The sequence below is a fragment of the Oncorhynchus tshawytscha genome, linkage group LG08 (genome assembly GCF_018296145.1).
Source record: "Oncorhynchus tshawytscha isolate Ot180627B linkage group LG08, Otsh_v2.0, whole genome shotgun sequence".
NCBI lineage: Eukaryota > Metazoa > Chordata > Actinopteri > Salmoniformes > Salmonidae > Oncorhynchus > Oncorhynchus tshawytscha.
Window position 1 is genome coordinate 57,450,221 of NC_056436.1, and position 142,333 is coordinate 57,592,553.

The 142,333-nt window shown below is 44.1% G+C and overlaps 9 protein-coding genes and 1 long non-coding RNA gene across 21 annotated transcripts; 4 read left to right on the top strand and 6 right to left on the bottom strand.

The window, feature by feature from the left end:
• Window positions 1-16,062: 16,062 nt before the first annotated feature.
• LOC112255701 (beta-crystallin B1-like) lies at window positions 16,063-18,171 on the bottom strand. Its single transcript, XM_042325665.1, has 6 exons — window positions 18,022-18,171; window positions 17,651-17,745; window positions 17,410-17,528; window positions 17,112-17,244; window positions 16,736-16,878; window positions 16,063-16,579 (listed from the first exon to the last, which is right to left on the bottom strand). Exons 2-6 carry the CDS (start codon window positions 17,738-17,740, stop codon window positions 16,408-16,410), a joined length of 657 nt encoding a protein of 218 aa, XP_042181599.1. The 5' UTR covers window positions 17,741-17,745; window positions 18,022-18,171; the 3' UTR covers window positions 16,063-16,407.
• A 1,124-nt stretch (window positions 18,172-19,295) lies between these two features.
• On the top strand, window positions 19,296-23,423 carry LOC112256265 (beta-crystallin A1-2). The gene is made up of 6 exons (XM_024429389.2): window positions 19,296-19,397; window positions 21,182-21,264; window positions 21,417-21,535; window positions 22,425-22,566; window positions 22,730-22,872; window positions 23,038-23,423. Exons 2-6 carry the CDS (start codon window positions 21,190-21,192, stop codon window positions 23,183-23,185), a joined length of 627 nt encoding a protein of 208 aa, XP_024285157.2. The 5' UTR covers window positions 19,296-19,397; window positions 21,182-21,189; the 3' UTR covers window positions 23,186-23,423.
• A 1,287-nt stretch (window positions 23,424-24,710) lies between these two features.
• Window positions 24,711-29,786, bottom strand: LOC121846911. Its single transcript, XR_006083909.1, has 3 exons — window positions 29,506-29,786; window positions 27,097-27,910; window positions 24,711-26,932 (listed from the first exon to the last, which is right to left on the bottom strand). It is a non-coding gene; the product is annotated as an uncharacterized LOC121846911 (long non-coding RNA).
• A 4,735-nt stretch (window positions 29,787-34,521) lies between these two features.
• On the bottom strand, window positions 34,522-66,718 carry LOC112256264 (catenin delta-1). Of its 11 annotated transcripts, none has more exons than XM_024429383.2 (24): window positions 66,581-66,718; window positions 62,712-62,790; window positions 56,562-56,678; window positions 46,041-46,191; window positions 45,711-45,862; window positions 44,244-44,312; window positions 43,998-44,120; window positions 43,614-43,879; window positions 43,204-43,500; window positions 42,750-42,990; window positions 42,387-42,609; window positions 40,924-41,116; window positions 40,688-40,805; window positions 39,380-39,536; window positions 39,041-39,058; window positions 38,697-38,765; window positions 38,491-38,618; window positions 38,160-38,310; window positions 37,814-38,006; window positions 37,479-37,678; window positions 37,293-37,334; window positions 37,120-37,196; window positions 36,911-36,965; window positions 34,522-36,494 (listed from the first exon to the last, which is right to left on the bottom strand). In XM_024429383.2, exons 5-24 carry the CDS (start codon window positions 45,855-45,857, stop codon window positions 36,439-36,441), a joined length of 2,823 nt encoding a protein of 940 aa, XP_024285151.2. In that variant the 5' UTR covers window positions 45,858-45,862; window positions 46,041-46,191; window positions 56,562-56,678; window positions 62,712-62,790; window positions 66,581-66,718; the 3' UTR covers window positions 34,522-36,438. The 11 variants fall into 11 exon arrangements, with proteins under 11 accessions (XP_024285151.2, XP_042181600.1, XP_024285149.2 ...); XM_042325666.1 differs by having other exon boundaries at window positions 62,712-62,811; window positions 66,581-66,708; XM_024429381.2 differs by lacking the exon at window positions 56,562-56,678.
• A 966-nt stretch (window positions 66,719-67,684) lies between these two features.
• On the bottom strand, window positions 67,685-70,084 carry LOC112257092 (zinc finger protein 135). Its single transcript, XM_024430664.2, has 4 exons — window positions 69,705-70,084; window positions 69,507-69,604; window positions 69,327-69,414; window positions 67,685-69,228 (listed from the first exon to the last, which is right to left on the bottom strand). Exons 1-4 carry the CDS (start codon window positions 69,991-69,993, stop codon window positions 68,390-68,392), a joined length of 1,314 nt encoding a protein of 437 aa, XP_024286432.1. The 5' UTR covers window positions 69,994-70,084; the 3' UTR covers window positions 67,685-68,389.
• A 1,872-nt stretch (window positions 70,085-71,956) lies between these two features.
• On the bottom strand, window positions 71,957-75,841 carry smtnl1 (smoothelin-like 1). Its single transcript, XM_042326296.1, has 6 exons — window positions 75,481-75,841; window positions 74,190-74,663; window positions 73,415-73,788; window positions 73,204-73,318; window positions 72,946-73,115; window positions 71,957-72,805 (listed from the first exon to the last, which is right to left on the bottom strand). Exons 1-6 carry the CDS (start codon window positions 75,559-75,561, stop codon window positions 72,427-72,429), a joined length of 1,593 nt encoding a protein of 530 aa, XP_042182230.1. The 5' UTR covers window positions 75,562-75,841; the 3' UTR covers window positions 71,957-72,426.
• Window positions 75,842-87,546: 11,705 nt separating this feature from the next.
• LOC112255699 (solute carrier family 43 member 3-like) lies at window positions 87,547-99,144 on the top strand. Of its 2 annotated transcripts, none has more exons than XM_042325670.1 (13): window positions 87,547-87,633; window positions 87,956-88,226; window positions 88,360-88,489; window positions 90,593-90,639; window positions 90,822-90,898; window positions 91,158-91,250; window positions 91,356-91,495; window positions 94,387-94,505; window positions 94,669-94,812; window positions 95,388-95,495; window positions 96,387-96,573; window positions 96,823-96,946; window positions 98,673-99,144. In XM_042325670.1, exons 2-13 carry the CDS (start codon window positions 88,040-88,042, stop codon window positions 98,790-98,792), a joined length of 1,476 nt encoding a protein of 491 aa, XP_042181604.1. In that variant the 5' UTR covers window positions 87,547-87,633; window positions 87,956-88,039; the 3' UTR covers window positions 98,793-99,144. The 2 variants fall into 2 exon arrangements, with proteins under 2 accessions (XP_042181604.1, XP_042181603.1); XM_042325669.1 differs by having other exon boundaries at window positions 87,555-87,619.
• Window positions 99,145-101,982: 2,838 nt separating this feature from the next.
• On the bottom strand, window positions 101,983-111,403 carry LOC112256263 (zinc finger protein 37-like). The gene is made up of 2 exons (XM_024429379.2): window positions 111,265-111,403; window positions 101,983-105,716 (listed from the first exon to the last, which is right to left on the bottom strand). Exons 1-2 carry the CDS (start codon window positions 111,365-111,367, stop codon window positions 103,759-103,761), a joined length of 2,061 nt encoding a protein of 686 aa, XP_024285147.1. The 5' UTR covers window positions 111,368-111,403; the 3' UTR covers window positions 101,983-103,758.
• Window positions 111,404-122,873: 11,470 nt separating this feature from the next.
• Window positions 122,874-128,631, top strand: LOC112255698 (reticulon-4 receptor-like 2). Its single transcript, XM_042325671.1, has 4 exons — window positions 122,874-123,151; window positions 124,555-124,781; window positions 125,209-125,442; window positions 125,617-128,631. The coding sequence occupies exons 1-4, from the start codon at window positions 123,094-123,096 to the stop codon at window positions 126,487-126,489; spliced, it is 1,392 nt and encodes a 463-aa protein (XP_042181605.1). The 5' UTR covers window positions 122,874-123,093; the 3' UTR covers window positions 126,490-128,631.
• Window positions 128,632-137,284: 8,653 nt separating this feature from the next.
• Window positions 137,285-139,260, top strand: selenoh (selenoprotein H). Its single transcript, XM_024429378.2, is given in 6 exon segments — window positions 137,285-137,441; window positions 137,815-137,932; window positions 138,368-138,478; window positions 138,480-138,508; window positions 138,593-138,715; window positions 138,995-139,260. Coding segments are annotated over 5 exon segments (501 nt in total). The 5' UTR covers window positions 137,285-137,305; the 3' UTR covers window positions 138,700-138,715; window positions 138,995-139,260.
• The last annotated feature ends 3,073 nt before the right edge of the window (window positions 139,261-142,333 follow it).

Consider the following 142,333-nt stretch of genomic DNA (forward strand, 5'->3'; position numbering starts at 1 on the left):
TTGGCCTGAGAAGTTTTCTTCCTCTCCGACAACTGAGTTAGGAAGCACACTTGTATCTTTGTAGTGACTGGGTGTATTGATACACCATCCAAAGTGTAATGAATAACTGCACCATGGGTCTAATGGCGCCAGAGGGGATGGCTGCTGCTTTATTGGCTTTTAACCTGTCACACCCTGACCATAGTTTGCTTTGTATGTTTCTATGTTTTGGTTGGTCAGGGTGTGATCTGGTTGGGCATTCTATGTTAATTGTCTAGTTTGTCTAGTTCTATGTTTGGCCTGATATGGTTCTTAATCAGAGGCAGGTGTTCGTCATTGTCTCTGATTGGGAACCATATTTAGGTAGCCTGGGTTTCACTGTGTGTTTGTGGGTGATTGTTCCTGTCTTTGTGTTTGCACCAGATAGGGCTGTTTTGAGTTCTCACGTTTATTGTTTTCGTTAGTTTATTCATGTATAGTGTCTTCATTAAAGAAACCTGAATAACCACCACGCTGCGTTTTGGTCCGCCTCTCCTTCAACTAAAGAGAACCGTTACATAACCAACCGTGCTATTTTGTTCATTGTTTTTGCATTGTTTGCAACTTATTTTGTACATAATGTTGCTGCTAACTTCTCTTATGACCGAAAATAGCTTCAGGACATCAGAACAGCGATTACTCACCTCGAATTGGACAAATAATCTTTCGTTAATGAGTCGGACAGGAACGATATACTCCAAACACCAGAACAGTCCTTCATCCCAGTCATTTTCTGGAGAAAGAAAGGGAGTTTTCACGGAAAGAGATCAGGGTGCCTTGTGAGGATCGGGCGACAAGTGGTTAATCTGCCTTTGCCATTCGTACTGTTAGCTAACGTTCAATCGCTGGAAATAAATGGGACGAACCGAAAGCACGTATATCCTACCAATGGGACATTAAAAACTGTAATATCTTGTGTTTCACCGAGTTGTGGCAGAACGATCACATTAATAACTCCATCGGCAGGATAGAACAGCAGCCTCTGGTAAAGACACAAGGCGGGGGCCTATGCATATTTGTAAACAACAGCTGTTGCACGATATCTAAGACAGTTTTGAGGTTTTGCTTCGCTGAGGTAGAGTATCTCATGATAAGCTGTAGACCACACTATCTACCTAGAGAGTTTTCATCTGTATTTTTCGTAGCTGTCTACATACCACCACAGACCAATGCTGGCACTAAAACCACACTCATAAGCAAACAGGAAAGTCCATGCCCTGATGAAACGAGGCTGTTCTGAGGGCAAACGGTGGGAGTACAACCCAATATTGGTAAGGTGTTCCTAATGTTTGGTATACTCATTGTTTATCGGCTTGTGTTTTGAATTATTCATCACCTTAGAAAGCCCTGTCCATTTTGTTGTGTTTGTCTTTGAAACAACATCCATAAAAACATGTTTTCCACTCAGTTTCAACCTGTTGTCCCACGTCATTAGCAACCTGACAGTCGTTAGCAAGTTGGGTACTAAACACATACCCAGAGTGCCTAAAAGGAGACTACCATGACTCAACGGTCACGTGGAATTTGACTGCGGTCATAACTCATGACTACCGGTGTAGCGGTAATATGATCACCGCAACAGCCCTACTCCAGACTATAACTCCAAAACCAGTTGTAGTTGTACAGGCTAAATAATCCTTTAAATCATTCTGGCATCTGGGAAATTAAGCCAGCGTGGGGTTTAAGACAACAACCCCCGTGTAGATAACCACAGGATGAACCCAGAGTGGCTTATGATGCCCCTTGGTCTGCATGGGAGGAGTGGAACCAGCCATGACTAAGCATTCTTAGCATCAGCTATATAAAGAACTCTGCATTTCTGTAAAGGTTATGCTGCTCAGCCCAACAGTCAAGAGTGTTGGGTTAACTAGTCTCATTATTGCAATAATGAATCGATATTAAATAAAGATGATTGTTTGAAGATGGTTGTCCAGGTCTCACTCAGTAAGATTTTCCACTGCATTTTTGTCAACAGTGAGGTAATCTGCAACTTCACCTGTTGACCGCTCCTGAAGATCCAAGGGAGGGGCTGGGTTACGACAGAGCCTGGGCGCACCCAGAGTCTCTGATGGCACAGCTGACACTGCAGTACAGCGCCCTTAACCACTGCACCACCCGGGAGGCCATAATTAGGCAATATTTTGGTAATGGTATGGGTTTCCCTGTTCATATAAACAGGGTTTGAAATCTAAAAACAGCGCTGACCGGTTTTTCCTCCTCTCTCATTTCCCCCATGTGTCTTGTGAATGTGATATGAGAGTTGTGTGAGTGTGGAAATAAGTGTTAATCTGAAGTTTGGATGATAAGATATAGAAATGTGTATAATAGGCTGATTTAAATTTGAATAATAAGTTTCCAAATATAGAGCTGCTTTGTAGGGATGGAGAGTCCTTGGAAACGCGCATGGAGTGGTTAATTCATGTGAGCACCTAAGAGTTCCTACGTTATACATGGATTCTGTGAAGATATGAGAAAAAATGAGAAATTGTGTGTTTATAATAGTTTATTAGAAATTTGATAATGATAATAATATGCAACAGGGGTACAAAGTATTCTGGTAGGTTCAGAGTGGACTCTTTGTGGATAATTTGTTAGAGATTAGGTTAAAGGTTAAAGGTTAAAGCATTATATGACTGTCTAAACAGATTTATCTGTTAATAAATACATTTAGAGAAAACTGCCCACATGGCCATTATTGAATAAATCCTTTTTTCCACGAAGTTAGAGCGAATTAAGGTGGAATTTCGGCCTAACTTTTCATCAAGAAAAGAATCATTACAGTGCCGATGTGATGTAAAGGAAGGAATTGCATTATGTCGCAAGAGAAATGATCATCCGTTTTTATTGACCTAGCCAGATCTGTTTCCAAATCAATGCATGTCGATTCAACTAGTGGAACACTTTGATGACCTGGTAATTGTGTTGTTATTATTTGCCAGATGTTAAGACCACAAACCATTATAATTGGATCATTTGGGGGATTTATTTGTCATTTAAATAGCATTGGGTCTATGTTACTGACTGAAATCTGAGTTTCTGATTGTAATTTCCAACTATTGCCATGTTTTTTTAGATAAATATAGCAGCCAGTGTTTGTTTTAAGATGTAAACTGAACGTTTTAATAGCTTGCTTAGTTCAAATCGAAAGGCTAATTTATTTAACATAAATAGCGAGGTGATTTCGAGGTAGTACGTTTTTGTGTGGCCTAAATAGTGTGCTGGAATAATCTACTGAGAATAGAGTCGTATTTGAATCACTGAATCATGAACTGAATATATACTTGTCAAAGAATTGCAAGTGTTAATTCTAATAATACAGTAGCTGATTGGCAATATCGATAGAGCTGTGGCTATGATCATAATTGATAACTAAACATGGGTATTATTTGTTGCATGATAAAACTAGGCTACAACAGCAATGGATGAAAGTTGTGGGCAGTAAGAGGCTGTAGTATTGTGCCCACCGGAATGTGTTTTTTCCTTAAGAATTGGCTAGTGTATTTTATACATTTGGCGCATTACATTACATCTTATAATAATAGACGTTTAATAAGTGTGAAGTAGAAAGGGAATATCCAGCAGAGGTCTAAGGCACTGCATCTCAGTGCAAGAGGCGTCACTACAGTCCCTGGTTCGAATCCAGGCTGTATCACATGATTGGGAGTCCGACAGGGCGGCGCACAATTGGCCCAGCATCGTCCGGGTATGGCCGGTGTAGGCCGTCATTGTAAATAATCATTTGTTCTTAACTGACTTAAATAAAGGTTAAATGTAAACAAAACAAAACAGTTTAAATATAGAGTAATATTGTTAGGGTAGACTACAATGAAAACATTTCCTTCTAGTTTTCTTTTCTAAACCTTACGATGGGTGACAGCAACGAGACATTGATAAGGAGGGTTGAGGTAAACTTAATGAGTGTTGAAAGTATGAGAATGGTAATATGTTATTAGTGTTTTCTGTTTGGGTAGCACTCTAATGATGCAATATTTTAGTAATTTGAAAAGCTGACGTTTCAATACAAGGTTAAATGATAAGTAGAGGGATTGAGCCTTGAGATTGTAAAATAGATTAGCTGCGTTTGAAAGCAGGCAGGCAGTGGGACATTTGAAGTAGAGGTATGAGAAACGTTCTTTGACAGTTTCGGATTATCGTTGCTTGGTTTTGTAGTTTAGGTAACACCAGTAAATTGGAGCAGGAAGGTAATGTCATTTAAAACAATCATCTGTTTCCATTACGTGGGACAGTGTCAAGTATTTAAAGTGAAGGTTTTAATATTGAATATTGTGGTTCTAGATATGTTACAACGGGGTTTATATTTTCACTAAATTAATGCAACAGGTTAAATTGATAAAATTAGAGGCGAAAGAAACGCACACCTATTTAGGCGAGATGCTGGCTAGCGAATATAACTCTTAAAGGAGAGCCACACACTCTAGGAGCTCAGATGCAATAATTGAAATAACCTAATAACCAACGTTTCGACAGACAAGCTGTTTTCATCGGGGTATAATGACAAACACTGCGGGGTGACTCATTTATATGGTGTCAATGGACACACACAGGTCTCAGTAATAATGGCCGGGTGTGGCTGGTTAATTCTCGTATATTAAAATAGAATACAAAATAACATAAATGGATAACATACGATCATAGATACAATTTGGCTATATAATCCTACAAACATTTACAATAGCAAAATCACAAGAATGGCTTCAGATCTAAGTCTACGATGAGACCGAAGGGAGCAAGTGTCTTTAAATTAAAGATCCAGGCAGCCTCTCGTTTTAACAATAAATGATCGAGGTCACCCCCTCTCCTAGAGAGGGTGACAAGGCCGAGGACAAAGTCTACTTCTGGAGAAGCTCTGACAAAAGAGGTCCTGCTCTCCATGACAGACGCAGGAGGGAAGCTGCTTACTTCTATCCACCCCAGTCTGACCAACGCTCTACAACCAGCGCCTCATCCGCTTCCAGTCGCGTTTTTTTATCCAACGAGGGAGTGAGCCGACCGAAGGGCCGAGGTGGCCGCGGGCATGCGCACCAACGAGATGCCGCACCCGACCGGGTAAGAAGAAACGACTTTCATAGGGGACGTTCACACGGTCCCAGAATCAACGGGACTGGGTGTCTTTAATTTATCAAACAAGATATTGAGCACTGTCCATGTCTCCTTGCTTAATAAAGGGTTATCTTTTGTGCCTACAACTCAGTGCAACGATTTTGATGTTAAGGTAGCCATGTATACGTTTTTTAGAAATATCCGTTTAAGGGAATACTTTAGCTCCCCTAATCGTGATATTTCTACTGAACATGTAGGTTGCTCACCTGCACATACTCTGACTCCTTTTAGAAGTAAGCATTGTTTTGTACCTCCAGCCAATCGCAATCACTCTATTGAGACATATTGCAGACTCGTTGAAAAATATGTTGTTCATCTCCTAAAGAACAAACAGGAGTACATATCTTTCCATCATTTACCTCAGGATGAAAATCAGCTTTGCTTGATATACAATCCGATACGTCAGTCCTTACCCGCCCTGCTGATAAGGGTGGGTCGGTTGTACTCATGGATAGGACAGTTTATGTAAATGAGTGTCATAGACAACTGCTTGACAACACCTATTACAAGAAACTCAGAAGTGACCCCACTGCCCAATTTCAGAACACGATCTTTACTGTCCTAAATGGATATTTTGAGTTCTGGTCAGATAACCAAAAAAGAACACGACTTTTTGTCTACTCAACACCCTAAAATTGCCACTTCCTATACTTTGCCGAAATTGCACAAGACTGTTACAAAACCTCCAGGATGCCCTATTGTAGCGGGCATTGACGCAGTAACGCCCCTCTATCGACTTTTGATTACTTTTTTTATTAGACCACTCGCAGAACAGCTCCCCTCCTTCAATTGTAAAGGACACCAGCAGTATTATCTCTATTACTGAATCTCTCGATCCTCTCCCTTATAACACTTTGTTAGTTACTTTCGATGTTGAGGCGTTATACACAAATCTTCCACACGAGGGCGGTATTGAAGCTATTTTCTTTTGCAACGTGACCTTAATGAACTACCTTCCAGTGCATGCATTATAACATTGGCTGAAATAAACTCAGCAAAAAAATGTACTTCCTCTCACTGTCAACTGCGTTTATTTTCAGCAAACTTAACATGTGTAAATATTTGTATGAACATAACAAGATTCAACAACTGAGACATAAACTGAACAAGTTCCACAGACATGTGACTAACAGAAATTGAATAAGGTGTCCCTGAATCAAAAGTAACTGTCACGACTTCTGCCGAAGTCGGTTCCTCTCCTTGTTCGGGCGGTGTTCGGTGGTCGACGTCACCGGTCTTCTAGCCATCGCCGATACATTTTTCATGTTCATTTGTTTTGCCTTCTTTTCACACTCACCTGGTGTCAATTCCCTAATTTACATGTTGTATATTTTCCCTCTGTTTTCCCCCATGTCCTTGTTGGGAATTGTTCGTTGTATGTATTGGTGCCAAGTATGTTATGGTGCACGACGGGTTTTTACCCACTTTCTTTATTTTGTATGTTGGTTTTCGGAGTTTGTAATCATTTAATAAATAATTCAGTTTATACCAATTTCGTTCTCCTGCGCCTGACTTCCCTGCCACCAGCACGCACCCCATTACAGTAACAGTCAGTATCTGGTGTGGCCATCAGCTGCATTAAGTACTGCAGTGCATTTCGTCCTCATGGACTACACCAGATTTGCCAGTTCTTGCTGTGAGATGTTACCCCACTCTTCCACCAAGGCACCTGAAAGTTCCCAGACAGTTCTGGGGGGAATGGCCTTAGCCCTAGCCCTCCGATCCAAAAGGTCCCAGACGTGCTCAATGGGATTGAGATCCGGGCTCTTCACTGGCCCTGGCAGAACACTGACATTCCTGTCTTGCAGGAAATCACACACTGAACGAGCAATATGGCTGGTGGCATTGTCATGCTGGAGGGTCATGTCAGGATGAGACTGCAGGAAAGGTACCACACGAGGGAGGAGGATGTCTTCCCTGTAACACACAGCGTTGAGATTGGCTGCAATGACAACAAGCTCAGTCCAATGATGCTGTGACACACCGCCCCAAACCATGACGGACCCTCCACCTCCAAATTGATCCCACTCCAGAGTACAAGCCTCGGTGTAACGCTCATTCCTTAAACGATAAACGCAAATCCGACCATCACCCCTGGTGAGACAAAACCGCGACTCGCCAGTGAAGAGCCCTTTTTGCCAGTCCTGTCTAGACCAGCGATGGTGGGTTTGTGCCTATAGGCAACGTTGTTGCCGGTGATGTCTGGTGAGGACCTGCCTTTACAACAGGCCTACAAGCCCTCAGTCCAGCCTCTCTCAGCCTATTGCATACCGTCTGAGCACTGATGGAGGGATTGTGCATTCCTGGTGTAACTCGGGCAGCTCTTGTTGCCATCCTGTACCTGTCCCTCAGGTGCAATGTTCGGATGTACCGATCCTCTGCAGGTGTTGTTACATGTGGTCTGCCACTGCGAGGACGATCAGCTGTCCGCCCTGTCTCCCTGTAGCGCTGTCTTAGGCATCTCACAGTACAGACATTGCAATTTATTGCCCTGGCCACATCTGCAGTCCTCATGCCTCCTTGCAGCATGCCTAAGGCACGTTCACGCAGATGAGCAGGGACCCTGGGTATCTTTCTTTTGGTGTTTTTCAGAGTCAGTAGAAAGGCCTCTTTAGTGTCCTAAGTTTTCACAACTGTGACATTAATTGCCTACCGCCTGTAAACTGTTAGTGTCTTAACGACCTTTCCACAGCTGCATGTTCATTAATTGTTTATGGTTCATTGAACAAGCATGGGAACCAGTGTTTAAACCCTTTACAATGAAGATCTGTGAAGTTATTTGGATTTTTATGAATTATCTTTGGAAGACAGGGTCCTTTTTTTGTTGAGTTTATGTGCATGACGTCAGTGTGTTGTGTACTGGAAAAGGGGCTATTGTATCCTCAGAAGGGGCGCTACTTCATGTTTCTAAATTATTTCTTCATTCAGACGAAGGGTACTGCTATGGGATCCCCCATGGCTCCTAACTATGCTAATTTGTATGTGGGTTACATGGAGAAACAGTCTATTTTCAGTCCTCTCAAAAAATGTTTTCTAGCCTAACAGTATTATTTGGAAACGGTACATTAATGATATTTTTGTTCTATGGAGGGGTGATGAAAAACAGCTCCAGGCGTTCCATGCTTTTCTTAACTCCTGTTCTGAATATCTGAGATTTACTGTGCAATCTAACACACGTCAAATCAGTTTCCTTGATCTTCTGATCTTGTTTGAAGATAATGTTCTATGTACTGATTTCTTCAGGAAACCTACTGATCGTAACAGTTTGTTGAGGGCTGATAGTTGTCCCCCACTTCCCTTGAAAAACAGTTTGCCCTACAGTCAATTCAAGGAGAGGGGGCACAAAAATGGTCAGATTAATACTGCCATTGAGAAAATTCAAAACATAACAAGACATGACCTTTTTCAAGGTCAGTCTTGCAAAAAGAAGCATTCTTGCGTATTAACTACCCGCTATTCAAAGTGCTCTGAACAATTTAAGGGAATTGTTCACAAACATTGGCACATTCTAAGATCCGATGACAGTATCGGTAATGTGTTTTCGGACCCTCCCTTGGTTGTATTCTCGCGGGGCAGAAATCTTAGAGATCAATTGATAAACTCTGATTTACCACCCCAAGATATCCCTGCACAACGTCTATTTGTGCCCCTACCAGATGGAAACTACAAGTGTAATGGATGTGCTCAATGCAATGACTCTTATAAATGTAGATCCTTCAACCACCCCAAAACAGGGAAACAAATCCCAATCAACGGTGTTATCACGTGCTCCACTAAGGCAGTTATTTATCTTATAACTTGCCCTTGTGGTAAAAAATATATGGGTAAAACAAAGCGCAAATTAAAAGTACGTATCTCAGAGCATCGTAGCACCATTAGGTGCAAAAACTCGATTTACCCAGTTGCGGCCAACTTTTTGGAAGCAAACCACCCGATTTCGTCCCTACGTTATATTGGCATCAAAAATGTCACCCTCCCACCCTCCCTACAATTTATTGTTCAAATGAGAGGCTGCCTGGATCTTTAATTTAAAGACCCTTGCTCCCTTCGGTTTCATCTGAGACTTTGATCTGAAGCCATTCTTGTGATTATTGCGAGTTTGCTATTGTAAATGTTTGTAGGCTTATGTAGCCAAATTGTATTTAGGATCGTATGCTATCGAGTTATGTTTTTTGCATGCTATTTTAATATATGAGAATTAACCAATGATATCAGGCCACACCCGGCCATGATTACAGACACCTGTGTGTGTCCTTTGACACCATATAAACTAGTCACCCCGCAGTGTTTGTCATTATACCCTGATGAAGAGAGCTTGTATGTCGAAACATTGGTTATTAGGTTATTTCAATTATTGCATCTGAGCTCCTAGAGTGTGTCGCTCTCCTTTAGTTTTTCAACTGATAAGATTACCGGAAAGGGGCTCTGGGATTGTTTTCTTCAGAAGGTGTCTATTCCACTTAATGGAACGTTGTATTTTCTGATGTGTTTTAGTTGGATTCTTTCTTCCAGGACTGATGGAAGTCCACTACAGTATGTATGTTAAGGGAAACCTTAAATAGGGCCTGGCAAATGTAGCTTGTTTTTACTGTGCATTATGAAGATTTGTTCGTTTTTTTAATTTATTATGAGTGGTCTTTTTAATGAGCTTTTATCGGGGTTTTCACAAGTTTGAGGATATGTATTTTAAAGGGGCACAACACGTGGAATTTTCTGACGTTTTTCTTTTCTGAGTTTTAATTGAACACGTGAATTATTTTGATAAGAAATGTACTGAATAAGCTTACTGTAACCTTTGGATATGGAATGTATGAAATGTTTCACTGTTTTTAAATACTTCGTCAAATAGAGAAACTGTCACACCCTGATCTGTTTCACCTGTCCTTGTGCTTGTCTCCACCCCCCTCCAGGTGTTGCCCATCTTCCCCACTTATCCCCTGGGTATTTATACCTGGGGTTTCTGTCTGTGCCAGTTTGTCTTGTTTGCCAAGTCAACCAGCGTTTTTCTCTCAGCTCCTGTTTTCCCCAGTCTCTCTTTTTCTCGTCCTCCTGGTTTTGACTCTTGCCTGTCCAGACTCTGAGCCCGCCTGCCTGACCACTCTGCCTGCCCCTGACCTCAAGCCTGCCTGCCGCCCTGTACCGTTTTGTACTCTGCCCTGGCTATGAACTCTTGCCTGTCCCCGACCTGCCTTTTGTCTATCCCTTGGACTATAATAAATATCAGCGCTCAAACCATCTGCCTCCTGTGTCGGCATTTGAGTCTCGCCATAAGTCGTGATAGAAACACTTATTCCAGAGGTTTGAATCGCCTTGTCCTGACTTTCTAGTGTGGTTTGATCGCCCTCACTAGAAAGCTGTGTGGTAATTGGATGATTTTGGAAGGTGATATTTAATACTGATTTTAAGGTAATTTGTAATACTCATAATTACAGAGAAGTTTATAATTAATAGTCATATGTGTGATTCACACCACGAGAAGGATAGACCCGTCTCTAGTCTATTTTTACTAAGGAAGTTATTTTTTTTAATGGCGTTATTAAGGGTAGTAATTCTAATTTGATTCACAGTGTTTTTTTTTACACACTACTCAGGTGGTGAGTCCTGTCAAAATGGGGGAATTACCAGTCCTCTGAGGCTTTTGGATTAAAGTTTACACACCTTGAGTGATATGTAGAAGTGTATTGAATGGTGTATCGTTGGTTGTTTTGTTTCTATACAAATCTCACCAGATCGGGTCTGCTGGATCGTTGGGATTTCTCCCGGTGGGTTAGAGGTCTAACTTCCTGACCCTGTTAGTCTGCGATGAGGTTGACAGTATGATAAGGGAGTATTAACCAAGTTGGAAAATTGTTTCAACGGAATGTGTTATTCTCTTTGACATGTGTTTTAGAGATTTGCATTGAGAACATTGGTAGTAGTAGTCATTTGTCATACAGTAAATAATTTGTTTGGATTTCTTGAATTGCTTGTCTGGATTTCCTGAATCAGAAATTAACTGAACTATACTGTTCTGATCTGTCCTTTTTCGAGATTATGGCGAAGATGATAGAGTATCTAGATGCACGAAAGGGACAATTTGACCGAACAGTGTGGACCTCAAAACCCCTCTAACCAGCTGAAGAAGAGTGACAAAGGTGTTCAATACAGCCCTGTCCTGCACCACCTCTACCGAGAGACCTGAGTCCGAGCCAGCAACCTGTAGCACGTGGAGTGAGCATGAAGAGAGATCTGTTCCAAAACATTTCTTATGTTGCTGGTATACTGGTTGGCAAAGACAAGACATAATAGGAGTTTGTGGTGGGGCTATAGTGAGACAGTCTGTTTGGGAAAATCTGATTATTCCTTAAACATTGAAATTGGGACATATGGTAGCAAAATTACAAGATTATGCAATAGAGTGGGGTTCTTAGAACTCTCTTTCTGAGTGAACTGAGAGGAGTCTTTTGAAGCTTGGGCTTGGCAACTGATTAAGTGATGGCTATGTAATAAAACCAAGTAATTCTATGATTAGTGGTGTGTCTGTCTTGAGATAAAGAGAGCCCGGGGGAGTAGGACATAATCCTTATTGTGTATAATCATCCTTGCATCTGGGAAACTGCACCGGATTCAGATTTTGAAAGGATAAACCCAAAGTGGTTTATGGTGCCCTCAATCTGTATGGGAGGGGTTGAACCAGCCATGACTAAGCATTCTTAGTGTCAGCTATATAAGAAACAGCATTGTCTGTAAAGTTTAATTTAGGCTAACAGTGCATTGAGTTATTGTAATTGTGATGAGAAAGTTAATACTACAATTATAGGATGAATATATTGTATGTTAATATAAAGGTACATTCTGCCAGTGTTGATGTGTTTTAACTTTGAGTGATAGAACCAATGTGAATCATTGAGCAATGCCATTCTAAATTGAGTTTTAATTCTGGTTTGGAAACTAAATGATTTTTAAAACTGAGTAATTGATTTTTAGTTTGTTAATCACTATTTGAGTGGAGCAATTCATGTATTATGGGTTGATTGTTTTGATTGATTTATGCTGATTGTGACATGTGTAAAGAAGTTGTGTGCCAAAGAGATTGATACTATTCTCAGCATGCCTTGGTGAATGGAGAGGGTGAACTCTGATCCTGAGAGTGAAAATGATCCTAATCTATTTTATTATATCCATTAGCAAATTACATATAGATGATAATGATAACTCAGGAACTATAGCAGGTTTGTGCTAATGGCACATAGCCATAGACGTTGCCTTATAGATAATGGGATTATGATGCTTGTCCTGTTTAATGTTCATTAGGCACTAAACCGAATACATTTAACTTAAACCGGGAGTCACTATGTGGATTTGTCCAACAAGATATGCTAATTTTAGTTTCTACCATGCTGACCAATGGCAGTATGCTCAGTATCAACATGATGATTTGTTTCGTACTGATGAAAAATATACTCTGACTTAGATTGCTGAGAAATTCTGAGCGATAACGTAATGTCTTTTTAAACCTTGTAATGGAGCAATGTGATAAAACAATTACGTATTTACCTGATTTATTTGATAATAATGGTTAGCAATTAATATTTAACTAATAGTAAGACATTTCTGTTCTACTAATGCTGTGTCTTTATGGTCTCCACTCCCTGCAGCTAATCTGGGTTTATGGGTCACTAGAGATGGCTTGAGCTGACAAATTAATTGAAGACTGAATTCCATAGACAATATGTGGTGAGTGCAACACAGATAGAGATAGACTGGAAGAGTTTAGAACAATCCTTCATTGTCTCTAAATCCACCTGGCATCTGGGAAACTAAGCCAGGGTGGGGTTAAGACAAACACCCCCTTGCCCCTTGGTCTGCATGGGAGGGGAGGAACCAGCCATAAATAAGCATTCTTAGTGTCGGCTATATAAAGAACTCTGCATTTCTGTAAAGGTTAGGCTGCTCGGCCCAACAGTCAAGAGTGTTGGGTTGACTAGTCTCATTATTGCAATAATGAATCGATATTAAATAAAGATGTTGGTTTGAAGATGGTTGTCCAGGTCTCTCTGAATTTCCATGACACTAGACGGCCGACAATGTGCATGTATAGCAAACGCTGTGCATGTCGCCTCAAGGGTAAACTACCCTTAAAAGTAGCGTTATGCGTTATGACGTGCCTTGCATTGAATCCAGGCCTTAAGATGTATGGAACACAACCACACACTATTTTGACCAATGATTGTTTACTTTAACAGTGAAGTACAGATCCCCACATTCATAAAGCATTTCTCTCTGTCTCAACTCAGAAAGGCACTCACGGCGAAAGCTCTTTCTTCGGGAGGACAAACATTAACATACATTCAGTCCTTCACGTCCGGTTGTCATCAAGTAAAGTCTTGAGAAAATAAAATGCCTGAAAATATTTTTCAAAAGCATGAAAATGTATTGATACGAGGTACTGTATAATAAAATATAGGCTGGATATAATCTCTTCATCTATCATATAGATTTTTTAAACGAATTTTCTCTGTTCACATGCACTGTTTTTCATAATCAATGTCATTATGTTCTCTCGATTCATGAAACTTCCCATCCCTCAATCCTCCCATCCCGTTATGCTGCAAGAAATACCTTGCCATAAGGAATCACTGAACTCTCCCAGCGAGCTCTCTAGTCACCGGCCTGCAGATAAGTTGCTGAATGTCTCCTCCCCCCATTAGAAATGACTGATCTTCAAAAGTTTGATCGCTAGAGGTAGTACCTGGTGAAACTTGGCTGTAATTGTAGACCCCTAGAATTACTGGGCCAGCCCAGAGCAGGCTATGTAGGTCTTCCCACAGTCCTCACATTGGGACTTGGGCATACTGCCATGGATGTGGGCCCTGTACCTGCTGAGATTCCCCCTCTATGAGATCCCAGTGCCGCATTCTAACCAGAGGTGGTGGATCAGCATTGTGTTTAAGCATGTTCCTACTGTCGTTGAAGCGTCTGTCGCAGCAGGGGCAGTGGAACGGCTTCTCCCTGCTATGCGTGTGAATGTGCCTTTCCCGGTCGTGCTGGGATTGAAGGCCTTCCCGCACTCCTGGCAGGCACAGTCTTTGGGTTTCTTTTTGGGTTGCAGAGACAAGGAGTAGGACACCCCCACCACCTCTACCTCTTCCTCTTCCTCTTCCTCTTTAACCTCAACATTATGATGTTTTTTTCCTGTGCCGCAGCGGGGACACTCTCGAAGAGCAAGGATACTGGCATCTGGGTCATCCTGGAGGGTCTGGGGGTCGAAAGGCACCCAGGTGTGGTCGTCTTCCCTCTGCTTGTCATCTGACTCAGAGTCTGAGCCCAGCATGTCAGAACGGGAGCGGCTGGCGTACTCAAAGCCCTGTCAATGCTGGGACTCATCCAGGGCCTCGTCGTCCTCAATGGGGGGCTAGCCAGTCCTCAATGCCCTGGTTCCCCTATACCTCTGATTCTGTCTCAAACTCCTCCCTACTCACAGGATTGGAGCCTGGAGCCTGGAGCCTGGAGCCTGGAGCCTGGAGCCTGGAGCCTGGAGCCTGGAGCCTGGAGCCTGGAGCCTGCAGCCTGTGAAGGCTGAGAAGAAGCCTGAGGCTTAGGGAGAGCGGAATACTTTGGACGTGGCACTCCTCCAGACTTCTTCAACTCTGCTTTCTCCTCCTCTGTCTTTGCATGATTGGCTGGATGTATGGGCATTATCACTTTTATACAACGGGTTACAAACATTTTCAAATAATGATTGACATTATTTTGATTAATTTATTCATACTATTTCATCCTTCCACAAGACATAGTCCCGACACAAATCTAAGATTGCTACCCAAACCGGCTGGTTGGGTTCAATTGCCAGAGACACGACCAGTCGTTCAGTCTTTTTGTTCTGTATCTATCGACGCGACCCAGTCGTTCGTTCTACATGTTCTATTGCCACACTGGCAGGCAGTGTTCTTATCCCTTGCTTGCTAGCTAGCCAACTACAGCTAACTTACAGTCACGTCAAACAGTGCAGCCAGAACAACAACAGTAGCTGCATTTACGTTTGTTTAAGCTGTTTTCTAGTGACATTTATTTGAATACATCCAGGACAATGAGCTAATGAGGCGTGATTTCACCTGGCATAGAAAATGTGCTCACTCGTCAAGACACTGTTGTTCAGAGGAGCTAGACAACACAGCTAACCCAATCACATCAAACTGAAGCTGGAAAGACTGCAAACTAGCTGCACTTAGTTTCATTTGACTTTTTTTCCCAACTAATATTTCTTTGTATATACTGTATCCATAACAATTATGCCAGGTGATTCATGATTTCGACTGACTGAGAAACGCTGCCTGCCTGCCTGTCTGGAGATCGAATTTGAATATTGAAACAATTTCTCAAACGTCAGAGAGACAGACAGCAAGGTTTATACAAATCTCCACTGTTGGAAACTAAATGTTAGTCTAAAAGAAATGTGAGATAATGTCTTGATGATTTTTACAGTGGAGACCAAGTTTATAAATTGCCTGGCTGGGCTGATGAGACAGTAGATTGCGCAGTCAGATGGAACAGAATTTTAAACCGCATTCCAGACGGTGTCTATTCCACAAGTTTCCACCGGGAAAAATCTATGACAATAAAATGCCTATACTGTTTCGTTGGTGGACAGTTGATTTATGAGCACCACCTAATGCACAGGAGTGGAGAGGACTGAGGAGTTGAAAATGACCTGCAGTGCTCAGCTCTGACTTCATCTCAAATCGTCTCATTTGTATATATTTTTCATGTTTTTTTTGTTGTTGTTGCATATTCTCTTATCGGTATGTGTATTTTGATTACCTTTGACCTCAACATTGATGAATCTGTACTGATATGATTTTCATGTTATGACCTGTTAGCACTTCTATTCACACGGTGTCACCTTGGTCATGAGAGTCATCGGTCACAATACAAAAGACAAGGTTTTGAAATCAAGATTTTCCATTTTATTGAAAAGTTGGCCAGGATTCTGTACAGCAGAGAGGGTGTGCGATGCACAGGGTCAGGAAGTGGGGGGAGGATATAGAAGATCCTTTTCCCATGGTACAAGGTCGGACCACAGGAGAGAAAGAGAGGAGTAGAGATAGAGAGTGATGGAGGGGTTGTCTGATTTTCAGGTGTTCTCTTGCCAGGCGGTCCCTCTTCCTTGCTGTTTCAGATGGTTGGCTTCAGCCAGGGGTTCGGCAAGGCCTCAGACATCTCTCCCCCTCTCTCTCTCTTCCTCCACCCCTCTCCCTCTCTTCTGCTCTTTCTCTCCTTCCCTGAGCCTCACTTGCTGGCCATAGTGTAGCATCCCTGCTGGTGCCACTGCATGTCGCGGATACGCCTCACGGACTGGAACTGGGGGTGGCGGGCGCCATACTCGTTGAAGTGTTTGAAGTCGCCCTTCTCCAGCAGGTACTGGGAGCCACGGTATCCAGGGAACTGGTAGCCCACCCAGCTGGGGGTGTGGGTGGAGAAAAACCAATGATGTCACTACGTAGGTCACTGATATAACAGCCGTTCTCCCACAGTCTTTTCTTTCTAGTTCTATGTGTTCTTAATTGTGAAATTAAACTGATTGCTTTCGCTGAATTGTTGAACTGGCAACACTTACGTTCCGCAGCTGACCATGATGCTGCCGACCCTGTCGGTGAAGCCGTAGGAGAACAGAGAGGGAACGTCATCGTCCATGATTTCCATCTTACGACCCTTGAACTCTCCAACCTCGTACAGGCAGATCTTGTGTTTCTCTGGGTCCTGGGAGAGAGGGGAAAGGATAGAGGTGTGTGATTATGAGGGAGGTCTTCCAAAGGAGAGACATTTTACAGGAGAGAGACAAAAATGGAGAGAGGGTTATAGATCAGAGAGAGAGAGAGAGAGAGAGAGAGAGAGAGAGAGAGAGAGAAAAGTCCGAGAGAAAAATTAGAGAACAGAATTGACAGATGACAAAGCGAGAGAGGAATGGTGGAAGGTGAGAGGAGTGTACCCACCATGCGGACGGGCCTGAAGGACAGCAGGTAGTCGTTCTTCTGGCAGTTGCTCCAAGAGTCCCAACGGGGGTACTCTCCCTTCTCTAGGATGTAGTGCTCACCACATAAGTTCATCTGCTCAAAGCCCACAAAGCTACACAGGAGAGAAAGGCAGTGTCACATGACTGCACAGCCGCGTTGACATATCTAATTATGATGCCACTTCTACCATTATCCCACAAAGCTACAGAGATAGCAGGACAATATTACATTACTAGCAACTAACATATAGTTAAAGCAACTGGAGTGGTTGACTTACGGTCCACACTCAACGCGGAGGGAGCGGACGCGGTCCATGCCCATCTCACACACGTTCATGCACTCGTTGCTGATCTCAACCATGCGACCCTGGAAGTTCTCCTGGTCGAACACAAACATCTGAGGGGGGACAGACAGATGAGTACAACGTAAACACTGATGATGTCTGACTGTATCAGTGATCCACTGCTATTCCATTAGATTGGATCCAGGAGAAGTCCTGTCAGTTGGGGGCTACTTGCCTTGTAGGACATCATGCCCATCTCGGACTTCTTGCTCTGGGTAGCCTTCCCGTCGGTCTGGGAGGCAGCCTTGGACTTATCACTGGACATGATGACTGGAGGGAGAGAGAGAGGGGGATGAGCATGGACTGAATGGAATGGACGGTATCATGGGAATAGAGGGATATTTGGGGAAAGGATGGGGTTGGGGACACAGTCTATGTGTTTTAATATAGTGATGTGTACTATCAATGTGACATGTATTATTATAACTAGCTACTTGTAATTACTGATTTCAAAATGAAACACTGTTCTGTCTCCCACCCTCCTCCCTTTACCTGTGTATGCAGCGACCAGCATGTGTTTGATGTATGTTTGTCTGCTGCTCTTACCTGTGTGTGTGTGTGATCTGCCTCACTCGGAGAGTGTGTGTGGCTCGGAGCGTGCCCCGCCCTTTTATACGCTGGCGCCCAGAGGAGGGGGATTAGACACAGAGAAACAAACCTGCTGAGGTCAGAACCACGGGACAATAGAACCACCGCATCATCAGAGAGGGACAGCCAGAGGAGAGGGGGCCAGCCACAGGGACCAATGAGATCCATAGTTCATTGAGAAGGATTGGAGGGGGGTTGATAGTGGAACACTGGTGATAGGGTCAACCACAAACAGATCAAGTATCTGAGAGATAGAGACAGAACACAGTAAAAGTATATGTTATAAGCAAGCACACAAAATGAAGTTTTTATAACCAGTTACATTGCTATTGTGTGGGATATTGGTTTAATTAATTGTGTCCATGATATTTACTGAATAGGCTCCCTATTTACACTAGGAGAGGACATGTGCATTGTGCTATATCATCTGATCATGATTGTAATCAGTCACCAGTTTACGTTAGAAAAGGAACATTTCTGGTCGTCTAGTCTCCTCTCATCGCAATTCGTTTTGAGACAGTTGAATCGGAGCTCAGGCCTGAAGCCGTCATTAATAAATACTGTTTAATTGATGCATTATTGGAACGCACATTATCAGACTACAGGGTTTTGATTAAGATAGTATAATGTCTATAAGGTGTCAGTATGATTTAGGTGAAGTATGAGGAGTGACGTTGAGTGGTGCGGTGTTTATTCATTATTGTATTTTTGCCTTGATAAGTTTCTGTGTTTGGAGGGCCCAGGATATTATGGACAGTATATAACTCAAGGATGGATGTGTGGCATGATTCAGGCATGTGTTTGTTTGTGTGTGTGTTTGGAGACTGAAGTAATACTATATTGAAGATATGTCAAAAACGTTCTCATACTCAAACTTTTCCATCCTGTCCATTTTATATTTTATGCATATGTGTATACTGACCCTTTTTTCCGCCATTAATCCCCACTTCTATCCCGGTCTTTGTGACCGCCACACGCCAGACTGCTGACCAGCACGAATTGATCGGGTTACTATTGTTCTTTTCCCATTCTGGGCAAACTCCGATGGACGTGCACAGAAAGGACTGGCGTTCCATAACATGTGCTGAGCTGGCGTGTCGCGCGGTTTCGATGGAACGACCAACAAGAACAGGAGCACGCTGTTGTCCAGTGTTCCATGTGGGGAAAAAGTTAATATGCGCGCACCAAAGCCCTGCACAATGGACGCGCTCCAAGAGGCGCGCTTCTCGTCAGTCCATATAAAACTGAAGCGCCAGGATCTCTCAAAAGCTCTTCGCGAGATAGCGTTAAGCGCGTGCCACTCCCGAGCTCATCACGAAGAAGTGCCAAACTAGGTAAGGTGCCAACTCCGTTACGAATTTAATGAAAATTATAGGGACAGTAAGATATATTATGGGTTTATTCAAGACGCTTTTACACATTCATTTAAAACTCACCAAAAAGCACTAACCATGTAACAACACGTTAACTTGCATTGCACATTTTTTATTTATTTATTTTATTTTACCTTTATTTAACCAGGTAGGCAAGTTGAGAACAAGTTCTCATTTACAATTGCGACCTGGCCAAGATAAAGCAAAGCAGTTCGACAGATACAACGACACAGAGTTACACATGGAGTAAAACAAACATACAGTCAATAATACAGTATAAACAAGTCTATATACAATGTGAGCAAATGAGGTGAGAAGGGAGATAAAGGCAAAAAAAGGCCATGATGGCAAAGTAAATACAATATAGCAAGTAAAACACTGGAATGGTAGTTTTGCAATGGAAGAATGTGCAAAGTAGAAATAAAAATAATGGGGTGCAAAGGAGCAAAATAAATAAATAAATAAAAATTAAATACAGTTGGGAAAGAGGTAGTTGTTTGGGCTAAATTATAGGTGGGCTATGTACAGGTGCAGTAATCTGTGAGCTGCTCTGACAGTTGGTGCTTAAAGCTAGTGAGGGAGATAAGTGTTTCCAGTTTCAGAGATTTTTGTAGTTCGTTCCAGTCATTGGCAGCAGAGAACTGGAAGGAGAGGCGGCCAAAGAAAGAATTGGTTTTGGGGGTGACTAGAGAGATATACCTGCTGGAGCGTGTGCTACAGGTGGGTGATGCTATGGTGACCAGCGAGCTGAGATGAGGGGGGACTTTACCTAGCAGGGTCTTGTAGATGACATGGAGCCAGTGGGTTTGGCGACGAGTATGAAGCGAGGGCCAGCCAACGAGAGCGTACAGGTCGCAATGGTGGGTAGTATATGGGGCTTTGGTGACAAAACGGATTGCACTGTGATAGACTGCATCCAATTTGTTGAGTAGGGTATTGGAGGCTATTTTGTAAATGACATCGCCAAAGTCGAGGATTGGTAGGATGGTCAGTTTTACAAGGGTATGTTTGGCAGCATGAGTGAAGGATGCTTTGTTGCGAAATAGGAAGCCAATTCTAGATTTAACTTTGGATTGGAGATGTTTGATATGGGTCTGGAAGGAGAGTTTACAGTCTAACCAGACACCTAAGTATTTGTAGTTGTCCACGTATTCTAAGTCAGAGCCGTCCAGAGTAGTGATGTTGGACAGGCGGGTAGGTGCAGGTAGCGATCGGTTGAAGAGCATGCATTTAGTTTTACTTGTATTTAAGAGCAATTGGAGGATTGGCTACATAATGTATGAACTCGTTTAACTGATTCTGGTTTCCATATTACGCTGTTGTATGCGGGTGTAGCCTACTAACTTGAATGGACAATAATCGACGTGCTGTCTTATCGCTAGTCTTATACGACTGGCTATACTAGGGAGCAAGCTTGTTAGATAAAACAAAGTAATGTTGCTTAATCATAGATTCATTGATCGGCATTATTAGTATACAATTTAGTTTAGGGGACAGGTCGTTCATCCAAGACTGTTTAGTGACATTTGTGACGTGTTAACGTGTTAAAGGAATAGGTTTTGGTGTGAAATTGATACTTATTCGTGTACACTTGAATACCAGTGTGAAGCTTTGATTACGGAATAACATAGAATATAATAAAAATAAAATAATGTTTACTCCGTATGTGTGTACTGTTGGTGTTGAGGTGACCAGTGTTAGAGTTAGGGAGATTGTGTAACTGAATGTCTGCCCCTGTCTTTTAGGTGTAAAGATGCACAGAACAACTAGATCCCCAATGATGCAAACCCTGGTCAACTCGGGAATGGGCATAGCTCCTTTCTTCAAGGTAACACACCTTTAAATTGAGACACATGCAGGGGCACACACCTTTGCATGCGTGGAATGGGCCCTGTCACCTTAAATGTCCCATTCTCTACCTCATCTTCCATTTCTTCCCCCTCTCTCTCTCTCTCTCTCTCTCTCTCTCTCTCTCTGTAGGTGACTGTGTTCGAGCAGGAGCACTTCCAGGGCAAGTGCCAGGAGTTCACCTCTGAGTGCTGTAACATCCACGAGTGTGGTCTGGACATCATCCGCTCCATCAGAGTGGAGAGTGGAGCGTGAGTCTCACGCTGTTCCGTCTGTTTAGTGTGTATGATTGATTAGGGATAGAGGAATACAGGTGTGTACTGTGTGTGTGTGTAATAGACTTTACTGTGAATTGCTTACTTACGAGTCCTTTCCCAACAATGTTAAAAAGTAAGAACATTTGCAAATAAAAAGGAAAAATAGTAACACTATAAATAACAATAACGGGGCTCTAGAATGTGAACGTGTGTGTATGTCATCAATATGCATGTGTGTGTATGTGTGTGTGTGTGTGTTGGACTGTCAGTGTAAGCATGTGTGAGTGTGCGGAGTCATTGTAAGAGGGCATTTGATTCAATTGTTCAGCAGTCTTATGGCCTGCGGGTAGAAGCTGTTAAGGAGTCTTTTGGTCCCAGACATGGCGCTCCAGTACCGCTTGCCGTGCGGAAGCAGAGAGAACAGTCTGTGTCTTGGGTGACTGGGGTCTTTGACAATTTTCCTGGGCCTTCCTCTGACACCGCCTGTTATAGAGGTCCTGGATGGCAGGGAGCTCGGCCGCAGTGATGTACTAGGCCATCCGCACCACCCTCTGTAGCGCTTGCGATCGAGGGCGATGCAACCAGGCAAGATGCTCTCAATGGTGCAGCTGTAGAAGTTTTGGAGGGTCTGTGGGGCCATGACAAATCTTTTCAACCTCCTGAGTGGGAAGAGGCACTGTCGCACCTTCTTTGCAACTGTGCTGGTGTGATAGGACCACATTAAGTCCTTGGTGATGTGGACACAGATGATCTTGAAGCTCTTGACCTGATGAATGAGTGAATGTGTAGACTGTGGGTGTTTTGGCTTATAGTATAGTGGCTGGTTCAATGTGTGTGTTTAAGATGCTAGTACAATGTGTTTAACTCTCTCTCTCCCCCCTAGCTGGGTGGGCTTTGAGCACCATGATTTCCAGGGCCAGCAGTTCATCCTGGAGAGAGGAGAGTACCCCCACTGGGACGCCTACAGCGGCTCCCTGTCCTACCACGTGGAGCGTCTCATGTCCCTGCGTCCCATCTATTGTGCTGTGAGTAAAGTGTGAGAGAAGAGAGAGAGAAAGAGAGAAAATGTGTATCAATGCATTTTTTGGGCCAAACAGATTCATTCTCCTCCTTGAGAAACTCCCCCCAAAATATTGGAATATGTTCATCTTTGTGTGTGTGTGTATGTAACAGTCCTCTCTCTCTCAGTCCCACATGAGCAGTCGTATGATGATTTTTGAGAGAGAGAACTTCATGGGCCGCAGTGTTGAGCTTTGTGACGACTACCCCTCCCTGCAGGCCATGGGCTGGTCCATGCCCGAGGTCGGCTCCATGCACGTGCAGTGTGGCGCGTATGTTAGCCTCTATTATTCACCGCAAACACACACACACACACACACAACGGGTGAGCAAACAGCTGTGGAAGCTGTGTTTTCATCCTTTGCGCACACCATCGATACACATGCCAGAGACACCAAAACGCAGTGTTACTTAATATCCCCTATCTTTTCCCTCAGCTTTGTGTGCTACCAGTTCCCCGGCTACAGGGGCCAGCAGTACATCATGGAGTGTGAGAGACACAGTGGAGACTACCAGCACTGGAAGAACTGGGGTTCCCACTGTCAGACCCCCCAGATCCAGTCTATCCGCCGTATCCAGCATTAAGAGGGGCTAGAGGCTGAGAGGCCCACGGACAGCAACCCCCCAACCCCCCCCAACCCCTCTGTCCAGGTCACCTGGGCTGATTGGGGAGCCAAGCCCCACACCGTGCTCGAACCAGAGGAGAGGTCAACGTATCCTCAGAAAACAGTTTCAAGATGGCTGCCTCTGTAGCACAGCTCTGATGTGATGTGTGTAGAGGAGATTGAACCACAGGTTACTTAATAAACTAATGTTCACTTCAGTCATTCAGGCCTGTCCTATCATTGTGTTGTGTGTGAGTGTAGGATAGGGGTCTCCAACCTTATCAAGCATGAGAGCTACTTTGAAAAAATGAAACATGTCACAAGCTATTCCTTTTTTTAAAGCTTTTAAATAGGCATATTCTTCTCTTCCCCGGGTCCTTGGTGTACAAGAGAAAGTAGTGCACTGTTTTGTCAACATACCTGGTAACATAATGGTTCATAGACAACTTTGAGGGGGGCCCTATAAAATCTGTGATTTAAAAAACAAACAAATTCAGTTATAAATTTGACCAAATTATGTTCTCTGTTGTATTTTTCCTGGTTTTAGAATTTTGGGGGGTTTTCACTCTCAAAATTACAATTGTTCACAACAACAAAATTGGATGTTTTGAGTCCATGCTTAAATCACATCTGGAAGAAAATTAACAAATGTAGATGTTTTTGTGTAATTCCCCTTTAATTGTGTATCTGGCCCTATAATTGCAAATTTAGCAAGTGAAGAATGTGCCATCTAATGTGCTGGTATATCGATGGTTCTGTACCGCTGCTGCTCATTTTATGGCAAAGTTTGCAAATAACAAATAATAGATACAAATGATATACTCACATATGATATACTTTTGCCAGGTTAGCCTACTTTGCAGTTAACATTTAATTGAGAATATTTCGGGGAAAGTACTGAGTGATAGACAAACGCGCGCACCACACAGACAGGGGCAATATTGCTGGAAATTAATTGGCATATAGTGTGTTAGGTTTGGCTTTTTAACCCAATAGCGGCTAACCAGGGCTGGATTAATGTCAATGCTATGTTGATTAGATAGCAGCTGGGAGCTTGCGGTGTCTGATACTTGTTAGATTTGTTTATGACAGTTTGCGGTGGAACACATGCAAATTGCATGTAGTTTCAGGTGGGCTGCGAGCTACTGGTAACTCGCGATCGACCTGTTGGGGACCTCTGGTGTAGGAAATCTATAACACATGCCATACGGGAGGCAACTTTGTAATGATCAGCATAATAAGCATCTTAAGATGTGATATTTGGTTCTAACGTAATAAGTCAAGGGCTTACATACTGCATGGCAAACCCTCTAATAAACATGGGAATAACTGAAAAACGACTCCACAAATGCACCTGTTGCGTTTTACAAAAAATGAATACCCTTGTGTCAGTCATAGAGATTACCGTCACAACCTGCTGACCACTTAAAGACACTACAATGCCGTGACAGACATTCAAGCTATTTAGGCTGCACTTAAAATAGATTCACACAAGGACACACAGGTATTAAGAACATCTTTAATCTCGTAATCGGGTTATAAAACTGAAAACAGTCAAACTGCTGGGGAGAACAGTAATAATGAGAAGCAACAGCAAGAACAATGATGACAACAAGACCCATGAGGCGAAGTGATTTCATTCTAGAACAGTCAGAAGCAGAATCGGATGATGGTAGGCCTGTGATGATTGACACTCAACCAACCTGAGCCCTCAATTCCTGCGAAACTAAACTAACAGCCGTGTAAAACCCGATTTGGTGGCAACTAACCAAAAAAACAACATTTGCTATATGAACCCAAACTCCTCTCTACAAGAGGCTAGCAAAGCTTGTGTTTTTCTACCCGGGTCATTAAAAACCTAAACACAATGATGTGTTAAAAGGTCTGGGCAGTGAGGTGTAGACAAAGAAACAGAACTGACACACACATTCAAAACTGACAATCTATGTGCTGAAAACTAGAACTCATGCACAGAGCCCTATAAGCTGGGTGAGGTAGAAATAGGTACAGCAACGTATCAAATACTTCCTCTTATTTAAAAAACATTTTTTTTACCTCCATTCGTCCTCTTTTGTTTAACAATTGGTAAATTGGATGAACTCAATCACCCAACTTTCACAAACACCCAAATCCTCTTTTATGTAAACATTCCTGCTTCTCCATCAAGCAGAAAGCTGTACATTCCTCGTTGTTTTGCAATGGCTGTCTATGTGGTAGCCCTCTCAGTTTGTAATTGGAGATTTGTCCATACCTCCTGTCACCTAGCAGGGAGGGAGAAGCAGGTTGGTCACTCTGTAGGGAAGCAGGGATAGGACGGGCATGTTAATACTGTAGAAGTAAAAAAAAAAAAAAAAAAAAACTCTGATTAGAGTTGAGTGTGATAATCTGACTGATCAGTCTTGATCATGTAGGCTACCGTGTGTCTGCAGTCCCCTCAGTCAGAGCAGAGATGACAGATCCGATAGAAGGGGCGTGGGTCCAACTCTTCTCCAATGACATTGATATCTTCCTCTGAACCAAGCTCCGCTAAAGCCCCCAAACACATCCACTTCCTCTTGCTCCCAGCTTCCTGTTGACCCTTCGATGTCCACCTGTTGTGGACATCAAAGGATGGGAGACTGGAGGCTTTACTATCCCAGAATGCATCTGAACTGGGACCTTCCACTCTGCTATTTGGATTGCTGGGTTGTGGAGTTCTGTTGTCTGTTTATCTGCGCTGTCTGTCATCCATTCTTCTAGATGCTCTTCAATCGCTCCGATGTCCTCCACATCCATTTCTTCTTCCCTTTTCTCCATCTCTTCATCCATACATACATTTCTCCCTCTCTTCTGTATGATCGGTCCTTCGTGGTTTGAGCTCGGTCCATCCTGTTTCCTCTCCTTGTCCCTCTCGTTCCCCCTCTCCATCTCTCTCTCAGCTGTGTCTGCAGGACCACCCTGTTTTTCTGGAAGGTTGAGGAGGCAGTTACCTGAGTGACATCGACATCCTCCTCCTCTGTGGTCACTTCCTTCCCAGACTCCTCTCTGTCCTCGGGGTGTACCTACTCAACAGGCTGGGGGTTCTGGACCTGTGAGCGTATGGGCCGGCGGGACTAGCTCTACTTCTGGACTTGTCCTCGCTGGCTCTCTCTCCTCCCCTCCCTTCGTCATCTCCTCCTCCACTCTCCTCCTTGCTGGCTCTGTTTCTCGCTTGTCCTCGCTGGCTCTGTTTCTCGCTTGTCCTCGCTGGCTCTGTTTCTCGCTTGTCCTCGCTGGCTCTGTTTCTCGCTTGTCCTCGCTGGCTCTGTTTCTCGCTTGTCCTCGCTGGCTCTGTTTCTCGCTTGTCCTCGCTGGCTCTGTTTCTCGCTTGTCCTCGCTGGCTCTGTTTCTCGCTTGTCCTCGCTGGCTCTGTTTCTTGCTTGTCCTCCCTGGCTCTGGTCCTTTCTCCCACCCCAGCTGAGGCTTCTACTCTCCTCTTTTTCTTCCTCCTCCTTGTTTCTCCCTCTAGGCTGATCTGTTCTGCAAGGCTGGTCTGTACAGGTGTAGCTGGAGAGCTAGTAACCTTCGGTCTGCCTCTCTCTCTCTTCACAATAGCCACTGCCCCAGACAGTCCCCTCACATTCTTCTCGCTCTGTCTGATTGGCTTAGCACTCTCACGTCTGAGCTTCTCGGGGGTTCTGATTGGGGGATTGGGTAGGGGTGGGGATTTCTGGGTAGTGTCAGACTCTGCTGCTGGCCGGGCTTTGGTCTAAGAGAGATGACTATAATTAGACCACTCAGCCATAACACATCTATACAAATTATACACTGATAACAATTTACTGAAGAATACATGAAGTACCCCGAGTAAATAGTAATAGATGTTTCATAACAGAAAATGTTGAGGAATGAGCTTTGATCTTTTCAGCCGACCTGATTGGGCCGTTGCCCTTCGAGACTCCACCCCTGGTAACGCCTTAGTCTTTCTTCTCCAGTCTAAGGGTTAGAGGTGTGTTGCTGTGTTCTGGTTGAGGCGTGTATACCTGGGCCAGGTGTGTGTTACTCTGCCCAGGGTTAGAGGTTTGTTGCTGTGTTCTGGTTGAGGTGTGTATACCTGGGCCAGGTGTGTGTTACTCTGCCCAGGGTTAGAGGTTTGTTGCTGTGTTCTGGTTGAGGCGTGTATACCTGGGCCAGGTGTGTTACTCTGCCCAGGGTTAGAGGTTTGTTGCTGTGTTCTGGTTGAGGTGTGTATACCTGGGCCAGGTGTGTTACTCTGCCCAGGGTTAGAGGTTTGTTGCTGTGTTCTGGTTGAGGTGTGTATACCTGGGCCAGGTGTGTGTTACTCTGCCCAGGGTTAGAGGTTTGTTGCTGTGTTCTGGTTGAGGTGTGTATACCTGGGCCAGGTGTGTGTTACTCTGCCCAGGGTTAGAGGTTTGTTGCTGTGTTCTGGTTGAGGCGTGTATACCTGGGCAAGTTGTGTGTTACTCTGCCCAGGATTAGAGGTGTGTGTGGGGGGGCACCACAGGGGAAAGGGGCAGGGTGTAGGAAGGCCTGGGTGGGGGCCAGGAAAGGGGCCGTGACGTGAGGAAAGGGGGGTCGAGGTGGGGATGGAGGTGGGGCGGGGTTGAATGGTGATGGTTTGTAGGTCAGAGCCTAGTAGAATTACATGGGTAGGAAATGGAAGGGGATGGGTTTGACCTGACCTCTCTGCCACTTTATCACTGGGAAGCCATCCTGAGGCAGAGGACTTCACCAAACACATAATACACTTATTAGAATTTACAGCATTGGCAAGTGAAGAATGCACAAACACATAGTTCTAAAACCAAATAGATACAGTTGAAGTCAGAAGTTTACATACACACAAATTTCTTTTTAACAAACTATAGTTTTGGCAAGTAGGTGAGGACATCTCCTTTGTGCATGACACGTAATATTTCCAACTTGGAAAATTCCAGAAAATGATGTAATGGCTTTACAAGCTTCTGATAGGGTAATTGACATCATTGGAGTCAATTGGAGGTGTACCTGTGGATGTATTTCAAGGTCTACCTTTGAACTCAGTGCCTTTTTGCTTGACATCATGGGAAAATCAAAAGAAATCAGCCAAGACCTCAGAAAACAATTGTAGACCTCCACAAGTCTGGTTCATCCTTGGGAGCAATTTCCAAATTCCTGAAGGTACCACGTTCATCTATACAAAAAAATAGTACGCAAGTATAAACACCATGGGACCACGCAGCCGTCATACCGCTCAGGAAGGAGACGCGTTCTGTCTCCTAGAGGTGAACGTACTTTTCTGGGAAAAGTGCAAATCAATCCTAGAAAAACAGCAAAGAACCTTGTGAAGATGCTGGAGGAAACAGGTACAAAGTATCTATATCCACAGTAAAACCGGTCCAATATCGACATAACCTGAAAGGCCACTGAGCAAGGAAGAAGCCACTGCTCCAAAACCACCATTAAAAAAAGCCAGACTACATTTTCAAACTGCACATGGGGACAAAGATCATTCTATTTGGAGAAATGTCCTCTGGTCTGATGAAACAAAAATAACCATCGTTATGTTTGGAGGAAAAGGGGGAGGCTTGCAAGCCAAAGAACACCATCCCAACCGTGGAGCTTGGGGTGGCAGCATCATGTTGTGGGGATGCTTTGCTGCAGGAGGGACTGGTGTACTTCACAAAATATATGGCATCATGAGGGAGGAAAATTATGTGGATATATTGAAGCAACATCTCAAGACATCAGTCAGGAAGTTAAAGCTTGGTCGCAAATGGGTCTTCCATATAGACAATGACCCCAAGCATACTTCCAAAGTTGTGGCAAAATGGCTTAAGGACAACAAAGTCAAGGTATTGGAGTGGCCATCACAAAGCCCTGACCTCAATCCCATAGAAAATGTGTGGGTAGAACTAAAAAAGTGTGTGTGAGCAAGGAGGCCTACCAACCTGACTCAGTTACACCAGCTCTGTCAGGAGGAATGGGCCAAAATTCACCCAACTTATTGTGGGAAGCTTGTGGAAGGCTACCCGGAATGTTTGAAATAAGTTAAGCAATTTAGAAGGCAATGCTACCAAATACTAATTGAGTGTTTGTAAACTTCTGACCCTCTGGGAATGTGATGAAAGAAATCAAAGCTGAAATAAATCATTCTCTCTACTATTATTCTGACATTTCACATTCTTAAAATAAAGTGGTCATCCTAACTGACCTAAGACAGGGAATTTTTAATAGGATTAAATGTCAGGAATTGTGAAAAACTGAGTTTAAATGTACTTGGCTAAGGTGTATGTAATACCTGAGGTGTGTGTGACTGTGTGTCAGAGAGATGTCACTTACCGGGGTAAGCTGCTGCCATGCATTCTGTTGGCCCCTCCCTCCTCTTCTGCCCTGCAGCGAGGCTCCACCCCTCTCCCCACACCAGTGATCTCCTACCCCTCGCTCTGCCCTCGCTTCTTTCGACGGATCTTGATTGGCTGCATCAGTTCCCGGGGCTTCAGGTAGTTTCCTGCCGACCACGCCTGCACCCCTCCCTGCAGCCTGCCGACCATGCCTGCGCCCCTCCCCGTCCTGCAGGCTCAGACTCCCCACCTCCAGTCTTCCTCTCTGGGACACCTCCACCATCGCCTGCTCAACTTCAGACCCTTTCATCCTCGCTGCTTCCCTTCCCCCTCCCTTCACCACCACCTCCTCCTCCTCCTCCTCTCGGCCCTGTTCCTCCTCTCCTCTCCCGCCTCCCCCTGACCCCCCTCCCTCTCAGGTTCTCCTCCTGTGGTTGGGTGAGATCTGATGAATCCAGCGAGGTTTCCCTCAAAAGAACCATTCCGCTCTGTCTCTCCCTCCCCCTTGTCCAAGTCCTCCCCCTCCTGGTAGCCCCGTCCCCTCATGTCTGGGGGGGATTTGAGGTGAAGGGAGCCCCTCGTTGACATGCTCATGGCAGACAGGAACACAGGGGGGGGTGGATGGAGGGATGAGAGGAATGGGGGGAGGATGTAAACAGGTGCAGATTCACCAGAAGGCATGAGGATGGTAGAATTGGGATTGTTAGGGGTTTGATTCTCAGCTAGCGGGCAGTTTAGCAGGTGAGACAGGGGGGTGTAAGGAATATTAGGAGGGAGGGAGCGGTACGGAGAGGGGAACAGGGACAATAGAACCAGAGGCCTCCATTCCCTGGATGTCCAGAACGGACAGATGGGCCCAGGGGAGAAGACACCGTTGAAGTCCCCTGTATCGGTCACACTCCCCTTTAACTCACAGGTCTGAGTCCTGGAGTCTTTTTCATACCGAGTTGGTTTCACTTTCTCTCTGAGCTTCCTGGTGAGAGCTTCTGCTCTTCACTTCTCCCTCCCATCTTTCTCACTGCCTGAGCTTCACTGCTCTGCAGGGGGTCTGTCTGCACACCCACGTCCCTCTGTGAAAGCCCCTCCCTCTGTCTGTCGTCCTCTACCAAGCTTTGACCCACTCTGCCTTGACTGCTGGACCAAATCTCCCACCTCCCTCTCTTCCTTGTCATCTCTCGTTCCGACCTTCACCAGTCCTTGGATACCCAGCCTGGCAACAGCAGCAGCAGCGGTCACTTCCTGCCTCTCCACCTCCCCCACCATCTTCCCAGAGTACAGCAGGCCCACCAACCTCAGCAGGGTGCAGGCCACCAAAGCCTGGAGCTCCAGTAGGTGGTTCTGCCCAGAGGGAGATGGACAGAGCACAAGACAGCTGGGGGCTCTGGGTGGATAGGTTTCAACTGTGGGCTTGAATTTGCTATTTTGGCTACATCAGATGACACATTGGCTAATCAGCCCATCTGTTAAAAGCATTTAGTTATGAGTTTAGACTAGAGGCAAGGCAAAATGACTTCATGAGAGTTTAAAATGTAGGGCATAATCACATCATCCTTTATGTCATCTAAATTGCAATCAGGGTATTGCAGACTTTGGTGACAGGGGCGGTGAATTGAAAGACAGCTACATAATCACAGCCAAATTAGCACGTCAGCTAGCTAGCTGTGGTGATGTGCACCAGCTACAAACACTTGAGTCAACCAATGAGTATACGGATAATATTTGAAGTGGCGGAAGATGCAAATAGTTTGTTGAAGTGCACTCTGTATTAGCATTCTAGAAATAACTCATTTGTTTAACCGTGTAATTAGATAGCTAGCCAGTAAACGTAAATTCACAGACATCTTGCACCAACAGCTGCTAACGTTTGCTAGGCTAGCTAGTTGACAGAACAAAATCACGGATCGCTTTACTCACCTTTCTCCAAATCCCTTGATATGTCCTTTTCTCAAAATAAAAACCCTAACTCCAAAATCATCGAAAATGCTAAGTGCATAATAGTTGAAATCATTATTATTCTTTTTAAACAGAATGTGTTTTTCTGTATTTAACTCTGAATTGACTGAAAGCTAGCCTGCTTGTCACGCTCAATTTGGTGAGGTGATTGACTGGTCACCGAACACTAAATGGGTTGCCATGTGTGTGCGCACCTGTAATAAATCTATGTCTATGTGAAAATCCTGCACAAAAAAAAGCTGGGTATGTGTGTAGTATGGACTGTAAAATGTACAGACAAGTAAATTTGTTCAAACCCAAACTTTATTCATCATCAATTTGCATTTTTCTCCCAAAATAAAAACAATTATTCCCCTCTTCCATGAATTGTATTCATCTGAAACAGTTAAAAAGGCCTACGGGAATTTAAATCACCGTCACACAGACAGTTATACAGGGCTAATACATCTAGTTTAAGACAGAGCAGTGCAGTCTAATTATTGCTTAGTTATGGTCCAGACTCCTAATCTGCACGTTATACATAGCCCAAGGGGCTGTTGAACAGACGTAGGGACACAATTGAGGCAATCAAAGACAGAAAGAACCCTCGGGGAGTCGGCGTGCTGATCTAATCATGATCTGATTAGGAATTCCATCGTAAATTCCACAGGGAGATTCTAAAAACCTTTGATCCACCTTCAAATAGAATCTAATGGCACAGGTAGAAGCATCCGAATTCCACGCCTCCAGTTCAATGGGTTCCATTCCCTGTGTGTTCAAAAGGATCAGGGTAAAGGACCGGGTTTGAGGGTGCCGTATCCTTGTGCGGTTTGGGTCTTGGCCAACGTTCCTCGAATTTCTCAAAGAAGAGTGGATCGGTGAATGGCCCGGAGTAGATTATGTGCTGGATCAGGTACATGATTGCCACGACCATTGCACTGATCAGAAAGAATGGTATGAGCGGTCGCAGGTAAGCCCACACGACCCCCACCTCATATGACAACGATCCAAAACCACCTTGGTTACCAGTGTGAGAAGTGTGGCGAGACGAGCCTGGGAACAGGGTGGGAGACCCATCCCGCGCACCCCGCGTGTTGGAAGGCGGGGGAGAGAGGTAATCCATACTGGAGTAGTAGAATGAACAGTATTGCAAAACTGTCTTAATAGTTCTGTTATTTTACAGCCGGATGTCTTCAATTAGGCTAATAATCCATGGGGGAAAAAATATGCAAGGAACATTCTCTACTTCTGTATTTCCAGTGTCTTGGCACTCTAATCGCGTGGTCCAGACAATTCCTGTGCGCAATAGCCTGGGTACGATGTTGCTCTCGCTCACAGACAGTCACACACAAACACTAGTTACGCCCAGGGCTTGTGAATGGTCCATGGCTCTTAATGGTCAGAGTTTGACCTGAAGAGTTGAATCATCACGGGTCAACGTGATTAAATCCTCAATAAATGCCATTGTCTCGGTCTCAATCGGTTCTTTAAAATTGTCCTTCTCCTGCCCTGCTGTGTTGATTCTGGAGGAACATGACACTGCGCATGATTGAGAGAGCAAATGAAGGAGAGTGGATTCTTTAAATAGATGTAGTACCAGTAACAAGGGAGCCAGGAGAAAGAATCTGCTGGGGAGAGTGACACACGCTTGCATGCATTCTATTAAAACACCTTTTCTCTCTTACAGACACACACTATTCGCTTTCACACCCCCAAGAGTCGTAGTGATCCATCCAACAGCTGTAGTTTAATTGCATAGGCCAGTGTTTCCCCAACTCCAGTCCTCAAGTACCCCCAACAAGTACATATTTTTGTTGTGGCCCTGGACCAGCACATTCGATGCGTCTCTAATCTCTAATCATCAAGCCCTTGACAAGTTGAATCACAACATTGAAAATGTGTGCTGTTGGGGGTACTGGAGGACTGGAGTCAGGAAACACTGACCTAGGCTATAAGATGATGAGATGCCTCAAAGGGTTTTACAAGCAGACATCGAGGTACTTTAATAAGGTTCAATGCAGCAATTCTTTCCCCTCAAAATCAAAATCATTTCTGGTTAACAATCAACTACCTTAGTGATTTTGTTTCTAATTAAAAAAATAGCTTCTTAGCAAAGAACAATTTCTCAAGCAAGAATTTTGCTAGGACTGTCTGGGAGTGGGCAGGGGGAAACTGAAAATGAGCTGTTATTGGCTGAGAGGTTTGGAAACCTTTCTTATTGGTCTATTAACCAATTTACCACCTGGTGCCGCCACCAGGCAGGCAAAAACTCCATCCTGCCAAAACAGGCAGACATTTCAGGCGCTTTTCAAACAGCTTTTACACTAAAGGCATTATCATTCACAATATTTTTCCAACCTCACATTTTTGACTATAGTGGGCCTTTAAGTTAAAGCCCTTATATTCATCCAACTCACCAACACACAATACCTTATGTACCTACCACCCCCCGGTAATCTTCTCACAGCGCGAGACATGACAAAAGGCGACTGAGCACATCAACACTAAACATTAATCTGTGGTCAAATGTTCCCCAGGGTCATGTTAGCCTTTTAGAAAGCTTATCCTGGCTTTAGAGGACAGCGCAATAGCAATGGCTTGGGTTCGGGCTATAATATTGGCCAAGGTATAGACTCAAAAGCAAATTCGGAGGGCTAAAGAAACTATTTTAGGCATCTCAAATGTCGTAGAAGCATACTTTGGGGAGGCACAAGACTGAGCAGACCACACAAAGCTTAAAAGCCTTCATGAATATTAAAAGGTGTGAATGTGTGTTTGAAGAGAGGGAGTCTGGTTACCCAGACAGACTAAGCTGTACCCCTTTAATTAGATGCGTTTATCCCCAAGAGCACATCTCCAGCTGTCACACGCACGCACGCAAAACATGCTACTTGATACCGATAGACCTCGTCAGTGTGCTAACGCTAGTTAGCATTGGCTCACGAAACTACCTCAACTTCCTTCATACTGAACACAGATACATAAAAACGGTACCCACAAGTTCCTCCGACTCTGGGGAAGTAGATTAAGGGCCATATTGCCAAAAATCCCGAAGTAGCCCTTTTAAAAACATCAAATCTGGTCTGAGAAAAGATCTTTATTTTATAAAAACAGCATTGCCAGTTACATACTCTTACTGAAGAAAATGAAACTTTTCAGAGCAAAGGCAAGTTTATCATATTTGTACATGAATAGGCAATGCTACAGAGAAACGACGCATGTGGCAACGATATAAAAAAAACAAAAAAGTTGAGTAGTCTCCTTTGCCATTAAAGAAAAGTTACAAAAGCAGAATCAAATAAAAAAGTAGAATAGAGATTGCATAATGCTTCACCCACCACTCCCAACAACCATTCCCAAATCAGAAAACAATATTAAAAAACCCAAAACACAGACACAAAATGAAAAGTCAAAGTATATATAAAAAAATACAAAAAAAATGCTCCCAAAATGTGCTTTTCATTTCCCCCCCTAGTCTATGCTCAAGTCTGGTCCTACCGTCTGTTCATACTTGAGTTACCTCTGAGGAATCCAACTCTCCCGAAACATAAGTGTAATTTCTACAGAAAACCAACCCCTCTTTTTCAACCAATGCCTTTTGGGTCCATACGTACAGCACATTGTTCTGGCTAGTGTAACAGCAAGTACTGACTGAACTAGTGTTATTGTTAGTGGTATAGGAGGTTCAGAGCATTGCTGATAGAACAGACGATTAATGTTTAACATGCGGAACCAAGAATCTGCCAGCTCTATGCAAAAGATTGATCACGGAAGCGTTCCAAAACAATCCACCCTAGGGAACAGGCCCCGGGTCTGTAGTGGGGTTCTGTATAATAGTGTGGGGAATGCGTCCCTAGTGTTATAGTTTAGTGTTGGAATGTTATCGAGCGTATGAGCAAATGTAGGACTAAGAGCTGTGGTGCTTGTTAACCGTGCGTGAACAGTAGTATTCCTGCTACCGGCACAGCAGCAGCAAAACCCACACTCCAATAAGTGTATGAGATCGCACTCTCACAGCCATCGTTAACCACAGACTCAGGAGGGTTCCAAAAAAATAGCAATGTAAAAAAAATTAAATAAGGTATCACAACAAAAGAAAGAGGCAGTTGGTACATCTGTAAAAGCCACAATTGAAAAGAACCGAGACAACAAAAATGATATTTGCAAAAGGAGTAAAAAACAAAACATGAAAGCACACAATATGAAGCCCTTAAAAAAAAAAAAAAAAACAGGCTCATATGGGTTGTTTGTTTGTTAAATAAAACCACTCATGCACACACACACAGGTCTCAGGTCTCCTGTATGGCCCTCACTTACACACCGGCCTCACACGCTCCTCCCAACTACCCCAAAACCAACCAGCCTGTAATATACCTAGAAAAGGTGAAAATAACTCCTATACAAACATTCTGAAACCTATGAGGACCGAGCCCCATTGGTCCAGCAGCCACGCATGACCTTTCCGCTCACCAATCCCAATCTGGGTACCACTTAAATTAAAATCAACCCTAAAAAAGGTATAGACACCTTCCTCCCCAATCAAAACATTTCCTCTTTTTATATACAAACACATACCCTACAGATATTAAAAATAAATTCATCTCAGGATGCAGATGGCAGTAATCCGATTCACGACGATGAAAATAACAAAACACTCGGATGAGTATGAGGATTCTAACAAATGACAGGAAACACTCATTGAGCCAAATGTTGGATGTAAGTAACCAGAAAACAGAAATAAACAATGATTGTCAAACAAAGACGATTGCCTTGAGAAAAGGGAATATCAATATAATTTAAATAACAGGGAATATATTTCTGACGCTACTATGGTGTGTGTGTGTGTGTGTGTGTGTGTGTGTTCAGTTTGAGTGTTTAATATCACTCTGATTGCAACACAACCACTTTCTTTGGATGCCAACCCCCATAGCCTTGCGATGGAAGGAGAGAAAGAGGGGGATGAGAGAGAGCAAGTCCATGGGTCTCTAGTGTTCTCTGCTCAGCAGTGGCAGGGTTGGGGCAGCTCACCCTGGGTAATGCACACCATCAGTTCTTCTGGAGGAAGAAGACGATGATAAACACTGTTCAGTGCATGTGGTAATATTTTAAAAAAATAGTAAAACAAACCGCACACAAGCCGATTTTGTGGTACGAGTATGTCAGTCTATACACAATATGCCAAAATGCAAGTGCCTAGGGAATACTGTTAGTTTTAGGGTTTATGATACACCGCAGTGCACAAGTACAAGTCCACACAGCATACTATACCGGTGTGAAAGCCTTCAATCAGTTATCACTGCGCATTATACTGGGTACAAAAGCAAGGTACTGGAATAATACAATACAGACAGAGTTAAGAGAAAAGGTCATAAGTTATAAGAGAACGGATGGCGATTTAGAGTCCATGCAGGACAAGAGGTGAAACGTACCATGCTGTTACATGCAGGGAGGGAGAGGGGGGGGGGGCTAACCATCGTAGGAGTCCAACAGAGGCAGGGAACCCTTTCTGCCCCCGTACACCCCACGCTGAGACGGCATGAGAGAGAGAGAGAGAAGAGAGAAAGAGGTGGTGGAAGAGATACCGTGAGTAGAGGTGATGGTCGTCAACCCGAAAAAGGTGTGAAGGTTAATAAAGGGAAGTGTTTAAGTTAAAGAAACCATGTGTACAGGGCGGCGTTACCTGTAAAGTGTCTGTGGTGTCGAGGGAGTTGTCCAGAGAGCGTCTCCTCTCCCGCTGGTCCAGTGTAGAGTAGGCTTCTAAAGTGGAAGAGCAGGAAATCAACATTGATAAACAGTTTTTTTTTTTTTTTTTACAAAAATCTAATCTTTGACAGTGTTTCCATGGATACTCACCAGGGCCTAAGTCATTCAGTGGAATCATGTCTCTCTTCGCCCCTGTGGAAATAACAAAAGCCATTACATCCCGCTTGCTTCCCTACAACACCTACATACTGTATATTTTATGTCTAACTTCAACTTTTTGTCAAAGAAGCAAGTCTGACGCAGAAAAAAATTAAATAAAACTATTCCCAGTCTCACCTTTGTCTAGCATTGGCATGGTCGTTTCCTCGTAGGTCCCGTTGGTGCGTGTGGAGGGGCCGTTGGCGGATGTGTTGAGGTTCACCGTGAAGTCAGTCTTCTTCCAGCCGTCCTTCTCCAGGGGGCGCCGCAGATCCTTATGCCCCCACACCAGCTGCAACACCTGGCCTGCCCCACGCACCTCCCGCTCGGACCGCTTACTGCAGGACCAATAGACATGCGCTCAGTTAGACACGCTGTATGGACACACTTTGACCTATTCGTCTCAAACAAACGTGCACACACACAGAACATGCTTGTTAATGAGCTTCAGTTCAACACACACACACTCTTACCCATCCTTATTGATGAGCACCAGTCTCTCGATGCCTTGGGAGGCCCTGAGGGTCTTGGCGGCCTCCAGGCTGTTGCCCAGCACCTCAGTGAGCGTGCTCAGCACAGACACCACCGTCTCCTCAGACAGAGGTCGTGCAGACTGGCTCTGGCCACCCGGCAGGTCTGCCACCAGGTGGGGCACGGCGTGCTTACCTGAGGGAGGACAGGACGGCTCAGATGAGCAACAACACAGACGAAAGAGTGGCTCTGAAGCAATCCAGGAAGGAAAGACCTTTCTATATGCTAATGAAGCAGTCTTTCCTCATTGTGATAACTAACAGGCGACTGATGCACACGCCAACTTACCAAGCAGCTCGCGGTTTCGGTTGTCGATGGCCAGGTTCCTCAGGGCCCCGGACATGGCTCTGACCACACGGTCGTTCCCATGAGCCAGCAGCTCTGCCATCATAGGTAGGCCCTTCTCCAGACGTACCGTGGCCCGGATATACCGGCCATACTGATTGAGAGAGCGAGAGAGAGATGGTTAGAACCATTACCATTCTGAACAGAGAAGTTATCCTGAGGAGAAAGCAGCAACCAACACCATTGGGGTAATGCTATGAAATCAGACAATGAGACGCGAGAGGTGGTGGAGATCTCAGGGAAAGGTGAGAGAGATCAGAGGCTGTCCACTCACAGTCCAGCGTCCGGCACACAGGTTCTGTATGGCTCCGGCTGCTGCTTCGAGCACTGAGGGGTTCTTGCTCTCTCTCAGCAGGGAAGTGTAGACACGCACCACCTCAGGCTGGAACAACAGCTCATAGCCTGGTAGGAAGAGGGATTTTAGGAATGGATTGTGTGTGTCGCATGTACGCTGTGCTTTCATATGGCGTTTTGACTCACCTTTGGCAGGCGTCGTCCTCTTTGGGATATCGATCTGGTCCGCACTCCCGTCATCCGCATCTTTCTGACCTGGAGAGAAACCCAACCATCTAGAGATCATTCTGATTTAAAAAATACATTTGAATCGGTTCCACCTCAGCCATTTTTAATAGATGCAAATTCCCCTCAATGACATTATGGTATCATGCAAACGTGGCCACTAGTTGAACAGCATGCACTCAGTATGACAAGTCCCACCTACAAAACCTACGGACTAAAGGAAAGGCAATGTTAAGGCCAGCCAGCGTTAGGAAAAGCCCTTGTTCAGCCATAGCGCAATAGGACACTAAAGAAGAGAATCTTACCTGTGGAAAACCACTCATCTAAAACAGGACGGGAACAAAAGGAGGAGGACAGAGGGAGGGACGGAGTGTGAAAAACATGAATCCCAGCCACCAAAAAGCAAAAACAGTCAGATCCACAAAAGCAAAACATTTTTTTAAACTCAGCCCCGGGCATCAAAAAAAAAAAGCACACTGAGTCGGGTTACGTTTCCACTAACCACAGATTCATCCCCTGTTAATGAGTCAGGACTGGGGCGAGGGTAATCTGATCCTAGATCTGGGGTTAAGGGAAACGTTCTACCTCTAGCCACAGAACACACAGGGTGTATACCATGACCTTAAAACAGGCCGGTTACTGACCTTTGCCCTTCCGTGAGCCGAAGCAGCTGGCCTTGTTTGATCCGGGGACAGGGCCCTGGTTTAGGGGCGCGGCCTCCAGGTAGCGCTCGCAGCCAGGAACCTCCCGGTGAACCTGATAGGACAGATTTCTCAGCAGACACACACTGTTCTCCACCAACTACACACAGAGAGAGATGGAGAGTGGAGGTTTAAAAGCATCTTTATTCAATCATGTATAGTGCAAAATACATATCGTAATTGCTGGACTATTAAGCGCACCTGAATATAAACCGCACCCACTGAATTATTAAAAAATATGTACATTGTACATAAATAAGCCGCACATGTCTATAAACCGCAGGTGCCTACCGGTACATTGAAACAAATTAACTTTACACAGCCTTTAAATGAAACACGGCTTGTAACAAAAATTAAAACAGTAGCCTACCAAGAAAGTCATTGGTCACTATCTTCCTCCTCCTGTGCACTGAAACCACTGAAGTCATCTCCTTCGGTGTCGGAGTTGAATAGCCTCAGAATTGCTTCATCCGATGTTGGATCGTTTTCATTGTTGCTCTCATCACTTTCATCCGGAGGCAAATACCCCGCTGAGCTCATGCTGCCCCTTCAACACGCAGCAGTCCAGCCTTTCCAAACCCGTTGATGATAGTGGATTTTTTGACAATGCTCCACACTGTCAGGACCCACTGGCAGACTTGACCATAAGATGCTCTTCGCATGCAGCCCGTTTTAGTGAAGGATTTCTCCCCACTTGTCATCCAAGCCTCCCACTGAACAAGGAGCGCCACCTTAAATGCACGATTTACACTGATGTCGAGTGGCTGCAAATACTTTGGGCCATCTGCTTTTCTTCCCTCTGAAAGGTTGTTGTCGTCTTTCTGCACTGAGTCAGTTGCTCACGCTGCTGTTTCCAACGTCTTATCATCGACTCATTAAGGCCAAGCTCCCGTGCAGCAGCTCTATTTCCTTTTCCAACAGCCAGATCGATCGCCTTCAACTTGAAAGCTGCATCATATGCATTTCTCTGTGTCTTTGCCATGATGAGGGTGACAAAATGACTACCGTAATCAGAATGATGGGAAGTTTGAGCGCGCACGATTTACGCCACATTATGTGACGGTGCTCAGTTTTTTGGCGGCATGAATCTTGTGAAAGCGGGAAAAATCCATAAATTAGCCGCGTCATTGTATAAACCGCGAGGTTCAAAGTGTGGGAATAAAGTAGCGGCTTATAGTCCGGAAATTACGGTATATCTTTTTTTATGTACCACCCCAAAAATTACGTAATCAGATCTAAGCAATAAATTACCTTGTTGTCCACATCTTTACGGTTGATCTGTGATTGGACAATGTACATGAGCGAGTCCACCAATCCCGTGCACTCTCTCAGCTTCCGCCTGGCCTCGCTACGTTCTGAGCTCACGTTCCTGAACAAGAAAAGAAAATTAAAATGGTTTATATTTCCCCTCAGATCCAACAGCTATTCCCGTTGCCTTCATCTCCTCCGCTGATCGCCAGCCCTCCATTTCCTCTCCATCCACGTGCCTCAGACAGCCAGCCGTGTTGGTGAGGGCCGTCTCCCACTCCAGGTGGCGTGGTTTGAGGCTCTCTTCTCCTCCGTCACGCCCTCTCTCCCAGCCAGAGTGCGGCACCATCACCTCGTCAGAGAGGGCGTGTAACGCGTGGTCCACGATCTCCATCTTCACCGAGTCGTGAGACGAAAGGTTCCACAGTGTGCCTGAGGAAGAAGAGAACGCATTCTTCAGCGTTTTTCATGTCTCTCTGTTCTCAGAGTCCATTCACAAAGTACAGGTAACTGCCAAAACAATGTCAACAAGGCCAGCATGTATAAAAATGATGGGCAGGCCATTATTTTGGCCACCGTGGCTATGCTCCCATCGGATGATAATGCCCCCATCCACAGGGCATGAGTGGTCACAACGGTTTGAGGAGCATGAAAATGACGTAAACCATATGCCACGGTCGTCTCCGGTCACTAGATCTCCAACCAATTCTGGAGCGGCGCCTGAAACCTTCCACCATCAGCAAAGCACCAAATGATGGAATTTCTTGTGAAAAAAATGGCCCAATACTCCAATAGAGTCTCCAGACATGTGGAATCTATGCTGTTCTGGCTCGTGCTGTTTCCATTATTTTGGCAGTTACTTATGTATAGAAAACATTAAAAACACCAGCTCTTTCCATGACAGACTGACCAGGTGAAAGCTATGATCCCTTATTGAGGTCACTTGTTAAATCCACTACAATCAGTGTAGATGAAGGGGAGGAAACAGGTTAAAGAAGGATTTTGAAGCCTCGAGACAATTGAGACATGGATTGTGTATGTGTGCCAGTCAGAGGGTGAATGGGCAAGACAAAAGATTTAAGTGACTTTGAATGGGGTAGCAGGTGCCAGGTACACCAGTTTGAAGGTGTCAAGAACTGCAACGCTGCTGCAGTTAAGCTCAACCGTTTCCCGTGTGTATCAAGAACAGTCCACCACCCAAAGGACATCCAGCCAACTTGACACAACTGTGAGAAGCATCGAGTCAACATGGGCCAGCATCCCTGTGGAACGCTTTCGACACCTGGTGGAGTCCATGCCCTGATGAATTGAGGCTCAATATTAGGAAGGTGTTGTTAATGTTTGGTATACTCAGTGTAGGTTCTAGAGTTGAAGTAGACTAGGAATGCTACATGATCATACTGGTGTCTCTGTCCCACAAGTAGTACAGGAATAGAAAGGCAGGATTCTCCCCGAAACGTAAACTGGGTGCTGCGCCACCTTGTGGACAGGCTGCGCCACTACGTAAAATACATTTTAAAAACACTATTTGTTATCATTTAAGGCTCTATATTGCAGAAAATGGCAGTTACACATGTTCAAAAACACAAGCCCTTCTGGGCCTTCCCCCTGCCTTACTCATAAGCACCACCTCGTTAGAGAAAAGAAACCTGGGGAGAAACCTGTAGAGCAAATGAGAGAACAGACATAACGGTAGTACTACCTGTAATGGTGTCTGTGAGGTCCTGCTCTCTGGCCTTCCTCAGTAGCCTGACTAAGGCTGGGATGCCGTCACAGTTCTTGATGGCGATCTTGTTGTCGTGGTCTCGTCCGTATGAGATGTTCTTGAGCGCCCCGCAGGCCGAGTGGTGCACGTCCTTCTTGGGGTTGTCCAGCAACGAGACCAGAGAGGGGATCCCCTTTAAACGACGCACCTCCGACTTCACCTACAGATACACGCCACCAGCATGGTCACACACCAAACCCATTTTAAAAACACACGCCGACAGCAGTGCTGTAACACTCGCAATATTCATCATTTCAAAACAAATCGGTGTTTGCAGGTATACAAAGCATTGCGTTTTACCTTGTCGTTCTTGAAGGTGAGGTGCTGGAGGAAGGCAGCGGCGTTGGTTTTGACCGGGTCCAGTCGGTAGTTCAACATGGCGATGACCTCCGGTAGCTCCGGTTGTCTCCAGGAAGTGGGCGGGCCCTTCCTCAGGGTGCTGTCCAATGACGCCATGCTTCCCCTCTCCATCGCCATGTTGACGCCCCAGGTGTAGGGGTCGACTCCTCCCATGTCCCCGTCCAAAGTGTCCTCGCAACTCCTAAGGGACCAATGGAAGTTCAGTTGGGAGTGTGTAGTGGTTTAGTGGGAGTGTGTTGTGTGTAGTGGTTTAGTGGGAGTGTGTTGTGTGTAGTGGTTTAGTGAGAGTGTGTTGTGTCAGTACCCGAGTATTGCGTACATGCACACTGATAGAGTGATTTGGGTGTGTGCTGTTACCCAGGGATCATGAGTGTGTGTGTGTGCGCGTTTGTACCGGAGCCTGCGTCTGTCCAGTCCTCCAGGGCCTGGTCCTAGTCGTGGCATGGTGCCGTACCCTGGGTGCATGGGAGGAGGAGCCATACTATACTCCATATCATCATATCCCAGACTCCTCTGGTCATCCTCCACACCAAAGTGGGCCTGGTGGGCGTAGCGCATGCCCCCCAGCTCCAGGGCACTGCCCACACCCCTCACCCCACGCCCCACCTGGGGCTGGGCTGCGTAGGGGTCCAGCTGCTGTCTGCTGGGGGCGCGGTACCCAGAGTCCAGGGTCCTGTACCCATCCGCAGGTCTGGAGAAGAGGGGGAGAAGATCAATTTATCCCAAAGATAAAGTAATCTTCAAAGGAATACTTATCGAGAAGCCTTTCTTTAGTGCGTCTACAAACTTTACAGTCTGTCTGACCTGTAGCGGTCGTCCATGCGTGTGCCTCTGCTCAGGCTGGCATAGGCCTCGGAGGGCGGGGCGCTCCTGTAGTCGTCGTACCCCCCCGCGGGGCCGTAGTGGTAGTTCCTGGGGACCGTGGCTGTGGGGTAGTCCCCCCCTCCAGCCTGCCTGTAGGTACGGTCCAGAGTGGCACTGTAACCGCCCATACCTGAGACGGACAGTCCTCCGTCGATGGACATCGAATCAGAGGGAAGGACGGTACGCGAGGTGATCACCTTCTTCATCTGAAGAGGAAGTACATCACGATGAGACAGGAAATTGTAAATATTTTGTTCGCCATGGAGGAAGTTAATTTTCAGTTACATGTTAGTTACAGTACAAAGTGTGTGTGTGTGTCCATACCGCGTTCCCTGCCCTCCGTCCATTTGTTCCATCGTCTGAGAAGACAGACTGTATGTCCTGTGAATCATCTTCTGGTGTGCAGCTCTCGTCTAGAACGCCATGCACTGGGTCCACCATCCTGTACTGTAATAAACCCACACAATGTTACAGACACACACACACACACACACACAACATCTCACACCCAACCAGCACACACACACACACAACATCTCACACCCAACCAGCACACACACATACACTCACCTGTGTCCCGTTGATGTATCCCTCACTCAGTTTCAGACGTTCTATGTCTGCCTCCCCCAGGCGCCCGTTCTAGGAGGAGAGAGCAACAGTCAACCGAGAGAACACAATCAAATTCACAGGAGTCTTCAGAGACAGAGGATCTAACTGGGCTGTCGCCTTACAACCACCCCAACACTGCTGACATCATGACACATTAACCAAACTGACCCCGTTTTCTCAGTACCTCACCATCATGGGCCATATCTGAAAATGTTGATAATGCATCCTTCTGCCTTCTTTGAGGTAATCAATGACCCCACCATTGCCTTTCACCACTCATTTTATGTTATATCACTTTAATGAAGGCAGGAGAATACAGGCAAAAATGCTGGGCATGTGCTGCACACTTTAGATGTGTGGCTGGTTGTAATGCCTGCTCTGTCCACAAGGGGTCAGGCCAGTTCCACCACAATAGAGGAGCCGGGGAGAAAAGGAATCTTTCCCTTCAAATTCTAAAGCCGTTACGGTAACAAGTTAACAACAGCAAATGTCGTAAGTGTTTCGACATAGCTGTGTATGCGTGTTTTGGCGTCTAACCTTGGAATGATACATTGTTATAAACGAGGGACACTTACACCGAGAGAGGCAACACACACCCAACGGTAGTCATGAGACATTGCTTAGCACGCTGCGAGACTAAAAATGGGAGAGGAGACTGACAACCTAAAACATGCCAATTAGCCCTGCTAGGGTTATAAAAGTAAAACGGCAACCCCATTCATCTTCCCTGATGTGTACTCAGTAAAAACACTTCTCCATGTCTCTTCAGGGCTCTAATAGCATGGTAAAGCATACGAGCATATGATCAACATGGTCACCTATGAGAATCACATTAGGAGGCACCGCATCGAGTTGATACGGTGTACTGGCTTAAAACGACGGCATCTTCCACAACATTTTAGGTGGTGGAACAAGGCTGCATGCATGACAACTGACAGCATCCTTCCAGGTACAGTTTGGACATGCTGGAGCGAAGATGACGATAGCTTGAATTCCATGGTATGTAAGGGTGGTATGAAGGCTTTGGGTTGCGGGTACGGCAAGTAATGTTGGAGTTATGCAGAGATGCGTGATGTATAACGCGCGGTAATGTTAAAGCTGTAGCGATATCTAAACAGTGTGTTAAAGGACAAGGGCTGAATTGCAACACACACAGTTAAACCAAACACAATCCAGAGTGCTGGTTGAGGTGGAGGAGCGGAGCGGAGCGGTGGATTAGGGGGTTGGATGTGATGGGTGGAGGAGGGTGATAACGGTAATCACTGGATGATGGAGGGATGTGATAGAAGGACAGATGAGGGATATGTGAACAGATGGATGACTGGTCTTTCGCCTGAATCTAGAAAGAGGCTTAGGAAAGGCGCAGGCCACTAACAAAGTGTATTTGGGGGTTGGGAGGAAATTTCCCCTGGGGAAATGGGGTGTTACCTGTGTGTGTGGGAGGATGTGGGACGGGGGGCTGGTGAGGCGTACCCTCCTCCTCTCCTCTTCCAGCGCTCTGGTCAGCTGCTCAAACTGCACCTCCTGCTCCCTCACCGACTCCAGCAGAGCCGCGGCGCTCTCACACTGCTCCATACACTCTAGAGAGAACGGCGTTACACACACGGATGCGCCCACTACAGTGAGACGTTGCACATGGACACGCCATACACTAGAGAGAGAAAACGACAGGCTCCTCCATAGCATACAGCTCTAAAGCAAAGAGCAGGACGCCTCAAATTGACCAGCTGTCAAAGACAGAAGAGCAGAGATACAGACCTTCACCAGGGGGCGTGGCTTTGGAGAAGAGGTGAGAGGTCAGGCCAAGGTCAAACGGTTGAGCCCTAGTTGCAGGGGCTCATGGGTAGAGTAGATGTAGGTCACCAAACCACAAGGCCCAGAAAGAAGAGGATGTACAGGGATAAATAAACTGCAGAGGGACAGAGACGGAGAGAAAGAGAAGTAAAGAGTGAAAATCTCATATTTACAGTTGAATATTGCAGTAAGAGGGTTGCTAAACAACACTCGAGTATGACGTTACACGCTACTGTGAAAAGAAAACGCACTCCTAAAAAAAACAGTTATGCGAATACTACCTATGGTGTGCATTGGCTATCCCTCCAGACAAAGCAACGGACACACCTATATTGCACAGTAGCTGTGGCTCAGCTGAGGCTGCAGCGCTTTTCTGGGCCAGACGAAACACACCGTCAGCAGAGAGACGAGAACACCAACTCCCAGGAGCCTCCTCTCCTCTCCTTTGTTTGATGCCCTCCAGTACTGCTCGCCCGTCTCTCCCCCAGCCTATTCCTCACTCACTCTCCAAACCTCCCCATCAGCCCTTTCCTCTCCAATCCCCCCCACCCCCTCTTCAAATGTCCCCTCTCCATCTCTGTCAGTTTTGTTCTATTGCCAGCCTCTGTTCAGAGCATACAATAGAATTGACTAGATGTCATGAAGTATAATCAGAGGCAGACAGGCTCAGGCGGGCAGTAGTAATTCCTCTCATCTGCTGACAGAACATCTCAAGCACCACCTGGTTCGTGGTTTAAAAAGTTACTATGGGGTAATTCCATTTGAATTCAGTCACTTTTTGACAGCACCCCATTTGATTTGAACAAAACCTTCCATTCAGAATTCCTTTAAGTTGACAGAAAGTGACTAATCAAATCAAATTGTATTTGTCACATACACATGGTTAGCAGATGTTAATGCGAGTGTAGCGAAATGCTTGTGCTTCTAGTTCCGACAATGCAGTAATAAACAACAAGTAATCTAACTAACAATTCCAAAACTACTGTTTTATACACAGTGTAAGGGGATAAAGAATATGTACATAAGGATATATGAATGAGTGATGGTACAGAGCAGCATAGGCAAGATACAGTAGCTGATATCGAGTACAGTATACATATGAGATGAGTATGTAAACAAAGTGGCATAGTTAAAGTGGCTAGTGATACATGTATTACATAAGGATGCAGTCGATGATATAGAGTACAGTATATACGTATGCATATGAGATATATAATGTTTACATACCCTACATTATTCAAGGTAGCATTGTTTAAAGTGGCTAGTGATATATTTACATCATTTCCCATCAATTCCCATTATTAAAGTGGCTGGAGTTGAGTCAGTGTCAGTGTGTTGGCAGCAGCCACTCAATGTTAGTGGTGGCTGTTTAACAGTCTGATGGCCTTGAGATAGAAGCTGTTTTTCAGTCTCTCGGTCCCAGCTTTGATGCACCTGTACTGACCTCGCCTTCTGGATGATAGCGGGGTGAACAGGCAGTGGCTCGGGTGGTTGATGTCCTTGATGATCTTTATGGCCTTCCTGTAACATCGGGTGGTGTAGGTGTCCTGGAGGGCAGGTAGTTTGCCCCCGGTGATGCGTTGTGCAGACCTCACTACCCTCTGGAGAGCCTTACGGTTGAGGGCGGAGCAGTTGCCGTACCAGCCGGTGATACAGCCCGCCAGGATGCTCTCGATTGTGCATCTGTAGAAGTTTGTGAGTGCTTTTGGTGACAAGCCGAATTTCTTCAGCCTCCTGAGGTTGAAGAGGCGCTGCTGCGCCTTCTTCACGATGCTGTCTGTGTGAGTGGACCAATTCAGTTTGTCTGTGATGTGTATGCCGAGGAACTTAAAACTTGCTACCCTCTCCACTACTGTTCCATCGATGTGGATAGGGGGTGTTCCCTCTGCTGTTTCCTGAAGTCCACAATCATCTCCTTAGTTTTGTTGACGTTGAGTGTGAGGTTATTTTCCTGACACCACACTCCGAGGGCCCTCACCTCCTCCCTGTAGGCCGTCTCGTCGTTGTTGGTAATCAAGCCTACCACTGTTGTGTCGTCCGCAAACTTGATGATTGAGTTGGAGGCGTGCGTGGCCACGCAGTCGTGGGTGAACAGGGAGTACAGGAGAGGGCTCAGAACGCACCCTTGTGGGGCCCCAGTGTTGAGGATCAGCGGGGAGGAGATGTTGTTGCCTACCCTCACCACCTGGGGGCGGCCCGACTATTAGCCAAAACATGACACCCACCCTGCATTCAAGAGAATCTGGTCTCAACCGATGGAGGGCAAAACAAATACAATCTCAGATTATGTCAAATAGGGCTTTAGATCAGCGGTTCCAAAACGTCATTTAAAAATAAGTTTGACAACCCTGCTTGTAAACTTTGAAATGATAGCAAACTCTGTTTCTTTTCCAGTGATGAAGACATGGTAAGTTGGGGTGTGCAAAATGGGTCGACTTAAGAGCACCTTTATCTCGCAAATGTCTTGGCATTCAGTTCCAAAAAGCCCCTTACTTTATGACAACTTCTTCCATTGGCAAACATGTATGGAAAAGTTGTTTAAATCAAAAGGGATGCCGTCAAAAAATGATTGTGTGTGGCGCCTTTGAATTCAAACAAGCACAGACAAACACCTGTCAAACTGGTTTGGGTAAGGAGGGACACATTTCACCATCTTGACACAGACAACTCTTGCTACATCACTGCTAGAGCTGGGAATTGCCAGGGACCTCACAGTATTATCACGATCCTGAAGTGCGAATGCGATATGTATTGCGATTTGATGTTCCAAACATATTGCTCACTAAGTCTGCTAGCTAATGCTACTTAGCAACAATATATATATATATATATATTTTTACAAAACGTTACTTGCAGTCGAAGTGATATGTAACTAGGGTTGTAACGGTACACATACCGAACCGTTGTTTGTACCGAACCGTTCGGTATGGGGACCTTTGTTCGGTCCACACTATCAAGGCAAATGAATACCTAAAAATAACAAAAAAAATAGGCTATGCCTATGCGCGCATTATAACAAAAATGTTAATCTTAACTGCCGCATTTCAAACGGTACTTTTGTGAGGCGCAGCTGGGGGCCCAGTTCTGTATGATGGCGAGAGATGGGGGCAGATAAACCAGGAGGATCCTCAAATCATCGTTAAATCTCCAGTCTGGGAACATTTTGGCTTCATGGCGATGGCCAGTGTGTTGTGGATAGAACGTTAAAACAGTACGTCGCCATTACTCAACTAGAGTAGCCTAGGTGTTTAAACACAATAGGTGTTTATTGCCACGGATATGCACCTATTCCCCGTGGGGGGTCAGGCAGTACCTCCTGAAAGTGCTTGAGGCACGTTGCAACTTCTCTCGCACCCATTCCAGCAAATAGGTAGTGCCTTCTCTATACAAGCAAGCCAAAGCTGAAGTTATCAATGAGTTGGCCAATACACCCTGTGTTGCGCTCACTACAGATGGATGGACCTCCAGCGCTTCAGAGAGCTACTTAATAGTGACAGACCATCACATTACCCCGGAGTGGGAGATGAGAAGCATCGCGCTAGACCTGCCCCATTTGAGTCACACGTATGCATATTTTTCTCTTTGTAAGAAAAACATTATAGTATAGACCTAAACAATGTCTGCGCCGTGATTATATATCGATTTCACATGCATAATGCACTTTATTTTCGTGTTTTTGATGAGTAAATCGTGTGTTTTCACAATGAGGAACACCTAAACAAAAATTGACTACAGTTAGGGTTGGCATTTTATTTTCCAGCTGTACTGAAACCGAACCGAACAGTCACCCCAAATAGTACCTTGGGTTTAGTGAACTGTTACACCCCTATACATGTAACTATCCCCAACCCCATCACCTCCCTCAAGAGCAGTGGTTCAGGCAACAAGGACCCGCATATACACTTTGTGCAGCAGGTGTGTGAAAAAGATAAGAGCTACACCGCGATGGGGACGTGTCGACAAGGGGTAATAAGGAGGAACAGAGGTGTATTGTGACATGGGAAGCGGGGGAGGAGGCTGACTCACAGTTTCACCTGTGGAGGACAGTGAGTGTGTGAATGAGTGAGAGAAAGACAGAGGCGGAGATGAGGACAGACTGGAACTTGATGAGTAGGACTGCCCTTTAAACAGTAGAAATAGGACCTCTAGCTGCCTCATCTGGTGACTCACACGCACCTCCTCCAACCACGTTCTGTCGTCTAGTACAAGCCGGTCCCCCCCCCCCTTCTGCTCAGCGATGTATGTGGGTGTGAAAAGAAAAAGAGGTATGGAGGATGACGGGCAGAGGAATATTTCTCAAGCGGGTTGCTTTATTTTGGAATAGAAGTAGACAGGAAACAGAGATGAACGTGAAGTGAATTGATGAGGACTGATGACATTTCAAAACACACACGAGCCAAAAGCCAATGCCCACCTGCACAAACACCTGTCCAGTAACACATGCCCTTATATGGGCAGACTCAGGACAGCAGCACAGAACTGTTAACTACCTTACAGTTGGAATGAGAAGGAGGGTTAATGAGGGTGAGGAGTAAGAGAGAAAGATGACTAAAAGCATAGCTCACATTGACCCAACCCAATTGAATACACCCTACACCAGCGGTATTCAACTCTAACCCTATGAGGTCTGGAGCCTGCTGGTTTTCTGAGCTAACTGATAAATTGCAAAAACCTGGTCAGGGTCTACAGACAATCAGATTACAAAGGGAAAACCAGCCACGTCGCAGACAACGACATCTTGCTCCTAGACAAGCTAAACACCTTCGCCTGCTTTGAGGATAACAGTGCCACCGACACGGCCCACTCCCGAGGACTGTGGGCCCTCATTCACCATGGCCGATGTAAGTAAAACCCTCGCAAGGCTGCAGGCCCAGACAGCATCCCTAGCCACATCCTCAGAGCATGTGCAGAACCGCTGGCTGGAGTGTTTACGCAGAAATTTAATCTCTCCCTATCCCAGTCTGTTGTCCCTACTTGCTTCAAGATGGCCACCATGATTCCTGTACCCAAGAAAGCAAAAGGTAACTGAACTAAATTAATATTGCCCCTTAGCACTCACTTCTGTCATCATGAAGTGCTTTGAGAGGCTAGTTAAGGATCATATCACCTCTACCTTACACCCTAGACCCACAGACAATGCAGTTGCCATTGCACTGCCCTATCCAACTGGTCAATAGGAACACCTACGTCAGAACGCTGGTCATTGACTATAGCTCAGCATTCAACACCATAGTGCCTTCCAAGGTCGGGGGGCCTGGGTATGAACCTCGCCTTGTGCAACTGGGTCCTGGACTTCCTGACGGGCCGCCCCCAGGTGGTGAAGGTAAGAAACACCTCCACTTCACCGATCCTCACCACAGGGACGGCACAAGGGTGCGTGCTCAGCCCACTCCTGTACTCCATAGCCACGCACGCCTCCAACTCAATCAAGTTTGCAGACAACAACACCTTAGAGGCTGCTGCCTTATATACAGTGGGGCAAAAAAGTATTTAGTCAGCCACCAATTGTGCAAGTTCTCCCACTTAAAAAGAGGAGAGAGGCCTGCAATTTTCATCATAGGTACACTTCAACTATGACAGACAAAATGAGGGAAAAAAATCCAAAAAAATCACATTGTAGGATTTTTAATGAATTTATTTGCAAATTATGGTGGAAAATAAGTATTTGGTCACCTACAAACAAGCAAGATTTCTGGCTCTCACAGACCTGTAACTTCTTCTTTAAGAGGCTCCTCTGTCCTCCACTCGTTACCTGTATTAATGGCACCTGTTTGAACTTATCAGTATAAAAGACACCTGTCCACAACCTCAAACAGTCACACTCCAAACTCCACTATGGCCAAGACCAAAGAGCTGTCAAAGGACACCAGAAACAAAATTGTAGACCTGCACCAGGCTGGGAATACTGAATCTGCAATAGGTAAGCAGCTTGGTTTGAAGAAATCAACTGTGGGAGCAATTATTAGGAAATGGAAGACATACAAGACCACTGATAATCTCCCTCGATCTGGGGCTCCACGCAAGTCTCACCCCGTGCGGTCAAAATGATCACAAGAATGGTGAGCAAAAATCCCAGAACCACACGGGGGGACCAAAGTCTACCATCAGTAACACACTACGCCGCCAGGGACTCAAATCCTGCAGTGCCAGACGTGTCCCCCTGCTTAAGCCAGTACATGTCCAGGCCCGTCTGAAGTTTGCTAGAGAGCATTTGGATGATCCAGAAGAAGATTGGGAGAATGTCATATGGTCAGATGAAACCAAAATATAACTTTTTGGTAAAAACTCAACTCGTCGTGTTTGGAGGACAAAGAATGCTGAGTTGCATCCAAAGAACACCATACCTACTGTGAAGCATGGGGGTGGAAACATCATGCTTCGGGGCTGTTTTTCTGCAAAGGGACCAGGACAACTGATCCATGTAAAGGAAAGAATGAATGGGGCCATGTATCGTGAGATTGAGTGAAAACCTCCTTCCATCAGCAAGGGCATTGAAGATGAAACGTGGCTGGGTCTTTCAGCATGACAATGATCACAAACACACCGCCCGGGCAACAAAGGAGTGGCTTCGTAAGAAGCATTTCAAAGTCCTGGAGGGGCCTAGCCAGTCTCCAGATCTCAACCCCATAGAACATCTTTGGAGGGAGCTGAAAGTCCGTGTTGCCCAGCAACAGCCCCAAAACATCACTGCTCTAGAGGAGATCTGCATGGAGGAATGGGCCAAAATACCAGCAACAGTGTGTGAAAACCTTGAAGACGTTTGACCTCTGTCATTGCCAACAAAGGGTATATAACAAAGTATTGAGATCAACTTTTGTTGTTGACCAAATACTTATTTTCCACCATAATTTGCAAATAAATTAAATTAAAATCCTACAATGTGATTTTCTGGATTTTTTTTTCTCATTTTGTCTATCATAGTTGAAGTGTACCTATGATAAAAATATGAGGCCTGTAATTTTCAAGTGGGAGAACTTGCACAATTGGTGGCTGACTAAATACTTTTTTGCCCCACTGTACATAGACATGGAATTACTGGCAAAAAAAAAATTTTTTTTTACATACTGCTTTACTCATTTCATATGTATATACACTGTATTCTGTTTAGTCATTGCCACACCGACATTGCTTGTCCAAATATTTATATATTACTTAATTCCATTCTTTTAGATTTGTGTATTGTTAGATACTACTGCACTGTCGCTACACCCGCAATAAACATCCGCTAAGTGTGTGTACGTGACCGAGTTTAGAAATCCCTGGCCAAGGCCAAAACGTTCTCTCCCAGACTCATGGAGAGAACATTTGGAAAGTAGCAAAGTAACCAGTCCATCCAGTATGCATAACAATACAGCCCTAGGCTAGACCAATTATGTACCATTACGGATAATCAACCGTAAATGACATCTGAGAAAGTTAGACGCACATATAACAACCCTGTCCCCAACAGGTAACCTTCCCTGTTATTGTAACGGTGAGCAGTTAGCATGTCTTGAGGGTATGAAATGTGTGTGTCTCCAACAATAGACCCAAGAAATGATAATTACATCAACTTTTCAAAGCGCTGGTAATGGTGTTCAGGTTTCTATCGGCTGAAGCATGTGCAGAACCATGTAAACATGGTGCTTTGAAAAGCGCTTTGAAAAGTTTGTAATTATCCTTTCCTGTGGATAGATTATGTCACATTCTTAACACCAAAAGGACCAACTGCACAGACAACTGGTAAAGTACATTAAAATATCTTTATTCAACATTGTATTGTAAAAGGTTGTGAGAGGAAACTCCTACCCGGTGTAGAATTCAATGCAATGTCGGGCTTTCAGGCAAGTTGCCAGTCATTGATCTACAAGTCACTTTGCATGCAGAACAACTCCAGGCAATATCAGTAGCGGAGTCAAACTGCGCGCTGACCAGCGAGAAGTAGGCCTATTCCTGATCTGGCACATCTGGGCGTCACCTTCAGCATTCAAATGTTCAAAAATTGGAGTTTAACTACCGCCAGAGACAACTCTCGTCTGGCTATAGGTAGGTTACATGCTGATCGGGGCTTACATTCGATTTTTATTTTGATATGAAGTGATCAACTTTACCCTGTATAACAGGACAGCAACCACTTTCGTATGGTTGAAGCAGAGAAGCTCACTTAAGAGTCCGTCAAAACGATCTAAACCATTTGTTTACGAGACATGGTGAAATCCAAAAGTGGTGCTATACAGTCATTGGCCATGTCATAGTTACATTTACTAGCGCCAACACGTTCTGCAAAACTACAAATGAGTTAGTGGGTTTTTCATTTTGAACAGGGTCTCATTCTCAAGGGTGCCCTGATTGCAGTAATACAACAATCAAATACAAATGTGAAACAAAACAGCAAATCAATATAAAGAAAATACAACACAAATTAAGAGATTCCTCAGCTACTAGGGTCTCACTTAAAAAAATTGCCAGAGCATCACAAAAACATCCAATTGTAAGGAGTTTAGTAAATTGTTCCAGCAGTGAGGTGCATTAAAAAGTAAAAGCAGATTTACCTAATTTGGTGGAGACCTGAGGAACCTCAGAGTTAACCAACACTGAACAGGTTTGGTAACTCAGGTATTTATACTTCAGCAATGAAGTTAAGTAAATTGGAAGCATGTGTTGTAGAGCTTTGCAAACAACAGTGAAGTGATCTCGGGACTTTAATGATGACCAGCCAACCTTTTGATACAGGATGCAGTGATGAGTATTAAAACAGTCACCTGTGATAAAGCCAAAAGGTGCCAAGGTAGACGGCATCCAAAGGTTTAAGAGTAGTGGCTACTGCATTCTGGTGTCACCAGTCGAAAACTGGAAGTAAAGTTGACTGTACAATTTGTTTCCTGCTGTTTAGGGAGAGGCAGGATTTCTTTCTAAAATAGAAGCCCACTTTAAAATCTTAGCTTTTTAACTAGGTCATCAGTATTATTATTATTTTTTTTAAACATTAAATCCATGTCAATCCAAATGCCCTGGTATTTATAGGCAGGAACCCGATCGATGGGAGAACCATTCAATGACTATATGTTGTCCATCTGAATTTTTTTTGTGAGAATTAGAGATCATATTTAATCTTGCCCACATTAATTACAAGTTTCAAACCAACCAGATCTTTTTAATAAAAGGCACAAAGTCAGATTGCAGCTCAAACAATGCCTGCTCTACAGTTGGGGTAATGGCATATGTAACCGTATCTGCATACAGATGATTATACATTTTAATAGTCCAATATTATTCATATAATATTAAAAGAGAACAGGTCCCAATACCGACCTTGCGGCACACCTTTCGTAATATCCAGGAAACTAGACTTCACACCATCAGACATCACCATTGCAAGACAGAACATCCCTCTTCCCTCTCAGTGCCCAATCTGAGTTGCAAAGTAGGGATGGGTGGTCTCTAGACTTTCATTCCATTCTTCACAAATCCCAGGATTTACAATATTGCTGGCTTTGTGTACTAAGGGGCACCAAAGAAACCCGGAAAAAAAACACCCATTAACAGAATGGACCAAATAAATGCTTCAGTTCAAGTAACAATCTAGAAGAAACGCACACCTAGGCGAGGCTAGCAAAGTAGAAAACTTGAAAATAAAAGGAGAGCCGCACACTAGGAGCTCAGATGCAAAAACGTAATATCCAATGTTGATAGCCTAATGAAGACAGCTTGGCTGTCGAAACGTTGGATATTACAATTTTGCATCGGAGCTCCTAGAGTGTACGACTCTCCTTTATTTTCAGTAATAACAGACATCAACTGTTCAGAGGAGACTGCGTGAATTTGGCCTTCATGGTCAAATTGCTGCAGAGACCACTACTAAAGGACACCAATAAGAAGAGACTTGCCTGGGCCAAGAAACACAAGCAATGGACTTTGTGGGACTCTCTTTGTTTTTCAACAGGACAATGACCCAAAACACACCTCCAGGCTGTGTAAGGACTATTTGACCCAGGAGGAGTGATGGAGTGCTGTATCAGATGACCTGGCCTCCACAGTCACCCAACCTCAACCTAATTGAGATGGTTTGGGATGTGTTGGACTGCAGAGTGATGAAGAAAAAGCAGCCAACAAGTGCTCAGCATATATAGGAACTCCAAGACTGTTGGAAAAGCATTCCTCATGAAGCTAGTTAAGAGAAAGCCAAGAGTGTGCCAAGCCGTCTTGGCAAAAGGTGACTACTTTGAAGAATCTCAAATCTACTTAGATTTGTTTAACACTTTTTTGGTTACCACATGATTCCATGTGTCATTTCATAGTTTTGCTGTCTTCACTATTTTTCTACAATGTAGAAAAAAAGCTCAAATAAAGAAAAACCCTTGAATGAGTAGGCGTGCCCAAACTTTTTACTGGTACTGTATATAGGTAAAAAAAAAAATAAGGAAAGCAATTGTTGGTGAGTTTAGACATTTACAAGTGAATGTGAACTAAAGACATTGTGCAAATGAACAAAGTTTTGAACCATACTTGTCTGAAGGAAGAACCGTACTGGGTCTGGAGCATCATGTGTATACACTGTGTCGAGTCGATTAGGACAACTGGCCTGCCATGCTCAGAGAAGACGGAGGAGCTGACTGCCGTAAACTGAGAGGAGAAAAAGAACGCAAGGAAATCACGAAGGCAGTGTCAGCTGTATAGATAACTCATCCAAAAGGGGTTTGACTTCTCAAACACATCAGGAAGCTAAAACAATGATGCCCCGTCACCTTATTAATTCAGCTACTTAGACAACTAGCAAGTTAAACTTGTCACGTTAACGCATAATTCTTAATTTTTCACGCAGGAAAAGATAAAACGCATAAGAAATATATTGCTGCGTTTTGCAAACAATGATCTAAAATGCTTCTTATTGTAATTTCTGCTCGACAGCAGACATTTTGTGCTTCGGTGTCAGTACTCCACTCGGATTAGAATTATACAAAAAAGGGCATTCAGCAGACAACTGATGTAGCTACCCCCACCCACCCACACCCACACACACACACACACACACACACACACACACACACACACTTCGCTAGTAAAATGCAAGAATAAACATTAGGGAATGTAGCTGCCTACATTTTTTCTATGATAAACAGAAATGGCCTTGCATCGTTTTGAAAAAAATACCTTGCTTTGTCATTGTAAACTCCCTTGTGTGGCTGCCAGGTAAACAGCATTGCACCTCTTTTGTCACTGATGACAAAGCTATTTTCTGCCTAAATGTGTTGCACTAATGTATTTTATGTGAAAGAAAACTATAGTTGCACGTTCCTGATCACTATTGAAGCCCCAAAATGTTCTCTTACCCCTGCTCCCGCTTTCTCCCGTTGTGCTATTTACTTCAACACGTGACTGGCTCAACTGTTCTGGGGAACTACGGTAAACTTCATAATGTAAAATAATGAGACAGGTGAAATTAAGAACGCAATCTGTTTTACCTCCTAACGTATTGCACAAGTTGACTGGAGGTATTTACTTAAAAAGTAGATGAAGTTTCACACAAAAAGTGTAAAACATTTTGTTCCAATGGAACTGACAGCATAGAAAAACAATTGTTATCAAGCCAAAAATAAATATAAATATTAGTATTTTAGCTCGACCGCCCCCTGCCTCAAATGCCCTCCCGGACCACACGAAGGCACCCAGACTCTGGGATCCTTTAAAAACAGGCCCAAAGACCTCTCTTTAGGAAGGATTTATGTTGATAGCTGTGTGCTCCTTGGTGTCCTACCGTGTTGCGTCAGCTGGGTTCTTTGTCAGTTACCCTGTCTAGTTGTGCCCATTTTTACAATTTGGTTATTATTTTATGCACCGTGATCATTCGCTATAAATTAAAAGTACTTTACAAAAGTAAATCATCTTCATTAGAACTCACTGTATCCGGTCTGACAGATCATTCTCAAACCACATGCAAGAAGCCTACTTAATTGCTAACCAATTTTACCCCCCCAAAAAGGCTGCATTGAGCCTGTAAATTACAGTTTTTAAAATCGCTGTGCCGAGTTAGAGTAACTGGCCCTAAAAAAACAACTAATCCCTATAAAACGGCCCGTGGCATTGATGAGTCAGAAACGCCAATTATAGTGTAAATAGGAGAGTTTTGGTCATCAAGTCAGTCTGATCTAAAACTGAGTCACGAGTAAATAAAACAAGATTGGTTTGGATTACAATTGTCAACAACTCAAGCCTCCTTTTGCCAAGATCCACATTCAAATCGCCCCCTCCCACCCACGTCGCTTCCCTTCATTCAAATGGGGCTCCATTGTTTCGTCGCCCCCAACGCGTTCAAAGGATCACGGCCATTTGAGACTGAAAAGCACTATACGGATTGACCACGCCAATGCACGCTTCCGGCAAGATGCCTTCCCGACAACGGACCCTAACATGCAGAATAGGTGGTCGGAGTTCGTTGGTCCCCAGTGGTGGAGAGAATGCTGGTAGCTAGACCATAGACCGCTGGTTACGTGTATTTTAATCATCGTCAATAGCATAGCTGACGTTATCCGAGTTGTATCGAGGTAGGCTTTGACTTGGAAACACGGTAACGTTTCAAAAGGCGGCAAATAATTTGTAGAAACACCTTTAGTCATGATTGTGATGTTGCCAGATTGACTTTAGATGCAGTATAACTTCAGCCAGCTAACTACGATTTATGGAACCACCATATTTTAGCTAGCCAACATTAGCATTGCTACCTATGTTTGACAAACTTTGCTAGGAAACTAATGGCAATATTGCCCTCTCTAAAGTACATTTTAACGACATAGCAAAATAGTTTACTCATTATTTGCCTACTTTGGCAATGTCAACGTATTTCCATGCCACTAACTTAGTGTAATTTAGACGAAACAGTCACATTACCCTTCGAGGTGCGACTCATGTCTAGGGCACAAATAAATATTGGATGCAGCTATGGTGGTGAGAACAACAGTGTACTAACTAGCAGCAACTCAAACCAACCCAGGGCCATAGCAAAACATGTCACAGCTGGTTGCATAGTGCAACCGCGGGCACCAAACTGAATCAAATCCAATCTGGAGCCAGTCTGTCTACATCTGTAACGGATAGAGTTAACTTCCAAACGACATTACGCTATTGCTCGAGCTGTGTTTATAATTGAGGGATGATGACCATCATTGACCCTATTTCTCGGCATTCCCGCACAGTTGGGTGCCAGACTGATCCCCTGTTATGAACGGATGCCGGAACCTACCAGAAGGAGCAGAACATGCCCAGCAATGTGATCGCAATGGTTTAGCGACCTCCAAAAATCATTTATCCACTTGCCATTTTCCACAGCTCGTCAGCAAGATTTCAGAATAAGTGTCATGAGACAATAACACTTGTGACACCTCCTCCGTTGATACCTCAGTTGATGCCTTCATGGGGCCTCTGATATTGACCTGAGTAACTGCAATGATTACACAGACGGCTACAGCTACAACAAGTAGTGTGTTTTAAATGTGAAAATGGAATATTCAATTTCTATGAATGGAACAGTCAGCCACATGTATCCAGCCAGAAACAAATCACCTGTACAGCGGGAACAGCTTTCACAGGGTCATCCTTTGTACAAATACAGAAGGTAACCCACTTCATTACATTTGATTACCAATTGTAAAACAATATGTAAACTGACATTGGTTATTTTCTATTTCTTCGATACATATGTCCAGCGGTCATCATTTCACTTCACATTTGAGGATTTCTGAAGTGAAATTGAAAGCTGAACACAGCGATCAGGTTGGTTGCACCAGGCTAATCATTACCACCATTGATAATGTAATCAGTGCGCTCTCTGTGTGTGTGACCGACCAGTAGATTTGATGAGGGGCCAGGAGCTGATCTATGCTGCTATTCCCATCACTACCTCTTGCCTGCTCACCAACAGTCATCGATGGAGGAGAAACAGGCTAAGTCTGACTTGTTCAAACTTCAACATAGTATAGGTTTGTCAGATATCACCTATCCTGGCATTGATAATAGAACAGTGACTAAGTGTTCACAGATTCAGGAGAGACCTGGAACTCGACACATCCTCAACGAGACTTATTAATAATACGGTATGGCACAAATGTCCAGTAATCGCAACACCCTTTTCATTCCATGTGTCACTGACGAACTCCGGCTAAAGCATCTCCAGTCCATCTGTAGAAGTGGCAGACGGCAGCCTCAGTCGTTTGACCATAACTGGAGAGGTTTTATCTGACCTGTTTAAACTTCAAAGACAGCTGCAGGGGCAAGACAGCTGCAGGCAAGGTTCTGACAGACGGGTGTGTCTTGGTGGCAACAGACAAAAAACACCCACATCAAAACCCCCCCAAGCCAACTCACATTTGGCTTCTGTCATGGCCACCAGCATTTCCTGAAGAGCAAGCCAAAAAAAAGGAGGCCAAATCAGTTCTCCTTTAATGTGAGTTAATGTCTAGTGGTTAATTGTATATCCAATAGGCTATGAGTTTGTAGATCGACTGAGGTGACTGAAGCTACAGGAACCCATGTGATCATGTCGGTTTATGCGGTTCTCCAAGTAGCATTTTACAGTTTTTAAATTGTATAGATGTGCAGTACATGAGCTTAAATCCTAACATTCCTTGGTTGGGTGGGGGGACCCCACTAAAACTCAGACCATGGCTACCACTGCATTCAACTCTCCAAGTAAAGAGTCAGATATTTTAGCCTTGAAGCCTATCGGAAGTCAGCTGCGAGTTTCGGTGAACAATGAAAACATGTCTGACCCCCCTTTTCCCTTCACAGGCCCTTCCTGAAAAACAGGATGTTATGGATACTCCATTAGGGATGAGTGAGGACAAGGCTACAGCACCACACTGTATGGTAAACCACAAGAACCCATTTTGTTTTGTTCTATGAGGTATAGTTTTTCCCTTGCTCACTCACTGCCACATCTTCCAGTCACTGTTCTTTCACTTCCATTTATGCTTTTGAGGCTTCCACCTTCAACCCCTAACCTGCCTCGCACAAGTGTTGAGGAAGTTAACTAAATCTATAAAACCCATAAGACGAAGGAAAATATAATGCGGCTGCAACAGCCAACCATTACTCCAACTGCGTTATGATATCATCATCTCCAGGTCAGCAGACACTAAAGACGAGTGCATTGTGCCAGGTTCAAAACAACGGGGAACTCAGAAAAATACAAGGTCAAATCATGACACAAGTGATCGTCAGGTCGGAGCTCTAGAAAGAAGCCAGAACCCCCCCCAAGTTCCCAGTTGTTTGAACGCAGTGTTAGGGTCAATGACACAGAATATCTGTGCGCTCGTACACCACGAGTCATATCGTCCTGTCTGATTCTGCAGCAGTCAGTCAGTGTGACTCACCCTAGTCTGGAGAAAAGAGCTTCCCTTTCAAGCATCAGGCACACTGTACCACAGGAGGTTGGTGGCACCATAATTGGGGAGAACAGGCACGTGGTAAAGGCGGAATCACTGACAGCAGTTTTTCCATGCGTTTGATGTTTGATTCCAGCCATTACTATGAGCCATTGTCCCCTCATCAGCCTCCACTGGGCTGTACACACCATCTAAAACAATACAGCCCTATGTGACGTTTGAAACTGTCTTCTCTACTGTACTATTTCAGCAAGTGACCAGGAACAAAGAGTGATTGAGCGGTGGGACATTATAAGAAAACAATACGTCTGTGCCCGTCTGTCATTTGCACCTGTGTTTGCCAATAAGTCGGGGTAAGGTCATTTGCGTTGGTTTAATTGAGCATGGCTGGTAATGAGATCGGGGCATTAGATTGCTAATCCACTTACCTCCCAAAAATCACTGTGCAGTGTACATACACAAACTGAACCTCCCAAAAATCACTGTGCAGTGTACATACACAAACTGAACCTCCCAAAATCACTGTGCAGTGTACATACAAACTTATCCTGAAGCACAGCTTAACTACCCACCTCACCTGGACAGACAAACGCAACATGTAGCAGATCAACAATCTCAGTACCTTCACATCAACTAAAACAGTTTGTTAGTGTACACAGCCACTGAGGTGAACTCCACACACACACAAAAAAATACAGAAGCCCTGTATATCACAGGGTTAGAGGCAGCACCTGTTTCACCTGCACTGCATCACAGTGAAGCTCTCAAGGAGATCCCTTGTTGACTGACTGTACAGGCCAAGGAACACCTGCACCCCACACACAGGTGACAGATACCCAAATTACAGCCAACCTCCCACCACATGAACAATCAACAAACAGTGACTTAACTGGCTTCCTCGGCTAGATATGAAATACAAATGCCAATATTTACAGTCCAGTAGCAGATTGAATCCTTCTTATTCAAGCCACATGTCGACATTTAACCCCACCCAACCTTTTCCCTAACAAAACAAGTTCACTCAGGACCCACCCAACAGGTTAGTTGACAGGGAAAAAGCTTCAACATTGCAGATTGATGGAAGTCACAATCTATGTAATTCTCTGCATCATTTCCAATCCCCCATACATATACAAACATATATACACTCTGTCTAACTGGTTATTGCAAAAAAAAGGTCATTGCCAACACTTCGAACTAAAAATGATAGAGGGAGAACTTGTTCTTATCTTTCACACGGGGAGAAAACTTGGGACAACTCAACCAGCAATACCCTTACCTGTGTCAGGTGTGGTCAGCACTGTATGCTTGTTGGTCCCCTCGCTTGAAATAGACCCGTTGTCACCACCCTTCAGGTACTAAAGACACAAACACAGAATCTACCAGTTAATGAGCAAAAGTGTCAATGAAGCATGTAATTAGCTGGCTGAGTGAAACAGTTCAGTCTTGCAGAGTGGCTCGTCAAACGAATGAGTTGCCCTGGAAGCACAAGCCCAAAAAAAACCTGTACTAAGAAAAAAAAAACACTTAGCTCAGCTCGCTATTAAAATCTGGTGTTTGGTCACGTGACAAAATCTGGACACTGAGTGAGAATTCTACTGTTTGACAATGGTGCTTTCTTTATAAATCATGATATTTTGATGAAGTGAATTAAATTGAAATACATTTGCATAAATATTAGGGATTTTTCTGCACGCCCAAGTGTTTTTTGGGTTCGCTTAAGCCCAAAACCGCCTAGGTTTTTTTCTTTTTGGGGGGAGTTTAAGTCCAAACAGTGGGGGAAAAAATACAAATTTTAAGGCTGAGCCAACATCTGCCCGCACTCATTGACACACCCCCTGCCATGCCCACCACCTAAGCCCCTTTTTGATCCAGAAATAAAAACATCAATATGTTCCTTAAATGTTCTGAATAACGTATCAGTGGGGCCAGAACAGAAGACAACCACTTTCAGCGCTCTCCTGAAAATACTGCTTTCACATTCTACCTTTTTGGAATGTCGTCTTCTCCAATCATAAACGAGTCGACTATCAACTCGAGAGGTATACAAGTTGATTGACATCCGGGAAGAGTTTTTGTGGGGCAAGCACAAAAATCGCCTGAGTGAGAAGGTAAGCATGCTTTCACCTATTGTTTGACCATGTACACTAGGACCGGGATGATACCAGAATCGCGATACTCAGTATCGTGGCAAGGTTAAAAAAACAAAACAGATTTAACTGTTTTTAGCAAGTATTCTAGGTAGCCATGTAGTTGAGGGGGAAGAGAGAGGAATGTTGCTTGGCACCTGTCCCTCATGTGTATGTCTCTCACACACACACGTGCGAGAGAAAGTAAAGAGAGTAGGGGGAGAGAGGTAAACGAGTAGGCAGGGAGGGATGAGGAGAAAGGGAGAAATGAGACTACTGGCTGATAAATGCCCTCAGCAAGCACTGCCAGGCTGCAGTGCACATAAACTAAATTACAGAGGCTCATTCTGTTTTTGGTTGTTCGATATTAACAGGCCTTTATGCTCCCCATGTTTACAGATATCTTGTTCATCTGGGTGGCCTCGTCCACCCCCTCTTTTGACCAATTCATCTGTTATACTGTAAGTACACACACGCAGTTGTCCAAGTCTAGGTGAGGAAGGGGTAAAAAGTGGGACAGATAAAGGTAATGTGAGCCCATGATCATTATGTTCAGAGGTTAAACTCATCTACATTGGAACCATCAAATGTCATCTCTCACACACTTTATTGGTTGTGTGACATTAGATGCTCATTCTGTTTTGTTTAATCTTCTCCCCCTGTTTAAAGGGATGTTTCAAAACAAGGTCAGCTTCATATTCATCTCTAGCACCAGCCTAACATCAACACGTGAAAAGTGCGAGTTACTATGTTTTGTAGTAAAAAGAAAAGAGGCACATAAGTGTACAATGACGTTGGTGTGCATTGTGTGATTTTAACCAATTATGAGTAGGCATTGCCTACCTGTCATTGGAAACACTCATCTTCCTCTGTCTTTTACTACAAAACATAGAAACTTGCCATTTTCACATGTTGATGTTCTACTGGAGATGATGAATATGAAGTTGAAAAAGGGAAATAAAGTTTAAAAAACGTTATTTCCCTTTAACACGCACAAAGCTTGTCTGGATGGCCTGGTCTACCTTTTCTGACCAATCAGTCTGGATAAAATGTTACACACAGTTTATTGGTTGTATGAAAAGTACAGATGCTCATTCTGTTTTTGTTTAACATTAATAGGCCTGTATTATTTGCATGTTCACTATGGAACTTAAGATATGCACCTACTGTAATGACATCTGCCCCATAATAAATGACAAAAGACCCACCAAGAATCTGAATAGAAAGTGGTTTGTTGTGCACACATTTATGAACACTTGTAATCTCACCTTTACCAGAGGAGCTATCAGGATGGCTAGCTGCCACCAAACACACTGTGTAGTCTAAGGGGGGTTAAAAATTTGTTGAGTCTAGCATATATTTTTTTACATTTATTTAACTAGGAACAAATTGTTTTAAATGACAGCCAACCCCGGCTAAACCCCAACCATCACGGCCGGTTGTGATACAGCCTGGATTCGAACCAGGGTGTCTGTAGTGACGCCTCGAGCACTGAGATGCAGTGCCTTAGACTGCTGTGCCATTCGGGAGCCCTATAAGTTGTGGGAGAAGTTGCAAATAGGTATGTCCCCATTAAGTCTTTGGCCATTGGAATGCATTGAATTGTATTGCTATGGTGTATGTAGAAAGTGTCAAAAGGATTCTCCAGTAATCTAGTCTGAAGCTGTCTAATGTTCGTTTGGTGTCTTTAGCTCATTAGGTTTTAGCAGTGGGCAGTAGAAAAATAATAATGAGTATCTCAAGTCGAACATACATAAGTGTTGATGTTACAAGCACACTAAAACCCTAAACGTATTACCACCATGTCAGAAACTCGGGACCTCAGAGTTAAAATGAATGCAGGTGGGAAACTCGGGATCCGACTCTTCCGCATAGGTTAGCAAGTCGGAAATGTCCGATTTTCCGACATGACCACAGATAGTTGCATTAGTACGTCAAATATTCAACTGTTCAATAATTTCTTGCGTACAACATGAAATATGCACATAAATTCAAATATAATTTGCATATTACATACACACAATTATATTTAATTTTAACATCCCCATTATTGTATAACCCCTGGAAAATGTCATGTTTATTGGACATTGCTATCTTGAGATATTTGAGTTTCTGGGTATTCATGAGTCCACCTGTCATTTTGGTTACATTTTTGGAAAAGGCTTTGCCATCGTGACCTGTGAATTATCTCCCGCGACCGTTTGACCCAGAAATCAGACACAAATTGTAATGTCAGCAATGGTAAGGCCTACTACAGATATTAAACAAAGTGCTTCTGGGAGTATGTTGTATTATTGGGTAGTTCTAAAAGTAATGTTAATTTTACCCTCCCTAACATTAACCAGAAAGCATATTCTTACGAATCATGCTAAAATACTAGCTAAAATTGTAAGTGGACTGAGGTCGATTGAGGCCAGAATAATGAAAAATTCGAACAACAGATCAGTCGGTGCATGGCATATTCAGCAAACGATGGCTACCTAACTAATTTAGCTGAAATGTTCAGCAAGCTAACAAAACAATGGAAACGTTAGCTAGATAGTTAGCCAATTATGTGTTGCAAGGGTGCAGCATGTTCCTGAAACTCTCGAGATAGTTTTGGTTGCTTGACCAGTTAAGCTAGCTTGTATGGCTAACCATTTCTTTGCGCGTAGCCGCGCTAACAGTTAGCTTGACGTGGCTAGATTAGCACAAACTAGCTAATGGTAGTTGCTAACACAGCGACGAGTCTTGTGTTTCCATTTAAACAAACCTTCTGCGCTTGTTAAATTATTTGGTCGCTAGATAACAGGTCGTCCATCTCCACTTGTGGTGGAGACACTGGCCTACTAGACAGGCTTAAAACTGGCTATCCGTGCTGGGCGACATTTGGGCGTTTTAACCCCACTCACTCGCGGGCAGTGGAAAAGTCGTGATCTGTGCCCCAGTTGACCACTCCTTGCCGACGCTGCGGTTTGCGAAATAAAGTAAAACTGTCAAATGATCTCATCAATCCGCTTGTATCTTTACTTTTACTTACCTATATGTCTCGTATTCCCTGTCCCTTCCCAACGTATTTATTTTCTTCGCTTTATCCACCTTTTCTCCTCCTTGTTCTTTCTGGTTTCTCGGTCAAGCTCGGTGGGAGCAAAGATGAATAGATATGCGGGGGGGTAGAGGGCGGGCATAACGGATGGATTTTACCGTAATTACGGATACGCGTTAGCCGAACAAAATTCCCGTAATGGTGTGTCTTCAGTTGCAAAATGAACATTCCGCATCACACAGCACAATATAAATTAACTTCTCCACAAATATCCAACTGAATGAACATTAAAAAAAAAAATATATATATATATATTTAAAACGACATTTTAACAAAATGGTGGGCTGGGCCAAGACTGATCAGCTCAACTAACCATTAAAAAGAATATTTTAAGAAGATAATAGTTTCAGTCAATGCAAACACACAATATATATATATATATTCAATTGGGTTGGTTCAAGGGGTATCACATCCGGTCGTGATTTTGAGTCCTATAGGGCAGCGTACAATTGATCCAGCGTCTTCCGAGTTTGTCCGTCATTGTAAATAATAGTTTGTTCTTAACTGATTTGCCTCGTCAAATAAAGGTTCAATAAAATAAATGTTGAAGGTTATGTCCCTGGCTTCTCCCCCCAGTCCCCCACACACATACCTCTGATGTCATCCCATTGATTGTCTTAGAAAACGAAATAGAAGTTGAACAGTAACCCCCAAGAACGCATTAGCACATGCAAACAGAAAACCATAAAGTTTAATGGAGTTTAATCAAATGCTGCCAATACAGTATTTGTCTAAGTCTCCCTGTATAAGTGGATGACTGCATCAGTAGGCTGTCTGGTGCTGGCACTGTCTGCCTCCTAGTAGGATAATCAGCAGCAATTATGTGGTCCAAATTATACTTTATATCCTTCTGATGCTTTAGACAAGCGTTTAGATCAAACGGCTGGCAAAGTCTGCTTCATGCTCTGCTATTTGCCTTTAAAAGGACTCTGGAAGCTTTAAGTCGAATGGCCAATTTCCTGAAGAGACCCCTGCGATAGTGAAGAATCTCTAGGTTTAAAACCCACACTGTACAAGATTACAAAGAGAAGCTAATGCCGCACTCGAGGGGGAAAATAACTATGGTGCAGCCAGTGAGTTAGAAAAAAAAAAAACATTTGTTCATTCATTCCTTCATATCAAAACACTGTTTATTCGTTTGGGCCAGAGTAGGAAACTTACTGAAAATATTCATACAGTAACTTTCAAGGGGATATCTGCAGTTGCTACATACATGTTTTACTTATAAATGAATGATATGTACCCATTGATTCTTTAAGTATATAACTTACAAATGCCCCATGAGCTTAGTTTAACTGTCCACCCCATAAGACACGCAAAATACAAGCTTGTTTTACTCCAATGTTTGTAAACAAAGTAAATGTAAACTAACACTATACATCCTCAAAACATGGTCAAATTTTGATTTGATGCATGGTCAGTCATAGCTATGGATTTTAGAGTGGTTCCATTTCTCCAGCCCCATCCCTCAGCTTTTTCATGAAACAAGGGTGGGGAGGACGCTTTGTTATTGTTTCAACAGCTGATTGCCCCTTTAAGTAGTATGTGCATCTAGATCAGAGACATAAACAACAGAGAGGAGGCGGACAACAGTGGACCAGAGAAAGGGAGAAGAAGATGGGAGACAGGGAGAGAAGAGTCTGGGGCTAAGTGAGACATCAAGAGGAAGACAGTCAGAGAGAGAATGAGAGAGCTGAAGAAAGAAAGAACCTAAACCTCCACCGGGGAGGTAGTGTGTATGTGTCAGAGTGTCAGCGTCCCTGCCTGCTCTAGGTGTGTGACCATGTGTCTGCGCAGGTTGCTGTGGTTGTTGAACGAGGCACCACAGTGGGAGCAGCTGTAGGGTTTCTCCCCAGAGTGGGTCCTCAGGTGGATGGTCAGACTGCCTTTCTGGGTGAAGCCCTTCCCACACAGGGAACACATGTACGGTTTCTCCCCTGTGTGGATGCGCATATGGACCCTCAGAGTTGTCTTGTTGACAAACGAGTTCCCGCACAGGTTGCATATGACAGGCGTCTCTCCTGTGTGGACCGCCCGGTGGCGGATCAAGTCAAGCCGGCGAGAGAAGCGCTTCCCACAGTCGCTACAGAGCAACGGCTTGGTACCGTGGGGTACGTGGTGCCGCTGGAACTGGTTTACAAGACCAGGGCGCCTCACAGTCGCACCGCCTGTTGCCAAGGTTGTTGTTGGGGTCTTTGGGGTGTTTTCTAGGGAAGCTACCTCAACAATTTTCAGACCCCGTCCTCCTGCATCCCCTGTCGGCTGACCCCCTCTGTCACTTTGCACCCCCCTCATTGGAGGGCTGCCTGGCAGTGGTCCCCCAATAGAATGAGTGTTCAGCTGTATCTGATGGCTGATTGTGTGGTCCGGCAGCAGACCAGAGTGTGAGGGCAATCTCTGGGGCTGTTCTGGGGTTCTGAAGAAAGGGTAGTTCTCAGTACTGCTCACGCTGCACAGAGCTCCTTCACCTCGACTATGAGCGCTCATGCTGTAAGGCCCTTCATCGTGACCTAGTCTCTGGCTGGCATGTTCCAGCTGTGGAGTCGCCATAGTAATAGTCTCACCATCAATATTGTCTTGACCTACATGAAACAAAATTATTAAATCATCTGTTTGTTATCTGGCTGTCAATTGTCTATGTACCAGTCCATCATCTTCTCCTTCCTCCTCCTCCACACACCTGCATCTGGCCAACATCCTCCAAAGTCATCCTCAGCTCCCTCCTCCTCCTTTATCAAGATGACATCTGGACTCTCCACAACTGCACACTGAAAACACACATATTCAGTCAGATATGTACATATTTCTAGAGTAGTAGTAGCCTATGTCAGTAATGTGTGAGGAGCTATTATTGCCACACCTCTTTTTTGACTGTGGATGGACTCTCCTCTTCCCCTATTGTAGTAATAGAAGCGTCATCCCTGTTGTTAACAGCCGCGTGGCGCTCAGGTGTCTTATCTATGAGTAAGAGCATAGGTCAAAAACCGTTCCACTCCCAACATACTATGATCAATTGACTGGTCGCCCAGCTAGCAGCATTTCGAGAACCTGAACCAACCTGTGAGTTTTGCCCGAGGCTTGCACAAAGTTCTGCCAAAAGAAAAACGACTGCCCCGCGGTGTACTCGCCCGTTGTAGCCGCAGGGAAAAAAGCTCGCTCTTCATCCCTTTCATCTTCATCTTCAGCGCTTCGTTGTCTTTGTAGCTGCGAGAAATCTCCAAGTGTAAATCAGCCGAGCTCTCGGAAAAGAGTTGACTGATCTCGACAACGGCCGCTCTAGCAAGCACGTCCATTATGGAAGCGAGTTGGGTCTGTAAAGACAAATGAGCCTGCATTTTTGTTGACATCGATTCCAGTGGCGAGATAAAAGACAGAGGGAGAAATTGGAAAAAATCAGATCATTGATCAGACAAGCTGTGACGCTATTGTCAGTGTACACAAAACTACTTCCGGTGAATAAAAGCAGTGCTGACCGTAATTATAAGAAGACCTCCGCAGATTTTTTGGGGAGGACGAGCGCCACAGATGAATGCGTACAGTGCCTTCAGAAAGAATTCACACCCCTTGACTTTATTCCACATTTGTTTCTGTTACAGCCTGAATTTAACATAGATTAAATGTAGATTTTTTTTTCCACAGGCCTACACACAATACCCCATAATGTCAAAGTGAGCCTTGAATTTCAACAACAGATTCAACCACAAAGACCAGGGAGGTTTTCCAGTGACTCACAAAGAAGGGCACCTATTGGTAGATAAATAAACACATTTTAAAAAGCAGACATTGAATATCTCTTTGAGCATGGAGAAGTTGTTAATTACGCTTTGGATGGTGCATCAGTCACTACAAACATACAGGTGTCGTTCCTTACTCTTTTGACGGAGAGGAAGGAAACCACTCAGCGATTTCACCATCTGGCCAATGGTGACTTTAAAACAGTTTAATGGCTGTGATAGGAGAAAACTGAGGATAGATTAACAACATTGTAGTTACTCCACAATACTAACCTAAATTATAGAGTGAAAAGAAGGAAGCCTGTACAGAATAAAAATATTTTTTAAAAAACGAATCCTGCTTGAAATGAGGAACTAAAGTAAAATTGCAAGCAATGTGGTAAAAAAATGAACTGTTTTAACTACAAAGTGTTATGTTTGAGGAAATCCAAAACAACCCATCACATCACTAAGTATAACTCTTCATAAACTCTCCATGGTGGTGGATGCCACAAAGTTGGAAGCACAGAATCATCTAGAATGTCATTGTATGCTCTAGCGTTAAGAGTTCCCTTCACTGGAACTAAGGGGCCTAGCCCGAACCATGAAAAACAGCACCAGACCATTATTCCTCCTCCACCAAACTTTATTGTTGGCACTATGTATTCGGAAAGGTAGCATCTCCTGGCATCCGCCAAACCCAGATTCGTCTGTCGGACTGCCAGATGGTGAAGCGTGATTCATCACTCCAGAGAAGACGTTTCCACTGCTCCAGAGTCCAATGGCGGCGAGCTTTACACCACTCCAGCTGGCGCATGGTGATCTTAGGCTTGTGTGTAGCTGCTCGGCCATGGAAACCCATTTCATGAAGCTCCCGGCGAACAGTTCTTGTGCTGACGTTGCTTCCAGAGGCAGTTTGCAACACAGTTGTGAGTGTTGCAACCGAAGACAGACGTGCTTCAGCACTTGGCAGTCCCGTTCTGTGAGTTTGTGTGGCCTACCACTTCGCGGCTGAACCGTTGTTGCTCCTAGGCATTTCCATTTCACAATAACAGAGTTTACAATGGACCGGGGCAGCTCTATTAGGGTAGAAATACATTTTTGATAAATGCTACCATTTATTTCTTACACTTTGACATTACAGAGTATTTTGTGTAAATTATTGAATCAAAAATGACAATGTAATATTTTTTTTTATCCCACTTTGTAACACAACAAAATGTTGAAAAAGTCAAGGGGTGTGAATACTTTCTGAAGGCACTGTGTCTTCAGACTCATATTTGCTCGTGACTGGAAATTGGAATTCATGATCGTTAACTAATTGTAATAGCAAAATGTAATCAGTCAACGAGTGCAATTTGTATGGACAGGCCCCTCTTCAATCTCTTGCTTTTTGTTGTTGCAAGCATTCTGTCGTGGAAAGTTAATATCGCCCTCCTCTGACAAGCAAAAGGAATATCTGATTTATGTGATGTTGGAATGTCATGCCTTGATGGCAAGTCTCATAACTCACAATCACGCTCAGTGAATGGAATAAGAGTGTAATTGTTGTATTCCAAGACTATCTGTTAATGAATATCATCATAATTGTCATAAATCATTTTAAAAATATTTTTTATTCAAGATAGATCATCATGAACCCAATAGCCTTTTGAATCCTTATTTGGGCTGCAGTGCAGCCGTACTTAATAACTTTACCCATAATAAAAACATACATAGGTTGTCTTTCTGAAAAATAAATCAAAATAATTCATTTTAATATACATTGACATTTTATTTTTCTGTGCACAAACTTCCACAACAGACATGATAATGAAATTGGAAAGAACACAGCATGTGTTAGATATGGTTTAAAAAGTCACAACAGGTTACAATTTACACACATTGTTGGAATCTGAGTATAATCCCAAACCTTAACAAAGCCAGCTTTTGAATATACAGTAGTAATGTGTCACTCTTTAAGAAATTATGCTCATACATGCTAAACACTTGTCGTGTTCCAAACTGTAAAACTATACTTCATCATGTGGCTTATTTGAATCTTTTTTCCATGTCTTTAGCATTAGCTTAAGCCTGTGCTTCAATTAACCCTCTAACTTCTCTTCCCTCTTGCTCTCTCTCTACCGCTGAGCTCTCCTCACTCTCATTCTCTTTCCCGCCTTTTACTTTGTTCTCCCTTCCCTCATCTCCCTCCTCTTGTTGACCATCTATCTTCCCAGTTTCCTCACTCTCCTCCTCTTTCTTCTCTGCAGTGGTTTCTACCTCTTCGTCTTTCATCTTTTCACTCTTCTTCTCCTCCTCTTCCTTGTCCTTCCTCTCCTTCTCTATTTTGGAGAGGTGATGGCAGAGTGCCTGGACATAGGTGAACACACACATAGGGTCCGGGCTGTTCCCCATCAGGATCATATCACCAACCTCCAACAGGGGGCAGCAGTCAGCCATGGTCCTGAGAGAGAGAGAGAGAGAGAGAGAGAGACAGAGAGGAAAGGGAAAAATAGATATGGAGGGAGAGAGAAAGGATGATGAATCATTTACAACACACACACTCAGACACAAACACATATATATATATATATATATATATACACAAACACAGCCTTGTACTCTGCTGTGTTGAAGGCCAGAGTGAAATTCTTCTCTCTCTCAGATGAGCTCAGGGCTGAGAAGTCGAAAGCGTCCGGGAAGAAGCGATGGATGAGTGCACAGAACGCCAGCCCATCACACCACGATGATGAGAAGTTCTCTATGGTAACACCCTGGGAAAGAGAGGGTATGGTGTCAGGTAGGGTTATGGTGCTCCAATGTCAGTACCTCTGGTGTACATGACCATCAACATCCCCTCACCTCGTACTTGCGTGTTTTGTTTTGACACCAGGAAAGCACTTTCTGTTTGATTGACCCCCCGTTTGCCACAGCCATAGATGATCTCTGAAGTTTGAAGTTGCAGACAACCGGTGTCCTGGAAATAAGTGAAAAGACAATGCAATTATTGCCATAATAAACATGAGCATGTTGCAGTTTGTCATATTGGACATGTCAGAACTCAGAATCTTACTCAGAGTCATTTTTCTGGAACTTTGCTATGATGTCCTTTTTAGTGGAAGGCCGGGCAGAGCGGGCAGAGCTCCGGGGTCGGGCCACAGAGGATGGGGTAGAGGCGGTGTGATTCACACCACTCTTTCTTTTGGTCTTTCCTTGCTTCTCCACCTCCTTGCTTTTCTCTTTAACCTTTCCCCCTCCTGCCCCTTCCTTTTCTTTTACTGGTTTGCTCTTGTTCTCCGGTGCCTTCCCTCCCTCTCCCTCTCCATCTCCCTCTCCCTCTCCCTTCCCTCCCTCTCCCTTCCCCGCCTCTCCCTTCTCCGCCTCTCCCTTCCCTGCCTCTACGTTCCCTGCCTCTACGTTCTCTCCCTCTCCCTTCCCCGCCTCTCCCTTCTCCGCCTCTCCCTTCCCTGCCTCTACGTTCCCTGCCTCTACGTTCTCTCCCTCTCCTTCCCCGCCTCTCCCTTCCCTGCCTCTCCCTTCTCTCCCTCTCCCTTCCCTGCCTCTCCCTTCTCTCCCTCTCCCTTCCCTGCTTCTCCCTTCTCTCCCTCTCCCTTCCCTGCCTCTCCCTTCCCTGCCTCTCCCTTCTCTCCCTCTCCCTTCTCTCCCTCTCCCTTCCCCGCCTCTCCCTTCTCTCCCTCTCCCTTCCCTGCCTCTCCCTTCTCTCCCTCTCCCTTCCCTGCCTCTCCCTTCTCTCCCTTCCCTGCCTCTCCCTTCTCTCCCTTCCCTGCCTCTCCCTTCTCTCCCTTCCCTGCCTCTCCCTTCTCTCCCTCTCCCTTCCCTGCCTTCACTTTTCTGTCTTTCCCTTTATCTCCTTTTATCTTCTCTTCTGTTTTTCCCTCTCCTATCTTTTCCCCCTTCCCCTTTTTCCTGGCAATATTTTCTCCCCCCTTCTCTTTGTCCTCCTTCACATCCTCTTTCTCAATCTCTCCATTCTTGACCACCTCTTGACCCTTTCTATTCTTGTCCGCCTCCATCTCTCCCTCCCCCTTCTTCTCTCCGTTCACCACTTTGGAGTCTTCTGTTTCTCCGGTGTCTGCACCTTGAGATGTTCCCTCACCCTTACAAGCCTCTTCACCATTAACCTCAATGGCGTCGGTTACTGGCTGAGACTCCTCTACATTTCCAACGCTAGCCCCTGCTGCCTGGTCCGGCGCTTTCCCCGTATTAGCCCCAGACTTAACCACATGACCTTCCACTGTGTCCTCCGCCAGGTGGTCTCTCTTAGGGGGGTCACACTCCTGCACTGAAGCCTCTCTCTCTGTCTGAGAGACACACCAGATAAGATTACAATCAGTTATTCTGAGCAGTTGAGGTAGTTTTGGTTAGGGTTAGGGACAAAAAATGGTACAGGACTGTTGTCATAGACCTGATTCTAAATCAGTTGTTTAGGGGAGAGACGATGTAAAGTGACATTATAACTAGTTCAAAACTAAATTAGAAAATGTGTCTGCTTCACTTCACTCCACGTTACGTTGGTACTCAAAAAACATACCTCCGGCTGTAGAGTTGTTTATGGCTGTAATATTACACACGCATTTTTATAATGTTTTATGGCTTTAATTACGATTCAAACATAGGACATGTTTATGTTGTTTTTATGTTATGCATTGAGATGTATAAAGTTGCAGATAGCATAGTATGTTGGAATTATGTTAGGTAAGTGAACTGTCCCAGGTGTCACATCAAGTCGTGACTCAGAGTGGTGACTCATCAGTGGAAATAAGATAGACGCACATGTGTGTGTGTGTCCGTGTGTGTGTGTTGAGAGTGAGAAAGGGATAAACATTCCTGTGCCAGAGTTTGCCACAGGAACAGGTGTAGCCCAGCGCTTAGGTTATACGCAGGCAGCCACAACACCCACCAAGCCCTCCCACTATCTTCACTCCGTATACTACATCTGACTACAGCGCAAATACATCTAACAAGCCTGCCACCTCATTGTAAGGCTACATGATGTTGTCTCAATACCAATAAGTGTGTATTGGTTTGTCTGTAGGTGGTTGATATTTGCCTCTGTATGCATTTCGTCTTCTGTATCTGTTTATGGGTCTATTTCTTTCATCATCAACACACACATACCTGGTTGTTTTTGTTGTCCTCCGTCTGGTTGGCTGTTACGTCTTTCCCAGAATCGTCCTGGCGGAGTGATACATCGTCCATGGTTCCGTGGACTTTCTGTGTTTGTCAGTCCAACTTCCTCTGAAACATAAAGTCAAATCAGACTCTTCCTCTCCAAGGTTATTGGATTGATCGCTCAATATCTAAGTTCATTAAAGGTCCAACTTTCATGCAATCAGTTTAGACTCAATGTTCTGTTCGAGGCAGATTTCTCCCTTGCACTCTCTCTCTCTTTCTACCTCTCTGTCTCTCTCTCTCTCTCTCTGAAAGTGCTGTCTGGTGTGTGTTGTTTAGTGAGTGCCCCCTGCCACCCTCCTTGTGAGGATTCCGAGCCACTTTATCTGACCTTCAGAACAACACAGGTTCCAGAAATAGAGCTAGTGACATCGGCACAGTCCAACAGCCAGGACAGCTGCATCTGCTCTGGAAACCATGGGTACACAGACATATACACACACACACTCAAACACACATATGCATACATACACACCTGAATTACACACCTACATAGACAGACAGATAGGCAGACAGGCACACACACACACACTCTCAAGTCAAGCCCTAGCAAACAGATTTGCAGAGTCAGGACTCAGTAGTCGAATTAAACTGAATTCTTACCCTGACCCCGATGACCCCAATGACCTACTTAATCTCTAAGTAAATGCACTCATTCAGACATAAGAGTTAAAGCTTGAATCCTTAATGGTGGACCTGCAATGTCTGTTTTCGATATTACAACAGCAACAAAGTTACTGCAAACAACGAACACTGTTTTTCCCCCTCTGACATCAATGCACGCATGATAGAAAAAGAGCATATGTAAAAAATAAAAAAAAGAACACCACCACCAACAAAACAAAAAACAATAACAACAGCCGCGGAGTGGAGAGTGGCGCTGTTTCCCTTGCTGCGGATTCCATCTTTAACAGACATAGTAACAATCAATGCACTTCACACACACCAACCGACACTCTTTCAACAAGCATATACATGGAGTCCAAGACATACAGAGACAACACTTCCATGTACTCATGCGGATACTCTTTGATGCTGCCAAAAGAGTGTAAGTTGTGTGGTAGGAGAGGTGCAGCCCTTACCTTGTGTGGTACATGTAGCCCTCTGGGTTCACTGTGGTCACTGTGTCCTGCTTTCTCTCTCTCGGTCTCTCTCTCTCTCTTTCTAAACTGAAGTGACCAGTGAGTCAGTTGGTGTGAATCTGTCTCTCTTTCCTCTGTTAGTCTCTCTTTCTTTCTCTCTCTCAATTCCATTCAAAGGGGCTTTATTGGCATGGGAAGGATGTTTACATTGCCAAAACAAGTGAAATACACAGTAAACAAAAGTGAGAAGACACAAAACAACATCAGCAAAAAAATTGTTGAATTAAACAGTAACCATTTCACTCAAAAAGTTTTAGAAAGCGAGAGAAGGGTTTCTTTTTTATCACAGCGGTGTTCAGAGGATTTGGGTTAAATGCAGAAGACACATTTCAGTTGAATGCATTCAGTTGTACAACTGACAAGGTATCCCCCCTTTCCCTTTCCGTTAAGTCCTGCAAAATATATACTGAACATCAATGCAACAATTTCAAAGATTTTGCTGAGTTACAGTTCATAAAAGGAAATTAGTCAATTGAAATAATATCATTGAGCCCTAATCTATGATTTCTAAATGACTGGGCAGGTGTGCAGCCATGGGTGGGCTTGGGAGGGCATAGACCCACCCACTTTGGGGCCAGGCACACTCAACGGGGACCGAGCCCCATTCAATCAGAATGAGTTTTGCCCCACAAAAGAGCTTAATTACATACATAAATACTCCTCAGCACCCTGCCCCCCCTACCCTCAGACGATCCCACAGGAGAAGAAGCTGGATGTGGAGGTCCTGGGCTGGAGTGCTTACGCGTGGTCTGCGGTTGTGAGGCTAGTTGGACGTACTGCCAAATTCTCTAAAATGACTTAGGGTAGAGAAATTAACATTGAATTCTCTGGCAACGGCTCTGATGGACAATCCTGCAGTCATCTTGACAATTGCATGCTTCCTCAAAACTTGAGACATCTGTGGCATTGTGTTCTGTGACAAATTGTACATTTTAGAGTGGCCTTTTATTGTCCCCAGCACAAGCTGCACCTGTGTAATGATCATGTTGTTTAATCAGCTTCTTGATATGCCACACCTGTCAAGGGGATGGATTATCTTGACAAAGGCTCACTATATATAAAATGTCGGAGGTTTACATACACTTAGGTTGGAGTCATTAAAACTTGTTTTTCGACCACTCCAAAAATGTCTTGTTAACAAACTATAGTTTTGGCAAGTCGGTTAGGATATCTACTTTATGCATGACACAAGGAATTTTTTCAACAATTGTTTACAGACAGATTATTTCACTTATAATTCACTGCATCACAATTCCAGTGGGTCAGAAGTTTACATACACTAAGTTGACTGTGCCTTTAAATAGCTTGGAAAATTACAGAAAATGATGTCATGGCTTTAGAAGCTTCTGATAGAGGTGTACCTGTGAATTCATTTGAAGGCCGACCTTCAAACTCAGTGTCTCTTTGCTTGACATCATGGGAAAATCAAAAGAAATCAGCCAATTTCCAAATTACTAAAGGTAGCACTTTCATCTGTACAAACAATAGTACGCAAGTATAAACATTATGGGACCACACAGCCGTCATACCGCTCAGGAAGGAGACGCGTTCTGTCTCCTAGAGATGAACATACTTTGGTGCAAAGTATCTATATCCACAGTAAAACGAGTCCTATATCAAACATAACCTGAAAGGGCGCTCAGCAAGGAGAAGCCACTGCTCCAAAACTGCCATAAAAAATCCAGACTACAGTTTGCAACTGTACATGGGGACAAAATCATACTTTTTGGAGAAATGTCCTCTGGTCTGATGAAACAAAAATAGAACTGTTTGGCCATAATGACCATCATTATGTTTGGAGGAAAAAGGGGGAGACTTGCAAGCCGAAGAACACCATCCCAACCGTGAAGCACGGGGGTGGCAGCATCATGTTGTGGGCGTGCTTGCTGCAGGAGGGACTGGTGCTCTTCGCAAAATAGATGGCAACATGAGGATGGAAAATTATGTGGATATATTGGAGCAACATCTCAGGACATCAGTCAGGAAGTTAAAGTTTGGTCGCAAATGGGTCTTCCAAATTAACAATGACCCCAAGCATACTTCCAAAGTTGTGGCAAAATGGCTTAAGGACAACAAAGTCAAGGTATTGGAGTGGCCATCACATAGCCCTGACCTCAATCCCATAGAAAATTTGTGGGCAGAACTGAAAAAGCATGTGCGAGCAAGGAGGCCTACAAACCTGACTCAGTTACACCAGCTCTGTCAGGAGGAATGGGCCAAAATTCACCCAATTTATTGTGGGAAACTTGTGGAAGGCTACCCGAAACATTTGACTCAAGTTAAATTATTTAAAGGCAATGCTACCAAATACTAATTGAGTGTATGTAAACTTCTGACCCTCTGGGTGAAAGAAATAAAAGCTGAAATAAATCATTCTCTCTACAATTATTCTGACATTTCCCATTCTTAATATAAAGTGGTGATCCTATTTTTACTAGGATTAAATGTCAGGAATTGTGAAAAAATGAGTTGAAATATATTTGGCCAAGGTGTATGTAAACTTCCGACTTCAACTGTATATACTGAAGAAAAATATAAACGCAACATGTAAAGTGTTGGTCCCATGATTTGTGAACTGAAATAAAAGATCCCAGAAATGTTCCATACGCTCAAAAGGCATATTTCTCTCAAACGTTGTGCACCTTACAGTAATATGGAAAAATAGTCATCAATATATGGAATAACACAGAATCCCAAAGACCAAACATAATATTCATAACTCTGTTCTTCAGTTTTATGACATCATCCAATGCCAATCTAAGCAACTCTCTCTATATATATATACATATACCCCTGATGTCCCATCAAATGTACGTCCCCTCGGCCTTTCTCCACTCTCCAACTCCCTGCCCACTTAACAGTGTATCTTTTCATTCAACGCAAAACAGTTGGCTTTTAAAAATAAACGTCTATCTTTCTTTCTTCTCTTTCTCTCCCCGTCATTATCTTCCCCTGATGCCTCCCCAACCCTCTCTTCTCTTCTCCACATTTCAGTGGCTAAAAATAAGTCAACACCTTCTGGAGTATCTCCCTCTTTCCGATTCATTCTCTGGTGGACATCTATCAGCCCGCTGTCACAGAAATTAAAGACTGTATTTCCGCATGGAAAAACGCACAATGTAAATGTGGTAGTAAAGCTGTAATGACCTGACTTAAGAGGGAAATTATTGTTTCGGTTTTTCTTTTTACAGTTGACAGAGCTGATTCCAAAAAGTTTGTTGAGTGTGTTAGCAACTAAGAGTTTGTTTGTGTGTGTTTGTGTCTGTGTGTGTCAGTGTGCATGTGAGTGAGAGAGAAAGAGAAATGAGTGAGCTCCAGTGTTATCTCTGTCGCTGTTGTGGGATTATTACACACACACTGCACCTGATTTTGAGTGTCATGTTTTCATCACCTTCTCATCTGAACAGGTTTGAGAGGTTTGTCTTCAGTGAAGGTGGTCATTGTCAGTGGTGGAAAAAAGTACCCAATTTTCATACTTGAGTAAAAGTATAAATACGTTAATAGAAAATGACTCAAGTAAAAGTGAAAGTCACCCAGTAAAATACAACTTGAGTAAAAGTCTAAAAGTATTTGGTTTAAAATATACTTAAGTATTAAAAGTAAAAGTATAAATCATTTCAAATTCCTCATATTAAGCAAAGCAGACGGCACCATTTGCCTTTTTTTAAATGTATGTTTTGCCAGGGGCACACTCCAACACTCCAATTATTTACAAAAGATGCATTTGTGTTTAGTGATTCCACCAGACCATAGGCAGTAGGGATCACCACGTGTTCTCTTGATAAGTGTGTAAATTTCACAATGTTCCTGTCCTGCTAAGCATTCAAAATGTAACACGTAGTTTGGGTTGTCAGGGAAAATGTATGGGGTAAAAAGTACAATATTTTATTTCTTAATGTAGTGAAGTAAAATTAAAAGTTGTCAAAAATATAAATAGTAAAATAAAGTACAGATACCCCAAAAAACAACTTAAGTAGTACTTTAAAGTATTTGTACTTGAGTACTTTAGACCACTGGTCATTGTCCACATATTCAGTAGATGCCCTTTGTTTATCTCAATGCACATTACTATATTGCCTCCTAAATAACATAAGTGAATATAGTATCCTTGTTGACCACCACATTATATACCCAGTTTACATCCAGGAATAATCCATCATAATCAGATAATAATCTCACTTCTCCATAAAACCAGGAGTGAAAGACCACTGGAGGGCGCTGTCAGATTTGGAGACAGCCGTTGACTGTTTCTCTCATAACCAAATGTCATGCCATAGGTTATGGAGGAACGTTTTTGGTCTCTCCCTGCCTAAACGTTTCACCTCAAAACGTGTAAACTGGATATCCAACGTCAAAGTTAAAACCAAAGGCGGTATTTCTAAAATATCTCTGGCCAAACACATTTTGAACATCCATCCACTCACATGTCAAAAATCCCACAAAAACCAATGGAATGCCTGAGCTAGAATGTTCCACTAGCTAGCTAAAATCTGAGACGTTAATTAAATAAATACAAATTGGTGAGTTGAGGAGGCGTAGCTAGGTAAATTAGACCTGCAGCTAGCTATCTAGGTCTAGTTCCACAAATGATGTTTGACATGTTTAGGAATATAAACAGTTATGAACCTTTATGAAAAAAATGTAGATATCACTCATGATTGTCGTTATTTGCAGCGAGTCAACTTTACCCCCAGCTAACTAAAGTTAGCTAAAAGTCCATAGCTAGCTAAATTACACCATGGGTTTGAAAAAGCTTGCCAAACAGCAAGAAAGATGTATAGTGTCTGACTGGTGTCTAACCAGCATGCAACACGCAAATGTTAGTGTGAACTAACATTGGCTAGCTGGGAAGTAATAATTAACGTTATCAATATTTTTTTGTTCATTGAAATATGTTTCCAGCCTCATTAACGTTTGTCAGTCTTCGTCCTTTTATGATCTTATCTGTCAAGCCACTCCAGTTGCATATTTAATTGTGCAAGCCACAGAAGTTTGTAATGTAACGTTACCCCTCGGAATGGGTGAGGCCTATTTTTCTCCCTTTTAACAATAACAGACCAATGCTTATAATATCAACAGACCACAACCTAGTTTTTGCTAGTAAAAACGCATGGTGAAACATTTACAATGAACATGGTAGGAGGGATTACTTCTGTTAGACTGGTCCCATATCTGTTTGTGGTGTCATTCCAACTCCTCTCCTTGCCATACATTGTTTGGCATTACAAGGAGTGACATGATGGTACAAACAGACTGCTACCCTAGCAGGCCACACTTTTGTAACGCTAGCTGGTTTAAAAGAATACTGTGCATAGGCAACAATACAGATTATGTCGCAATTGGTTGGTATATTTTTGGGGGGGCTAGCAACAGTGCATTCGAGAAAGTATTCAGACCCCCTCCCCTTTTCCACATTTTGTTACATTACAGCCTTATTCTAAAATGTATTACATTTGAATTAAATGTTCCTCATCAATCTACACACAATACCCCATAATGACAAATCGAAACAGGTTTTTAGACATTTTTGTCTTAACCAAGCCATGAGGTCGAAAGAATTGTCCGACACAGATCTGGTGAAGGGTACCAAAACATGTCTGCAGCATTGAAGGTCCCCAAGAACACAGTGGCCTCCATCATTATTAAATGGAAGAAGTTTGGAACCACCAATACTCTTCCTAAAGCTGACCGCCTGGCCAAACTTAGCAATCAGGGGAGAAGGACCTTGGTCAGGGAACCCGATGGTCACTCTGACAGAGCTCCAGAGGGTCTTGGTCAGGGAACCCGATGATCACTCTGACAGAGCTCCAGAGGGTCTTGGTCAGGGAACCCGATGATCACTCTGACAGAGCTCCAGAGGGCCTTGGTCAGGGAACCCGATGATCACTCTGACAGAGCTCCAGAGTTCCTCTGTGGAGATGGGAGAACCTTCCAGAAGGACAACCATTTCTGCAGCACTCCACCAATCAGGCCTTTATGGTACAGTGGCAAGATGGAAGCCACTCCTCAGTAAAAGGCACATGACAGTCCGCTTGGAGTTTGCCAAACGGCAGTTAAAGGACTCTCAGACCAGGATCTGCAGAGAAGAATGGGAAAAGCTCCCCAAATACAAGGGTGCCACGCTTGTAGCGTCATACCCAAGAAGACTCGAGGCATTAATCACTGCCAAAGGTGCTTCAACAAAGTACTGAGTAAAGGGTCTGAATACTTATGTAAATATGTTATTTCTAAAAACCTGTTTTCGCTTTGTTATTATGGGGTATTGTGTGTAGATGGATTTTTAAAAATCCTCATCAATAGGATAAGGCTGTAACGTAACAAAATGTGGGAAAAGGTCAAGGGGTCTGAAAACTTTTCGAATGCGCCGTTGTAACAAGTCTCCCAATTGACAATATAAAGGTAATGCTTTAGTTGAGCGCAAGGTTAGTACCATGTTTCACACAGTTGCTAAACAACCTCATTACCAGATTGACTTGGCTCAAGTTTAACAGATGAAGAGATACAAAAGCAAAGGCTTGAACAACGGTCCTATTAATTGTTGTTCCATGCTTTAATTAAAAAAATATTTTACCTTAATTTAACTAGGCAAATCAGTTAAGAACAAATTCTTACTTTCAATCACAGCCTAGGAACAGTGGGTTAACTGCCTTGATTCAGGGGCAGAACAACAGATTTGTAATTCGTCAGCTCGGGGAGTTAAACTTGCAACCTTTCGGTTACTAGTCCAACGCTCTAACCACTAGGCTACTCTGCCGCCCTATCGCTGCTAGGGCCTGGGCTGGCGCAAGCCATATCGCCAACCGTGACGTGGTATAGGCTATGTAGGCTACTGTATGCACAGGGAGCTACACTAACAGCACTACACATGTACATTCATGTATATACAGTTGAAGTCGGAAGTTTACATACACTTAGGTTGGAGTCATTAAAACTTGTTTTTCAACCATTCCACACATTTCTTGTTAACAAACTATAGTTTTGGCAAGTCGGTTAGGATATCTACTTTGTGCATGACACGTCATTTTTCCAACAATTGTTTACAGACAGATTATGTATCACAATTCCAGTGGGTCAGAAGTTTACATACACCAAGTTGACTGTGCCTTTAAACAGCTTGGAAAATTCCAGAAAATTATGTCATGGATTTAGAAGTTTCTGATAGGCTAATTGAAATTATTTGAGTCAATTGGAGGTGTACCTGTAGATGTATTTCAAGGCCTACCTTCAAACTCAGTGCCTCTTTGCTTGACATCATGGGAAAATCAAGTCTGGTTCATCCTTGGGAGCAATTTCTAAATGCCTGAAGGTACCACGTTCATCTGTACAAATAATAGTACGCACGTATAAACACCATGGGACCACGAAGCCATCATGCCGCTCAGGACGGAGACGCGTTCTGTCTTCTAGAGAAGAACGTACTTTGGTGCGAAAGGTGCAAATCAATCCCAGAACCACAGCAAAGGACCTTGTGGAGATGCTGGAGGAAACAGGTACAAAAGTATCTATATCCACAGTAAAACGAGTCTTATATCGACCTGACCTGAAAGGCCACTCAGCGAGGAAGAAGACACTGCTCCAAAACCTCCATAAAAAAAGCCAGACTATTGTTTGCAAATGCACATGGGGACAAAGATTGTACTTTTTGGAGAAATGTCCTCTGGTCTGATGAAACAAAAATAGAACTGTTTGGCCATAATGACCATCGTTATGTTTGGAGGAAAAAGGGGGAGGCTTGCAAGCTTAAGAACACTGTCCCAACCGTGAAGCACGGGGGTGGCAGCATCATGTTGTGGGGGTGCTTTGCTGCAGGAGGGACTCGTGCACTTCACAAAATAGATGGCATCATGAAGATGGAAAATTATGTGGATATATTGGAGCAACATCTCAGGACATCAGTCAGGAAGTTAAAGCTTGGTCGCAAATGGGTCTTCCAAATTAACAATGACCCCAAGCATACTTCCAAAGTCATGGCAAAATGGCTTAAGGACAACAAAGTCAAGGTATTGGAGTGGCCATCACAAAGCCCTGACCTCAATTCTATAGAAAATTTGTGGGCAGAACTGAAAAGGTGTGTGCGAGCAAGGAGGCCTACAAACCTGACTCAGTTCCACCAGCTCTGTCAAGAGGAATGGGCCAGAATTCACCCAACTTATTGTGGGAAGCGTGTGGAAGGCTACCCGAAACGTTTGGCCCAAGTTAAACAATTTAAAGGCAATGCTACCAAATACTAATTGAGTGTATGTAAACTTCTGACCCACTGGGAATGTGACGAAATAAATAAAAGCTGAAATAAATCATTCTCTCTACTATTATTCTGACATTTCACATTCTTAAAATAAAGTGGTGATCCTATCTGACCTAAAACAGGGCATTTTTACTAGGATTAAATGTCAGGAATCGTGAAAAACTGAGTTTAAATGTATTTGGCTAAGGTGTATGTAAATATCGAACTTCAACTGTATATATATATATTTATACAGTACAAGTCAAAAGTTTGGACACACCTACTCATTCAAGGGTATTTCTTTATTTTCACAATTTTCTACATTGTAGAATAATAGTGAAGATGTCAAAACTAAGAAATAACACATATGGAATCATGTAGTAACCAAAAAAGTAATAAACATATCAAAATATATTTTATATTTGAGATTCTTCTAATTAGCCACCCTTTGCCTTGATGACAGCTTTGCACACTCTTGGCATTCTCCAAACTTTTGACTGGTACTGTATATATTTTTCATCTTCCAATACACACCTGGTATTTATGCAAGACAAATCCGATCACACATGAAAAGTCATGGATCGGATTATTTTGTGAATGTATGATTTCTTTGACTGTAAATGTATGTTTTAAAACTGTTTCTTTATGTGAGTGCTAACGTGACATAAAAAAAGAAGAAAGTGTCATACACTCTCTCTCTGTCTCTATCTCTCTCTGGGTGTGTGTATGATGACAGCCTTTGACGTGTGCGGTCACAGATTTGAGGAAGTTGCGCTGTGTTCTGGCAACGAGATCTTGTGATCCAAGGTGTAAGAACTTGATTATGATTTGATGAGATCTTGTGGTTGTTATTCATCGTTTACTTGCCCATTTGTAGTTGTCCAGCCCTTCCTCCTTTGACTTTACTGGTAGAGATTGAATGAGTGAGAGACAGAGCATAAGGATATCAAAGACTTATGCCCTTGATACAGATTGAAAGACACTGTTACAGTAATTAACTAGCAATGTAAATAGCAACAGCCAAGACAGGAAAAATAGTACAGCCTAAATAACAGTCCTTATTACAGATTGGCAATAGTGGAAGTATCTCTCCCATATGACACTTAATTGCTTAAATGGCACATATTATCTTTCTTTTGTTGTGTTTTCTTCAGATTCACTGGTGTAACGTAGTTTCTCTGGACACCCCGCAATGTTGGAGTTCGCCTCCCGCAAGCTCTAACTTTGTTGTGTGTAAAACCAGTCTATTAATGCCAAATAATACAGTCAGTCCACCCTCAAAACACGAGCTTACTGGGGACTGTTTTATTATGCAGTGTACGATCTATAGCTAATGTATATACCTGCTATTTAGTAACCTTTTATAAACGTTTTAAAAATACAAATTACATCAAATAGCCTAACAATGAGGACAAAATAGTGGGCTTGAGAATTAATTCAGCCACTATTTATTGTTGAACTCAGCCGATTTTATCTGGCTAGTAGCCTACACAAATGGGCTGCAATATTCAGGGTAAATTCAATTAAATCCAATTTAGGAGACTCCCCTGGTGTCCTGTAGGCTTCCTTTTTTGTGTGCAAATGTTTTCGCCACGGGCTGTAGGTACAGGTTGGGAGCCTGACTGTTTTCTATAGTGAGTATTACCAACCCAGACAGTCTTTCCTGAGACATTGTGCGTTATATGTCCATTGTGCTGCACCCAATTTAAACGCAGTCTTGAATGATGCATGCAGAATTATAAACCGGTGGTTTGAGCCCTGAATGCTGTTCGGCTGAAAGACGTGGTATATCAGACCTTATACCACTGGTATGACCCCAGAAAATATTTTTTACTGTTCTAATTACATTGGCAACCAGTTTATAATAGCAATAAGGCACCTCGGGGGTTTTGGTATATGGCCAATATACCACGGCTGATGACTGTATCCAGGCAATCCGCGATGCGTCGTGCCTAAGAACAACCCTTTGCCGTGGTATATTGGCCATATTACACAAACCCCGAGGTGCCTTATTGCTTAAGTATACCAGAGATAAGGGACTGTTGATATTGCAACCACACAACTCAAACGGCGGTTCACAATATAAATGAAATCACAAACCGCTTTTTTTTTGTTCAAGCCCTCAAGAACTGTTGTCTGCTAAAGACGATAATCTGCATCTGCCAAATGATTGGCTTTCCGGTATCCAGACGACCTGTCCCCAGAGCTTGCTGTACAGTTAACCTGGCAATTCAGGAGAATGAGAGGCTCAATTAAAGATGTTGCAGAACTGCTGTATTTCAAGCACATCTCCCTTCTGCCAAGTTTCCCTGGTGTTGCTATGGCAATCAAGCTGTTTTTACCATCCTTGTGACTGTCGCTACTGAGGAGAGATCGTTTTCCAAACGAAAACTCAGAAAGAAGTACCTAAGGAAGCGTTAGGCTCTCGCTTTGATATGCCATGTAGAACACCTGAGGAAGGCCATCCTAGCCTTTACCACGGCATCCGCGGTGGTGTCCGGTACACGGGGGTTCACATTTAATGTGTAACGCATTCAGACACGACCCCGACAATATTACTTGAGATGAGAGCGAGAGGGATTTATGGGAGAGGAGGGGTTGAACTGAAGGGAGGGGAGACTGGGTGGAAGGAAGGTTTATATAAAGTATGAAAAAGAGAGTTAAGAGAAGAGAGAGAAGGAGTTGTTCATATGAGTGACTGGGGGAATTGTTCTGAACCGTGAGTAATGTAGGGTGGGTTCATTTTTCCACATAAATGAAATAAGGAATGTTGCAGTGGGGCAGTTGTCTCTTTTTTTATGTGTCTGGTTTCTTTGGCAATGTTGGAGTATTAGTATGTTTGCATTCAATACGACTGGAGCAAAATGCAATGGCCAGGCGTCACAACGACACAGGAAAGCATTATTTAGGCTATATGCTATTCAAAAAGGTCATTCAAGAGAGTCATTGACATTTGAAAGCACTCTCAGAGGAGAGAGAGGATCATTTATTTTTTACCTTCAATTTTGTTTCTTCTCAGTTCTGATTTTCTCTTTTTCTTGTTTCCTCTCTTCAGTGAAGTGACTACCAGGGAAGCTTAAAAAGAGAGAGGGGGAAATTGCGGGCACTGTGTGTGTGTGTGTGTGTGCGGGACAAGACCATGCTCAGGTGTGAGGGAGGGGCAGGGCTGCGGAGGTGGCTGACCCTGGTCACAGGGCTGCTGGAGTGCCTTTGTTTTGCTGGGGCCGTGTTCGGCTGGGCCTCCCTGGTGTTCGTCCTGAAGACAGAAGGCTACTTCAGCTACCTGTGTGTCAACATCCCCGGGGTCAATGGAATGCAATTCCTAGGTCAGTGACTGAGACGTCTCACTGTCACAGTAGAGCTTACAATACAAATACATATCTCATGCACACACACACACCTGTCCATACTGACAGCTCTCTGACTGCCTGTGTGTGTGTGTGCGCGCGTGTGTTTCAGACTGCAGTGGTCAGGATGAACAGTTCTCCCTCATCTTCACCATCGCTTCCTTCATGACCAACTTTCTACTGCTGCCCAATGGCTTCCTGTTCGACCGTTTTGGCACCATGGCAGTCAGGCTGCTGGGAATGTAAGTCTTTGTAGAAACATATTATAAAGCATCACTAAAGCTGCACAGGGTTCATAACCTATATTCAACCGGGATCGATGGTTAGATGTCTATTGTAGTTACGATAACAATCTGGCAAGAGACAACTGACAGAGAGAATGTGAAACAGTCAAATGCAGTGTTGTCGCTAAAACATGGTACTGAACACAGCTACACGAGTCTTGTCTAATCTTAACTTGAGACTGTAACTTGACATTTCAAGCAAATCTTCCAATGATCTCAACCACTAATTTGCGCTCAGCCTCGAGTTGCCCGCAAGGATTTGGCCTTACGTGAAGACAGTACACTATAAAGTCTTGTTGAATGTTAACGCAGCTGTTCAAAAGTTAATGAGGCTTTAATAAGTGCTTCATCTCATGGAAATGGAGATTTCTTTGTGTCTAGTCTGTGCTACCTAATGTGACCGATTTCATGGCTGTTAGACAGAGACCGTCAAAGAAAGACACAGATCTGTGAAGCACCACATCAGCTGTTAAGGCCTGAGCCATAACAGAGCCCTCTGTCTGTCTCTCTTTTACCACTCTCTCCAACAGTTTATCTCTGTCCCTGTCTATCGTTCTCCCTGGTTTTGGTATCTAAGTGATGGTATAAAGCATGTGTGTTTACTCTCCAGTGCTAAGTCACTCGTTCTCTGGCTGTCACATCCTGTTATTTCCCTTGGAGGGGTTCCCATGTCTGTGAGCTCTGGGAAGAGCAAGGGAAAGGCAAAGTGTGTGTGTGTGTGTGTGTTTGTGTTAGCGAAAGAGAGAGAGAGAGAGTAGGCAGAAGGACATGAGAGATATAGTGACTGAAAAGAGAGCCCAAGGGAAAGTGGTGAGTTGTCTGGGCTTCTAGTTTCTTGTTTGAGTAGATCGGACTCAGTGCTGAGTTATTCAAGAGACGGTGCAAGGCAGAGCCAGGGGGTGGCGTCTATGTGACAGCCAGAGAACGAGTGCCAGAGGTTAGGAATAGACGGAGAGTGGACGTGCCAAGCAGAGACAGAAATAAATGTGAAATAAATGGAGAAGTTGTGTAGTAACTAAGAATGAAGTTGGGCAGGATGGAAGAGTTATAGGGTGGAAGAGATTTAGAGCTATAGTTGAACGGAGCGAGGGCTGGGAGTTATGTTGACTGTGATTGTTCAGAGTGTGGTTGAGCTCGGGGCTGATGGGGTTGGAATGGGCCAACCAGGGTTAATGTGGCACAGACCCAGTTACTTAACAACATTTCATAGCCACAGATTACAAATCCGCAACAACATTGGCTGAGCCAATCAGAAGCCAATCCAGATGTTTTTGCTATGGGTAGAGGGGGAAGGAAAAGAGAAACAATGCAAATAGAGTGGAGACTAAAGAGAGAGGTGGAGATGAGAACTGCACCTCCTAGTGAGGGCCAGGAAAACACAGTAGAATAGAGAGAGTGGAGACTAAAGAGAGAGGTGGAGATGAGAACTGCACCTCCTAGTGAGGGCCAGGAAGACACAGTAGAATAGAGAGAGTGGAGACTAAAGGGAGAGGTGGAGATGAGAACTACACCTCCTAGTGAGGGCCAGGAAAACACAGTAGAATAGAGAGAGTGGAGACTAAAGAGAGAAGTGGAGATGAGAACTACACCTAATAGTGAGGGCCAGGAAGACACAGTAGAATAGAGAGAGTGGAGACTAAAGATAGAGGTGGAGATGGGAACTACACCTCCTAGTGAGGGCCAGGAAGACACAGTGAATAGGCTAAAGGCTCTCAGAACAGGACTAGGACAGTAGGAGGGAGAACCAGGGGAAAGAATTAGAGTTAAACCTGAGTCTCTTTTATCATTAACCCCTGCCTGCCTGTGTGTGTGTGTGTGTGTGTGTGTGTGTGTGTGTGTGTGTGTGTGTGTGTGTGTGTGTGTGTGTGTGTGTGTGTGTGTGTGTGTGTGTGTGTGTGTGTGTGTGTGTGTGTGTGTGTGTGTGTGTGTGTGTGTGTGTGTGTGTGTGTGTGTGTGTGTGTGTGTGTGTGTGTGTGTGTGTGTGTGTGTGTGTGTGTGGATTCACGCGCACGCCTGGTTGAATTCACATGATGGTTGTGATCACTTATTCTTATTCTCCAGATCACTGTACACCACTGGTGCCTTGCTTGTGGCCTTTTCAAGTTCAGGTAAAATCCTTTACTTTTCTATAGTGTAATACTATTTGAGAAAAACAGGTTTGATGGAACAGCTTACACGAACACCATGGAGTTTGATACATTTTTTATCAACAGTTGACAAGATCGTTACACTTTCATCAGCAATTCGCAAGATCTCAAGAGGGATAAGTCTGTTGTTTTTTCTCTCTCAGCTCTGTCCTCTCTCCTTTTCCCGGCCCTGTCCTTCATCGCTGTGGGAGGCATATTGTTTCTGGTCACCAACATGCAGGTCCGTCCACTCATATTTATGACCTCCTGAATAAACATCAGTCATGTACACAGCAGTCCTCAGGGTTCTCTCAGTAAACAGGACCGTGACTGAGAACATACCCTTGATGTAACCATGGACAACCTTGCCTTGGGCCATACATTTGCTTCCTTTTGACCTGTGGTTTTGTCAGTCTGTGGTGTGTACTGATGAGAAGCATGAGACACTCAGACACACAGGCCTGGCGAGTTATGTTTCCCCTCCCTGTGGCCCCCTGTAGATAGGCAACCTGTTTGGTTCCGCTCGCTCCACCGTCATCACCCTTTACAATGGTGCCTTCGACTCCTCCTCCGCCCTCTTCCTCATCATCAAGGTAACATTGTTAAACACACCCGCCCACAGACTATCAGTCGGTAGCTGTCCATGAGTTAATTAAGATGATGATGATGATGATTTCTTCCCTCGTGTCTCCCTCTAGCTGCTATTTGAGGTTGGGATCTCTCTACGTGCCTCTTTCCTCTTCCTGGCTGCGTGTGGCATTATCCACCTGGCCAGGACCTTCCTCCTTCTACCCAGAACACACATCCCCTACCCCCTCCCTGAGGGATACACCTGTGGGTAAGAACACATTCCCTACCCCCTCCCTGAGGGCTACACCTATGGGTAAGAACACATCCCCTACCCCCTCCCTGAGGGCTACACCTACGGGTAAGAACACATCCCCTACCCCCTCCCTGAGGGATACACCTACGGGTAAGAACACATCCCCTACCCCCTCCCTGAGGGCTACACCTACGGGTAAGAACACATCCCCTACCCCTCCCTGAGGGCTACACCTATGGGTAAGAACACGTCTCCTACCCCTCCCTGAGGGATACACCTACGGGTAAGAACACATCTCCTACACCCTCCCTGAGGGCTACACCTATGGGTAAGAACACATCTCCTACACCCTCCCTGAGGGCTACACCTATGGGTAAGAACACGTCTCCTACACCCTCCCTGAGGGCTACACCTACGGGTAAGAACACATCTCCTACACCCTCCCTGAGGGCTACACCTATGGGTAAGAACACGTCTCCTACCCCTCCCTGAGGGCTACACCTACGGGTAAGAACACATCTCCTACACCCTCCCTGAGGGCTACACCTATGGGTAAGAACACATCTCCTACACCCTCCCTGAGGGCTACACCTATGGGTAAGAACACGTCTCCTACACCCTCCCTGAGGGCTACACCTATGGGTAAGAACACGTCTCCTACCCCTCCCTGAGGGCTACACCTACGGGTAAGAACACATCTCCTACACCCTCCCTGAGGGCTACACCTATGGGTAAGAACACATCTCCTACACCCTCCCTGAGGGCTACACCTATGGGTAAGAACACGTCTCCTACCCCTCCCTGAGGGATACACCTACCGGTAAGAACACATCTCCTACACCCTCCCTGAGGGCTACACCTACCGGTAAGAACACGTCTCCTACCCCTCCCTGAGGGCTACACCTACGGGTAAGAAACATCTCCTACACCCTCCCTGAGGGCTACACCTACGGGTAAGAACACATCTCCTACACCCTCCCTGAGGGCTACACCTACGGGTAAGAACACATCTCCTACCCCCTCCCTGAGGGCTACACCTACCGGTAAGAACACATCTCCTACCCCCTCCCTGAGGGCTACACCTACGGGTAAGAACACATCCCCTACCCCCTCCCTGAGGGCTACACCTACGGGTAAGAACACATCTCCTACACCCTCCCTGAGGGCTACACCTACGGGTAAGAACACATCTCCTACACCCTCCCTGAGGGCTACACCTACGGGTAAGAACACATCTCCTACACCCTCCCTGAGGGCTACACCTACGGATAAGAACACATCTCCTACACCCTCCCTGAGGGCTACACCTACGGGTAAGAACACATCTCCTACACCCTCCCTGAGGGCTACACCTACGGGTAAGAACATCCCCTACCCCTCCCTGAGGGCTAACCTACGGGTAACACATCTCCTACACCCTCCCTGAGGGCTACACCTACGGGTAAGAACACATCTCCTACACCCTCCCTGAGGGCTACACCTACGGGTAAGAACACATCTCCTACACCCTCCCTGAGGGCTACACCTACGGGTAAGAACACATCCCCTACCCCCTCCCTGAGGGCTACACCTACGGGTAAGAACACATCTCCTACACCCTCCCTGAGGGCTACACCTACGGGTAAGAACACATCCCCTACCCCCTCCCTGAGGGCTACACCTACGGGTAAGAACACGTCTCCTACCCCCTCCCTGAGGGCTACACCTACGGGTAAGAACACATCCCCTACCCCCTCCCTGAGGGCTACACCTACGGGTAAGAACACATCCCCTACCCCCTCCCTGAGGGCTACACCTACGGGTAAGAACACATCCCCTACCCCCTCCCTGAGGGCTACACCTACGGGTAAGAACACATCTCCTACCCCCTCCCTGAGGGCTCTACACCTACGGGTAAGAACACATCTCCTACCCCCTCCCTGAGGGCTACACCTACGGGTAAGAACACATCTCCTACCCCCTCCCTGAGGGCTACATCTACGGGTAAGAACACACCTCCTACCCCCTCCCTGAGGGATACACCTATGGGTAAGAACACATTCCCTACCCCCTCCCTGAGGGCTACACCTACGGGTAAGAACACATTCCCTACCCCCTCCCTGAGGGCTACACCTATGGGTAAGAACACATTCCCTACCCCCTCCCTGAGGGCTACATCTACGGGTAAGAACACATCTCCTACCCCCTCCCTGAGGGATACACCTATGGGTAAGAACACATTCCCTACCCCCTCCCTGAGGGCTACACCTACGGGTAAGAACACATCCCCTACCCCTTCCCTGAGGGCTACACCTACGGGTAAGAACACATCCCCTACCCCCTCCCTGAGGGATAAACCTACGGGTAAGAACACATCTCCTACCCCCTCCCTGAGGGCTACACCTACGGGTAAGAACACATCTCTTACCCCCTCCCTGAGGGCTACACCTACGGGTAAGAACACATCTCCTACCCCCTCCCTGAGGGCTACACCTATGGGTAAGAACACATCTCTTACCCCCTCCCTGAGGGCTACACCTACGGGTAAGAACACATCTCCTACCCCCTCCCTGAGGGCTACACCTATGGGTAAGAACACATCTCTTACCCCCTCCCTGAGGGCTATACCTATGGGTAAGAACACATCTCTTACCCCCTCCCTGAGGGCTACACCTATGTGTAAGAACACATCTCTTACCCCCTCCCTGAGGGCTACACCTACGGGTAAGAACACATCTCTTACCCCCTCCACAGCACAGCGACTGGACAGAAAATAGACCCAGGGAAAGAAGGGAATAAATGTTTGCTGAATGTTTGTTGCTCTTAGAAGAAGGTCCAACAAATACTAGAGACCCCCAGCACACCCCCTGGTCTGTCTGGCCTCCCTGTGTGACTCTAACCAGTGTTGCCGTTACTTCCTGTGACAGGATGAAGAGCCGTGGCCAGGCCAAGACCTTCAGCTCAGAACAGGCATCAGCCAACGTCAACATGCAGAGGGATGATGTCACGGAGGAAATGCCTTTTAACAAGGAGAGCGCAGAGAAAGGTGTGTAGATTTAGGTTACCTTGATGTCAGCTCTGCTCGTTCCCTGGTCCCAAATATTCAGGATTAGTTGCCCGTACAGACCTTGTTTACTACAATTACATAATCTTATGTGAATTTGTAACTGATTTGACCTCTCTAACCCCCTACCCCCTCCTCTTCTCAGTGGCTACTTTCTGGGAGTGTTTCCTGTCCAAGTTCTTCCTCTGGCACCTGGTGTGGCTCTCTGTCATGCAGCTGAGGCACTACCTGTTCATCGGCACCCTCAACCCCATGCTGCAGAGACTGACCCAGGGAGAACCCTCTCTGGGTACGCACACAATTGTCTATTAACAGGCATTATAGTTCAGTCTTAAACGTTTCTAAATATCTTATTGACATTTAATAAAGTTGACTTAAAGTGTTACCCTTTATTTTAAAGTTACTGTCCATTGTTTCCAGATTTCTATGAAATATGACATTGATATTAATTACAATAATTTGAATAGTTTTCCTTCCAATTCTTTTTTTGATTAAGTATGTTAAAAAGCAGCTTTTCTGTGTTGGAATGGTGTGGGTGTATAGCGGTCATTAAAAATATTCATGTGAGTAGACTGTTGAATGGCCAGCACATCCTTCTCAGGTGGATGACATCATCCTCTATTAGGAAAGCATTTCTGAAACGGTCTGTTTGAGAAAATAGTTTGAGGTGGGGTTTTTGTAAAGTGTTTTTTCTCCAATTGATGTTTTGGCCACAAATACATAGGATGAGTCAACAACATTATTTGGAAATGAGTTAATATAATATTAACTTTTAAAAGGTAGATGTTCCCAGACATTTACTTTAAAGTGCTACCCTTCTCTCTTTTTAAGCACGTCCTTATTCCGCTCTGTTTATCCCTGCAGTGAGCACGTACACCAATGCGTTTGCTGTGACCCAGCTGTGTGGGGTGCTGTGTGCCCCCTGGAACGGCCTCATCATGGACCGACACCAGGGCAAGCCCAGGACCCCCGGTACCAACCTCACCTATACACACTACTACAACCCCCCCGACAACACACATGTGAAACCTCACACACACACACTCCAAACCAAACACACACACACTCCAAACCAAACACACACACACTCCAAACCAAACACACACACACTCCAAACCTCACACACACACACTCCAAACCTCACACACACACACACACACATTCCAAACCAAACACACACACACTCCAAACCAAACACACACACACTCCAAACCAAACACACACACACTCCAAACCTCACACACACGCACTCCAAACCTCACACACACACACTCCAAACCAAACACACACACACTCCAAACCTCACACACACACACTCCAAACCTCACACACACACACACACACACTCCAAACCAAACACACACACTCCAAACCTCACACACACACACTCCAAACCAAACACACACACTCCAAACCTCACACACACACTCCAAACCAAACACACACACTCCAAACCTCACACACACACACTCCAAACCTCACATACACACACTCCAAACCTCACACACACACTCCAAACACACGCACACTCCAAACCAAACACACTAAGACCGGTTTTAGACTCGTACCAGCGTCAGATTTGAATTTCTCCAGATTTTGAATTTGTTCTTATTACATTTTACTGTAGGAACATTTGGCTTGAAGAGCCTCTGACTTTACATTACTGCTCGGAGAGGGGTAAGGGAAGTGGTAGTGTCGGAGGTGGTGTAGAAATGTCATGGAGAAGACGGAATTGAATAGAGATTTGCGTCTTTGTGTGTGTGGGTACGTATGTTTGGTGTGGGTACATGTGTTTCTTGTGTGTGTACATACTGTATATGTTTGGTGTATATGTATTTGGTGTGTGTGTGTGTGTGTGTGTAGGAGTGAGTGAGAAGGAGGCAGACCTGCGTGCGTCGGTGCTCTCCCTGACCCTGACGGCGCTGCAGTGTGTCCTGTTCTCCATCTGTGCCTCCACCCCCTTCCTCCCCCTCCAGTACCTCACCTTCATCCTGCAGGTCCTCAACCGATCCTTCCTCTACGGAGGCCATGCAGCCTTCATCAGCATTGTGTGAGTCACACACACACACACACACACACACACACACACACACACACACACACACACACACACACACACACCAGTTGTTTGCAATAACAGACCTAATGGAACAGGATAAGGGGAGCACGGATAGACGCCAACACCTTCTTAGCGTCACACTTTTGTACCGTATTATCTCTCTTGTCTCTCTCTCTCTCTCTCTCTCTCTCTCTCTCTCTCTCTCTCTCTCTCTCTCTCTCTCTCTCTCTCTCTCTGTAGTTTTCCTCCCTGTCACTTTGGGAAGCTGTATGGTATGGCCATGGCTCTGTCTTCAGTGGTTTCTCTGCTGCAGTACCCCTGCTTCATCCTGGTCAAAGGAGTGCTGGGAGGAGACCCACTATACGTGAGTGGAGCTACTGTCATTAGAATGACCAGATATACTACCTTTACCATTGGCAGTGTCGGGGAAGCTACTTTGACGATACGGTTTAACAAGTTACCGAATACTTCACACTGGAAGAGGTCAAGCTACACTAAAGCTACCCTTAAGAAAAATCTACTTTACTTTACTGAAGTTACTTTGTGATAAATGATCATATCTAAATGTCATAGACTAGAAATAGCAAGAATAAATCACTCTGGAGTCGGATGTTAAAAGAAAGTGTAATTTAGCCCAGTAAACACAAAAACTGTTTTAAGTGAGGTTTGAGGTTTGATGCCAAAAAAGAAAGGAAATTCCTACAGTGTTGAGGAGTAGTGAACTACATGTAGTTCAACTAGTCATTTAATTACATTTTGCAGTAGCTTGGTGGTAGTTGAACTAAATTCTAATCTAGGTAGTTTTCAGTAGTTCATTACTTGTTTGCCATGTGGTGATGTAGCTAACTACTTGAACTACGCACTACTTTCTTGGCAAAAATACAATTTGGGTGAAGTAGGCAAGAATTTCCTTTCTTTTTCAGCATCACACCTGCCTACTTCTCACTTAATACATCGTTTTTGTGTTTAAGAAACTAAATTACACATTCTCTTAACATCTGACTCCAGGGTGATTACACGTTCTGTTAACATCTGACTCCAGGGTGATTACACGTTCTCTTAACATCTGACTCCAGGGTGATTACACGTTCTGTTAACATCTGACTCCAGGGTGATTACACGTTCTGTTAACATCTGACTCCAGGGTGATTACACGTTCTGTTAACATCTGACTCCAGGGTGATTACACGTTCTGTTAACATCTGACTCCAGGGTGATTACACGTTCTGTTAACATCTGACTCCAGGGTTATTACACGTTCTGTTAACATCTGACTCCAGGGTGATTACACATTCTGTTAACATTGAAATCCAGGGTGATTGCACATTCTGTTAACATCTGACTCCAGGGTGATTACACGTTCTGTTAACATCTGACTCCAGGGTGATTACATGTTCTGTTAACATCTGACTCCAGGGTGATTACACATTCTGTTAACATCTGACTCCAGGCTGATTACAAGTTCTGTTTTGTTCTTGCAATTTGTAGTCTATGACATTTTAGATTTAGATATCATAATTAGTAGCTTCTTAAACTATATTTTCAGAGTAGCTTCCCCGACACTGGTTAGCAACACCGCCACATGGGGCGGCAGGTAGCCTAGTAGTTAGAGCGTTGGACTTGTAACTGAAAGGTTGCAAGATCGAATCCCCGAGCTGACAAGCTAAAAATCTGTTGTTCTGCCCCTGAATAAGGCAGTTAACCCACTGTTCCTAGGCTGTCATTGAAAAAAATAATTTGTTATTTTTGCCTAGTTGTTCTGACTTGCCTAGTTAAATAAAGGTAAAATAATATATATATATATATATATATATATATATATATATATATATATATATATATATATATATATTTTTTTTTTTTTTTTTAAACATGGCAAACAAGTAATTAAATACTGAAAACACTACCAAGATTTGAATTTATTTCAACGACCACCCAAGCTACTGTCATGAAATGACTAGTTAAACTATATGTAGTTCACTACTCCCCAACACTGGCCATTGGTAGAGCTTTTCAACTTACCATTATGTTCTAAAGGGAGTTATTCCCCCACCTCCTCACTCTCTTTGTTCTCTCTCTTCCCTCTACAGGTGAACATAGCTCTGACGTTACTCAGCCTGCTGGCCTTCATCCATCCTGTCTGTGTCTATCTGCATTGTCGTGGCCTGGCTGCCCGGAGGGGTAAACACAAGGACTCATCTTCATCTTAGACCAGCTCTAAAAATACTTTCAAATGGTCATTTCAGCCCTCACTACTATAGGACACCAATAAGAAGAAGAGACTTGCTTGGGCCAAGAAACATGAGCAATGGACATTAGACCGGTAGAAATGTGTCCTTTGGTCTGGAGTCCAAATTGTAGATGTTTGGTTCCAACCGCTGTGACTTTGTGAGACGCAGAGTAGGTGAACGGATGATCCCTGCATGTGTATTTCCCATCGTAAAGCACGGAGAAGGATGTGTTATGGTGCTTTTCAAGGCACACTTAACCAACATGGCTACCACAGCATTCTGCAGCGATACCCCATCCCATCTGGTTTGAGCTTAGTGGGACTATTTTTAACAAGACAATGACCCAACACACCTCCAGGCTGTGTAAGAGCTATTTTACAAAGGAGAGTGATGGAGTGCTGCATCAGATGACCTGGCCTCCACAACCCCCTGACCTCAACCAAATTGAGATGGTTAGGGATGAGTCGGACCGCAGAGTGAAGGAAAAGCAGCTAACAAGTGCTCAGCATATGTGGGAACTCCATCACCACTGGAAAAGCATTCCAGGTGAAGCTGGTTGAGAGAATGCCAAGAGTGTGCAAAGCTGTCATCAAGGCAAAGGGTGGCTATTTGAAGAATCTCAAATAGAAAATATATTTTGATTTGTTTCACCCTTTTCTGGTTACCACATGATTCCATGTGTTATTTAATAGTTTGTTTTCACTATTATTCTGCAATGTAGAAAACAGTAAAAAATAAAAACCCTTTAATGAGTAGGTGTTCTAAAACTTTGGACCGGTAGTGTATTTTTATTCCATCTATTGCATCTTGCCTATGCCACTCAGTCATTGCTCATCCATATATTTATACAGTGGCAAGAAAAAGTATGTGAACCCTTTGGAATTACCTGGATTTCTGCATAAATTGGTCATAAAATGTGATCTTCATCTAAGTCACGACAATGGACAAACACAGTCTGCTTAAACTAATAACACAAACAATTATATGTTTTTATTGAGCACACCGTGCAGGGTGGGAAAAGTGTGTGAACCCTTGGATTTAATAACTGGTTGACCGTCCTTTGGCAGCAATAACCTCAACCAAACGTTTTCTGTAGTTGCAGATCAGACTTGCACAATGGTCAGGAGGAATTTTGGACCATTCCTCTTCACAAAACTGTTTCAGTTCCGTAATTTTCTTGGAATGTCTGGTGTGAACCGGACACAACCGCTCGGGTTGAGGTCAGGACTTGGACTGGGCCACTCCAGAAGGCATATTTTCTTCTGTTGAAGCCATTCTGTTGTTGATTTATTTCTGTGTTTTGGGTCATTGTCCTGTTGCATCACCCAACTTCTGTTGAGCTTCAATTGGCCGACAGATAGCCTTACATTCTCCTGCAAAATGTCTTGATAAACTGGGGAATTCATTTTTCCGTCGATGATGTCAAACTGTCCAGGCCCTGAGGCAGCCCCAAACCATGATGCTCCCTCCACCATACTTTGGGATGAGGTTTTGATGTTGGTGTGCTGTGCCTTTTTTTCTCCACACATAGTGTTGTGTGTTCCTTCCAAACAACTCAACTGTAGTTGCATCTGTCCACAGAATATTTTGCCAGTAGCGCTGTGGAACATCCAGGTGCTCTTTTGCGAACTTCAAACGTGCAGCAATGGATTTTTTGGACAGCAGTGGTTTACCTATTGTAGATGTTAGCATGTTCCAGAGATTTCTGCAAGTCCTTAGCTGACACTCTAGGATTCATCTTAACCTCATTGAGCATTCTGAGCTGTGCTCTTGCAGTCATCTTTGCAGGACGGCCACTCCTAGGGAAAGTAGCAACAGTGCTCTACTTTCTCCATTTATAGACAATTTGTCTTTTAGACATACTTTTGTAATCCTTTCCAGCTTTATGCAAGTCAACCATTTTTAATCTTAGGTCTTGAGAGCTATTTTGTTCAAGGCATGGTTCACGTCAGGCAATGCTTCTTGTGAAAATGAAACTCAAATTTTGTGAGTGTTTTTTTTATAGGGCAGGCTAGCTCTAACCAACATCTCCAATCTCGTTTCATTAATTGGACTCCAGGTTAGCTGACTCCTGACTCCAATTAACTTTCAAGAAGTCATTCGCCTAGGAGTTCACATACTTTTTCCAACCTACACTGTGAATGTTTAAATTATACATTCAATATAGACAAGAAAAATACAATAATTTGTGTGTTATTAGTTTAAGCAGACTGTGTTTGTCTATTGTTGTGACTTAGATGAAGATCAGATCAAATTGTATGACCAATTTATGCAGAAATCCAGGTAATTCCAAAGGGTTCACATACTTTTTCTTCCCACTGTATGTATATATTCTTATACCACTCCTTTACTTAGATTTGTGTGTATTAGGTATTTGTTGTGGAATTGTTAGATTACTTGTTAGATATTGCTGCAGTCGGAACTAGAAGCACAAGCATTTCGCTCCTCTCACAAAAACATCTGCTAACCATGCATATGTGACCAATAAAATTTGATTTGCCTCTTAAAGCAGCATTGACTAACCGTGCACTGTGACACTGCTGCCCAAACCCCTACACTCATGTTTTACATTGTAGGATCCAGGCAGTCAAGGAAAACATATCTAGTGTTTATTACGCCGTTTAGAATAATGAATGTGATAATCAGTTTGATGTATTTTAGGAATTCTAAGTCATTTACAGATCGGAGAAACTGCTCAGTTGGACGGGAGCAAGAAGATGCTCAGATGATGAGATTATGTCTGGCTTTCAACATAACCACACATACTGAACTGACCACATGTTCCACCCTGGGTCCCCAATGTCTCAAATCCAAAAAAGAATTCAAAACGGCTCTCTTCCAGAGTCTGAGAGATCATTTTTGTCAGGAAAGGCTGTACAGGTCTACCACCTACTGGTTTAACTGGGGGAAACAGCCTGTTTCCAGAAGGCCTTTACTTCACCTGTGAACAAACCATGTCATGATGAGGGTGTTTTAAAGCGTTAAATCAACTAATCACATAACAGCAATAACCTTTATTGGGTTCACATGGCGATTTTGTATGAGAAAGCAAGTGTTGCACAGCACCATCAGCACCACACTGACTATACCGGAGTGTCTGGTATATATATATATATATATATAAAAGAGTTAGATCACCTATGCCTTAAGCATGGAAGTCAACAACATTGAAGAGACCATTACATTTGTATTGGGAATGTACTGTATTTATTGCAAAAGGGATTACTTCACATTGTATTATGCATATAATGCAGTATACTTTACCTGATGACTCACCAATAATGTATTTCCTTTGCTCTATCAATCGCTACATACATTAAGTCTGAAACTAACATCCTAGAAGTCATTTGAGGGACTTCAAAATGAGGGGCGTGGGTCAAAACAAATGAGTCAGCGATCGGGTGGTCTCTAACAAATGTAGCCAGAGTATCAAAGTTGATCATGTCTTCATGTAGGCTGGCTCTGGCCTAACCTAATGTAGCAGGTGTAAAAGAAACACCTGAAACAAGATCCCCTACGTACTGGTCTTGAGAAGAAAATAAAAAAACTGTTGGGGGAGGTTCCCTTCTGAACTGTTCAACCAATCCAGTAAATGTGGAGGGAGGAGTTCAAATGAAGTGTCGCCTTGTAAAGGTCCAAAAGTAGAAGCCATGTCACAGGCTCTTTCCACCCTCCCCCCCAAAAAAGGAACATCCGGTTGTAGGAAATGTATATTATTAAATGTATATTATTTTATACTAATACATTTGCTCAGAGAAATAGATTGTTTAACATGTAAAACATCTCAAAAAGATAGGGATCAAAATGATTGGATCCCCTGTTTTAAATACCCCAGCTAGGACAACAACACTGAGCCTTCTTCTAAAATGTTTTATGAGATTGGAGAACACATTGGGAAGGGATCTTAGACCATTCCTCCATATAGAATTTTTCCAGATCCTTGATATCCATCATCTGTGCTTATGGACTGCACTGTGGTGGCTCTTTGATGTTATGGGACTATATTGCTTCCACTGGTCCTTGGGCCCTTGTAAAAGTCAACGGCATCATGAACTTTACCCTGTACCGGGATATTTTAGCCCAAAAACCTGGTTGCCTCTGCCAGGAGGCTGACACTTGGCTGCAAGTGGATCTTCCAGCAAGACAATAACCCCAAGCACACATCAAGATCCGCTCAGAAATGGGTTATTGACCACAAAATCAACATCAAGTCTCCAGACTTGAACCCCATTGAAAACCTGTGGTTTGAATTGAAGAGGGCAGTCCATAAGTGCAGGCGAAGGATTTTTACTCGGCCTAATCAACAACAAACAAAAAAATAAAACATTCGGAAGAACCATGACTCCCCCCTTGAACTGCTACCACAGGCCTAAACAACACAGCCATAAGAGCAGAGCAGGCCGGGGCTCAGGGTTGGAATATCTACTGCAGTGTGTAATGCAGTCTGGTTGTATTTACACCATCCCAGCAGCTATCTTAGAAATAGAACTTTGCTCTGTGCTTCTCCCAGCATGCACTTCGCAGCCTATAGTCTATGGATCATTTGATTGAGACCACACTAAATAGCCTACAGGAACACTTGATATTGCTCACTCAGCAGAGAATCAGAGATGAGGGGCGGCATCGGACACACCGATATATAGACTTACAAGCAACTCATTCTAAAACACTGAGAAATACAGACATTTCATCAATTACAAATAACAACAAAATCTCCCCGGGACTAAAAATACGAAACACTCCTCTGGACTGAAATTTTAAAAGCATGACTCTGCCCCATTTTCCTCCAGGTACCCGTTATGTAAATCGGGATCCATCCCTAAAATAAATACAAAAATGTTGCATAAATTTATTTCATACAGTCTTTTTAGCTCGTCTTTATCAAGGCATCCAAAAATTCCAGACCCCACCGTAACATTACATGACCACACAACACCCAGTGTTGTCATTGCTCATCCTCCTGTTCCTTCATTTGCTGTAAAGACCAATGCTTTCTGCCTATGTGATCATCCAGGTACCTGCGACGGGTGAAGCAGCTGCCGCACGACTTACACTTGTGTGGCTTTTCTCCCGTGTGCGTACGTCGGTGCGCGTTGAGAATACTGGTCTGGGTGAAGCTCTTAGCACAGTGCTCACACTTGTATGGCCTCTCCCCAGTGTGCATTCTCATGTGGATGTTGAGGTACTTTGGGTTGACAAAACTCTTGCTGCACTCCGTGCACTTTGTCTTCTCTTGCTCTGCCATATTTGGCCCCTCACTACCCGACACGTGCAGCTTCAGATGCATCCGCAGGTACTCCGGCCGATTGAAGGCCACGGCGCAGTGTTCGCAGCTGAATGGTTTCTCTCCGGTGTGAATCATCTTGTGGCGGTCCAGGTGGGACTTCTGGATAAAATGCTTCCCGCACACATTGCACAGGTGTGGCCTCTTTTCCTTGTCCGTGTGGGAGTACATGTGGCGTTTGAGGTACGTGAGGTGGGTAAACTGTTGATCACACTCATTGCATATGAAGTCCTTGGTCCCCTTGTGGTGAACCTGCATGTTGTGAATCTTCAGGGTGGTTTTGCTGCCATAGTCTTTGCCACACTCTTCACAGTGGTAAGGCTTCTCCCCTGTGTGATGCTGAAGGTGCCTCCTCAGCGCAGCCCTGTTAGGCAGGACCTTTTCACAGAAACTGCAAATATGAAGTGTTTTCACCCTTATCCTTTTCTCTACAGGTGGTGTGAATCTTATTCTTGGTGCCTTCAAACCCATGGCACCTTGCTTTTTGCCATTCTTTTTAACGGTGACGTTTTCAGAATCTGACTTCATTGTCTTCTTGCTCTTGGGTCCTCTCTTTCTCTTTGCAGGTAACACCTCATGTTCAGTCTCCTTCTCTGAATGGTCAGAACAGTGCCACTCCTCTTCACTTAAGTCTTTAGACTCAGTCTGGGAGCCTTGGTCACTCTGCTCACTTAGGTCCTTAGACCGAGTCTTGGCATCTTGGTCACGCTCTTCTTCATGGAAGTCCTTAGGCCAGGTCTTGGAAATATGTTTGCCTGATTCACCATCACTCTCTGTGTCGCTGGCCTCCTTGGGAGGACTCTTGGATCTCTTCTTTTTAGATTTCTTAGACCTCCTCTGTCTTTTTCTGAGGGTCGTGTCTTCAGCTGCAGCGTGTTCTTCCGTCTTGAAGTGGGCACTTTCAACTTCCACCACGTCTTCAGAGGGAGTCCTGGTTCTTACCTTTTTAGACTCGCTACATTTTCTGCTAGGGGTAGTATCTTCAGCCTGTTCTCCCAATTCATAATGATCACGTTCAGCTTTGTCCTCTCCACGAGGCGTAGGTTTTTGGGGGGGGCTGCGCTGCTTCCTCCTCTTAGAAGCAGAGGCCACTTCAGTCTCCTCCTCCACAACGTCCTCCACCTCAAGCTCAGACACCGTATTATATTTTTCAGTCTCCGCTTCAAATACATCGAAGTCACTACATTGCCTCCTCCTTTTTCTGGGTGAAGCCACCACAGTTTGTTCATCTGACAAATTGTCATTATCCTCCTTTTTGCAGTGAATATTGGTCCTTTTCTTTTTTGAGTTGCTATATTTACATTTTCTTTTTGTGCTCTCTTCTAGCTGTTCACCAGACTCGGCCCCGGAACAGTCATCACAATCCTTTGATGGAGACTTTGTTCTTGTCTTTTTGGAGCTGCTTATTCCGTTCCTCCTTTTCGGTGGGGTGGCCTCCTTGTCGCTCTCCTCCCCAGAACCAGACACGGGAGAAAAGCCCCTCTCTTGTTCTTTTAGAACACTAGAACGCGTCCTGGGACTTTGCCTCCGGGAGTTTCTCTGAGGAGTTCTCAGCTGCCTCTCGGAGCTTTGAGGAGTGGCCACCTCCGGCTGTTGTTCTTCATGATAGGCAACCGGTTCTGTGGGAAACAGAGGGGTGGTTTTAGATTTGTTTTTTTAACTTTATTTTTATAATTCCAAAGTTATAAAAAACAACATGAATGAAGGAATTACATGTTATTTTCATGTGTAATATCTCCAAATGTCAACCCATCCCTTATGGGATTGACACATAAACAAACATTATGGTAATTAAATGATCATTCTTCTTCCGGTGTTCTCTGCAATGCGCATTGCATAAAGAGTAAAAAATAAAACATTTATATAAAGAAAATGTAAGGTAAAAATCTATACAAAATAGTAAATTACATCCCTAAGAGCAGTAAAATAATGTATATATATATATATATATATATACACAGTGGGGAGAACAAGTATTTGATACACTGCTGATTTTGCAGGTTTTCCAACTTAAAAAGCATGTAGAGGTCTGTAATTTTTTATCATAGGTACACTTCAACTGTGAGAGACGGAATCTAAAACAAAAATCCAGAAAATCACATTGTATGATTTTTAAGTAATTAATTTGTATTTTATTGCATGACATAAGTATTTGATCACCTACCAACCAGTAAGAATTCCGGCTCTGACAGACCTGTTAGTTTTTCTTTAAGAAGCCCTCCTGTTCTCCACTTATTCATTACCTGTATTAACTGCACCTGTTTGAACTCGTTACCTGTATAAAAGACACCTGTCCACACACTAAATCAAACAGACTCCAACCTCTCCACAATGGACAAGACCAGAGAGCTGTGTAAGGACATCAGGGATAAAATTGTAGACCTGCACAAGGCTGGGATGGGCTACATGACAATAGGCAAGCAGCTTGGTGAGAAGGCAACAACTGTTGGCACAATTATTAGAAAATGGAAGAAGTTCAAGATGACGGTCAATCACCCTCGGTCTGGGGCTCCATGAAAGATCTCACCTCGTGGGGCATCAATGATCATGAGGAAGGCGAGGGATCAGCCCAGAACTACACGGCAGGACCTGGTCAATGACCTGAAGAGAGCTGAGACCACAGTCTCAAAGAAAACCATTAATAACACACTACGCCGTCATGGATTAAAATCCTGCAGCGCACGCAAGGTCCCCCTGCTCAAGCCAGCGCATGCCCAGCCCCGTCTGAAGTTTGCCAATGGCCATCTAGATGATCCAAAGGAGGAATGGAAGAAGGTCATGTGGTCTGATGAGACAAAAATAGAGCTTTTTGGTCTAAACTCCACTCAGCCACGACTGAAGATGGGTCGTGGCTGGGTCTTCCAGCATGACAACGACCCGAAACACACAGCCAGGGCAACTAAGGAGTGGCTCCGTAAGAAGCATCTCAAGGTCCGGGAGTGGCCTAGCCAGTCTCCAGACCTAAACTCAATAGAACATCTTTGGAGGGAGCTGAAAGTCCGTATTGCCCAGTGACAGCCCCAAAACCTGAAGGATCTGGAGGTCTGTATGGAGGAGTGGGCCAAAATCCCTGCTGCATTGTGTGCAAACCTGGTCAAGAACTACAGGAAACGTATGATCTCTGTAATTGCAAACAAATGTTTCTGTACCAAATATTAAGTTCTGCTTTTCTGATGTATGAAATACTTGTCATGCAATAAAATGCAAATGATTTACTTAAAAATCATACAATGTGATTCTCTGGATTTTTGTTTTAGATTCCGTCTCTCACAGTTGAAGTGGACCTATGATAAAAATTACAGACCTCTACATGCTTTATAAGTAGGAAAACCTGCAAAATCGGCAGTGTATCAAATACTTGTTCTCCCCACTGTACATATACAGTTGAAGTCGGAAGTTTACATACACTTAGGTTGGAGTCATTAAAACTTGTTTTTCAACCACTCCACACATTTCTTGTTAACAAACTATACTTTTGACAAGTCGGTTAGGACATCTACTTTGTGCATGACACAAGTCATTTTTCCAACAATCGTTTACAGACAGATTATTTCACTTATAATTCACTGCATCACAATTCCAGTGGGTCAGAAGTTTACGTACACTAAGTTGACTGTGCCTTTAAACAGCTTGGAAAATTCCAGAAAATTATGTCATGGCTTTAGTAGCTTCTGATAGGATAATTGAGGTCAATTGGAGGTGTACCTGTGGATTTATTTCAAGGCCTACCTTCAAACTCAGTGCCTCTTTGCTTGACATCATGATAAAATCAGCCAAGTCCTCAGAAAAATAATGTGTAGACCTACACAAGTCTGGACCACGCAGCCGTCATACCGCTCAGGAAGGAGACGCGTTCTGTCTCCTTGAGATGAACGTACTCTGGTGTGACAGGTGCAAATCAATCCCAGAAAAACAGCAAAGGACCTTGTGAAGATGCTGGAGGAAACAGGTACAAAAGTATCTATATCCACAGTAAAATGAGTCCTATATCGACATAACCTGAAAGGCCGCTCAGCAAGGAAAAAACCACTGCTCCAAAACCATCATAAAAAAAGCCAGACTACAGTTTGCAACTGCACATGGGGACAAAGATCGTACTTTTTGTAGAAATGTCCGCTGGTCTGATGAAACAAAAATAGAACTGACCATCGTTATGTTTGGAGGAAAAAGGGGGAAGCTTGCAAGCCAAAGAACACCATTCCAACCGTGAAGCACGGGGGTGGCAGCATCATGTTGTGGGGGTGCTTTGCAGCAGGAGGGACTGGTGTACTTCACAAAAGTGATGCATCATGAGGGAGGGAAATTATGTGGATGTATTGAAGCAACATCTCAAGACATCAGTTAGGAAGTTAAAGCTTGGTCGCAAATGGGTCTTCCAAATGGACAATGACCCCAAGCATACATCCAAAGTTGTGGCAAAATGGCTTAAGGACAATAAAGTCAATGTATTGGAGTGGCCATCACAAAGCCCTGACCTCAATCCCATAGAGAATTTGTGGGCAGAACTGAAAAAGCATGTGCGAGCAAGGAGCCCTACAAACCTGACTCAGTTACACCAGCTCTGTCAGGAGGAATGGGACAAAAATCACCCAACTTATTGTGGGAAGCTTGTGGAAGGCTACCCGAAACGTTTGACCCAAGTTAAACAATTTAAAGGCAATGCTACCAAATACTAATTGAGTGTATGTAAACTTCTGACCCACTGGGAATGTCATGAAAGAAATAAAAGCTGAAATAAATCATTCTCTCAACTATTATTCTGACATTTCACATTCTTAACTGGCCTAAAACAGGGAATTGTTACGAGGATTAAATGTCAGAAATTGTGAAAAACTGTGTTAATGTATCAGGTAAACTCTGACTTCAACTGTACATAACACTGTATATATACACACATACATACACACATACATAACATATACATACACACATACATACACACATACATAACATATACAGATACAGAAATACAGAAAACAAAAGAAACAGAAGTCACTTGAACCCAGTCTGGCACAAAGAGAAGATTCATATGGGAGACAAACCTACACACAATCTATATCCACACATGCCATTAACCACATTGAAGATAAACATATTTGTATTATTTAATTACAGGTAGCCCTTTTTCTTTTATTCCAGGCTTCATCTAAATATTCTCAACAAACAAAAATACACAATGGACAACAACAACAAAAACATTTCAATTTCTACTCATCGCTCAGCCACATAATGCCAGGATATATCTGGTGTGCTTTCTGGAATAAGAGCAAGTGTATATGGAGGTAGAAATGGAAATAGAGGACACAATGAGTTTCATTCTCTATTTCTTCCAGGTCACAATAGTTACATAGTGTTTCCTCCTCTATTTCACCACAATACCGACCGGTTTCAATACGCAGAGGCAATATCCCTGATCTTCCCTGTGCACATAGCGATCTCTTGCTTTTAGGTAGGTTATACATAATATATCTCTCACTCACGAATACACCCATAATCAAACATAAGGTTCTCAATTTGGGTTTTTGATTCATCTCCTCCACCCATTCTTTTTTTCCATATTGCATCAACAGTTCTTTTTTAATCATATCTATGTCTCCCTTAATTTGGTTTTCGTACAGATGTTCACAGTCAGACTTGAAAACGGTCAGACATTTCAGTTGCCCAGGCGCCGCCTAGATCCCATTTAAAAAAAACTTGACTAGCTATTCTGGCAGTTGGCATATCCAACAGTATCACAATACACACCTTCCATCTCACCTCACTGGGTTCCCGGCCCATGTCCCCAGTTATTGCAAGTATAGGTGCAAACTTGTGGACACCTAAAAAGTAACGTACTGCTCTGCTGTGGACATGTTCGTTTTTAAAACACCTCTTAGAACCCCACACTCCTAATGAATAGTCCAGCACAGGACACACACACGCCTCATACAATTTGGAAAACGTGGCATAACCAAAATCCTTGAGTGGTTTTGTTTTTTCCTATAACTCCCCCAAGAGTTCTACTTGCTGAGTCGGCTAGGGCTGATGTTCCGTATAGAGAGGTAATATGTTCATCAATAAAAACACCCAAATATTTATAATTGCTAGTAAACTCACAAATGTCTTCACCAAAACAAAACTGAAAAACACTTCTCTTAGTACCTGGTTTTCTAAAATGCCTTATCTGTGCCTTATCTGTGCCTTATCTATCATTCTAAGATTATTTCTGGAACATCTCTATCAATACGGGATTTACAGAGTTGAATAAAACATGTCGATAGAAACATCTTGAATAATAGTTCTTGAAGATATGATTTAATATGAGTGTAAACTGCATGGTGGAGAGAGCACTACGCTGTCCTTTTGCAGCGTAGAGTAGAATAAAATACAACATGTAGTTTCTATGGACTAAATGTGTTGTATTTCTCATTAGGTTTTCCAAGGATAATTAAACACAAACTGTTCCTAAAAAGAATCCCCAATTTTTATTTTACCTTTATTTAACCAGGCAAGTCAGTTAAGAAAAAAATTCTTATTTTCAATGACGGCCTAGGAACAGTGGGTTAACTACCTGTTCAGGGGCAGAACAACAGATTTGTACCTTGTCAGCTCAGGGGTTTGAACTTGCAACCTTCCAGTTACTAGCCCAACACTCTAACCACTAGGCTAGCCTGCCTAGTGGTTATGATGTATTCATTTAGGCCTTAGGACTCACTAAGGTTGACCAGATGTGTGTGCAGGGAATAGCCATATCTGTGCTGTTCTATCAGGTATTATAAACTGGGTGGTTCGAGCCCTGAATGCTGATTGGCTGACACCAGTGGTATATTAGCCCTTATACCACTGGTATGACAAAAAACGTATTTTTACAGCTCGAATTACGTTGGTAAACAGTTTATAATAGCAATAAGGCACCTCGGGGGTTTGTGGTATGTGGCCAATATACCACGGTTAAGGGCTGTGTCCAGGCACTCCGCGTTGCGTCTGGCCGAAGAACAACCCTTTCGCCGTCGTATATTGGCCATATACCACCCACGCTCGGGCCTTACTGCTTAATTAGCTCAGTGTAAGCTTTAAAACCCTACTTGCAGTCATTGCCTTCTTGCCTGATGATTCTGCATTTGATGAAACATAAACCAGCGAGCTTGTAACGTTAACATGTTATGGATACTTTACCAAGCCACTTACTTCTTTTCGATCTCCGTGTAGCAGATTTATTCGAAATAGTTTTTACAATATCGGTAAGGTATAATTTCATAAACTTCCACTCAACCTGCTCACTATCGCCCATTGTTGTCAACTAGCTACCAGGCTAGCTTCAAGACGTGAGGAAAGCAGGACATTTCTTTCAAAATAAAAGTCCCCCATGAAGTAGAAAAGTGTCAATAACCTGTATTTATTCATGTATATGAAAAATAATTGTCAAAACATTAACAATGATTCATATTTGTTCATATTTAAGTGACATTTGCATTAAATTGTGGGTTTAAAACATGTCCCAGTGTCAAATAAAGAATAACACATTTCTGCATAAGAGCACATACAAATATTGCACTGTACAGGAAAAACTATAGATTGTGTGTCCATAAAACCAGGGTCCAATCAACTCACCACAATCCCTAGAATACAAAACAGACGAGTTTGAACAAAAAGCTAGGTCATAAAAAATGTTGCTGGCCCCTCCATAGTCGCCAATGCAATTCACTGTAATGAAATACTGTACACATTGGACTGTAGAAAAAAACTGAACTCCGAGTCTGAAATAAAGGGGGAAGGGGATACTCAGTCAGGTCTCTACTAACTAGTTTTGGAGGAGGACTTTTGCTGGCTTTTTACCCCACCCCTTCATAGCCCACAATGCAATTTACTGTATATGGAATGCATATTGGACTGTAGAGGGGGAAAAAAATGTACTACCTGTCTCAAATAGTAGGGGTGGGGGGGTATGAGGGCCAGATTGGGAATTTAGCTAGGATGCCAGGGTTAACACCCCTACTTTTATGATAAGTGCCATGTGATCTTCAGTGAACACAGAGAGTCAAGTCCCCCGTTTAACATCCCATCCAAAAGACAGCACCCTACACAGGGCAATGTCCCCAATCGCTTCCCAGGGGAATTGGGATAATTTTTTAGACTAGAGGAAAGAGTGCCTCTTACTGTCCGTCCAATACCTCTTTCAGCAGCATCTGGTCTCCCATCCAGAGACCAACCCTGCTTAGCTTCAGAGGCAAGCCAGCCGTGGGATGCAAGGTGGTATGCTGCTCTCTCAAATAAGCAAATATATTTAGTTTTGGAGGGGAACTTTGTCATACAGACTGTTGTGGGCTTGTCCCCTCCATAGTCCCCAATGCAATACACTGTATTTGAAATACATATTGGACTGTAGACAGAACAAACTTTACTGCCTGTCTCAAATAAACTGGTGTGGAAAATACTCAGTAGGTCTCTACCAACCAAATATAGTTTGTTTTGAATGGGGACTGTGCACTGGCGGAGGGGCCCATGAACTTGTTTAGAATGACAGGAAATTAGCTTTCAAAATGCAAAAGTTTAGAATTGCAGGAAATTAGCTCAGGGATTGTTGAAAGTCAGGACAATCCTTGTCCGGCAGGGAAACTTTATTTTTATAGTTGAGAAAATTGATTTTGTGGCATTATTTCAGCTTAAAATGTCAATTTAGGGGAATATTATAAGGGAAAATATTTGTTTTGGGAATTTGCGCTACGCCACTGTGCCTGTGTTGTACGGCCTACAATACACTGTATATGAAATACATATTGGACGGAAGAGAATGAACATTACCATCTGCCTCAAACTGGGGTGGGAAATACTAGATCTCTAGTAAGTAAATATGTTTAAGTTTTGAGGTGGACTGTGTCATACGGTCTGTTGCTTGCTTTTCACTCTGCCCCCTGCATAGCTCCCAACATAACACTATGCCCCCATTGTAAGCTGTTTGACCACAGTAAAAGTCCAGCAACACTTCCTATGACCTAGCTTTTGTTCAAACTCATCTGTTTTGTATTCTGTAGACTCTAGTGCGTAGACTGGATCCTGGTTTTATGGACACAGAATCAATCGTTTTCCCTGTACAGTGCAATTTGTTTGTATCCAGCTCTGCCTTGCGGTGGCGATATTCCCCAGCCTGTGCCCAGGGCCCTTTACCGTCCAAAATCTCCTTCCATGTCCATGAGTCCAGAGATCGCTGCTGCCTGATACCATGCTGCTTGGTCCTTGTTTGGTGGGTGATTCTGTAACGGTTGTCGTCTGGAGAAAGAGAGGAGGACCAATGCGCAGAGTGGTAAGTGTCCATTATTTTAATAAAACAACTGAACACTGAACAAAACAACAAAAACGACAAACGAACAGTCCTGTAAGGTGATGAAAAACACTAAACAGAAAATAATCACCCACAACTGTAATGGGGAAAACAGGCTACCTAAGTATGATTCTCAATCAGAGACAACGATCGACAGCTGGGTCTGATTGAGAACCATACCAGGCCGAACACAGAAATACAACAAAGAAAAAAGAACATAGACTACACACCCCAACTCACGCCCCAACCTAACCTAACACAAAGACATAAAAAAGAAACTAAGGTCAGAACGTGACACCATGGTTGGCCCTCTTGTCTATTCTTTGAAGGTGGAAGGAGCCACAGTTATACACCTGAGCCTGCTTACTGCACAACACAATCCATCAATCAGATTGATACATGAGTGTGTAGGTGTGGGTTATAGGGTGTCTAATTGTCATAGGCGCCGTCATAGGCGGGGCTTCCCTCGATGTCCAGGGGAGGTGGAGGGGTGTCATGGGGGATGATATCAGCCAGTGGACCAGGAACCACCGGCCTGAGGGAAACATGAAAAAAGGGTGAGATCCGGTAGTTAGAGGGGAGTTGTAATCTGTATGTTACCTCGCTGACCCTCCGGAGGACTTTGAGTGTCCCCACAAACCGAGGACTCAGCTTCTTACAGGGCAGTTGGAGTGGGAGGTTCCTGGTGGAGAGCCAGATGTGAACACCAGGATGAAACAGGGGCGCTTCACTGCGGTGGAGATCCGCCTGCTCCTTCTGACGGCGGACGGCACGCTGGAGCGTCAAGTAAGCATTGTTCCACACCTCATCTGCACGCCTGAACCACTCATCCACCGCAGGAGCTTCGGTCTGGCTCAGAGTCCAAGGGACCAGGGCTGGCTGGTAACCCAGAACACACTGGAAGGGAGTCAGCCCGGTGAAGGAATGGCGCAACACATTCTGATCGTATTCCACCCAAGGAAGGAATCGGGCCCACTCCCCCTGCCGGTCCTGGCAGTGACTCCTCAGGAACATCCCCAGCTCCTGGTCCATCCTCTCCACCTGCGCATTAGACTGAGGCCAGTACCCGGAAGTGATGCTGACCGTGACCCCCAGCTTCTCCATGAAGGCTTTCCATAGCCGTGACATGAATTGAGAGCCACCCTCGAAGACGATGTCCTCCGGAAGGCCATAGTGCCGGAAGACCTGCTGGAACAGTGCCTCAGCAACCTGGAGATTGGTAGGAAGACCAGAGAGGGATGAAATGGCATGATTTAGAGAATCTGTCAACAACAACAAGAATAGTGGTAAGATCAGTGACAAAGACAATGGACAGGTGAGACCAAGGACGCTGAGGCACGGAAAGGGGAAGGAGTTTCCCTGCTGGAGCGTTGCGGGGGGATTTGGATTGAGTACAAACTGACCATGAATTGACAGTGGGCTACGTCCTGCGCCAAAGAAGGCCACCAGTATTTATCAGAAAGGGATTGGATAGTGTGGATGATTGATGGAACCGATTGATGGGCTGGTGGACACTCACAGGGCCCTCAACCGGCATGGAACCACAGGGTATGGGAAAGCAGGTCCTCCGACATCCTGGTCCCCAGGCGGTAATTTTCATACTCGACCATGTGATGGTGGGATTGTGACGTTGGAACCACAGGAGGCCGAGGATTACCTTTGTGTACAGGTGAGGAGTTGATGAAGAAGGGAAGACTTTCCTAATGCATGGGTCCCACGGTGAGGGTGAGTGGTGCGGTCACTGTGTCGGATCCCAATGATCACGTGTCCAAACTTCCGTTGTAGTCGGAAGTTTACAGACGTTTGTTTATTCCATGTGTAATTTTGTGTTGTTGTTTGTGTCGCCCAGCTTTGCTTTATCTTGGCCAGGTCGCAGTTGTAAATCAGAACTTGTTCTCAACTAGCCTACCTGGTTAAATAAAGGTGAAATAGAAATAAAATAAAAAACACCTTAGCCAAATACAATTCCTGACATTTAATCATAGTAAAAATTCCCTGTCTTAAGTCAGTTAGGATCACCACTTTATTTTAAGAATTTGAAATGTCAGAATAATAGTAGAGAGAATGATTTATTTCAGCTTTTATTTCTTTCATCACATTCCCAATGGGTCTGAAGTTTATATACACTCAATTAGTTTGTAGGCCTCCTTGCTCACACACATTGTTCAGTTCTGCCCACAGATTTTCAATAGGATTGAGGTCAGGGCTTTGTGATGGCCACTCCAATACCTTGACTTTGTTCTCCTTAAGCCATTTTGCCACAATTTGGAAGTATGCTTGGGGTCATTGTCCATTTGGAAGACCCATTTGCGATAAAGCTTTCACTTCCTGACTGATGTCTTGAGATGTTGCTTCAATTTTCCTACCTCATGACCTCATCTATTTTGTGAAGTGCACCAGTCCCTCCTGCAGCAAAGCACCCCCACAACATAATGCTGCCACCCCCGTTCTTCACGGTTGGGATGGTGTTCTTTAGCCTGCAAGCCTCCCCCTTTTTCCCTCGAACATAACAATGGTCATTGTGGCCAAATAGTTCTATCAGACCAGAGGACATTTCTCCAAAAAGTACGATATTTGTCCCTATGTGCAGTTGCAAACTGTAGTCTTGCTTTTTTTATGGCAGATTTGTAGCAGTCCTTGCTGAGCAGCCTTTCAGGTTATGTCGATATAGGACTCGTTTTACTGTGGATATAGATACTTTTGTACCTGTTTCCTCCAGCATCTTCACAAGGTCCCTTGCTGTCTTTCTGGGATTGATTTGCACTCTTCACACCAAAGTACGTTCATGTCTAGAAGACAAAGTGTCTCCTTTCTGAATGGTATGACGGCTGCGTGGTCCCATGGTGTTATACTTGCGTACTATTGTTTGTACAGATGAACGTGGTACCTTCAGGTGTTTGGAAATTGCTCCCAAGGATGAACCAGACTTGTGGAGGTCTCCAATTGTTTTTCTGAGGTCTTGGCTGATTTATTTTGATTTTCCCATGATGTCAAGCAAAGAGGCACTGAGTTTGAAGGTAGGCCTTGAAATACATCCACAGGTACACCTCCAATTGACTCAAATTATGTCAATTAGCCTATCAGAAGCTACTAAAGCCATGACATTTTCTCATAATTTTCCACGCTGTTTAAAGGCACAGTCAACTTAGTGTATGTAAACTTCTGACCCACTGGAATTGTGATACAGTGAATTATAAGTGAAATAATCTGTCTGTAATCAATTGTTGGAGAAATTATTTGTGTCATGCACAAAGTAGATGTCCTAACCGACTTGCCAAAAGTATAGTTTGTAAACAAGAAATGTGTGGAGTGATTGAAAAACAAGTTTTAATGACGCGGTGCCTGAGACAACGTTTTCCACCACCATCAACAAAACACCAAACAATGGAATGTCCTGTGGAAGAATAGTGTCGCATCCCTCCAAAAGAGTTCCAGACACTAGTAGAATCTATGCCAAAGTGCATTGAAGTTGTTCTGTCTCGTGGTCGACGCCCTTTTAAGACACTTTATGTTGGGGTTTCCTTTATTTTGGCAGTTACCTGTACTTTTCTTTACTATCAGGCCCATAAAGAAATGGAGCCACCACCAAATGTCACGGTATCATTCACACTCTGCATGAGGATAGAGAGGTCAGCATGTGTAATTTTTTTTTTTTAAATTTTACCTTTATTTAACCAGGCAAGTCAGTTAAGAACAAATTCTTATTTTCAATGATGGCCTAGGAACAGTGGGTTAACTGCCTGTTCAGGGGCATGACAACAGATTTGTACCTTGTCAGCTCAGGGGTTTGAACTTGCAACCTTCTGGTTACTAGTCTAACAGTCTAACACTCTAACCACTAGGCTACCCTGCCTATAGGATGAGAAATATTTTCAACATTGTGTGTTCACCAGATCAACTGTTAGTGTACCAGAGCACAGAGAGAGGGGTGTGTGGGAGGGGAGGGAGAGCAGAGGGAGAGAGAGAGAGAAAGAAAGAGTGAAGTTGTAGTGAAGGCCTGTGATCTCTGACTACTGCAATAGGTCATCAACAGAATACTAACACACACACACATGTATTCACTCTCCATCTCTCTTACACACACACACACACACACACACACATACAGCCTACTCATGACCAATGTCTGGGTGATTGATGAAGGGAGGGGGGCACAGAGAGCCACCCTAGGTCAGCTGTGCAATTAGCTTCTCACTCCATCCATCTCTCCCCTCTCCACCCCTTACCAACTCTCCCGCTGAGCTGACTACCACCCCCAATGCCCAGAGGGCCAAGGAACATTGTGCACTTACACATGCGCGCACACACATAACAGATTGCTAGCTGGTTAACTGATCACCAGAGCAAGCATTGCACCCTGTATGCATTGAAGAGGTGACAATGGTTTTTGGTAGAGTGATTAGTTGAAAATCCAGAGAAGTGCTGTTATGCAGAAGGTCCTGCATGCAGACACAGACACAGAGACAGACACACAAATATGTTCTCTACTGATTAATGATGTCATATGCTTACACAGCCTGTGGAACTGACCTTATGAGTAGCCATTGTTATTGTTCTGTGCAGTTACCTCTGTGTTGCCATAAGGAACAGACTGTGTGTGTCATGCTGCTGAAAATGGAACAGCCTTGACCCAAGTCATGGAGGGACTCAGTTCTGACTCAACCCACCCCGAAACATGTGTTAACATACACACACACACATGCTGCATACAATCTCTACCAAACTACACCCACCACCCACTGAAATGTACCCTAGAAAGCACACAGACTGCACAGGCACGCACACACAGACAGTCATTGTTCTGTCTCTTCACAATGGAGAGATCCATACTCAGGTTAGGTCCTACTTGTGTTAGAGGTCTTCCCCTGAACCCAAATACCCGAGACCCAACCTGGGACCTGTGCAGGTCCAAGTCCAAAATGCTAACTTTTCCCTGGGGTCAGGTTGGTTCCTGTTTGATTGTCATTGGGTGTCTGTCTATGTTAACCCAGGCCCTGTGTGTCCCCAGGTGCTCTCATTTGTTGACTTCTGCAACCGCAAAAGCCTTGGGTTCATGCATGTTAACATCAGAAGCCTCCTCCCTAAGTTTGCTTTATTCACTGCTTTAGCACACTCCGCTAACCCTGATGTTTCAATAAGAATTTCTCTACGGCTGGCCATGCTTTCCAACTGGCTACCCAACCCAGGCCAAAAGCGTGCACACCCCGCAGCAACTGGCCCAAGCCAACCCCCTTCTCCTTCACCCAAATCCAGACAGCTGATGTTCTGAAAGACCTGCAAAATCTGGATCCCTACAAATCAGCTGGGCTAGACAACCTGGACCCTCTCTTCCTAAAATTATCTGCCGCCATTGTTGTAACCCCTATTACTAGTCTGTTCAACCTCTCTTTTGTATCGTCTGGGATTCCTAAAGATTGGAAAATGACCACGGTCATCCCCCTCTTCAACAGCCTTGGTTTCTCTAATGACTGCCTCGCCTGGTTCACTAACTACTTCTCAGATAGAGTTCAGTGTGTCAAATCGGAGGGCCTGTTGTCCAGACCTCTGGCAGTCTCTATGGGGGTGCCACAGGGTTCAATTCTCGGGCCGACTCTTTTCTCTGTATATATCAATGATGTCGCTCTTGCTGCGAGTGATTCTTTGATCCACCTCTACGCAGACGACACCATTCTGTATACATCTGGCCCGTCTTTGGACACTGTGTTAACAAACCTCCAAACAAGCTTCAACGCTATACAACACTCCTTCCGTGGCCTCCAACTGCTCTTAAATGCTAGAAAAACTAAATGCATGCTCTTCAACCGATTGCTGCCCGCACCCGCCCGCCCGCCCGACTAGCATCACTACTCTGGACGGTTCTGACTTAGAATATGTGGACAACTATAAATACTTAGGTGTCTGACTAGACTGTAAACTCTCCTTCCAGACTCACATTAAGCATCTCCAATCCAAAGTTAAATCTAGAATCGGCTTTCTATTTCGCAATAAAGCCTCCTTCACTCATGCTGCCAAACATACCCTCGTAAAACTGACTATCCTACCGATCCTTGACTTCGGCGATATCATTTACAAAATTGCCTCCAACACACTACTCAGCAAACTGGATGCAGTCTATCACAGTGCCATCCGTTTTGTCACCAAAGCCCCATATACTACCCACCACTGCGACCTGTATGCTCTCATTGGCTAGTCCTCGCTACATATTTGTCTTCAAACCCACTGGCTCCAGGTCATCTATAAGTCTTTGCTAGGTAATGCTCCACCTTATCTCAGCTCACTGGTCACCATAGCAACACCTACCCGTAGCATGCGCTCCAGCAGGTATATTTCACTGGTCATCCCCAAAGCCAATACCTCTTTGGCCGCCTTTCCTTCCAGTTCTCTGGTGCCAATGACTGGAACAAATTGCAAAAATCACTGAAGTTGGATACTTATATCTCCCTCACTAAATTTAAGCGTCAGCTGTCAGAGCAGCTTACCGATCGCTGCAGCTATACACAGCCCATCTGTAAATAGCCCATCCAACCAACTACCTACCTCATCCCCATATTTATTTGAGTTTTTCTGCTCTTTTGCACACCAGTATTTCTACTTGCACATCCTCATCTGCACATATACAGTGGGGCAAAAAAAGTATTTAGTCAGCCACCAATTGTGCGAGTTCTCCCACTTAAAAAGATGAGAGAGGCCTGCAATTTTCATCATAGGTACACTTCAACTATGACAAACAAAATGAAAAAAAAAATCCAGAAAATCACATTGTAGGATTTTTAATGAATTTATTTGCAAATTATGATGGAAAATAAGTATTTGGTCAATAACAAAAGTTTATCTCAATACTTTGTTATATACTCTTTGTTGACAATGACAGAGGTCAAACGTTTTCTGTAAGTCTTCACAAGGTTTTCACACACTGTTGCTGGTATTTTGGCCCATTCCTCCATGCAGATCTCCTCTGCTGGGCAACACGGACTTTCAACTCCCTCCAAAGATTTTCTTTGGGGTTGAGATCTGGAGACTGGCTAGGCCACTCCAGGACCTTGAAATGCTTCTTACGAAGCCACTCCTTCGTTGCCCGGGCGGTGTGTTTGGGATCATTGTCATGCTGAAAGACCCAGCCACGTTTCATCTTCAATGCCCTTGCTGATGGAAGGAGGTTTTCACTCAAAATCTCACGATACATGGCCCCATTCATTCTTTCCTTTACACAGATCAGTTGTCCTGGTCCCTTTGCAGAAAAACAGCCCCAAAGCATGATGTTTCCACCCCCATGCTTCACAGTAGGTATGGTGTTCTTTGGATGCAACTCAGCATTCTTTGTCCTCCAAACACGACGAGTTGAGTTTTTACCAAAAAGTTCTATTTTGGTTTCATCTGACTATATGACATTCTCCCAATCTTCTTCTGGATCATCCAAATGCTCTCTAGCAAACTTCAGACGGGCCTGGACATGTCCCTGGCGGCATAGTGTGTTACTGATGGTAGGCTTTGTTACTTTGGTCCCAGCTCTCTGCAGGTCATTCACTAGGTCCCCCCATGTGGTTCTGGGATTTTTGCTCACTGTTCTTGTGATCATTTTGACCGCACGGGGTGAGATCTTGCGTGGAGCCCCAGATCGAGGGAGATTATCAGTGGTCTTGTATGTCTTCCATTTCCTAATAATTGCTTCCACGGTTGATTTCTTCAAACCAAGCTGCTTACCTATTGCAGATTCAGTATTCCCAGCCTGGTGCAGGTCTACAATTTTGTTTCTGGTGTCCTTTGACAGCTATTGGCCTATTTATTGCCTTACCTCCTTACTTCATTCACACACACAGTATACAGATTTTTATATTGTGTTAATGACTGTACGTTTGTTTATCCCATGTGTAACTCTGTGTTGTTTTTGTCGCACTGCTTTGCTTTATCTTAACCAAGTCACAGTTGTAAATGAGAACTTGTTCTCAACTGGCCTACCTGGTTAAATAAAGGTGAAATAAAAATAAAATAAATGTACCTACATAGATAGACCCGAGTGGACCAGAATGGACCCGACCAATGCTCTGCATAGTCTATAGCCCCCATAATCAATGGACCCAGGATGGGGTCGTGGGTCCCCCCCCCCCAAAAAAAGAGTGATTTAAAAAAAAAATGTTGGTGTAACTCAGTCAGGCTTCGACCCAGGTATCATATAAACATCCCTAAGGGATGAAAAAAATGTTCCCCCATGCAAAATGTGTAGAATTGCGGGAAATTAACTTTAAAACTGCAAAATGTGTGATTGGACCTTCTCAAATAGTACTTGAGTACCCCTGTTCTATATCATATTTATTTCATGCTAGTGAAGTGGATTTATTGATTTATAGAAGGCCTAGCCATTATATAAAACCTATTTATTAACCAGAAGAGTAACTTGGCTGATAAACAAAAAAACATGTTTCCCTCGGGTCCAATTGGGGCTGGTGTAGACCTGACCATTAGGGTACAGATAAACTCTAGTTCTGGGTGTCAACGGGTCCATTTGGGTTGGGGTCTGATTTGTTCTCGATCTGTTCAGTCTGGGTCCCCCTTTTTCTTAAATTATTGGGTCCGTTCGGGTCTGGATCCAACTCTTTGGACCTTAGAAGACCTCTAACTTGTGGCCGCTTTCTTATTTGTGTGTAATTTCCCAAATCAATACTCTAATCCAAAACTAATCTCAAGCGATTAGCTGACAATATCCATCGGATCCTAGTTCTCTCCAATGCACGTCCAGACTCTGAGACAGAATGTCCTGCTAACTATCTGTACAAAAATAAACCAGTCAGTCTCGCGCGTAACGGCGCGTGAATGGGTGATTTGACAGCATCTTCTTCTGAACATCTGAGCACTGAAAGGTCGAGCAACTTCCGTATTTTGGAGAACGACTCGATCTAGCCTTTTAATAACATAGTTATTGAGGTCGATGCAAGGTTGTGGCCAAATCCCTGGGGTAAATGATCTATAGGCTGCGGTGCAAATAGGGCGCATCGCCGTAGGCTACTTGTATGAGTTGAAACGGTAGGCTATTGCGCCAACCAAGGTTATGAATGTTTGCTATTACTGATTGTAACACACGCATGATCAAGACAGGAAGTAGAGCGACTATATACATTTGAGAGGATAAGGTAACTAACTGCCTCATTCATGCATAGTCGTAGACGTCACGATGTCCACTGAGTCTCCGCTCACAGTAGGCTACGATCTCTTTCATGAAATACAACATACTTGAAAATATTCTCAATCTCATACTATTTCTTAGACTAATTAAAAACATTGAAGTTGGGCAATAAGTTTTTGTTGTCAAATTAGCCTTTCCTACCTCCTTATCCTCGTCACCCCCATCTATGATCTAAACCCACTGCGCTGGAATCGTGCCGAGCTCCCCAGACACACACACACACACCACCGTGGCCATCCTCTCTTTTCCAGTGACTTCCTCCCCTGAGCAATTTATCCACACCCTCCCCTCCACCCTATCTCCTCGCCCGCGCGAGCCTGAGCCATACAGAGTGACGTATGAGTTATTCCGCGGCTTTCCACATCCGTGGGTGCCAGCTCACCAAGTATAAACCCAATCCCGGGAGTTCTGCTTGTCACTCACTCAATCGCACCGACTCCGTCACCAGAGCTGAACTTCAGCGGAGATAGCAGGCACTTTCTCGGCGCTCAGGCTAGCTCGCTTTCGGCTTTGGTTCGAGATGGAGACTCGCTCGACTGCACGGAGATCTTGGAGCTCCAAAATCCACAACTTCAAGAGTGAGTTGACTTCAGTTCATAGGCTAAGCTTTATCTTAAATGTTTTGTTTTTGGATAGATGTGGTCGATGGTAATGGGGATGAGGATGATTCTGTCGCCAGATGTGATTTACAGTGTTTATAGGCTCACTGTGTATTACATTTATAGTCAATTGAATTCGTTCACAGTTAAGTGCGTAAACAGCTAGGCCTACCTGAATAGGGTGCCTGCATATGCCACATATGTAGCCTATTCACTTGTTTCAATAAAGTTGTTGGCTCCCTGAAGTACGAATCTGGCTCTTGCAAACAAGATGACACTTAAAACCTTCATTCCCTTAACTCTCCATCCACCTCAAAATTGTAAAGTTTAGTTGTTCATTCGTTCAGTTTTCATCTGCTTTGTAAATTACTTTTGCGCATGTACCGTTGTATCCTACATTTGGTAAATCAACTTTGTAGATTACTTCATAGAGAAAATGTATGCAATCCGAAGCAAGGACATAAGTAAGGTAAACTAGTTATTTCATAAGCAAGAACAAACGTGGAAAATGTTCATGTTGCTCACAAGCGCGCACGTACTAAACAAGTCCTCTCCATGTCCCATGCGCGTGGAGTTAATTAACGAGCGGTGTCAGAAGGTGAGGTGGTTGGAAAATCTTGCGCACGAAGCTGAATGGGCAGGCGATTATCTTTTAATGCGATGTTATTTTCACCGGGCCGCTTTGTCCCGGGTATCCGTGCTTGCCAAACCGCCTCTGAATAATCCATGCAGAGCGAAATTGAGCCGGGTCCGGTTACCTTGTTTTACGCGTGTCCATACTCTGCAACCTCTTGGTGATCCAGACTTTTTGTGAAGTTGTCTCGGGAATTTAACCTACTAGGGTAAATGTTGTTTGGCACTTCTGTAGCTCGTGTAATAGAACTTGATAGCACTTTGAACCAGAGGAGCAGAATATTTGGTTTTACGCACATCCAGCTGTTTAGTCTTGGATAACTGTTGGGTTCCCAGAATGATAAACCCGTACTGTGACTAGCCTATGTAACATGATCAGCTAGATATAAATAGGCGGATGATTTGTATAATGTCATTTATTATGAATGATTGCCACTGTTCAGACCTTTGGTCGATAAATCAGACATGAGATCCCAGCAGTCCTTTGATAATCTTGGTTTGTGCGTCATTAACTCATTTCTGTGCCACTCCACTGGACAGCTCCAAGTGCTGAAAACAGCTCAGAATCTCTTTCTCTCTCACTCTATTTTTCTCTCACTGTACAATGCATCTGCTAATTGTTATAATGTCCCGTTATTGTAATCTATGTCCATGAGTGAACAAGATAAAATGAGAAAATATTGTCCCAGAGTTTGAATGTGTGTCACATTTATTCCTGTCTCTTTTCTCTCCTTGCGTGTGTTGTTCAGGTGGGCTCACCCTGTGGCTGGTGCTGTGGTTGGTGGTGCTGAAGCCGAGTGGGGTGGGGGCATGTCCAAGGCTGTGTGTGTGTTACCCGTCACCCATGACGGTTAGCTGCCAGTCTCAGAACTTCACCACCGTGCCCTCCGGCGTGCCCTACGACTCCCAGCGCGTCTTTCTGCAGAACAACCGCATCACCGAGCTCAGAGCAGACTCCTTTGGCTTCGAGACACAGGTGAGAATGTGTGTTTGTGTGGACCTATTTTTTTTGTGAATGAGGTGTTTGTGTGTTTGTGTTTGTGTTTGTGTTTGTGGATTGATATTGCATAGTGTTGCATTTCAATGTAGTCTTTTGCTTAGTATTTGAGCTCTGTGTGTTCGTATCGGAGCTGTGTCCTTGCTCCTTATAGGAGCTCTGTCCTTGCTCCTTATAGGAGCTGTGTCCTTGCTTCTTATAGGAGCTGTGTCCTTGCTCCTTATAGGAGCTGTGTCCTTGCTCCGCTGTGTCCTTGCTCCTTATAGGAGCTGTGTTCTTGCTCCTTATAGGAGCTGTGTCCTTGCTCCTTATAGGAGCTGTGTCCTTGCTTCTTATAGGAGCTGTGTCCTTGTGTAACGATCCCTTTCTATTTACCTCTCCCCTTTTCAACCCCTCCCCCTGATAGGTCCTCTGGCTCTACTCCAATAACATCACATTGATTGAGGCTGGAGCCTTTAGCAACCTGAGGGTTCTAGAAGAGCTGGACCTTGGTGACAACCCGTCGCTACGGCGACTAGAGGGTGGAGCGTTCCGGGGACTGGAGAAGCTGCAGAGCCTGCACATGCACCGCTGTAAGCTGGCCGCTCTTCCCCTTGACCTCTTCCTCAAACTCTACAGCCTGCAGTTCCTCTACCTGCAGGTATGGATACACACACACTCATAGAACTTCATACATTCACCTGCATGCATGCACGTACACACACACGCACGCACACACACACACACACACACACACACACACACACACACACACACACACACACACACACACACACACACACACACACACTGACAATGTCCTCCCTCCCTGCAGGAGAACCAGCTGCACTTCATCCAGGATGACCTCTTCTCCGACCTGGTCAACCTGACCCACCTCTTCCTGCATGGCAACCGTATCCGCACACTGTCCGAGAACTCGTTCCGCGGCCTGGTCAACCTGGACCGCCTCCTGCTCCACGACAACCGCATCCGGCAGGTGAACCGCCGTGCCTTCCGCGACCTGGGCCGTCTGACCATCCTCTACTTGTTCAACAACTCCCTGGCAGAGCTGCCAGGCCAGGCCATGAACGACGCTGTGGCAGTGCAGTTCCTCCGCCTCAATGGGAACCCCTGGTCCTGCGGCTGTGAGGCCCGCCCCCTGTGGGAGTGGTTCCGTACTGCCCGCATCTCCTCCTCTGAGCTGATGTGCTCATCCCCCTCCCACCGCCGTGGACAGGACCTGCGCTTCCTCCGAGAGATGGACTTTGCCCTTTGCCCCCTCACTGACCCCGGGTCACTGGCTGGCACCACCACAACCACCTTTAGCACCAAGACAAGATGGTGGTTCTCCAAGCACAAGCCTGCGTCCTCATCCAAAGGAATCTTCCAGAAGAGCTCGGAGAAGGTCAAGGTGTTTCCCTTGTCCTCAGTCAAGCCCAGCCAGACCTCCAGCCCTTCCTCCACCTCCTTCTCCTCTAAGTACGAGCTGGCGGAGGAGGAGGTGAACCTTCCCAAGGTGGACCAGGAGGACTACTGGGCAGACTACGGGAATGAAGACGCCTCTGTGCGCTGCTTCGAGCTTGAGTGTCCACCCGGTTATGATACTCCGATCCTCCCGCCCTCCTCCTCCTTCTCCCTCACTCCGTCTTTACTCCCTCTCCTCTCCCTTTCTGTGCTAACTCTGTCCCTCCATCTTCTCTTTGGCTGAACACCCCCCCCACCCCACCCCATCAGCCGCTCCTTTTCTCCAACTTTATTTTCTCCCTCCTCTTTCTTCTCTTCACACCTGGATCTTGTTTGCTTTCAGTTTCCCGGCCCCCAGGGGGCGGTACACTGATGTAGAAGCAGGCAGGCAGTAGGGAGCTGCTCTCAGGAGCACAGGTGAGATGCATTGTAGGCTAGCACCATTTGATTGGAGGGCACCGCTGCTGCTGAAAGGGCTGAGGTCCTTTTTCACAGAGAGAAATCACAGCAGCAGGTTCTGTCACCGTGACAGCACGATAGTGTGGTCAGTTTACGCGAGCTCCAATCACTACTGTACCACCGCACTAACACATCACACACCAGGACACTTACACGTCCATACATGTAGCACTGTAACACAATACTGCATTCAATTCATACCTCTCAGTAACATGGTGATGTTTTGAGGAAGTTTTTCACCACAACTACGAGTTTGTATATGCAGCAAACAACGCAGGCGTTGGCTATTTTGTACGGTGCCAAGCGCTCACCATTGTAAACCACTCCATACCAGTTCTGCAACGAAAATATTTTCAAAAGCAACACTTTCTTTTGTTTTTGGTTTAATGACATCAGAGTCATCTTTGTACACTGACCTTTCAACTTTCACCTCTCCACCTGCGATACCAGAGCTACAGCAGCAAGACAGAAAGCACAGAGGGCATCTCATAAAGGAAATAGTAGGAAGAACAATGATGGTAAAATACTGTAGTGAGACAACTATCAGTGAAATGGTAGAGGAGAGGTAGATATAAGTCAACTATGAAGAAAAGGAGGGTGTTAATGTACAGGTATAGGAGAGAGAGATAACAAGTTAAAGTTACAAGGATGATGACAAACAAGAGATGATAAAATAGAGAGAGAAGCAGAGCGAGTGTGAGAGTGAAAGGATTGTTAAGTTGTTAAGACGTACAGCAGAGATTGGGCCAAGTCAAAGATCAGGCCAGGTCAGACATCAGGCCAGGTCAGAGATCAGGCCAGGTCAGAGATCGGGTCAGGTCAAAGATCAGGCCAGGTCAGACATCAGGCCAGGTCAGAGATCGGGTCAGGTCAAAGATCAGGCCAGGTCAGACATCAGGCCAGGTCAGAGATCGGGTCAGGTCAAAGATCAGGCCAGGTCAGAGATCAGGCCAGGTCAGAGAGCAGGCCAGATCAGAGAGCCAGCAAGGGAGTGAAAGCAAGGGCATCTCTCCAGCTCCAACATTTGACATGTAATCTATTTTTCCTGTCAACACCATCAATAACAAGCACACTGAAAATATCTCACACTTTAAACTCTGTACATAGGTACTGATACACTTATGACACTATATACAGTAGCAACATACATGACACTGCTGTGTAGTTTAGTGTATGAAGCCCATGCTTCAATGTTCTTCTTGTTTTCTGCTTTTTGTTTTGGTGATTGTTGCCATGAGTGACGCCATCATGTGTATTCGTGTACTATATCTAAAGATTGAGGAGATTTGAAGAGAACTTTGGTTTCCTTCAATTGTTCGTCTCTACCTTTTATTTTAAAGTCTGTGGTTACCCTCTTGACCAGAGTGTGTGTCTCTGTGTTATTGTGAGATGTGCACAGAAGGACAGTACTGGGGAGAACCTATAGCCCATTATGGTGACTGAAGCCAAGGTCCAGCCCGGTTGATCCAGTCCAAATGAGTTGACCTGCTGTGGGTCAGCAGCAGATGAGGAGTTCCCAGTCATCCCTGATATGTGTGTGTGTGTGTGTCAGCAGCCTCTCATGTGTTAAAAGACTATTAACGACCCCTTTCGTTCGCAAGCTGTCATATTTCAAGCAGCTCTCGTATGTTAATGAGTCTGAGTCTAAGAGGATTCTGCTGTGAGCAGAAAACGCAGCTGTTTGATTCCACACACACACACACACACACACACACACACACACACACACACACACACACACACACACACACACACACACACCACACCCACAGCAGGCATGGCTGAATGTAAATCTCTGGCGAATCAAATGCAAATCCAACAAGGTAATGATGAGTGTTGGAGCATTTCTGTTTGTCACTCCTCTCTTCCGCAGACTGAGGTTGAATGAAGTAAGAATGAAATTGTGATACAGTTACTTTTCAGTGGAAGCTGTGAATAAACATTTTCTTGGTTTTACTAAAACTGAATTTTGTGTGAGTCTCTGTTCTCTGGGTTTCCTTCAAAAGGCAGTCGCTCAGGAGAAGAGCCATAAAGTATAAAACGCACAAGAAACACCCACTTGCAGGCTTTGCTACATTTACAGGTCCCTAACAAAGTATCTGGAGGAAAATAATCTGAAGTGGAAAGACATCAATTGGTAAAGTTCATCAAGTTTGATGAAATGTAAATATATGGGGGAAATGATGGATGAAATGAATAGAGACATTTGTAAGACATTGACAATCTTTTTTGGTCTTGGAGGTTCTAACAGAAATGTCAGAGGTTTGACGTATTTGTTTGCTCAATCTGTGACAGATGGTTTTAGTTGAGACTAAGCAAGTCAAACGTCTTAATTTTGGCCTCATTTAAAGTCTTAATCTGCTCCTTCTAAACCCCTAAAGCTCTTTTTTTGGAGTTTGGAGCGTGTGTGTGTGTGTGTGTGTGTGTGTGTGTGTGTGTGTGTGTGTGTGTGTGTGTGTGTGTGTGTGTGTGTGTGTGTGTGTGTGTCTGTGTCACATTTTGATCTCTCTTTCTCAACCTCTCGATTGCTCTGTTTCAGGAGCAAAATGATGATAAATACAGAAACGTGGTTGTCTTGAGGCAGGGGGGTCGTGAGTCAGGGGAGACAGTGATAGGGGTGATGGTATTGGGTGAAAGAGTGACATTTAGCACCGGAATGAATCCTCCCCCTCAACAGATAGACACTCGAATGATGCAGATATGGAGAAACACATACAGTACCTGTCAAAAGTTTGGACACACCTACTCATTCAAGGGTTTTTCTTTATTTTGACTATTGTCTACATTGTAGAATAATAGTGCAGAGATGAAAACTATTAAATAACACACGTGGAATCATGTAGTAACCAAAAAAGTGTTAAACAAATTAAAATATATTTTATATTTGAGATTCTTCAAAGTAGCCACCCTTTGCCTTGATGACAGTTTTGCACACTTTTGGCATTCTCTCAACCAGCTTCATGAGGTAGTCACCTGGAATGCATTTCAATTAACAGGTGTACCTTGTTAAAAGTTAATATGTGGAATTTAATTCCTTCTTAATGCGTTTGAGCAAATCAGTTGTGTTGTGACAAGGTAGGGGTGGTATACAGACGATAGCCCTATTTGGTAAAAGACCAGGTCCATATTAGGGAAGGAACAGCTCAAATAAGCAAAGACAAACGACAGTCCATCATTGCTTTAAGACATGAAGGTCAGTCAATGCAGAAAATGTCAAGACTTTGAAAGTTTCTTCAAGTGCAGTCGCAAAAACCATTAACCGCTATGATGAAACTGGCTCTCATGAGGAATGCCACAGGAATGGAAGACCCAGAGTTACCTCTGCTATAGAGAATAAGTTCATTAGAGTTACCAACTTCAGATTGCAGCCCAAATAAATGCTTCACAGAGTTCAAGTAACAGACTCATCTCAACATCAACTGTTCAGAGGAAACTGCGCGAATCAGGCCTTCATGGTTAATTGCTGAAAAGAAACCACCACTAAAGGACACCAATAAGAAGAAGATACTTGCTTGGGCCAAGAAACACGAGCAATGGACATTAGACCGGAAATCTGTCCAAATTTGAGATTTTTGGTTCCAACCGCTGTGTCTTTGTGAGACGCAGAGTAGGGGAACGGATGTTCTCCGCATGTGTGGTTCCCACCGTGAAGCATGGAGGAGGAGGTGTGATGGTGTGGAGGTGCTTTGCTGGTGACATGGTCTGTGATTTATTTAGAATTCAAGGCACTCTTAACCAGCATGGCTATCACAGCATTCTGCAGTGATTCGCCATCCTATCTGGTTTGTGCTTAGTGGGACTATCATTTGTTTTTCAACAGGACATTGACCCCAAACACACCTCCAAGCTGTGTAAGGGCTATTTGACCAAGGAGAGTGACGGAGTGCTGCATCAGATGACCTGGCCTCCACAATCACCCAACCTCAACCCGATTGAGATGGTTTGGGATGAGTTGGACCTTGGAGTGAAGGAAAAGCAGCCAACAAGTGCTCAGCATATGTGGAAACTCCTTCAAGACCGTTGGAAAAGCATTCCTCATGAAGCTGGTTGAGAGAATGCCAAGAGTGTGCAAAGCTGTCATCAAGGCAAAGGGTGGCTACTTTGAAGAATCTCAAATATAAAATATATGTCGATTTGTTTAGTACTTTTTTGGTTACTACAGTGCCTTGCGAAAGTATTCGCCCCCCTTGAACTTTGCGACCATTTGCCACATTTCAGGCTTCAAACATAAAGATATAAAACTGTATTTTTTTGTGAAGAATCAACAACAAGTGGGACACAATCATGAAGTGGAACGACATTTATTGGATATTTCAAACTTTTTTAACAAATCAAAACGGAAAAATTGGGCGTGCAAAATTATTCAGCCCCCTTAAGTTAATACTTTGTAGCTCCACCTTTTGCTGCGATTACAGCTGTAAGTCGCTTGGGGTATGTCTCTATCAGTTTTGCACATCGAGAGACTGACATTTTTTCCCATTCCTCCTTGCAAAACAGCTCGAGCTCAGTGAGGTTGGATGGAGAGCATTTGTGAACAGCATTTTTCAGTTCTTTCCACAGATTCTCGATTGGATTCAGGTCTGGACTTTGACTTGGCCATTCTAACACCTGGATATGTTTATTTTTGAACCATTCCATTGTAGATTTTGCTTTATGTTTTGGATCATTGTCTTGTTGGAAGACAAATCTCCATCCCAGTCTCAGGTCTTTTGCAGACTCCATCAGGTTTTCTTTCAGAATGGTCCTGTATTTGGCTCCATCCATCTTCCCATCAATTTTAACCATCTTCCCTGTCCCTGCTGAAGAAAAGCAGGCCCAAACCATGATGCTGTCAACACCATGTTTGACAGTGGGGATGGTGTGTTCAGGGTGATGAGCTGTGTTGCTTTTACGCCAAACATAACGTTTTGCATTGTTGCCAAAAAGTTCAATTTTGGTTTCATCTGACCAGAGCACCTTCTTCCACATGTTTGGTGTGTCTCCCAGGTGGCTTGTGGCAAACTTTAAACAACACTTTTTATGGATATCTTTAAGAAATGGCTTTCTTCTTGCCACTCTTCCATAAAGGCCAGATTTGTGCAATATACGACTGATTGTTGTCCTATGGACAGAGTCTCCCACCTCAGCTGTAGATCTCTGCAGTTCATCCAGAGTGATCATGGGCCTCTTGGCTGCCTCTCTTCTCCTTGTATGAGCTGAAAGTTTAGAGGGACGGCCAGGTCTTGGTAGATTTGCAGTGGTCTGATACTCCTTCCATTTCAATATTATCGCTTGCACAGTGCTCCTTGGGATGTTTAAAGCTTGGGAAATATTTTTGTATCCAAATCCGGCTTTAAACTTCTTCACAACAGTATCTCGGACCTGCCTGGTGTGTTCCTTGTTCTTCATGATGCTCTCTGCGCTTTTAACGGACCTCTGAGACTATCACAGTGCAGGTGCATTTATACGGAGACTTGATTACACACAGGTGGATTGTATTTATCATCATTAGTCATTTAGGTCAACATTGGATCATTCAGAGATCCTCACTGAACTTCTGGAGAGAGTTTGCTGCACTGAAAGTAAAGGGGCTGAATAATTTTGCACGCCCAATTTTTCAGTTTTTGATTTGTTAAAAAAGTTTGAAATATCCAATAAATGTCGTTCCACTTCATGATTGTGTCCCACTTGTTGTTGATTATTCACAAACAAATACAGCTTTATATCTTTATGTTTGAAGCCTGAATGTGGCAAAAGTTCGCAAAGTTCAAGGGGGCCGAATACTTTCGCAAGGCACTGTACATGATTCCATATGTGTTTGATAGATTTGATGTCTTCACTATTATTCTACAATGTAGAAAATAGTCAAAATAAAGAAAAACCCTTGAATGAGTAGGTGTGTCCAAACTTTTGACAGGTACTGTACACACACGCACTAAAACACACATGTGCACATATGTACACATGTATGCACTCATGCACACAACTTTCTGTCTAGCATTAAGTGTTCAAATAATTTAGATGTTAGTTGCCTTGCTATCTCACTCTCCTTTTCTGTCCAAGTCTCCCTCTCTCTAACAGGATATACAGGCACATTCCATCCCAACATTTTTTCTCCCTCTTTCTCTCGCTTCTTCTCTCCTCCCTCTCTTTGATGACAACTCACTCCCCCAATTTGGTCTCACGGTACGTAAGTCATCAACACAAGTGGGTTCTCCTCTGTGACCTCTCCCTTTCTCTCTCATTTACTTTCCATTTCTTTCTTTCTTTTTTTCTTTCTTTCTTTCTTTCTTTCTTTCTTTCTTTCTTTCTTTCTTTCTTTCTTTCTTTCTTTCTTTCTTTCTTTCTTTCCATACCCACACTCTTGCCACAAAGGAGAGCACAGTTCATAACAACATGTTTATTGATGTGTTATAACATGTCTTGATCTCATCATCGTTATGTTTTTACAATGTCTCCATTCTCTCCGCGGGTGTCTGTGCGGAGCTCATAGGCCCTAACTCTGCTCCAGGAACAGACGCCATTAGTAGGCTATAGACTTTGATGTGTATGTGTCACAGAGAGCCTACTCATATTCAGTGGCTCTCTCTCTCTCTTCTTTCTGTTTCGTCTCTTCTTCTCCTGCTCTTTAGTCTAGCTGTCAAACTTTTCACGGTACTGCAAATCCTTTTAACACTCTCAGTCACTTTGTTTAATCCTTGACCACTGTCACATCGATCACTATGTCGCTCTTTCTTTCTGTATACCCCCCCTTCTCTCTCTGTCTCTGTCTCTCGCTCTCTCTCTACCTCTCCCTCCCAGATGGCAATGTTTGTATTGGCTGCCCAGCTAGGCCCTCTGAGTCTGTTTGAGTGAGTTGGTGTGTCGTTGGCGTGATTGGTGACGTGTGTCTTCACGCAATTCACAAAACACACTTATTCACTGAGCCCAAACCTAGCCAACCAGTGATGTCAGTGGGACCAGAGAGGGATACAGAGAGAGCTTGGAGGGAAGTTATGAGGTTTTGAGAGGCTGAAACGGATTCGTTCAAATTAAACTGGATGTTTTTGTTGGAAAGCTGCATGGTTCACTGTGTGTCCCAGGCCCATATATTGACATATTTTCCACACACATATACGTAGGTAAGCAAGAAAGAACACTCATAGTATGGTGGGCTGTGTCTGTCCCTAGGTGTTGAAGAGATTTTGGGATACTCTGTCTTTGCGTTTCTATTTAAAGCATGCTGTTGTGTTTTGTGTCGTGTTACGGATGGTCCTAGGTCTATACTAGGAGGAGCAGGGGGGTGGGAGGGGCTCGCTCCATCCGGTCCTGCGTCACACTGTCAAGTAAGAGGGTGTAGAAGGATGGGAAAAGGGAAGAGGGTACATCTGTTTGAGGGTCTGTACGCCCCTGGCTCGATCAGGGGAGAACACAGAGAGGGAAAGAGAGAGAGAGAGAGAGAGAGAGAGAGAGAGAGAGAGTGTGTGTGTGTGTTTGAGAGAAAGAGAGTGATAGTAGCCTGTGTGTGTTTGAGAGAGAGAAAGAAAGAATGTGTGACTGTGATACAGTGTGACTGCATTATGAGTTAGTCTCACCTCGTCTCGCTCTTTGTGAGTCCGTCCTTTTTGGTACTAACGGAAGCAGTGACACTCTGAGACAGTCTTTGTGTTAGTTAGAATGGAAACTACAAAATGTGCTTGGCACTGTGATTTCGTCTGCTATTCCTGTGATATCATATTTACTCTCAATTTTGCAGTAAGAAGAAACAAACACAGGCATTTGGTTCACCACGTCTCTCTATCACGTTTCTCTAGGCCTACCTCCATCACTTCTCCTTTTTCCAGACGTGGTCCTCTCTCCTGCGTTGACAATCTGTGAAATCTTATATTCCTTTATAAATATTTGTGGTATTTAGCTAAATCCAAGATCATTTTTGTGGCCCAGATTCTGTCAGCCAACTTCTATTTTAGATGACAGAAGCACCTCCATGAATCTTAGCTGAAGTTCACAACCCCACTTTCTGGAATGGTTTTGTGCACAACCAGAATGAAAAACCCCTTCAACCTCACATTGGAAGAGCCCAATGGACAAGATGGTTGACAGGTGGAGACAGGGCGTGGCAGGGGGATATCCAGGGCGGAAGAGGAAATGGCGACTGTTGCTTGAATCCGAAAGTGTGTCAAGTGAAGTGTGTGATAATGAATAGAAAATAGTGAAATCAAAGAATGGAACAAAACAAGCAAAAGTTGCAGTAGAAGACAAGGACCCAGTCCAATAATGAATTTCCTATTGAGTTGTGTTTTTTGGACAAGGAGATTAATTTGGGAAATCCATTTGTAATATCGAGCACTGTGAAGAAAGCAATGGGAAAGGTGGATTCAATCAAGGTGACTAGAAGCGGCCTTGTTTTTGGTTAATTGTGTTGATGAAGAACTGAAGAAGCGTGTTGTGGATCTGGCAAAATTGACCACGTCAGAAGTACCGTGTATTGATCTTCGGGGGCGGAGCACCTGCCAAAAGAGTTCAAATTGGAGTCTCGCTGGATATAGGTGATGAGTATCTTAGTCAGAAAATCCTAGGAGTGGTCAGTGCACGTCACCTGACCCGTATGGTAAATGGGAGGAAGGAGAAAAGCCTGTCGATATTGTTGTTTGAGGAGATTCTACCTGAATTTGTGAAGCTTGGATATGTGAGGTATGCCGTGACACCATCTGTGTGGAAACCTTTACAGTGTGGGAATTGTAAAGGATATGGTCACGTTTCAAATGTTTGAAGATGGGAGAAGTATGATATTGAAGAATCTGTGAATGGAAAATGTCGCAACTGTGGTGGGGATCATACTCTGGACTTCCTTGAGTGCCCTGTTAGGGTGAAGGAGGTCGAGATGTCAAGTGGATCTCCTGGTTGAGAGAATGCCAAGAGTGTGCAAAGCTGTCATCAAGGCAAAGGGTGGCTACTTTGAAAAATATAAAATATAAAATACATTTTGATTTGCTTAACACTTTTTTTGGTAAATACATGATTCCATATGTGTTATTCCATAGTTTTGATGTCTTCACTATTATTCTACAATGTAGAATATAGTCAAAAAAATAAAAAACCTTGAATGAGTAGGTGTGTCCAAACTTTTGACTGGTACTGTATAGATGGGACTCCAAACAGGTGGGGCTCTGCTCCACCTGCCCTGAATGACGGGTCGACCACTGAAGATACGTTTGGTCCAGTGCGAGTGAGATTCTTGAAGAGGGTGGAACCAGGCCTTTTGGCCGCTCCATGGGTTGTTTCAGGTTGGGCGGAAAAGATGGTGGGTGTTGTTGGGTCGGTGAAGGTAACCTGATGAATGTTTGTGTTTCTTCAGATCAGAGGGAAAGACCTGTATCTTTGATTTGCGCTTAAGTACAGGGCACCATTGGAGGATGTGATTTCTGGGGTAGTGTGGAGGTGGAGCAATTTAAGTTGAAGATTCCTGGTGTTTGTGACGCCCACCGTTTGGTGCGACACAGATCCGATGGGGAGCGTCGTGAAACAGAGGTGAAACCGTCGGTTCTTTTGAGCTTTGATTCAGAGTCTTTACCTGACGAAGTGTCACGACTTCGGCTGAGGTCGGCTCCTCTTCTTGTTCGGGCGGCGTTCGGCGGTCGACGTCACCGGCTTTCTAGTCATCACCGATCCATGTTTCCTTTTGTTTTGTCTTGATTACGCACACCTGATTTCTATTCCCTTATTATGTTCCTTATTTAACCTCTCGTCTACCTTTCTGTTTTGTCCGTGATTGTTTTGTGTTACCGTGTGTGTTGGAGGGTTTTCTCATTACGTGATGTTCCCTTGTTGGAGATATTCCGTTTTTTTGTCATTATATTTTGAGTAAAGACTTTTGTGTTTTTCCTCAAACCTGTGTCCTGCACCTGACTCAGACAACGAATCCAGCACATTGTTACACAAAGTAATGTTAGGATATACGAGTTATGCTGTTAGAGCTTTTGTGCCGAATACACAGCAGTGCTCTAGGTGTCACGTTTATTGGTATGTCGCAGCAGTGTGTAGGAGGGCGATTCTAAGATGTGGGAAGTGTGCAGGGGGACATGGGACATGGGACAGAGGAATGTGTAGTTTTGGTGGAAAAAGTTGTGTGTCAACTGTAGTGCTGCCCATGTTGCTGGATCGAATCCCTGAGCTGACAAGGTAAAAATCTGTTGTTCTGCCCCTGAACAAGGCAGTTAACCCACTGTTCCCCGGTAGGCTGTCGTTGTAAATAAGAATATGTTCTTAACTGACTTGCATAGTTAAATAAAGGTATATAAAACAAATAGGATATATGTTTCAGTAAGGTTGGCTTCTTAGTGTTCATATCAATGGTTATCAGAGCAGAGATGGAACAAAAGTCACAGAAAATAGATGTGGTGGCAGAGAAATACTTGGGGCTATGAGTTGACTTCAGAAGAGTTACAGGGTGTGTTGAGTGTTAGTGTCCTGTCCTCTCAGGTTATTGGCCTGGGATAGGATCAAATAAGGTGGTGGGTTTTAATGAGTGTAGTTGGTAGGGTAACTCAATATTTTTTAAATTTAATTTAGCTGTTTCCACTTTTACCATTTTGTATCACAAAGTGTCATGTATTTATATTGTAGTTCAGTTGGGGGCGATAATGCAATATATTGGATGCCAACCACCGTTAAACTCTACCGAAGAAGAAGAAACCCATTTCCCAAGCCCACAAAACGCGCGAAAGTTCACTCATTACACAAGATCAATAACAGCAATGGCTTCCCGTACCAAAGCAGGTAAATGATACAAAATCTAGTTTATTCAGAAAATTGCACGCATTCATGAAATAAATTGTCATTGACTTACAAGATAAATCGCAAGACCATAATCCGAGACAGACGACTCCGAGCTAGCTACATTTGCTATGTAAGGGCCGATTAGTTAACTAACATTAGCTTGTTGAGTTTTACAGTAGCTAACCCAGAGATCTGTATATATATGACGAGATTGTCTCCGTCCTAACCACTGGAGTCGTCGTCCCAAAGGCGGAAAGGCAGGCGACAAGTTTAGGTCCAAATATATGCGCATAGAAAGCACATTTCGGCGAGAGTGAACCTACTCGATTCGCCTCTTCATCTCTGGCCAACCCCACTGTCTGTTGTTGGACAGGTGTTTTGAAGCGCAAGGTGGAGACCGAGGAGGAGTCCGTGGAGGGGAAGAGGGGTAAAGGAGAGGACGACCACCCGGAGATTGTCACAGAAGGCCAGAGGGTGGTCATTGAACACTGGTGAGAACTGAACACACCAATAACACCCATTACATTTGGGTGACCGAAAAAAGATGACGAAATATAAATTAATTGGACGTTGTATTCCAGTGTCCATCAAATGAAAATGGCATCTGGCATGCCTATTGCTCAGGGGTCCCCAATGCTGTTCCTGGAGTGCAACCCTTCTGTAGGTTTTTCTCCAATCCCAGTTGGCACTAACCTGGTTCAGTTTATCAACCAGCTAATTGTTAGAATCGGTGGTGTTGGAGTGAGGACCTACAGGACTGTAGCTCTCCAGGAACAGGGTTGGAGAGCCCTGATATAGCTTATTGTCGTCTTAACAACATTTACACAATTAGCACAATTTTAAAGTGCAAACAAATAAGCTACATCTCTGCTGCAGGTAAACACAACCAGTTAACTAACGCTCACTGTTCTGTTGTCTTACGGCAGTAAAAGCTGACGAGTGTATGGGCGTAATGCCGAGGGGGTCAGAGTTGCCCTCCTGGCTGCCTGTCCAGACCTCACTGTGGTTCTGAACCCCCAGAAGCCCCGGAGTAAAAGTTGAGGTGATTCTGTTTGAAGGAGAGAAGGGTAAGGATGTCCAGGGATCTATCTGTGTGAAATGTCTTTTGTCTCCTTTTCTTTTGTTTAATCCATTACTCTCCTCTCCTACAGAGGTTTGTCTGTGGTCAGGGATAAAGAAAGGCCCACCTCGCAAGCTGAAGTTTCCTGAGCCTGAGGTTGTCGTTTCTGCCCTGGAGAAGGCGCTAAAGACTGAATAGACACCTTTTGATGAAGGTCCGTATAGGCAGAACGTTAAAAGTTATGTGCTTCAAGGTCGAATTCAAAAGACTGGATTCAAATCGGATTGACCAAAACTGTGAGAGAAAGAAAGCCATTTGAACTGGCCAGACTGGTTGAGAGGGTTTGGCTACTTGAGCCAGTAATAACACCGACCAAGAGAACAGCACTAAATCAATGCAATCCACTTATTTGATTGGATCAAATATGTCATCATCCAATTATCCATGATCATTTTTGGCTAAAATAGCGAATTCTCCCTCTTGTTCTTTGCAGCCAGTCATCTGGGGTTTGTAGCAGCTGGACGCAGAATGATGAGGACTGACCAACCGGGTTGCACCCCAGTCCTTCCTCTGATGACCCCAGCGTCAAGCTCCTCTGGCCTGGATACAAGGTGACATCTAATGGTGTCTCTCACAGTCCCTCTTTTACAATATTGCTGCTTTTACTGTTCTCTTCTTGTTCATGTTATCCAATAAGGCTGTAAAATATTTCACCTGCTTTTGTATGTCTATGAAGAATAAAGATTGTTTCTACATTTCCTTCAGTGTGTCACGTTTGGAAATTAGGCATCATTTTGAAGTAGGTAACATGTACTCTGACACATTCCATGTGTCTGACATGTGCTTGGCTGGCTGTGAATGGAATTTGGAATTAACTTGCTATTCGTAAAATATGATATTAACTAAATTTAGCAGAGGACATAAACGGCCATCTGATGCCCTCGGTCTCTTGCACCTCCATCACCTCTGTTTTATTTGGGCTTTTTTCTAATTCCAACGTAGACCATATTCAGCCCCAGATGTTCACCCTCCAACATTATTTATTTGATGCCTGTCCTGTCAGTCTCTCTATTTTAAGCCGTACACATGTTATGGCACCTAAATGGATATTTAGTCAGGCAATTCCACCATAACAGAGTGATGCTGAGACTGATTTTTCACTTTAAAATATGTCAAACCCAATGATTGAAAAGTTCAACTATTGTATGCGCAAGGACTACTTTAAAATGTCCACTGAACATTTAACAGAAAAAATACTTGAACAGTGCAGCTGTGAAGTTCAGTAACAGATTGACTGCTGTTGGTGCAGCTTTTTTTTTTTGCATGTGTTTTGGATGGGAAGCAACAAGGGGGGACAGGAGGAGGAGACCATGGAAGAGGGAGAAAAGAGGAGCAGGACTTGGACAACAGAGGGGAAAGGGGGGTCATTGAGTACTGAAATACCCACAGCCACCCCCTAAAGAATATTACCACTTTTAGGACCACACATCAATTTAGGTAAATACATTGAGTTAATTTCCCATAACCACATCAATTTATTCCCATCACCAATACCTCATCTGGATAATCTCAGTGTATAGGAAAAGAACAGAACACTTAAAAGTTGTAGACAAATTGCCTCTGAAAATGAAAATGTGTGATAGTGAGTTGTGACTGATCTGTCGTTCTGCAGTAAGAGCTAATACGTGTGCTGAGGGGGGTACGAGACGCCTTCCTGGCCGCCTGTCCAATTCTCATTGTGGTTCTGAACCCCCAGAAACCCTGCAAGAAAAGCCTGGAGGTCACACTTTTGTGGAGGGAGGGAAAGGTGATTACTTCCATGTCATAGGGCCTGTTTACTGGACACAGACTCGTCATTGAAAGTGCTTTTTAGTGCACGACTCGGTGTCTGGAAATACGAACCATATTGTTTATCTTTGGCATGACACGGCGGCACCCAGAAGCTGTCCTTTTTCTTGTACTAACCATCTTTCCTTCCTGTGGTGGTGTGCCTCTGGATGGGCATAAAGCTAGTCCCAACTGCCAGGCTGAAGTTCCCTGAACCTGCAATTGTGGTTGCAGCCCTGGAGGAGGCACTGAAGAATGAATAGAGACCCAGTTAAGGTCTGTATTTTGGACTGAGCCCTGACACTTACAGTAGATGGCTTTACCTAACTCAACTATTATGAGTATGATCCACTGATCCAAAATCATTTTTGAAAACCTTTCAGTTTCTCCTTTATCCTTGTTCTTCTGATGACCCAAGCGACAAGCTCCTCTGGCAAGGACACCGATGACTTCTAGTGGTGTCTCTTTGCAGTGCAACACATTTCCTCTATTAGGATACTGTACAACTGTGGTTCGCAAAAATATGTTCAATACACTGTCAGTGTAGCTCCCTGAGTATCCCCTTCAAAAATCATGTCTGTCCATAATGATGACCACAATGTGACAAAATGGGGCTTGATGCATGAGGAGCTGGCTTGTTTACCCTGGAGGGTTACTGCTTGGGAAACACTAGGTACCAATATACACTGAACAAAAATATAAACGCAACATGCAACAGTTTCAAAGATTTTACTGAGTTACAGTTCATAAGGAAATCAGCCAATTGAAATACCTTCATTAGGCCCTCATTTATGGATCAAACAGACATGCATATGTTGGTCACAGATACCCAGTGCTTGACTTGGACTGAAATAGGTGCTGGTGCTCATTTTGGGTGCTGGTACTGTTTATATCAAGGTATAGGAGCTCCACAATACTTTTATCTAATATTCTGTAAGACAAACAGGAGCTCAAGCAGTATTGGGTGCCGGTACTCAGCTCCGGTGAGCTCCAGCCCTAATCAAGCACTGCAGATACCTTTAAAAAATAAGGTGGGGGCGTGGATCAATAAACCAATCAGTATCTGGTGACCACTATTTGCCTCATTGAGCGCAACACATTGACTTCGCATAGAGTTGATCAGCTTGTTGATTGTGGCCTGTGGAATGTTGTCCCACTCCTCTTCAATTGCTGTCTGAAGTTGCTAGATAATGGTGGGAACTGGAACTCGCTGTCATACATGTCGATCCAGAGCATACCACACATGCTCAATGGGTGACATGTCTGGTGAGTATACAGGCCATGGAAGAACTGGGACCTTTTCAGCTTCCAGGAATTGTGTACAGATCCTTGCGACATGGGGCCGTGCATTATCATGCTAAAACATAAGGATAAGTGGCGAATGAATGGTACGACAATGGGCCTCAGGATCTCATCACGGTGTCTCTGTGTATTCAAACTGCCATTGATAAAATGCAATTGTGTTTGTTGTCTGCCCATACCATAACTCCACCATGGGGCACTCTGTTCACAACGTTGATGTCAGCAAACCAATCGGCCACATGAGGCCATACACACTGTCTGGCATCTGCCCGGTACAGTTGAAACCAGGATTCATCCGTGAAGAGCATACGTCCCCAGCATGACAGTGGCTGGCAGCTTATGGTAGAGAAATGTACATTAAATTCTCTGGCAACAGCTCCAGTGGACATTCCTCCAGTCTGCATGCCAATTGCACACTCCCTCAAACCGTGAGACATCTGTGGCATTGTGTCACGTGACAAAATTGCACATTTTAGAGCTGACTTTTATTGTCCCCAGCACAAGATGCACCTGTGTAATGATCATACTGTTTAATCAGCTTCTTGATATGCCACACCTGTCAGGTGGATGGATTATCTTGGCAAAGGAGAAATGCTCACTAACAGGGATGTATTTTTGTTCATTAAATTTGCTGCTATTGCTGATTGTCCACTCATCAATTTCCAATGTGAGATGTCTTATCTAATGTTTTTTAATATATATA

Bases quoted from the DNA above. Each gene is read 5' to 3' on its own strand.
- LOC112255701 (XM_042325665.1), bottom strand. From the start codon at position 17,740: ATGTCCAGTGATAAGTCCAAGGCTGCCTCCCAGACCGACGGGAAGGCT. The intron at 17,529-17,650 runs GCAAGTAGCCCC...GTCCCCCCTCAG, and splicing joins TGGGCATGATGTCCTACAAG to ATGTTTGTGTTCGACCAGGA. The intron at 16,879-17,111 runs GTGGGTACACTC...CCTCTCTCCCAG, and splicing joins CCTTCAGGCCCGTCCGCATG to GACCCAGAGAAACACAAGAT.
- LOC112257092 (XM_024430664.2), bottom strand. From the start codon at position 69,993: ATGTCAACAAAAATGCAGGCTCATTTGTCTTTACAGACCCAACTCGCT. The intron at 69,415-69,506 runs GTGTGGCAATAA...GTGTGTTTTCAG, and splicing joins CATCCACAGTCAAAAAAGAG to TGTGCAGTTGTGGAGAGTCC. The intron at 69,229-69,326 runs GTGTGTGGAGGA...TGTTTCATGTAG, and splicing joins AGGATGTTGGCCAGATGCAG to GTCAAGACAATATTGATGGT.
- LOC112256264 (XM_024429384.2), bottom strand. From the start codon at position 45,857: ATGGAGCAGTGTGAGAGCGCCGCGGCTCTGCTGGAGTCGGTGAGGGAG. The intron at 44,313-45,710 runs GTAACACCCCAT...CTCTCCTCCTAG, and splicing joins ACATCCTCCCACACACACAG to AACGGGCGCCTGGGGGAGGC. The intron at 36,966-37,119 runs GTAACGCCGCCC...ATGCCGTCTCAG, and splicing joins ACACCACAGACACTTTACAG to CGTGGGGTGTACGGGGGCAG.
- LOC112256263 (XM_024429379.2), bottom strand. From the start codon at position 111,367: ATGGGCGATAGTGAGCAGGTTGAGTGGAAGTTTATGAAATTATACCTT. The intron at 105,717-111,264 runs GTAAGTGGCTTG...TGTTTCCCACAG, and splicing joins TACACGGAGATCGAAAAGAA to AACCGGTTGCCTATCATGAA.
- smtnl1 (XM_042326296.1), bottom strand. From the start codon at position 75,561: ATGGACGATGTATCACTCCGCCAGGACGATTCTGGGAAAGACGTAACA. The intron at 74,664-75,480 runs GTATGTGTGTGT...TGTGTCTCTCAG, and splicing joins AGGACAACAAAAACAACCAG to ACAGAGAGAGAGGCTTCAGT. The intron at 72,806-72,945 runs GTATATATATAT...TCTCTCTCTCAG, and splicing joins GAGTACAAGGCTGTGTTTGT to GACCATGGCTGACTGCTGCC.
- LOC112256265 (XM_024429389.2), top strand. From the start codon at position 21,190: ATGCACAGAACAACTAGATCCCCAATGATGCAAACCCTGGTCAACTCG. The intron at 21,536-22,424 runs GTGAGTCTCACG...TCTCCCCCCTAG, and splicing joins ATCAGAGTGGAGAGTGGAGC to CTGGGTGGGCTTTGAGCACC. The intron at 22,567-22,729 runs GTGAGTAAAGTG...TCTCTCTCTCAG, and splicing joins TGCGTCCCATCTATTGTGCT to TCCCACATGAGCAGTCGTAT.
- LOC112255699 (XM_042325670.1), top strand. From the start codon at position 88,040: ATGCTCAGGTGTGAGGGAGGGGCAGGGCTGCGGAGGTGGCTGACCCTG. The intron at 90,640-90,821 runs GTAAAATCCTTT...TTTCTCTCTCAG, and splicing joins TGTGGCCTTTTCAAGTTCAG to CTCTGTCCTCTCTCCTTTTC. The intron at 90,899-91,157 runs GTCCGTCCACTC...GGCCCCCTGTAG, and splicing joins TTCTGGTCACCAACATGCAG to ATAGGCAACCTGTTTGGTTC.
- LOC112255698 (XM_042325671.1), top strand. From the start codon at position 123,094: ATGGAGACTCGCTCGACTGCACGGAGATCTTGGAGCTCCAAAATCCAC. The intron at 124,782-125,208 runs GTGAGAATGTGT...TCCCCCTGATAG, and splicing joins CCTTTGGCTTCGAGACACAG to GTCCTCTGGCTCTACTCCAA. The intron at 125,443-125,616 runs GTATGGATACAC...CCCTCCCTGCAG, and splicing joins TGCAGTTCCTCTACCTGCAG to GAGAACCAGCTGCACTTCAT.